Raw genomic sequence first — 107,144 nt, forward strand, 5'->3', positions numbered from 1 at the left:
TTCCGCCTCGACCGATTCTCCATCTCCTCGAACCGCTCCTGCCATTTCTTGTGGAGTGCCTCGTGCACCTCCACCTTTACCGCTAGGCCTAAGATCTCATCCTCATTGTCAGAGATCTTTTGTTGAGCCTCTCGGATCGCCACCCCCTGGTCCGTCTGTGTCTCCAGCAGCTTATCAATAGAAGCCTTCATCAGCTCTAGCAGGTCCGTTTTAATCTCTGTGAGGCAGCGCTGGATAACCTCCTGTTGCTCCTCCGCCCACTGCCTCCACGCTGCCTGGTCTCTGCCTGGCGCCATTTTGTCCTTCTTCCCTCCCTTCTTCAGGTCCACCACCACCTTTTTTGTTGCCCCGTTCCTAGTTAAAGCCATATACTGACGGGGAGCTATTATTAACTCCTTCCCACACCGGGAAACGTCGCAAAAGTGCCCTTGGGGGCCCTGAAAAGAGCCCAAAAGTCTGTTTTTGCGGGAGCCGCCAAAAATGTGCGACTTAGCTCCGCATAGCCACAACCGGAAGTCTCGAGAGGGAATCCTTTTGGCAGTGTTCGCTTCACCAATCTGCCCCCAAAAGTCTGTGGAAACTCCTGAAAAAGGTCTGAGCATCCGTTCCAGACGGGAGCTGCCGAATGCGCGACCTACCCCTCCATGGCTGCCACCGGAAGCCTCGTCCCCGCTTATTCAATGGCCTTGGTAGATCTTTTCAGTTGTTCCCTCTGCTGCTAGAATTCACCTTTAATAAAGGCCCTCAAGTCAGCATGCAGCCTTTAAGCTTGCCCTTCCCCCGCCTGCATGCTGGAAGAGGCTTTGTTTATCCTGCAGTTACAGCCAAATCTTTTACTATTTCTGCCGGGTCTGGTAACCAAGAGACATACCATTCCTGGGGGACACTGTCGGGGGAATGTTGCAGTCTTCTTCCCACACCGGGAAATGTCGAAAAAATGCCGTGGGGGCCCTGTAAAGAGCCCAAAGGTCTGTTCCAAGCGGGAGCTACCGAACATGCAACCTAGCTCTGCATAGCCGCACCCGGAAGTCCCCGTGAATTGATGGTCGCATCATCCGCTCCCTGCCGACTGTTAGATTAACTCCAATTTTCTATGACACTTCTTTGCTTGTCCTTCTTACTACCAATTAGAGCCCTTACAGATTATAAATCACAAAACCTATTTCCAAACTATAATTGCAGAAAGTTGTAAAGACTTATCAACCATGTCCATTACATACCAAACAGCTCTCTCCCTTGTATCTCAGCTGCAGCAGGACAAGACCACTCTCTGAAGATTTGAAAGTTACAAAGCAAGTTCCTCCCTCTCACTAAACCCTGTGTTCCCAATATTTCTGGTGTGTTATTTATGTCCCTCCTTTGTGAAAATGGAACCAAAATATGTATTTAGCTGGCCAGCCATTTATTTGTTCCCATTATAAATTCCCCTGTTTCCAACTGTGAGGGATGTACATTTGCCTTCACCAATCGTTTTCTCTTCAGATACCTAGAGAAGCTTTTACATTCAGTATTTTTCTTCTCCGCAAGCTTACTCTAATACCCTATTTTCCCCTTTTTAATCAATCCCTTTGTCCCCTTTGCTCCCAATCCTCAGGTCTGTTGTTGTTTCTTGTCAATTTGTATGCCTCTTCTTTGGATCTGGTAGTACCTTTAATTTCTCTTGTAAGCCATGGTTTGACCGCCTTTCCCATTTTATTTTTGCAGCAGACAGGAATGAACAATTTTTGCAGTTCATCATGCGCTCTTTGAATGTTTGCTAATCCCTATCCACCATTATCCTATTAAGTAATGCTCCCCAATCCTTCATAGTCAATCATAGTGAATTGATGGTCGCATCATCTGCTCCCTGCCGACTAGTTAGATTAACTCCAATTTTCTATGACACTTCTTTGCTTGTCCTTCTTACTACCAATTAGAGCCCTTACAGATTATAAATCACAAAACTTATTTCCAAACTATAATTGCTGAAAGTTGTAAAGACTTATCAACCATGTCCATTACGTACCAATCAGCTCTCTCCCTTGTATCTCAGCTTTTTATTTAGTCAGGATCCTAGTCTCAGAATCAACAATGTCACTCTGCAGCTTGATGAAGAATTCTAATATATTATGGTTGCATATCGCCAAGGGTCCTCGCACAACAAGATTTCCAATTATTCCTTTCTCATTACACAATACCCAGTCTGGGATGGCCAGTTCTCTTGTTGGTTTAAGTTCTAGTTGGAGGGAAACTTGTAGGTGGTGGTGTTCTCATGCATCTGCTTCCCATGTACCTGCTGCCCTTGTCCTTCTAGATGGGAAGAAATTTCAGGTTTCGAAGGTGCAGTCAAGGGAGACGTTGAGAATTCCTACGATGCATCTTTAGATGGTACACACTGCTGCCACTTTGCACAACAATGGAGGCAGTGAATTTTTAAAGTTGATAGTTGATGTGTTATGTACCCTGGGATAACATAGGCTGCAGCTGGATGCAGCTTTAACCAAAAGATACTCCAGACCTTGAAGTTAGTTCAATCTGATTTATTGAACCAGTAGCAGTTAGCACAGTTCTCTATGAGTTCGACTCTCTGCTACCCTAAGTGTGGTTACTCTGTCTGACTGAACCACACTAGCTCTTAGCCACGTGCTGGAGGTGTGATACTGTACATACACCCTGACTCACTCTGTAGATGTTCATCAGTGGAAAGAGGCGGAGTGTGAGCGCCTCATGCCTTTTATAGTGAGATACCACCCCTGAGTGTCCTGCCTGCTCATTGGTCATGTCCTGTTCTCTGTGTTCATTAGCTGCCTGTCTGTGCCTGTCTGTATATCATTATCTGCATATCATGACATCTCCCCTGTTTAAAAATGTTTAGTTGGCACATGGGAACGTACTTACATGTGGTGGCATATATTAACAAATTTACAAGCGGTGGCATATGTGAACGTATTTACATGTGAAGACAGCTGTCTAATGTGAGAAAACAGAATATAGCAAACAAAACAAATGATCATAAGTCCAGTCTCTGGGGCTTGCGTCTGATCCTTGTCGACCGCCGGAGAGGTGGTGGTGGGGATGACGGCTCCTTGACAGGCGGGATGGCAGCCTGACTGGTGGCCTCGTAGTTCGAGGTATCAGGAGGTGGCAAAACAAAGGACGGAAACGGAGAAGAAAGCGGTGCTGTGGGAAGGCAACTTTGCGCAGTGCCCGTCTGTTTCGTCGCACAACAGAACCATCAGCCATACGTGATGTGTTGGGTGTTCTGGATCACATACTGGTCACCAACACTTGAAATAATGTAACACTATTTTGTTGAATCATTAACTGTTTAAACTTACTTAGACTGTAGGTTAATACGATACTAGCTTTAACTAAAGACCTTTGCCTTGTCCTAACCAGTCGATGCACTCAGCAATGGTTAATGTCTGTGTTGCACGCTGTGAGCTCTGTCCTCCTAGCTAGCTGCAACTCGAATGAGCGGGAACTCTGATGCCCCCTGTCTTTATAGTGCGTGTGCTCTCACTGGTGATTGGCTGCGGTGTTCTGTGTGTTGATTGGTCCCACTGTGTGTCCATCAGTGTGTGTGTCTGCACCATGATATACTGGTGTATACTATGACAATACGTACAACAGACGAGCGGGGCGCAGCCTGTCGAACAACGACAGCTGGAGCAGACCAGACACCATCTGGTATCTTGATCCTGACAGTGTCTGCTGGGGATAACACGGGCAAATCGGTGGCATGAGCATCATAGCCCTGCTTTTGCTGGTTTCGGAGCTGCTGCACCTTCTGCAGCAGCAGGAGATGATCCAAGTTGGGCAAGTGTATGGCTGGAAGTGTCGTCCGCATGTCCCTGTTCATCAGGAGTCGCCCTGTATGCAAGCAGCGCGAGGTAGATGTCAAGAAGCAGAATCCGCGGCCTTGCAGATGAGCTGTTTCGCAATGTGCACCCCTATTTCAACCTTCCCATTGGACTGCGGATAGTGTGGGCTGGAAGTGACATGTTTGAAATGGTATGACTTGGCAAACATAGACCACTCGTGGCTGTTGAAGCACGGGCCATTGTCACTCATGACAGTGAGTGGGATACCATGCCTGGAGAACGTCTCCTTACAGGCATTGATGACGGTCCGAGATGTGAGGTCAGAGAGCTTCACAACTTCAGGGTAATTGGAGAATTAGTCAATAATTAACAAGTAGTCATGACCATTCGCACGAAAGAGGTCGATGCCAACCTTGACCACGGGGAGGTCTCGATTTCACGCTGTTGGAGCATCTCCTTGCTCTGCGCTGGCTGGGAGCGTTGACAGGTCGCACAGTTGAGGACCATGTTCGAGATATCCTGGCTAATACCGGGACAGTAGACAGCCTGCCTGGCTCTGCGTCTGCACTTCTCGATGCCCAGGTGTCCCTCATGGATTTGGCGGAGCACCAAGCTCTGGAGACTGAGTGGAATGACAATCCGGTCCAGCTTGAGGAGGATACCATCAATCACCGTCAAGTCATCCTTAACATTGTAAAATTGAGGGCAATGCCCTTTCTGCCAGCCATTGGCAAGGTGGTGCCTGACATGCTGCAAGAGGGGGTCTTCGGCTGTCTCCTCGCGAATAAGAAACACCTTCTCATCAGACGCCGGGAGGGTGCTAGCACACAGCTGCACCTGTGATTCAATCTGCCGGATGATTTCCAGCGGTTCAGTAGGCAATGTGATGGAGCGGGACAATGCATCAGCGATGATGAGCTCCTTGCCAGGCGTGTACACTAAGTCAAAGTCGTACCTTCTGAGTTTGAGGAGGATGCGCTGCAACCGAGGCGTCATGTCATTCAGGTCCTTGTGGATAATGTGGACCAGAGGCCTATGATCCGTCTCGACAGTGAATGTTGGCAGGACATAGACATAGTCGTGAAACCTGAGAATGCCAGTGAGAAGACCCAGGCATTGTCTCTATTTGCGCATACCTTGTTTCAGTGGGCGTCATGGCCCTCGATGCATAGGCTACGGGTGCCCAGGATGAAGTGTCATCGCGTTGAAGCATCCTGGCTCGCATCCGTCGAGATCTTTGTCTCCCTGTCTGGTCGTAAAATACCAAGACGGCGGAATACCTGCTGGAGACGGGAAACATGCTCTTCAGGGGTCGTTGACCATATGATGATGTCATCCGCGTACACACAAACCCCTTCAATGCCCTCCATCATCTGCTCCATGATGCGATGGAAGATCTCCGATGCCGAGACAATGCCAAACGGCATGCGATTATAGCAGTATCTGCCAAACAGTGTGTTGAAGGTGCAGAGCCTTCTGCTGGACTCATCCAGCTGGATTTGCCAAAATCCATGTGACGCATCTAACTTGGTGAAAAAACGTTCCATCTCACTGGTGAGTTCCTCCCGCTTCGGGATGGGGTAGTATTCACGCATTATATTCTTATTGAGATCCTTGGGATCAATGCAGATGCGCAGGTCTCCCGAAGGCTTTCTAACACATACCATCGAGCTGACCCAGTCAGTTGGTTCGGTTACCTTGGAAATGATGCCCTGTTGCTGAAGATCCTTGAGCTGTGCCTTCAGGCGCACCCTCAGCATGCCGGGACCCGGCATGGTGTGTGGACCACTGCCTTGGCATCAGGTCGTAGCAGAATCTTGTATCGATATGGCAGCGTGCCCATCCCGTCGAACACATCCGGATACTGAGCGAGGATGTCGTCAATGCCGGCCTGAAGATCCACATTGGAGTCATTGTGTAAACCTGCTTCATGAGTTTCAGCTGCTTGCAGGCATGTGCGCCAAGTAGGGATGCCCTGTCTGGCTTGACATTTCAAAACGTAACCGTGCATGGGTGCTCCGGTTGGAGACGAGTAGATGGCAGGATCCCAGTGGCTTTTAATGCAGACCAAGGCAGGCCAGCAGCACGGTTCGATTCCCGTACCAGCCTCCCCGAACAGGCGCCGGAATGTGGCGACTAGGGGCTTTTCACAGTAACTTCATTGAAGCCTACTCGTGACAATAAGCGATTTTCATTTCATTTTCATTTTCATTTCATTTCCGTTGTAGTCCAGGAACATGCAGGCTGCTGGAAGGACCTTGGGGGGGGCTCCTTGATGCATTTAAAATCTGCCTGTGAGAGAAGGTTGGCAGAAGCAGCTGTGTCCAGCTTAAACTGGATGGAGCAGTGGTTGACCTGCATCACCGCATGCCATTCGTCCGCAGAATCCACAGCGAGGGTGGATTGAATTTGTGATGAGTTGGATGTGGCATATTCACATTTGGTAATGATGTCCACACAGTAGGCGGAGACCAAGCATTCTTCCTCTGGATCCGTTGTGCTGCCAGGATCAGAATCCTGTAATCGTTGTTGCACACTCTGAACACGCCGTCGTCGGAATTGGGAGCGCTGGCCCCTGACTGGTGGTGCAGACCTGCACAAGGCTGCATAGTGTCCAGGCTTCCCGCAGTTTAAACATCGCCTGCCTCTTGCAGGGCAGTGTTTCTTTAAGTGGGCATTGCCGCAGTTCGAGCACGTTATGACGTTGGCGTCCTGACGCTCCGCGCGTTGTCGCACATGCGCAGTGCAGGTGTCAGCCGCTTCATTATCCCGTTCGCATCGCGCATGCATGGGGCCCCGGGAAAAGCGCGCAAAATGGCCGCTTTCATCGATGCTGAGGCGCTGCATCCGGGAGATGGCCTGCACATTCTCTGCCTCGTGGGAGGCAAGTTTCTCATTTTCAGCCAATTTGTACTGGGCATAGCGATTTTTGGCATGCTCATGCACTGTGCATGTTTCAATCGCGACTGGCAGGGTCATATGCTTGATTTTCAGTAGCTGCTATCTCAGAGGATCAGAGTGAACTTACAAAAACAATTTGGTCTCTGATCATTTAGTCAGCAATATCACCAAAGTTGCAGGACAGCGCTAGCATGCGGAGGTTAGTTAAGAAGGAGTTGAAAGATTCATCTTTACCTTGTAGACGCAGTATGAATATGTAGCGCTCAAAAATTTCATTGGTGCCCACTTCACAGTGACTGTCAAACTTGTCCAGGATGGTCTGAAACTTTGTCTTGTCCTGGCCTTCGGTGAAGTGAAAAGAGTTGAACAGTTTGATGGCTTGATCACCCGCTATTGAGAGGGGAAGCGCGATCTTCCTTGCATCAGACGCACCCACGAGGTCTGAAGCTTTGATGTACAGCAGAAACGTTTGCTTGACTGTCCGCCAGTTGGCACTGAGATTGCCGGAGGTCCTGAACTGGTGAGGAGCCTGAATCTTCTCCATGGTGCCGGGATACATTCGCTGGTCGTCACGGAACGGACTGAGGTAAACCACCTAGATTAAGCAGTCTCCTGGTAGCATGATGTGTTATGTACTCTGGGATAACACAGGCTGCAACTGGATTCAGCTTTAACCAAAAGATACTCCAGACCTTGAAGTTAGTTCAATCTGATTTATTGAACCAGTAGCACAGTTCTCTATGAGTTCGACTCTCTGCTAACCTAAGTGTGGTTACTCTGTCTGACTGAGCCACACTAGCTCTTAGCCACTTGCTGGAGGTGTGATACTATACATATACCCTGACTCACTCTGTAGATGTTCATCAGTGGAAAGAGACGGAGTATGAGTGCCTTGTACCTTTTATAGTGAGATACCACCCCAGAGTGTCCTGCCTGCTCATAGGTCACGCCCTGTTCTCTGTGTTCATTAGCTGCCTGTCTGTGCCTGTCTGTATATCATTATCTGCATGTCTGCATATCATGACAATAGTGTGGCAATCAAGCAGATTGCTTTGTCCTGCAAGTTGTTGAGCTGCTTGGATGTTGTCAGAATTCTGCCTTTGTAGACAGACTTTGGGGAGTGAGAAGGTGAGTTACTGTCCAGAGCATTCCCAGCTTCTGATCTGCTCTTGTAGCCACAGTATTTATATAGAATCCCTTCAGTGCAGAAGGAGACCATTTGGCCCATTGAATCTGCACCAATCCTTCGAAAGACACCAACCTGGGCCCAATCCTCCACCTTCTGCCTGTAATCCCACCCAACCTTTCGACATTTAGGGGCAATTTAACTTGGCCAATCCACTTAGCCTGCACATTTTTGGGCTGTGGGAGAAAACTGGAGCACCCGGAGGAAACACACAGACATGGGAGAATGTGCAAACTCCACACAGACAGTAACCCGAGGTCAGAATCAAATCCATGTCCCTGGTGCTGTGAGGTAGTAGTGTTAACCAATGTGCCACCATGCTGCCTGATATGGTTGGTCCAGCTAAGCTTCTTGTCAATGTTAGGATGTTGATAGAGGTGCATTCAACAATGGTAATGCCGTCCACAGTCAGGTAGAGATGGTTAGGCTCTTTGAGGGCATTGCCTGACACTATTGTGCTGCTTGCCAATTATCAGGATTCCATTCCATTCTCTGGGTTCCCCCATCTCTGTCACATCCGTTCTTATGACGCAACCTTCCACAATGGTGAAGAGATGTCTTCTTTTTTCCCCTACCGAGGAATCCACTGTGGTTGACAGGACCCTCAACCGTGTCCGCCACATTTGTTGCACTACCCTTCACCCTTTCTCCTCTCTCCCAGAAACACAATGGGGTTCCCTTGTCCTCACTTTCCACCCCACCAGCTTCCATATTTTATGGAACATTTTTCGGCATTTCTTCCATCTTCAGAGTGAGACCACCACCAAATGCATCTTCCCTTCACTGCCCCTTTCAACATTTTGAAGTGCTATTGCCTCCATGATACCCAGATCCAGTCCTCAGTCATTCGCAACATCCCACCTCCTTCCTACAGCACCTTCCCATGAAAACACAGGAGACATAATGTCTGCCCTTTCTTCTTATTGTCCAAGGCCCAAACACTCTTTCCAGTTGAAGAAGCGTTTTCCTTGTACTTCTTTCAATCAAGTCTTCTGTATTCAGTGCTCACAATGCAGTCTCCCGCTACAATGCGGACACCATTCACAAATTGGATGTCAGCTTTGTGGAACACCTTCATTCTGTCTGCATACAGGATCCTGAGCTTCAGTTAGCATGTTATTGTGGTTCTTCCATTTACTCTCATGCTGACATTCCTGTCCTCAGCCTGCTTCATTGTTCCATTGAGGCTCAATGTAAGCTTGAGGAACAACACCTCATCATTCAATTCGGCACTTTACAGCCTTCTGGGCTCAACACTGAGTTCTACAATTTCAAACTGTAAACTCTATCCCCATTTTATTTCCTTTTCTTTGCCAGTTTTGGCTCTTTTCTTGCAATTAACAGTACAGCTGCTCTGGGCACATCTTCTGTTTCTGCATTACTTTACTTTCCCATGTCAATTCCCTTTGTCCCTGGAAGACTTACCTTTCTGTCATTCAATTTCTGTTGCTTTCTATCCAATAACAGACTTTCCTATTGTCATTGTCCCATCTACCCCTTGCTCAAAACTTATTACATTTACCTTTTTCCAGTTCCGATGACAGGTCACAGACCTAAAACACCAAATATTTTCTCTCTAGACAGATACTGCCTCACCCGCTGAGTTCCCCCCCAGAATTTATTGTTTGCATTGCATGTAACTCTGTTGCACGTTTTACCCATTTCAATCTCCACTCTCAATGAAACTCTACTCCAGGTTTTGCTCATTCCAGTGTTCATGAAACTCTGCTCAAGCTTTACCGATTCCATTATTCATGAAACACTGCTCCAGGTTTTACCTACTCCGGTATCCATGAAACTCTGCTCCAGGTTTTACCTATTCCCGTCTCCCCTAAACTGTGCTCCAGGTGTCACCCATTCCAGTCTCCATGGAACTCTGCTCCAGGTTTTACCTATTCTGGTATCCATGAAACACTGCTCCAGTATCCATGAAATTCTGCTCCCGGTTTACCTATTCCATTCTCCATAAAATTCTGCTCCAGGTTTTACCCATTTCTGTTTCCTGAATCGCTGCTCCAGGTTTTACCCATTTCAGTCTCATAGAACATACAGTGCAGAAGGAGGCCATTAGGCCCTTCGAGTCTGCACCGACCACTTAAGCCTTCACTTCCACCCCATCCCTGTAACCCAATAACCCCTTTGGGCACTAAGGGGCAATTTATCATGGCCAATCCACCTAACCTGCACATCTTTAGGCTGTGGGAGGAAAACGGACTCTGCACAGACAGTGACCCAAACCGGGAATCGAACCTGGGACCCTGGCGCTGTGAAGCAACAGTGCTAACCACTGTGCTACCCCTCTATGAAACTCTGCTCCAGGTTTTACCCGTTCCAGTCTCCATGAACCCCTGCTCCAGGTTTCACCTATTCCAACTTTACATGAAGCTCTTTGCCAATGCGCATGTGCAATGCCAGCAGGTTTCCGCCGTCGTTCTTACACCGGATGTGAGTGGGTCCTGGTTTCGATCGGCCGCCGTTTAAATGGGTTAAGCTGGAGAGATCCGTGTAAATTTCATTCAGAAATAATTGCGGAGATTTCGGGATGATTGAGGTGGTGGCAAAACTCCTTCGGGGCCCGGTGTTTCTGACCGGCGAAGTATTGGAGTGTGTCATAACGTTCACCAACCCCATGACTGCGCGCTCCACCTCGGCCAGCAGGTAAGAACAGCGCGAGCGAGCGCGACAGTTACCAGGCAACCAGCGCGCGGCCGGCTCGACACCCTGGTAACCAGTTGGTTTAGGCTGCGAGTTACCCCGGTAACCAGGTGGCTCAGGCAGCGTTACCCCGGTAACCAGGTGGCTCAGGCAGCGTTACCCCGGTAACCAGGTGGCTCAGGCAGCGTTACCCCGGTAACCAGTTGGTTTAGGCTGCGAGTTGCCCCGGGCACCAGGTGGCCCAGGCTGAGTTGCCCCGGGCACCAGGTGGCCCAGGCTGAGTTGCCCCGGGCACCAGGTGGCCCAGGCTGAGTTGCCCCGGGCACCAGGTGGCCCAGGCTGAGTTGCCCCGGGCACCAGGTGGCCCAGGCTGAGTTGCCCCGGGCACCAGGTGGCCCAGGCTGAGTTGCCCCGGGCACCAGGTGGCCCAGGCTGAGTTGCCCCGGGCACCAGGTGGCCCAGGCTGAGTTGCCCCGGGCACCAGGTGGCCCAGGCTGAGTTGCCCCGGGCACCAGGTGGCCCAGGCTGAGTTGCCCCGGGCACCAGGTGGCCCAGGCTGAGTTGCCCCGGGCACCAGGTGGCCCAGGCTGAGTTGCCCCGGGCACCAGGTGGCCCAGGCTGAGTTGCCCCGGGCACCAGGTGGCCCAGGCTGAGTTGCCCCGGGCACCAGGTGGCCCAGGCTGAGTTGCCCCGGGCACCAGGTGGCCCAGGCTGAGTTGCCCCGGGCACCAGGTGGCCCAGGCTGAGTTGCCCCGGGCACCAGGTGGCCCAGGCTGAGTTGCCCCGGGCACCAGGTGGCCCAGGCTGAGTTGCCCCGGGCACCAGGTGGCCCAGGCTGAGTTGCCCCGGGCACCAGGTGGCCCAGGCTGAGTTGCCCCGGGCACCAGGTGGCCCAGGCTGAGTTGCCCCGGGCACCAGGTGGCCCAGGCTGAGTTGCCCCGGGCACCAGGTGGCCCAGGCTGAGTTGCCCCGGGCACCAGGTGGCCCAGGCTGAGTTGCCCCGGGCACCAGGTGGCCCAGGCTGAGTTGCCCCGGGCACCAGGTGGCCCAGGCTGAGTTGCCCCGGGCACCAGGTGGCCCAGGCTGAGTTGCCCCGGGCACCAGGTGGCCCAGGCTGAGTTGCCCCGGTCACCAGGTGGCCCAGGCTGTGGGTCATGTGGTTATACCTGTGCCTGTGACCAGTACCTATCCACAAGTAATGTTGCCAGTAAGTGTTTCACCACAATTTTTCCCCCAAAAACCTCTGCCTCCCCTTTCCTCCTTTACGATATGCCCAAGGTTTCGGTCATTTGCCCCCATCTCCTTATATGGCTCCATTGTCAGATTTGTTTAATGTTCATGTGAAGTGTCTTGGGATGTTTTATTATGTTCCTGCCTCCTCCGGAAGTCCACAGCATCACAGGTGCTCATCTTCAGCCAACTCGACTCGCTCCACATGACATCAAGAAATGGCTGAAGTTACTGGATGCTGTAGTACTGAAGACTTGAGCTCCAGAGTTAGCTGCACCCTTAGACAAGCTGTTCCAGTATGATTACAATGCTGATATTTATCTGAAAATGTGGAAAATTGCAATCGGGCCAGTTGCTGCCCCATGAGTCTACTCTCGATTATCAGCAAAATTATGGAAGATGTTGTCGACAGTACTATCAAGTAACACTCAGCAATAACCTGTGCACTGATGCTCTGTTTGCATTGCACCAGAGCCGCTCATCTCCTGACCTCATTACAGCCTTGGTCCAAATGTGGATAAAAGAGCTGAACTGAAGATGGGCGGGGAGAGTGACTGCCCTTGACATCAAGGCAACGTTTGACCGACTATTAAGTATCAAGTAGTCCTGCAAAATTAAAGGTACATCCATGACAAAGGGGGCGGCACGGTGGCACAGTGTTTAACACTGCTGCTCACAGCGCCAGGGATCCAGGTTCGATTCCGGCCTCGGTTGACTGTGTGGAGTTTGCACGTTCTCCCCGTGTCTGTGTGGGTTTCCTCCGAGTGCTCCGGTTTCCTCCCACAATCCAAAGGTGTGCCGATTAGGTAGATTGACCATGATAAATTGCTCCCAAGTGTCCAAAGATTGGGTGGGGTTACGGGGATAAGGCGGGAGATATGGCTTGGTAGGGTGCTCTTTCCAAGAGTCGGTGCAGTCTCGATGGGCCCAATGGCTTCCTGTACTGTAGGGATTCTATGAAATCAGTCTGTTTGATCGGCACCCCATCCATCAACATTCACTGCCTCCACCATTGATGCACAGTGGGCTGCTGTGTATACTATATGCAACATATGTGTAGGTTAGGTGGCTTGGCAATGCCAAATTGCCCCTTAGTGTCCAAAAGGTTAGGTTGGGTTTCCGGGTTTATGGGAATAGGGTGGAGGAGTGGGCTTAAGTAGGGTGTTCTTTCCAAGGCCTGGTGCAGACTCGATGGGACGAATGGCTTCCTTCTGCACTGTAAATTCTGTGATTCGATGTTACATTGCAGCAACTCACCTAAATTCCTTCAAAAGCACCATCAAAACTTGCAACCTCTGCCGCCTTGTTGACCAGGGCAGCAATGTCCATGGGAACATCATCCACCTGCAAATTCCTCTCCAAATCTCTCCCCATTTTGACTTGGAACTATATCACCGGTTCACTGTCGCTGGGTCAAAATCCTGGAACTCCCTAACAGCACTGCGGAGTATCTATAACACCTGGACCACAGCGACTCAGTGAAGCTGCTCTCTATCACCTTCTCAAGGGCAATTAGGGATGGGCAGTTAGGGACCTACATTTCATGAAAGAGAAAAAATGTTAATAGTGCTATATAAATACCAGAGGTGATCATCTCCCTAGATGCAGAAAAGGATCGAATGGAAATACCTCATAGAGGTACTGGAGCGGTTCGGGCTTGGAACAGGGTTCACCTCCTGCGTAAAACTATACAACGCTCCCATGGCGAGCGTATGGGCCAACAACACCAACTCCCGATACTTCCAAATGCACGGGGGCACCAGATAAGGATGCCCACTGTCCCCGCTGCTGTTCGCTCTAGCGATCGAGCCATTAGCAATTGCTCTCAGAGCAGCAAAAAGCTGAGGGGGATCCGAAGGGGCGGCAGAGAGCACAGCGCCTCACTCTATGCAGATGACCTGCTCCTCTACATTTCGGACCCACAAAGCAGCATAGACAGAATCATCTCGCTCCTGAAAGAGTTTGGCGCCTTCTCGGGCTACAAACTCAACATGAGCAAAAGCGAGATCTTCCCAATACACCCACAAGTAGGGAGGCAGCACCAATGGGACTGCTGTTTAAACAAGCCCAACACAAATTCCGCTACCTGGGTATCCAAATAGCCCATGACTGGAAAGGGATCCACAAATGAAACCTCACCAGTCTGACAGAGGATGTAAAAAAAAAAAAAAGGACCTGCAAAGATGGAACACACTCCCACTCTCCCTCGCGGGGAGAGTCCAGACGATCAAAATGAACGTACTGCCCAGGTACCTGTTCCTACTTGGATCTATCCCGATCTACATCCCCAAAGCATAATTGTACCACTGGGCGACGACAACCGAGCGAATAAGGGGATGGATCAAGGAGCCAGAAGCCGTGTGGGTGCGCGCGGAAGAGGCCTCCTGCAAGGGGACCTCCCTCCGTGCCCTCGCCACGGCGGCACTCTCATCCCCACCCAAAAAACACTCCAGCAGCCCGGTGGTGATAGCCATCCTCCAGTTCTGGAACCACCTACGGCAGTAATTTGGCCTGACCAAAATGTCGGAAAAAGCTCCCATCTGCAACAACCATAGGTTCACCCTAGCGCTGACTGACGCCACCATTAAAAAGTGGGGTCAGGAGTGCGGGACACTGACAGTCAGGGACCTGTATACGGACGGCAGGATTGCAACACTGGACGAACTGACAGAGAAATTCCAGCTAGCCTGGGGAAACGAGTTAAGGTACTTGCAACTCAAAAACTTCCTACGAAAGGAGACAAAGACGTACCCACAACTGCCATGACAGACATTACTGGAAGAGTTACTGGACGCAAGCATACTAGATAAAGGGAACTGTAGCGAAATGTATGACCGACTGACCGACCGACATCGTACTGGACGCAACAAGAAAGAAATGGGAGGAAGACCTGGGGATTGAAATAGGGTGGGGACTCTGGAGCGAAGCACTTCAAAGGGTCAACTCCACCTCCACGTGCGCAAGGCTCAGCTTGATGCAACTAAAAGTGGTACATAGAGCCCACTTAACAAGAACTCGTATGAGTAGGTTCTTCCCGGAGGTGGAGGATAGATGTGAACGGTGCCAAAGAGGCCCGGCCAACCATGCTCACATGTTCTGGTCTTGCCCCAGACTTGCGGGGTACTGGACAGCCTTCTTCGAGGCAATGTCCAAAGTGGTGGGGATGAGGGTGGAGCCATGCCCAAAAGTAGCGGTTTTTGGGGTATCAGACCAGCCAGATCTACTCATGGGGTGGAGGGCGGATGCCCTTGCCTTTGCCTCCCTGATCGCCCGCCGTAGAATCCTGTTTGGCTGGCGGTCAGCAGCACCGCCCAAAGCTGCAGACTTGCTGTCCGACCTCTTAGAATCTCTCCACATGGAGAAAATCCAATTCGCCATCTGAGGGTCAGACGACGGCTTCCACAGAACGTGGGAGCCATTCACCCAATTGTTCCGGGACCTGTTTGTGGCCAACGAACATGCAGAAGACTAGCCAGGTGTGGACCAGTACTAAACGGCACCCAGCTGCAGCCTCCCTGGGGAGGCCTGTAGATAGCGGGTGAACTTGTCTAGGTAGTTTAAAATCTACTTAGGTGGGTGCCATGTGGTGCCTTTTGGGCGTGATTCCGGTGCCTCGTTGGGCTTGGGTAGGGGAGGCTTGGGAAACTGTCGGGAAGCCCACAAGAAGCCTCTCCCTGCATCTACCCGCCGCGTTGCGCTCTAGTAAAAGCACAACGTGGCTGGAAGATCACGGCCAATATCTTTGATTTTGCTGTGTGCAGCAAATAAACCATGAAAACGGAGAAGTACTGTGGGATCCTGAAAAATTGAAATAAAAGCTGAAAATGCTGGAATTACCCGGCAAGTCAAGGGGCATCTGTAAAGAACCATCTTCCATTCTGGTGTCAAAGATGTTTTTTTTCTAATCCGAGGATTCCCTTCCACTGTGGGTCATTGATTGTGCTATTCCATTTCCAACATGTCCGCCCTTCCCCCCCCTCACCCAGAACCACAATCAGGTTTCCCTTGTCTTCGCCTCCATCAGTTCCATGTTTAATGGATTATCCTCCACCGTTTCTGCCAGATCTGGTGTCTTGTTGCAAACACACTTTTCCTTCATCTTTCAGCATTTGGAAGGGATCAATTTGTCAGTGACACAATGGTCTGCTCTTAATCACCCCCTCCCTTCTCATGATACCTTCATGTGCCGATCTTCCTCTTAGCTTTCTCTGCTGTAAGCAGAACAATCCCAGTTTCAGCAGTCTCTCCAAATAACAAGTCCCTCACCCTTGGTACTTTTTTAGTGAGTGTCCTAATCAAGGCTGTGACTTCCTAAAGTGCGATCCCAGAATTGGACACTATATTCCATCTTGTGCCAAACCTGTTATTTCTAAAGATTTATCATAACCTCCTTGCTTTAGTATTCTGTTTGGTATCTTCTGCTTATTAAGCCCATGATCCCATATGTCTCTTTAACAACCAGAACAACTTCTTATGCCATCTTCAAAGATTTGAGTATGCAAAGCTTCAAGACGCACGGTAGCACAGTGGTTAATACAGTTGCTTCACCGCTCCAGGGTCCCAGGTTCGATTCCCGGCTTGGGTCACTGTCTGTGCTGAGTCTGCACGTTCTCTCCGTGTCTGCGTGAGTTTCCTCCGGGTGCTCTGATTTCCTCCCACAGTCCAAAGATGTGCAGGTTGGGTGGATTGGTCACCTGATAAATTGTCCTTCGTGTCCAAAAAGATTAGGTGGGGATGAGGGTGGGCTTAAGTGGGGAGCTCTTTCCAAGGGCCGGTGCAGACTCGATGGGCCAAATGGCCTCCTGCACTGTAAATTCTGCACTGTAAATCCTATGTTAAGACGCTCTATCCTACACTCCCTTTAAAATTGCACCATTTAACTTGAACAGGCTTTCCTTATTTTCCTTCTGAAATAATCACTTAACTCTTCTCTGCATTAAATTTCATCTGCTCTACGTCTTCCCATTTTACCCATCCGTCTGTCTGCCTGATTGATGTCTGTTCCTATCCTCCTCACTCTTTACCATATTTCCAAGCTTTGCATCATCTGCAGACTCAGAAATATTGTCACCTAAACCCAAGTCCAAGACATAAATATAAGTCAAAATTGGTGCTGATACCAACCCGAATACATACATTGCATCCGTTCCTCCAGTCTGAAAAACAACTGTTCAATGCTTTCTGTACCTTGACCATTTTGCTTATCCATGCTGCCATTACGTCTTCAATCCCACAGGTTTTAGTCTTGCTAACAAGTCTATTATGTAACATTTTATCATCTTCCATCTGAAAGTACAGGAAAACCCAGGGGGATCAGCGCATTCTTGGGACTAGTTGACAGTGTCACTTTGCCTTGGTTAGCCCACAATTTTGAAGTTGCTGTCGCATATTTTTATTATTATCATTGCAAAAGCACAGCTTGGAATACTTGCTGCCACTCTGAGATTTGGGATGTTAGGTTTTCTCTCTGCAGTTGTGTGTATTTGCTGTCATTGCATTACTGCATCGGAATCTTGTGTATATATATTTTTTTAAATTTAGAGTACCCAATTAATTTTTTCCAATTAAGGGGCAATTTAGCGTGTTTAATCCACCTACCTTGCACATCTTTGGGTTGTGGGGGTGAAACCCACGCAAACACGGGGAGATGTGCAAACTCCACACGGACAGTGACCGAGAACTGGGATCGAACCTGGGACCTCGGTGCTGTGAGTCTGCAGTGCTACCACTGCGCCACCATGCCGCCCCTGAATCATGTATATTTAAACTTTGCAAAATGTGCTGAAGGACTAGAATATTAAGATGCTCAACTTAGAAAGTGATAAGTCAATACTTGATTCATACTGAGATCTAGTTGTGTATAGCGTTCTATGGAATCTTGGTCATGACATTTCCACAGGTCACTGAAAGGGGCAACACAGGTGGAGAAGGTATTCAAGAAGGCATACGGCATGCTTGCCTTCATTGGCCGGGGCATTGAGTCTAAAAATTGGCACGTCATGTTGCAACTGTATAGAACCTTGGTTAGGCCACACTTGGGAGTATAGTGTTCAATTCTGATCACCACACTACCAGAAGGATGTGGAGGCTTCAGAGAGGGTGCTGAAGAGATTTACCAGGATGTTGCCTGGTATGGAGGGCATTAGCAATGAAGAGAGGTTGAATAAACTCTGTTTGTTCTCACTGGAATGATGGAGGTTGAGGGGCGACCTGATGGAGGTCTACAAAATTATGGGGATGCATAGACAGAGTGGATACTCAGAGGCTTTTTCCTAGGGTAGAGGGGTCAATTACTAGGGGGCATAGGTTTAAGGTGCGAGTCGCAAGATTTAGAGATGCACGAGGCAAGTTTTTTTACACAGAGGGTAGTGGGTGCCTGGAACCCGCTACCGGAGGAGGTGGTGGAAGCAGGGACGATAGTGACATTTAAGGGACAGCTTGACAAATACATGAATAGAGGGATACGGACCCCGGAAGTGCAGAAGATTTTAGTTTAGATGGGCAGCATGATCGGCACAGGCTTGGAGGACCGAAGGGCCTGTTCCTGTGCTGTACTTTTCTTTGTTCTTTGACTCATGTCATGAGAAGGAACATTGGTTTATATTTTTTTCTCCCAGCACAGAAAGGAGCATTAGGGCCAATTTCAGTATACTTAAAATAACTGCCCTGGATTCCACAAATACTTGGAAGTTCATTTAGTTGCTTAATTGTCTGATTGATTGTCCAGTATGTAATAAGTTTAAAAATCTAATTATTATTGTTATATCTAGGTTTGAGCTGGAATTAGGCATTTTTGACACTTTTCCTGCTGGAGTAATGATGAAGTGACCAGAGGTTCAGAAAGGAATTTGTGAAATATGCTAAGATAGATTTCAAGCATATTTTTTCCAAGCAACCAATGTATTTTGAATATAATAGAAGCACCTAATGTGAAAATGATGAAATAGCTTATTCGGGGTTAACCAGTTTGTGAAATTATTTTGGAACTTGAGCCATGGGTTCTCTCTTTTATTTATCAGTGAGATGTTGGCATGGGCAAGTGCTCAGATACATTGCCAGTTTCATACAAGTGAGAGTCGTGTTGCACTTCCGCCCTCTGAAGACGCAAAGCATGATGTGCAGGCCGAGAATGAAACCGTTTTTGTTCCAAACAGAGGTAGGAGATTTGTTTCTGAACTTCTTCCTACTTTTCGTATAAGGAGATCTGATTATTTTTGTTTTTCAGTTTGCCACTTTTTGTAGTTGTGCAGTATATTATGACTTTACTACTTTTACACTGTCTTGAGATTATCCATGTTTGAAAGTTTATGCCTAAGAGCTCATATTATTGATCCTCATGTGAGATATTAAATCATTTGTTTTATGGGGGGAGAACCTGGATTAATTTATTTTTGTATTTTCTGTTTTAATCGCTTTCTTATCCAAGTACCTTCTCTAATTTTTTTCCTCACAATGTCACCCTCAATTACTTCTGTCCACAAGACTTTCCTCCTCCCGTTACCCCATCAATTCCATCACATTGCTGATCACAGATGCTGGCTGACATTGTAAATAACCAGGCTTTTAGATGAAATTAAATTTACAGGGGTGTAGTATGGAACTCTATTCATAAACACACTTTACTTTTACCACATAATATTGCTCACATACTCATTTGTATCGATTTATTTGTTGAAACTTTCAGCCATATGTTTGTCACCTCCAGGTTTGACAATTTTAATGCTCTTTTCTAAGCCCCCAGACTGTAACCTCTGCAAATTTCATATAATTTATAACTGTTTCCTGTATCCGATACTGCGCCAGGTCTCAGTTTCACCCTGTCACTGATGACCTACATTAACTTCCAGTCCATGAACACCTCTAATTTAAAATTCTGATTGTATTTAAATCTCTTTGTAGCCTCACCCCTTTCTATCTCTCTCATATATATAGCCAAACAATTCCCACCTGAATACTGAAATGAAAGATTTCTTGCCAAGATATCCTCATGGTTTTTCTCCCTCAGTTTCTGTACCAGTGACCTCTGCTCCTCAGCCATTTAAACTTCTTAAAACTTTGTGTTCACCACCTTTTAGCTTCTCCCTCCACATAAACCCAGCTACCCATAAAAGAAAAGTAAATTCTGCGATCTTAGACCATAAGATATAGGAGCAGAATTAGGCCACGTCGCCATTCAATCATAGCTGATATTTTCTCATCTTGTCATCGCACCTCTTATTTCCACCTCTGTACTGCCATTTGTCACCATCCGTTGTTGTTGAAACTTTTCATGTTTTTATTACTTCCATATTAAACCATCCCAATGCTCTTGTAGTTGTCACGCAACTTCCACCCTCCATAAACCAGAGCTCACCTGAAATTCCTTTGCCTGTGTTTTTACTACCACAGACGTGATCACCCTGTGTTTGCTGACCTGTATTGGCTCCAGTAACACTAACTCATTTAAAATTCAGATTGTGTAAAACTCTCTCCATAGCTTTAACCGCCTGTTGATAAATGCTGCTTCTTTTGGCTCTACAAGCCCCTGAGAACTCTGCGCTCCTCCAATCCTGATCTCTTGGGCATCAGCCACCACCACCAGCCTCCCACTACGCCACACCCCGTATGAGCCACTGTGGCCTCAGGTCAGCTCTTAAGCTGTGGAATTCCCACTCTAAACCTCTTTGCCTCTCTTCCTTTCACTCTTCCTTTTAAGATGCTGCTTACAGCCTACCTCATTGTCCAAGAATTTGGACACTTGTCTTAATGTCTCCTTCTTTGGCAGTGTCCACTTTTGTCAGATTATGCTCCCGTGAAACACCTCGGAACAATTAACCGTGTTACATCACTATGTAAATGTAAGCTGTTGTTCCTCTCACACAGGCCCCTTCTGCATTCCCCTTTCTTTGCCATACCATTGGTGGCTTTAGCTAAACTCGCTTGGCTCCATTCTCTGTAATTGTCTGCTTTCACCTTCAGCACCTCCCTTTTCAACTTTGAGAACAATCTTGAATCCACCTCTGTCCACCACCCTTCATTAACATGATGATTCTTTATTCTTCATTAACATGATGATTCTTTATTCTTCATTAACATGATGATTCTTTATTCTCTTGCACTTCTGTGAAGTGCCTTGTGATTTTCACTTTTTCTTTCCTATCGCCATGTTAAAGGTAAAAGCAAATTACTGTGGATGCTGGAATATGAAACAGAAAATACTGAACAGAAAATACTGAATAATCTCAGCAGGTCTGACAGTATATGTGGAGTGTTATGGGCGAGGTGTTTTCAGAACCCCAAAATGTATCATGGACTTCAACCAACCTCTCCCTTTAATGGATTTGTTGCTTTTCCAAGCACACGGCTTTTCCCTCGGTGTGGGATTACAATTATGGACCCGTGGGTTTTTAAACACAAAACACTGTTTATTCCATGAACTGAACTTAACATCTTAAATAAACATTGGATCCCTTAACACCCTTTACTTCAAAGATAACTCAGAAAATATTGCAACAGTAAATAACTCCTTAAAATGTTCCTTCAAACTTCCAAGAGACTTAACACCTCTAAACAGTATCACATCAGGTTAAAGGATATATATATTTTCTGTAGAATGGCAGAGATATATTAGCTTGGTTGATTTCAGCTCCAGCACCGTGCTTTCTTCTTGCAGCTCCCTGGACACACACACACTGCTTTTTTAAACTGAAACTAAAAACCTGCAAAACTAAACTGCAAAATGGCTGACCTGACCTCAGCCCCACCCACTCTCTGACATCACTGTTTTCTTAAAGGTACATTGCTTAAACATCCATGTCTTAAAAGTACTCTCTCATGACGCCTCCCCCCAAGAAAAAAAAAAACCCATCAACTTCAAGATGGTTTCATTTTTCACTTTTGCACCATCCACTAAGAAATGTACACAGTAAATATACCTTTTCGTTTTTTGAAAAAAGCAACACATGCAAACAGGTATAATAATATAGTCCATTTTTCTTTGTTCTTCTTCCTCCAACCGAAATCCTTCTCGATTGACAGTCTCTTTGAACAAAGTCTCTGCACGATCCATCCATTCCTCTACTCCTCGGCATTTCTCTTTAGAACCAGATGCTTTAGTTCAATCTGACCACAGAGCCCCTTGCAATTCTCCAATACAGGAGCATTGGTGATCACAGCTTTCAGGCAGTCAAATGCCTGTTGAAAGTCTGCTGTCCATTGAAATTTTTTACGTTTCTTCAACAATTCCATCAGTGGAGTAATCACGCCACAAAACTTTTGCACAGCTGTTCGATCCAATCCACTCATACTAAAAAATCGCATTATTTCCCTTTGTCTTGATGATAACGGAAACTCCGCAAGGAAAGTTATTTGGGCTTCTCCAAATTCACTTTAGCTAGGTTCATCACCAAACCCGCCTCCTGAAGTCGATCAAAGAACTCCATACGATGTTTTAAATGTTCTTTCCATGTATGGAAGTTGGAAATAAAAGCAGATTGTCCCACTTTCTCAATGCAATCCCTCAAACGTGGGATAGGATAAGAGTCCGTTCTTGTAACTGCATTCCCCTTTCTGTAGTCCACAGACAACCGTTGGGTACTGTCTGGTTTAGGTACCATCACTATGGGTGAGCTCCATTGGCTGCAACCCACTTCAATTATGCCATTCTTCAGCATACTCTCAATCTCTTTGTTAACCTGTGCCAATTTTAAAGGATTAAGTCTTTATGGATGTTGTTTGATAGGAACAGCATTTCCCACATCTACATCATGTATAGCCATTTTAGTACTTCCCAATTTATCTCTACAAACTTGCCCATGTGATATCAATAACTCTTTCAGGTCAGTTTGTTTTTCCTCTGGAAAGTAACTGAACAATTCATCCCAATTTTTAAGAACATCCTCATTTTCCAATTTAGTTTGAAGTATGTCAAATTCACAGTCACCTGGATTTGGTTTGTCACTTTGTGTTAGAATCATTAAAACCTCCTTTTTCTCTCCTTCCTTTTCAAAGTACCTTTTAAGCATATTCACATGAGACACGGTGAGTCTTCCTTCTATCTGGTGTTTTTACCACATAATTCACCTCCCTTAATTTCCTTTCAATCTGATACGGTCCACAAAACCTAGCTTTTAAAGGCTCCCCTACCACTGGTAACAACACTAAAACTTTATCCCCACTGGCAAAACTACGAACTTTGGATTTCTTGTCTCCTACCCGTTTCATCACATTTTGTGCAACTTTCAAATGTTGTCTAGCCAATACACCTCTATTTAATCGTTCCCTAAAATTTGACACTTAACCCAACAGTGTAATTTCCGATTTCTCACCCACCAATTTTTCCTTAATCAATTTCAGTGGTCCTCTTACCTCATGACCAAAAATTAGTTCAAAAGGACTAAATTTGGTAGACTCATTAGGTGCATCCCTAATTGCAAACAATACGAATGGGATTCCTTTATCCCAATCCTCTGGATAATCTTGACAATACGTCCTCAACATTGTCTTCAATGTCTGATGCCACCTTTCTAACGCTCCCTGCGATTCTGGATGGTACGCAGTTGATTTAAATTGTTTTATTCTGAAGCTATCCATAACTTCTTTGAATAACTTTTGAAGTAAAATTTGTTCCTTGATCTGATAGAATTTCTGTGGGTAGTCCATATCTAGTAAAGAATTCAAGTAACTCCTCCACAATCCTTTTAGCTGTAATATTACGTACTGGAATGGCCTCTGGAAACCCAGTAGACACATCCATTACAGTCAAAAGATATTGATTCCCACTTTTTGTTTTAGGAAGCGGTCCTACACAATCAATTGGGACCCTTGTAAAAGGTTCCTCAAATGCTGGAATGGGTATTAAGGGTGCTGGTTTTATCACTGCTTGACGTTTCCCTATCACTTGACATGTGTGACATGATTGACAAAATTTAACTACATCTTTATGTCGCCCAAGCCAATAAAAATGCTTCTGGATTTTAGCTTGAGTTTTCCTTATTCCCAAATGACCTCCCACTGGTACCTCGTGTGCAACTCGCAGCACCTCCTTTCTATCCCCTACCGGCAATACTATTTGATGAATATCTGCCCACTTTTCATCCGCCTGCATATGTACAGGTCTCCATTTTCTCATCAAGACGTCATTTTTACGGTAATAACACTCTGGTATACACTCAGATTCCTCTTCCGTACATGCTTTCTGATATATCCGTTTTATTTCTACATCTTTCTGTTGTAACTCCGCCAATTTTCCTGAACTAAAAATATCCACCTCATCCTCCACCTGTTCTTGTTCTTTTTCAACCATCTGATCAAAAATTGTTTCTGATAATTGCACTTCAACTTCACCTTCACTCTTTGATTTCTCCTCTTGTCTTAACCTGTGACTTTGCGACCTTGTTACTACACAATCCGGAAAAATCCGAGGCTATTCGTCCTTCAACACTTCAGTTTACTTATTTTCCACTGGCTTATCAACCACAGTAGGCATCACTCCCACCTGCGATCCAGCTATATCATTACCCAAGATAAACTATTCCTGGACAAGGTAGTTTATCTATTACTCCTCCTACCAGTTCAATCACTCTTTACTGTACTTTCCAACCTCACCTTATATATAATGGAACGCTACTCCTCTCACCCTGAATTCCACATATCACCACCTTTTCTGGCAACATTCTTCCCAAACTACATAATTCCTCGTCTCTGACCATTAAAGATTGATTAGCCCCTGTATCTCTTAAAATTGTGACTTCTTTACCTGCTCCTCCTGATACACATGAGTAAACTTTACCCACACAAGTAAATTCTTTAAAGACATCTGGCACCTTCTTAACAATTACTTCTTGAACAGGCTGGACAATCGTTTGCACCTCCTTCGCTTCCCTTGGGCTTTCCTTTATCACTCTAACAAACCCCACTGTCTTATCCTGTTTTACCACATCAGCCTTCCCAGTGCTTTTCTTCAACCACCAACACTGTGACTTTACATGGCCTAGTTTATTAAAGTGAAAACATCTGAAACTTTTCATTTCTTTTCTTTTTCACCCTCCTGGATTTCTTTTTTAATCTGAGGTACACTCTCTTTATTGTCTCCCATCAGCTCACCTTTACCTTTACCACTGAGTATTTCTCATGTCCCCAGTTTCTGTCCCTCACCGGCTGAAACTGATGTCGGAAACCAATCTTTGATTTATGAACTAATTCATAATCATCTGCCATTTCCGCTGCTAATCTCGCAGTTTTAACCCTCTGTTCTTCTACATGAGTTCCCACTGCATCAGGAATTGAATTTTTAAAGTCCTTCAAAAGTATAATTTCTCTGAGAGCTTCATACGTTTGGTATATTTTCAAAGCCCTTATCCACTCTGTTTGAGCCTTTCAAACTCCATGTATGTTTGACCAAATTCTTTCCTTAAATTTCTAAACCTTTGTCTGTAAGCTTCAGGCACTAGCTCATATGCACTTAAGATGGATTTCTCCACCTCCTCATACGTCCCAGATACCTCCTCCGGTAGTGATGCAACCACTTCACTAGCTCTACCAACGAGCTTTGTTTGAATAAGTAACACCCACATGTCCTGTGGCCATTTCATTTGTTTAGCTACCTTCTCAAATGAAATGAAAAAGGCTTCCACTTCCTTCTCGTCAAACCTCGGCAATGCTTGGACATATTTAAATAGATTCTCACCAAGCCTTGGACTATGATGCTCGTTCTCACTATCCTCATCACTATCCTCCAACTGTACGTTTCCCTTTACGTCTGCCGATTTTAACTGATTGTCATGTTTCATGGCCATTTTCTGAAGTTCAAACTCCCTCTCTTTATCTTTTTCCCTGACCTGTATCTCCCTTTCTTTTTCTTTTTGTTCTGCTAGGGCTATTCTTTCTTTTCTCCTTTCTTCTTTCCTTTTTCCCCTCTCTCTCTCTCTCTCTCTCTTTTTCCTCTTTTTCCTCTCTCTAACTCTCGCATTCCAGCCGCTTGAATTCTTTCTCATGTTCCATTTGTTTAATTTGCAACTGAACTCAATGAGTCAAACTCTATCTCAGGCAACTTTAAATGCTTAACCACTGCCATAATTACCTCATCTTTTCGCATTTTGTCAGGTAATGTTAACTGCAATGTTCTTGCCAAATCTAACAGTCTGCTTTTCGTTTCTGTCCGTAAGGTACTACGTGTGACATTCTCCACCCCCAAAAACTTCTGAGCCTCTGAAAGAGCCATTGTTCACAACACACTCCCCACTTAAACTAAAATACCACACCGCAAAAGCAACAATCCTTCACTGTCTTTAAGTCCACAAAAGCCAATCCAATAGATAGCCTTTTATCCCCCTTGAGCCCCCAATTGTTATGGTGAGGCCTTTTCAGAACCCCAAAATGTATCATGGAGTTCAACCAACCTCTCCCTTTAATGGATTTGTTGCTTTTCCGAACACACAGCTTTTCCCTAGGTGTGGGATTACAATTATGGACCCGTGGGTTTTTAAACACAAAACACTGTTTATTCCATGAACTCAACTTAACATCTTAAATAAACATTGGATCTCTTAACACCCTTTACTTCAAAGATAACTCAGAAAATATTGCAACAGTAAATAACTCCTTAAAATGTTCCTTCAAACTTCCAAGAGACTTAACACCTCTAAACAATATCACATCAGGTTAAAGGATATATATATTTTCTGTAAAATGGCAGAGATATATTAGCTTGGTTGATTTCAGCTCCAGCACCTTGCTTTCTTCTTGCAGCTCTCTGGACACACACTGACACCCACCCACTGCTTTTTTGAACTGAAACTAAAAACCTGCAAAACTAAACTGCAAAATGGCTGACCTGACCTCAGCCCCACCCACTCTCTGACATCACTGTTAAAAGTACATTGCTTAAACATCCATGTCTTAAAAGTACTCTCACATGACAGGAGAGAGAAGGGAGCTAACGTTTCGAGTCTGGATGACTCGAGCTTTGACAAAGAGTCATCCAGACTCAAAACGTTAGCTCCCTTCTCTTTCCACAGATGCTGTCAGACCTGCCATGTTAAAGGTGTTGGATAAATGCAGGTTCTTGCTGTTGTTTCAGTATCACCCTGGACAATGTATTTACCTGTTTTATTCAGTTTTAGCTATCAATTTAATCTTTTAGCAGAATCATTCTATTTATTTCCAGGTGAGCGAGGGAAATGTATTCTAGCCACTCCACCCAAGATACTGTTCTGTGACCTGCGACTTGATCCTGGTGAATCAAAGTCCTGTAAGTACGCATATATTGGTATTCTGATCTATACAAAAACATGTTCCACCATTTTAACAGCAGTTTAAATAGAAGCAGAACATTACTTGTTCTACGTTTTATCTGTAATAACTGTGATTACTGTTTAAACACTGTGAACGCTTTTGGTCAAACCTGGAGTACTGTGAGCAATTTTGGTCCCCTTATCTAAGGAAAGATATATTGGAATTCGAGGCAGTCCAGAGAAGGTTCACTGGGTTGATCCCGGATATGGAGGGATTTTCTTATGAGGAGAGGTTGAGTAGTTTGGACCTGTACTCTTTGGCATTTAGAAGACTGAGAGGCAACCTTATTGAGACATATAGGATTCTCAGGGGGCTTGATAGGGTAGATGCTGAGAGGTTGTTTCCCCATGTTGGAGAGTCTATAGACTCCCTATGGTGCAGAAGGAGGCCATTCCGCCCATCGAGTTTGCACCAATCCTTTGAAAGAGCACCCTATCTAGGCCCAATACCCTGCCCTATCCCTGTAACCCAACCCAACCGTTGGACACTCGGGGGCAATTTACCTTGGCCATCCACCAAACCTGCACATCTTTGGACTGTGGGAGGAAACTGGGGAACTCTGAGGCAACCCACGCAGACACCGGGAGAATGTGCAAACTCCACACAGACAGCACCCAAGGTCAGAATCGAACCTGGGTCCCTGGTGTGGTAAGGCAGCAGTGCAATATACTGTGTCAATGTGCCGTCGAAAACATGACTTTAGTGAACCAACAACAATGGTTTCATGGTCAGCATTACTTAGACTAGCTCTTTATTCCAAGATTTTTTATTAATTGACTTTGAATTCTACCAGCTTCCATGGTAGAACATTAGCCTGGGCCTCTGGATTACCAACCCAGTGACATTATCACAATGCCACCCTCTCACTGTGGACAATTTTTGTCTAGGACCAGAGAGTGTGAGAATCTCAGAGTAAGGCATTACCCATTTAAAACAGAGATAGGGAGGAATTTCTTCTCTTGGAGGGTAGTGAATCTGTGGAATTCTTTACTGCAGAGAGCTGTAGAGGATGGGTCATAGGTACGTTCAAGGCTGAGATAGACAGATTTTAAACAGTAAGAGAATCAAGGGTTATGGGAAGGGGGGTGGGGGGTGAGGCAGAACTGACTTCTGCTACATCTTATGGTCTTAAAGTTGCTTTTGCTGTTGTCTGTTGGCCATAGTGTACCCAATGGTAATATTAAGAGCAGGAGGAGAGACAAAAGCCATAAATTACTGAACATATCAGTTTATATCATAGTAGGAGACCATTCAATGTATTGTCTGTGCTGACCGTTTTGCCAAAACAGTTCAAAATTAAACCCAGTGCCCTGCTTTCTACCCCATAACTCAATTTCCTTAAAAAGAGACAGTGATCTCTGATGCCACTATTCCTTAGCAATGCATTCAACGGTGTAATGAAATTTCTCCTAACCCTTCTCACTCTCGTAGCAATTTTAAATTGATGACTCATGTATTACTAATTCCCAACCAGTGGAGATGCTCTTTCCTTATTCATTCTTATCAAAGCCCTTCCTTATTTTAAAATTTTTTCTTGGCTTCCTCTGTTGGAGTGGATGTAATATCAGTATCTTGAGTGTCGGGCATCACCTTGCTGAATCTCTGTAACGTAAGTTCTTTGTTTTAATGTACTTTCTAGAATGGAGCACCCAGTGCCATTGTTGCAAAGTCCTAACCAGAGTACACATGCAACTTGATCATCGTAAGAACATAGAACATACAGTGCAGAAGGAGGCCATTCGGCCCATCGAGTCTGCACCGACCCACTTGAGCCCTCACTTCCACCCTATCACCGTAACCCAATAACCCCTCCTAACTTTTTTTGGTCACTAAGGGCAATTTATTATGTCCAATCTACCTAACCTGCATGCCTTTGGATCACTCATGTATGCTGTACTCCTGTTTATAAAATCTCATAAGCATTTTTGTTAATGTTTGCTGAGTGGTCGCATCCTGGATCTGAATCAAGGCCATTTGACCAATTTGTTTTTTCGTGCCATCCAGAAAACTCCAAAGGACCCCCCCCCCACCATTCCAAGCTTTTTGTCACCAATCCTTTATCTGAAAGTCTCCCATAAGTTGATCATTAGTGTGAAGAAAAGTGTGCTATCAATCCTAAAGTTATTTGACACTATGTACCTATGAGCTTTTGTTCTACTCCTGAAATACTTCTAGATACTTTTCCTATCCCTTTGATAATCACCTCTCAAATGCCTCTCTTTTAAAATGAAATGCCCATGTTCTCCACGACAACAACATCCAACTTGAATTTATATTGCACCTTTAGCATAATAAAGTGCCTGCCGACACATCTCAGAGGCATTATAAAATAAAATATGACACCCACCAAGCCACTTAAGGAGATATTAGGACAGATAACCAAAAACATAGTGTGCTAAAGGAGGAAAGCGAAGTAGAGAGGTTTAGGGAGGGAATTCTAGAGTTAGAACCCAGGCAGCTGAAGGTATGTCCACCAGTGGGGAATGATTAAAATCAGGGATACTCAAAGCTAGAATTTGAGGAGTACAAATATCTTTGAGTGTTGAAAGGCTGGAGGAGATTACAAAGGTAGGGGAGGGACCAGATCATAGAGGGACATGAAAACCGATCATTCAAGCTTCTAACACTAACCTCTTCTCGGAACGGTTTCCAGAACTTGAATGTCACCCTTGTTTCTTGGTGACCAGCACTAGTCAATTTATGGCCAAAATAAAATAAAGTTTTATGATCAGGTATTATCAGTACCATCATATTGTGTTCCATTTGCATAAATATTTGGTGATACTGGAATTGAATTTCACTGCTGCGAATGCACTGCTTTGTAGGGCATAGGAAAGAGGGTATTCATGCTGAACAGTGGTAAAATAGAAAATTTGATTCAAAAACTATTATGCCAGTATGCAACTAAACCTTAAGTAGATAAAAATAAAGGTTGAAATTTTATGGTAAGAATAACAGTGAAGCAATCACAATGACTTTCAGCATCCACACAAGTGCGGCTAAATTGGAAACCATTTTAAAAATGCTACATGATATAGAGTACAGTCATCCCTTTTGCTCCTTTTTATATTCAATCATTATTAAGGAATAATAATTTACAGATACACTATATTGAAATATAGCAGTAGGTAATACTAGCAGTCAATATTTTTCATTCTGATGCGATTTTTCTGAAATGATATGTGATTTAATTTTGCTGGAAATTTTTAGATTCTTACTGTGAACATGTGCCTCTTGATGGTCCACCTTCCTTTCGTGGCCAGTCCGTGAAGTATGTTTATAAATTGACAGTTGGCTGTCAGAGGGTCAATTCTCCAATCAAACTTCTGCGGGTTCCTTTTCGGGTTTTCGTTGTTTATGGTAAGTCTGAGGCAAAGATAGCTGACCTATTAGGAGCTCCAGGTAACTTGTAAGATATCTAATTCCATAGGCAGTAAAATGTCTGTTGGATTGTGTATTTAAAAATTGAAATGCTGTCTTCGGGGAAAGAGACTCTTATTTTCTCTTTAAATTTGTATTAGGTTCCTCCTTTAGAGCATCAGAGGTTGGTGGTTCTAATCTAGGTTTCTGTAGGGATGGTCCTTTGACAACCCAGGATTTCCCCCCTATTCTTAATATTACCATCCCAGACGAAAGCCCAACAGTGGCTAGGGTACTGACAGAAACCCCAATATTTTGTAAGACTGAAGAAAGGATACTTCACCCCAGGAGTGATTGCACAAAGAAATAGGGACACATTAAAATCTTTAACAACACACACGAAAGTAGCTTGCAATCACCCCTTAAACAATACTACAATACTCTTGCTATCTTTATTCACAGTTAAACAATAAAATAGACAATCTCGGCTCTTAAACTACCTTAAATACCAATGGTTGCAGAGTTACTCGTTGGGAAAGAGATATCTCAACATTGCTTTACAGAACAGATCTGACTCTGACTCTGGTCCGAACCCCATGCAGAAACTATGGCTGAATGTGTTCAAAAGCTGTTTCAACTGGCTTGTTTCAGCTCCCCCATGTCCTCCCACGAGTCTGCACTGCTTTAAATACAGTTAATCTCTTTTAACTAACTTATAAAGAGAGCAGAACTGTTTCACTGTGCACACCTTCAACCAGATCAGAACTGAACTGAAAATACTCTCTCAAAATGCCTGATACCTTAGCCCCACCCAGAAATGACACCATCCCACCAAGCTGAAAACTAATTAACTCCCCAGGGAATCCCCTTAATCAAAACAAAATTACATTAGCCTAGGCTTTGATGGTGATTAATTGCACCTCAAGCTACTGAAAGGTTTGTTGTCTTTCAACCCGATATTCTTTTTAAAAGCATGACTTCAGCAGTCAGATGCACTCAATAACCCACGTTTTTAATTCTTCACCAAATACGTATAATCCAATATGGTTGACATTCCTACATTCATTACATTAATCATGGAGTTTCTTCTTCCCAAACCAATCAGATTGAGAAAAAAATACAGTATAGATGTATGTCACCATCCCAACACAATTATAGATGATGTACATTTTTCTTGAAAATGTTTTTATTAAGCTTTTAATGTTTTATATCACAAATTCACATGGCTAAACAAGACCAACACATGTCAACAAAAGAAGAAGTTCCAACTGATAGCTGTAACAATGCCCCCTTCACGAAAATACTTCTCTTGCAGACTTTACATTGCCAGCTTTGGCCAAAACATGTATTTACAGTGGTTTATGTACATTGTGGTTCAAGCATTAATTTGCCAGCAAACTGATCTCTTGTAATTTTCCTCCATTCTGTCTGTCTCCCGTGTTTAGCTTGGGTGCATTCGTCCGTCCCCCCACCCCTTTTCTTTCTCTTCCTTGTTCCGTGACTTCTAAATGGTAGCAGTTGTGGATTTGGAAAGTGCTGCCTAAGGAGCCTTGGTGACTCCCTATGGTGCATCTTATAGATGGTACAAACTGCTGCTACTGTGGTGGAAAGAGTAAATGTTTGTGGAAGGGGAGCCAATCAAGCAGATGCTTTGTCCTGGCTGGTGTCAAGTTTATTGAGTATTTTTGGATATTGCCCACTTTGGATACTACCCAATTTGGACTTCAGACATTGTGCAAGTCGGTGACTAATCTGGTACTGCCCAGTTTTCAGCTGGAAGTAAAAATGAAAACTTGTCTGTGGATGTGATGTGAGAAGAAGCTTTTTCACACAATGAGTTTGGATCTGGAATGCTGTTCCTGGAAGTGTAGTGGAATTGGGTTCAATTGAGGCATTCAAGAGGGCATTGGATGATTATTTGAAGAGAAACAATATGCAGGGGTATGGGGAAAATGCAGAGGACTGGCATTAAGCCATAATGCTTGTTTGGAGAGCTGGTACAGACACAATGGGCCTAATTCTGCGGCATAACAATTTTGTGATTCTTTCTGATTCTGTGACGTGACTGTATAAGTAACTAGATTTCATTCATCAATATACTTTGCGTTGTAGTAAAATGTAATTTCTTTCACATGAGGGTTAGACGATTACCAGTTTCCTCCAGATGAAGCTGTCGCACCTACAAACCCATTTTTGGATGAAGATGAGAACATTAAAAAAGACACTAGATTAGTAGACTTGGCAACAGAAATGCTGATGAGCAGCACATCTCGCCGTAGCCTTCGTGAGTATTTAATAATGAAACCAGCGACTATGATTTCTTGCAGGTGCTCTTATACCCTTCATATGTAGAGCTTCTGCAACTTATTAATGAAATTGTTGATTTAAATTGAGAGTGGTTTCACCAAGATAAGAAAGGAAAAGGTAATGGTCTAAAAAATGTCTTGTTTTTATGCTGAATACCCTTCAATTAGTTGTCACAATCCATACGATGTACTTCTTTTGAAGTTCAGAAAGTAACTTATAAAGATGATTTTGCTCTGCTCAACTTTTTAATTTTGAAGTTTGCTAAAAGTGATTCCACTTTAAACTGATTCTATCTTGAACATTTTTTTTCCCCTTATTTTTCTTGTGGCTTCAACAATACAGAAGACACCATCAAGGGATTTGCCTTAAGTTCTAAGCCTGACTCAATGAAGGAACAGGTGTAATATCAGTAGAGTTACCAACCTGAAGTACTTTAGAAATCTAACCATAGCCAGGGTGTCTGGTCTTCTCGGTGACTGCATCATAGAACAGTCAAAAATAATTGCCCAAGACTGATGGAAAAAGAAATTAGCCGTCAATAATAAATCAATAAATTGTTTTGATGGAAGGTTATATGATAGGATATGAAGATAGGAATAATATGATCAGGGATAGTCAGCATGGCTTTGTGAAGGGTAGGTCATGCCTCACAAACCTTATTGAGTTCTTTGAGAAGGTGACTGAACAGGTAGACGAGGGTAGAGCAGTTGATGTGGTGTATATGGATTTCAGCAAAGCGCTTGATAAGGTTCCCCACGGTAGGCTATTGCAAAAAATACGGAGGCTGGGGATTGAGGGTGATTTAGAGATGTGGATCAGAAATTGGCTAGCTGAAAGAAGACAGAGGGTGGTGGTTGATGGGAAATGTTCAGAATGGAGTACAGTCACAAGTGGAGTACCACAAGGATCTGTTCTGGGGCCGTTGCTGTTTGTCATTTTTATCAATGACCTAGAGGAAGGCGCAGAAGGGTGGGTGAGTAAATTTGCAGACGATACTAAAGTCGGTGGTGTTGTCGATAGTGTGGAAGGATGTAGCAGGTTACAGAGGGATATAGATAAGCTGCAGAGCTGGGCTGAGAGGTGGCAAATGGAGTTTAATGTAGAGAAGTGTGAGGTGATTCACTTTGGAAGGAATAACAGGAATGCGGAATATTTGGCTAATGGTAAAGTTCTTGAAAGTGTGGCTGAGCAGAGGGATCTAGGTGTCCATGTACATAGATCCCTGAAAGTTGCCACCCAGGATGATGGGGTTGTGAAGAAGGCCTATGGAGTGTTGGCCTTTATTGGTAGAGGGATTGAGTTCCGGAGTCGGGAGGTCATGTTGCAGCTGTACAGAACTCTGGTCCGGCCGCATTTGGAGTATTGCGTACAGTTCTGGTCACCGCATTATAGGAAGGACGTGGAGGCTTTGGAGCGGGTGCAGAGGAGATTTACCAGGATGTTGCCTGGTATGGAGGGAAAATCTTATGAGGAAAGGCTGACGGACTTGAGGTTGTTTTCGTTGGAGAGAAGAAGGTTAAGAGGAGACTTAATAGAGGCATACAAAATGATCAGGGGGTTGGATAGGGTGGACAGTGAGAGCCTTCTCCCGCGGATGGATATGGCTGGCACGAGGGGACATAACTTTAAACTGAGGGGTAATAGATATAGGACAGAGGTCAGAGGTAGGTTCTTTACGCAAAGAGTAGTGAGGCCGTGGAATGCCCTACCTGCTACAGTAGTGAACTCGCCAACATTGAGGGCATTTAAAAGTTTATTGGATAAACATATGGATGATAATGGCATAGTGTAGGTTAGATGGCTTTTGTTTCGGTGCAACATCGTGGGCCGAAGGGCCTGTACTGCGCTGTATTGTTCTATGTTCTATGTTACTTTGATCTGACACATTAACTCTGTTTCTCTCCAAGGATGCTGCCAGATCTTCTAAGCATTTCTAGTGGGGTTTTTTTTGTTTTTATCCAACACATTTTCATAAAAGCACATACTGTGTTTAAGAAAATTACTCTGTTAGAAATTATTAGTGATAAAACTTCTGTTAGCATGTTTACTGTTTGTCTTTTAATTTCTATGAATTAACGTATATGTTCCGTATTAGTTTACTCTAATATTTGGGAACAAATACGTAGTGGCTATGTTACTTAACTCGTAATCTAAATGCCTGGTCTAATGGTCCCGAGGTCTGAGTTCAAATCCCACCACGACAGCTGGGGAATTTCATTTTAATCAAATAAAATCAGGAATAAACAACTAGAATCATTGTCGGTGGTCATGAAAATACTGGCTTGTTCCAAAATCTAAGTAATGTTCTTTTGGTAAGGAAATCCTTACCCAGGCTGGCCCATATGTCACTCCAGACCCACAACAATTTAACTTTTAACTGCCCTCTGAAATGCCTTAAAAATCCACTCAGTTGTATTCAAGAAGAAGGGGCACCACTTTCTCGACCCCAATTAAAGATGAGCAATAAATAATGGCCTTAACATTGCCCACATACCATGAATCAATTTAAAAAATGATAATTATCATGCAGTTGGGGAGATGCAGTTGGTCTATTAAGCACTGAACTATGAGATTTGTGGGACAAACTATATTTTTTAATACTCTAAATATACATTCTACAGAACTTGAAAAGGGGTGGGGAGACCATGAATCTTTGTATTGACCAAACATTCGTGAAGCAATATTAAATGAACAAGATTTCAGAATCTACATGAATTATAGTAATATTGTGCTTCTGCTTAAAAAATACTTTGATTAATATTGTTTTGATATTCTATTTAGATTTGTATAACATTACTAATATCCGTGGGAAGGTTGGGAAATTTTGCATCTTCAAAACCATCTATAAAATTGGAGAGGATGTAGTCGGCACATTTGATTTCTCCGAAGGAGATATTCCATGTTTGCAGGTCAGTATATTTTGTACTTGCTAGGCTTGGTAATTTAACCGTATACTACAGATTTGTGATCCATCGTTGTAAAACTATTTTGATAATTGCCTTGTTGCCGAGAGTGAGGCTAAAACAGCTAATAAAAATTCAAATATGTTTGTCTCAGAGCTATTTACTGGCCAGTTAGACAAAGGTATTTGATTCCTGGTCTGTACTAATGATGGGTTATGGGGAGAAGGCAGGAGAATGGGGATTTGATTGCATTGGCGCGAGAGTGGGGAGTTAACTTTTTATTGCGTTAATGGGACGTGGGCATCACTGGTTAGGCCAGCATTTATTACCCATTCCTAATTGCCTTTGAGAAGGTGGGGATGTGCTTCTTTCTTGAACCGCTGCAGCTCATGTTTTAGTAAGCTCAGAGAAGGAGGCAAAAGAGGGGGAGGTGTGGCGCTGCTAGTCAAGAGCAGTATTACGGTGGCGGAGAGGATGCTAGATGGGGACTCTTCTTCCGAGGTAGTATTGGCTGAAGTTAGAAACAGGAAAGGAGAGGTCACCCTGTTGGGAGTTTTTTATAGGCCTCCTAATAGTTCTAGGGATGTAGACGAAAGGATGGCGAAGATGATTCTGGATATGAGCGAAAGTAACAGGGTAGTTATTATGGGAGACTTTAACTTTCCAAATATTGACTGGAAAATATATAGTTCGAGTACAATAGATGGGTCGTTTTTTGTACAGTGTGTGCAGGAGGGTTTCCTGAAACAATATGTTGACAGGCCAACAAGAGGCGAGGCCACGTTGGATTTGGTTTTGGGTAATGAACCAGGCCAGGTGTTGGATTTGGAGGTAGGAGAGCACTTTGGGGACAGTGACCACAATTCGGTGACGTTTACGTTAATGATGGAAAGGGATAAGTATACACCGCAGGGCAAGAGTTATAGCTGGGGGAAGGGCAATTATGATGCCATTAGACGTGACTTGGGGGGGATAAGGTGGAGAAGTAGGCTGCAAGTGTTGGGCACACTGGATAAGTGGGGCTTGTTCAAGGATCAGCTACTGCGTGTTCTTGATAAGTATGTACCGGTCAGACAGGGAGGAAGGCGTCGAGCGAGGGAACCGTGGTTTACCAAGGAAGTGGAATCTCTTGTTAAGAGGAAGAAGGAGGCCTATGTGAAGATGAAGTGTGAAGTTTCGGTTGGGGCGATGGATAGTTACAAGGTAGCGAGGAAGGATCTAAAGAGAGAGCTAAGACGAGCAAGGAGGGGACATGAGAAGTATTTGGCAGGAAGGATCAAGGAAAACCCAAAAGCTTTCTATAGGTATGTCAGGAATAAGCGAATGACTAGGGAAAGAGTAGGACCAGTCAAGGACAGGGATGGGAAATTGTGTGTGGAGTCTGAAGAGATAGGCGAGATACTAAATGAATATTTTTCGTCAGTATTCACTCAGGAAAAAGATAATGTTGTGGAGGAGAATGCTGAGCCCCAGGCTAATAGAATAGATGGCATTGAGGTACGTAGGGAAGAGGTGTTGGCAATTCTGGACAGGCTGAAAATAGATAAGTCCCCGGGACCTGATGGGATTTATCCTAGGATTCTATGGGAGGCCAGGGAAGAGATTGCTGGACCTTTGGCTTTGATTTTTATGTCATCATTGGCTACAGGAATAGTGCCAGAGGACTGGAGGACAGCAAATGTGGTCCCTTTGTTCAAAAAGGGGAGCAGAGACAACCCCGGCAACTATAGACCGGTGAGCCTCACGTCTGTAGTGGGTAAAGTCTTGGAGGGGATTATAAGAGACAAGATTTATAATCATCTAGATAGGAATAATATGATCAGGGATAGTCAGCATGGCTTTGTGAAGGGTAGGTCATGCCTCACAAACCTTATTGAGTTCTTTGAGAAGGTGACTGAACAGGTAGACGAGGGTAGAGCAGTTGATGTGGTGTATATGGATTTCAGCAAAGCGTTTGATAAGGTTCCCCACGGTAGGCTATTGCAAAAAATACGGAGGCTGGGGATTGAGGGTGATTTAGAGATGTGGATCAGAAATTGGCTAGCTGAAAGAAGACAGAGGGTGGTGGTTGATGGGAAATGTTCAGAATGGAGTACAGTCACAAGTGGAGTACCACAAGGATCTGTTCTGGGGCCGTTGCTGTTTGTCATTTTTATCAATGACCTAGAGGAAGGCGCAGAAGGGTGGGTGAGTAAATTTGCAGACGATACTAAAGTCGGTGGTGTTGTCGATAGTGTGGAAGGATGTAGCAGGTTACAGAGGGATATAGATAAGCTGCAGAGCTGGGCTGAGAGGTGGCAAATGGAGTTTAATGTAGAGAAGTGTGAGGTGATTCACTTTGGAAGGAATAACAGGAATGCGGAATATTTGGCTAATGGTAAAGTTCTTGAAAGTGTGGCTGAGCAGAGGGATCTAGGTGTCCATGTACATAGATCCCTGAAAGTTGCCACCCAGGTTGATGGGGTTGTGAAGAAGGCCTATGGAGTGTTGGCCTTTATTGGTAGAGGGATTGAGTTCCGGAGTCGGGAGGTCATGTTGCAGCTGTACAGAACTCTGGTCCGGCCGCATTTGGAGTATTGCGTACAGTTCTGGTCACCGCATTATAGGAAGGACGTGGAGGCTTTGGAGCGGGTGCAGAGGAGATTTACCAGGATGTTGCCTGGTATGGAGGGAAAATCTTATGAGGAAAGGCTGACGGACTTGAGGCTGTTTTCGTTGGAGAGAAGAAGGTTAAGAGGAGACTTAATAGAGGCATACAAAATGATCAGGGGGTTGGATAGGGTGGACAGTGAGAGCCTTCTCCCGCGGATGGATATGGCTGGCACGAGGGGACATAACTTTAAACTGAGGGGTAATAGATATAGGACAGAGGTCAGAGGTAGGTTCTTTACGCAAAGAGTAGTGAGGCCGTGGAATGCCCTACCTGCTACAGTAGTGAACTCGCCAACATTGAGGGCATTTAAAAGTTTATTGGATAAACATATGGATGATAATGGCATAGTGTAGGTTAGATGGCTTTTGTTTCGGTGCAACATCGTGGGCCGAAGGGCCTGTACTGCGCTGTATTGTTCTATGTTCTATGTTCTACGTTCTATGTGTTGTAGGTACTTCCCCAGTGCTGTTAGTAAAGGCGTTCCAGGATTTTCACCCAGAAACAGTGAAGGAACGGCAATATATTCCCAAGTTAGGATAGTGTGTGACTTTGAGGGAAACTTGCAGGTGGTGGTGTTCCCATGCCTTGTCTTTTTTGGTCATTGATTTGGAAAGTGCTGTCAAATGAGCCTTGATGAGTTGCTGCACTGCATCTTGTAAATTGTGCAAACTGCTGTCACTGAGCGTCGGTGGTGGGGGAAGTGAATACTGGGGTGGATGGTGTGTCAAGCAATCAAGTTGCTTTGTCCTGGATGGTATCCAGTTTCTTGAGTGTTGCTGGAGCTGGACTCACACCGGTAAATGGAGAGCATTCCGTCACACTTTTTGACTTGTGCTTGTAGATGGTGGACAGGCTTTGGAGAGTCAGGAGATGAGTTACTCACGGCAGAACTCCGAGCCTCTGACCTGTCGTTAGAGCCATGGTATTTATATCACTGGTCCAGTTTAATGTCTGGTCAATGATAACGCCAAGGATGTTGATAGTTAATAAGACCATAAGATGTAGGAGCAGAATTAGGCCATCGGCCCATTGAGTCTACTCTTCCATTCAATCATGGCTGATATGTTTCTCATCCCCATTCTCCTGCCTTCTTCCCGTAACCCCATATCCCCTTCTTAATCAAGAATAATTAATGGTTCAGCAATGTAAACCATTGAATGTCAATGGGCAATGGTTAGATTCTCTGATCATAGAATCCCTACAGTGCAGAAGAAGGCCATTCGGCCCATCAGGTCTGCACCGACCCTCCGAAGGAACATCCACCCAGGCCGGCCCCCAGCCCTATCCCCGTAGCCCCACCTAACCTTTTTGGACACTAAGGGGCAATTTAGCATGGCCAATCCTCCTAGCTTGCACATCTTTGGACTGTGGGAGCAAACCAGAGCACCTGGGGGAAACCCAAGCATGTTAGAGATGGTCACTGCCTGACACTTGTGTGGCATGAATGTTACTTCCCATATGTCAGCCCAAGCCTTGAAAGTGTCTAGGTCTTGCTGTAAAAGGGCACTGACTACCTGAGTATCTGAGGAGTCACATGGTGCTCAACATTGTGCAATCATCCACATGTGGTACACTTCTAAACTATGATGGAGGGAAAGTCGCTGATTAAGGAGCTGAAGATGGTTGGGCCTAGGGCACTATCCTGAGGAGCTCCTGCAGCAATGTCCTTGGTCTGAGACGATTGACCTCCATCAATTACAACCACCTTCCTTTGCTGGGCTCATTGATGTCACACTTGGTCAAATGCTGCCTTGATGTCAAGGGCACTCACTCCCACCTCACCTCTGGAGTTCAGCTCTTTTGTCCATTTTTGGATCAAGGCTGTAATGAGGTCAGGAGCAGGGTGGCCCTGGTGAAACTCAAACTTATTGTTAATGAGCAGGTTATTGCTTATTAAATGCCACATGATAGCACTGTCAACAACATTTTCCATCACTTTTCTGATGATTGAGAGTAGACTGACGAGACGGTAATTGGCTGGGTTGGATTTGTCCTGCTTTTTTTTTTTGTGGACCGGACATATCTGGACAATTTTCCAGATCGTTGAGTAGATGCCAGTGTTGTAACTGTACTGGGCCGGCTTGGCTAGGGATTTGGTTAGTTCTGTAAGTCTTCAGTACTGTTGCCAGGGCCCATACCCTTTGCGGTATCCAGTGCCTTCAGCCATTTCTTGATATCACGTGGAGTAAATTCAATTGGCTGAAGACTGGCATCTGTGAGACTGGGGACCTTCGGAGATGGGTGAAATGGATCACTCACTCGACACTTCCGACTGAAGGTTGTTGCGAAGGCTTCAGCCTTGTCTTTTGCAAAGGTGTGCTGGGCTCCTGCATCATTGAGGATGGGGATATTTGTGGAGCCTCTTCCTGCAGTGAGTTGTTTAATCATCCACTACCATTCACGGCTGGATGTGGACAGACTGCAGAACTTAGATGCAATCTTTTGGTTGTGGAATCGCTTTGTTCTATCGCATGCTGCTTCTCTTTGGCACACAAATAATCCTGTGTTGTAGCTTCACCAGATTGACACCTTTTTAGGTATGCCTGGTGCTGCTCCTGGCATGCCCTCCTGCACTCTTCATTAACCTAAGGTTGATCCCCTGACTTGGTGGTAATGGTAGAGTGGGGGATGTGCCAGGCCATGAGGCTACAGATTGTGGTCGAGTACAATTCTGTTGCTGCTGATGGCCCACAGCACCTCATGGATGCCTAGTTTTGAGTTCCTAGACCTGTTCAAAATCTTTCCCATTTAGCACAGTGGTAGTGCCACACAACGCGATGGAGGGTGGCCTGAAGGTAAAAACGGGGTGATTACAATTTGCATTAGCACTCCTGGGACAAAGGAGGAGGAGAGAAGAGAAAATTATTAGTCATTGTTAATCCCCTTTGTTTCTCATCATTGTCCAATGCTCTTTTTTGAAATATGTCCAGAGATGTTTGCTGAAGGTGGGTTTAAGATCCACTGTCATGTCTCCATGCCTGAACTTGGAGTATTCGGTCACTTGATAAAGATATTCATGAAATGTCAGCACCCCTGACACAGTGCCTCACGTAGGATTTGTATCTTCAGGATAAATTTATGTAGTTCTTTAGTTGGAGAGATGCTGCTAGTTCAAAGCATGAAGCTGATGCTTCTCATGAATGTGGACAGAAGTTAATCCAAATGTATTATCAGATTCCATTTGATAAATAAACCTTATTTGTCAGTTTTCAATGTGGAACATAGTCATTAACGATGGGAATTAAAATTTAAACAATTATTTGAGTTTAGATTTAGCCACTAATTTGAGTGCCAGTATTCTTATTTGCAGTTCTCAGTGTCGTTACAAACTGAGGAGCATGTACAAGAGGAGTACCAGAGAAAACCAAGGCAACCTCTTTCCCTTAGTACGCATGCTCGACACCAGGAGTCATGTTTGCACACTGCCAAGACTCACTTCAGTTTACCTATTCCACTTAGCGCCACACCTAGTTTCATCACCAGTGTAGGTAAGTGTGTACCATTTATTTTATTTGTGTGGTTATATGGTATATATATTATAGTATTTTGTGTATTTAAGTAAATCTACATTTCTCTGCTGAAAAATAAATCAAATAGTTATGTTCATCAGGAGCATTGCAAGTTAACAAGTAACCATGACAGCTCTTGCTCACACAGCCGGTCTTCTCCCTTCAAACAGTGATTAGATAATTCAATCAATTTTGGTTTCTGGTCCCTTGAAATGCAAGTTACTAGGGCTTATTACAACTGTATAATTAAATAACATTAATCCAATGCCATGTCATCGGCACACACCATGACGGGCCAACTGCAATGTTTGTCATTCGATCCTCTGCATCATAACATCATAATATTAAACCAATTGTTAAAAACTTATTTACAATTTTAAACAACTAAACTAATCAATTAATCAGATTTTTTTTTTTTTTAAAAGAGTATCCAAATTTTTTCCCAATTAAGGAACAATTTAGCATGGTCAATCCACCTAGCCTGCACATCTTTGGGTTGTAGGGATGAGACCCAGGCAAACACTGGGAGAATGTGCGAACTTCACACGGACAGTGACCTGGGGCCGGGATCGAACCCAGGTCCTCAGTGCCATGAGGCAGCAGTGCTAGCCACCGTGCTGCTCGCAATTAATCAGATCTAGGGGATGAAATTAAAATTATATAACGAGGGGTAGTAACGCTAAAAGGTTCTGACATTTTCAGGAAATTAAAATCTTCCCTCCCAATAAGACAAAGTGATAAGGTGAGTAGCTGACGAACCTTTAGTTATTAAAGTAATAAGTTCAGTAGTCCCGAATAAAAAGAAGCATGGAGAGACAGCTCAAACCTGTGGAGTGCACACCCCTTTCCATGTGGGAATTCCAGGACCATTCACGTGCTCTGGACAAGGAAGTGTCATCAGCTACAGCTGCTTGAGCTACGATTTTGGTGAATGAGCAGAACCTGGCATCACTATCATTTGCATGAGGTTGAGAGATTTGTGTATAGCATGAGGTCATAGATGTGGTTATTCCACAGCTTTAAGATATGCGGGCAGTATGTAGTATTCAATTCTGAGAGTGATGGTTCTTCTGCAGCCAAACCAAAGTCCATGGTACCATGGATAGCTGGGTTGTACAGGGGAAGCAGGAGGAAGATTGGAAAATCAACAGTGATAGGGGATTTGATTGTCAGATTGGTGTTTCTGTAGCTGCAGATGTGAATCCAGGATGGTATGTTGCCCACTAGGTGTCAGTGTCACCCTTGAGTGGTTGCAGAACACTGAAGGAGAATGTGAACAGTCAGCCTCGTGATCCACATTTGTTCCAATAACGTAGTTAGAAAGAAGGATAAGTTCCTGCAGGCAGAGTTTAGCGAGATGGGAAAGAAACTAACAGGCGTGATCTTGAAGGTAGTACTTGCCAAATTACTCTCCGTATCACATACTAGTGAACATAGAAATAGGATAATAGAGCTAACTGTGTGGCACAGGAGGGAGGGTTTTAGATTTCTGGGACATTGGGACCTATTCTGGTGGCATTGGGATCTGTACAGGGCAGACTGGTGTCACCTGAACAAAGATGAGATAGTATCCTGTGGGATGATTCTCTCGTACTATTGCAGAGAGTTTAAACTAACTTGGTAGGAGGAGGGGAGCCAGGAAATATTAGCAAAGAAAGTGGGAATTCAGAGAGATCGCACTAAGTATGAGGTGGGGTCAGAGTAAGAGGGAATATAATACGGTCTAAATTAAATTTACTTTGCTTATGTGTGGAGTGATAAATCAGGTTGGTGAGCTGCAGGCACAGATACCCACATGGGAATATGATATTGTGGTGATGATGGAGACCTGATTCAAAAAAGGGTAGGTCTTGGTACTAAATATTTCTGGCTAGGAGGTGTTCAGGCAAGGTCAAGAGATGCAGGAAGTATGTTAAGCCTGTATAAAACCCTAGTTCAGCCTCGACAGCAGTATTATGTCCAAGTATCTAAGGACGGATGTGCTGGCCTTGGAGAGGGTCCAGAGGAAGTTCACAAGAATGATCCCTGGAATTAAGGAATTGTCATATAAGGAGCTGTTGAGGACTCTGGGTTTGTACTCGATGGAGTTTATAAGGATGAGGGGGGATCTCATTGAAACTTACAGGATACTGAGAGGTGAAGGTAGAGTGAATATCATAGAATTTACAGTGCAGAAGGAGGCCATTTGGCCCATCGAGTCTGCACCGGCTCTTGGAAAGAGCACCCTACCCAAGGTCAACACCTCCACCCTATCCCCATAACCCAGTAACCCCACCCAACACTAAGGGCAATTTTGGACACTAAGGGCAATTTATTATGGCCAACCCACCTAACCTGCACATCTTTGGACTGTGGGAGGAAACCGGAGCACCCGGAGGAAACCCACGCACACACGGGGAGGATGTGCAGACTCCGCACAGTGACCCAAGCCGGAATCGAACCTGGGACCCTGGAGCTGTGAAGCAATTGTGCTATCCACAATGCTACCGCGCTGCCCCACGATATATGGAATATGGAAAGGATCTTTCCACCAGTAGGAGAAACTAAAACCTGAGGGCACAGCCTCAGACTGAATGGATGATCCTTTAAAACAGTGATGATAAGGAATTTCTTCAGCCAGTGGGTGGTGAATCTGTGGAACTCTTTGCCACAAAAGACTGTGGAGGCCAAATCAGAGTGTCTTTAAGACAGAGGTAGATAGGTTCTTGATGAATAAAAGGATCAGGGGTTATGGGGAGAAGGCAGGAGAATGGGTATGAGAAACATATCAGCCATGATTGAATGGTGCAGACTCGATGGGCCGAAGGGCCTAATTCTGCTCCTATGTCTTATGGTCGAACCATACTTTAAGATGCAAAAGAAGGCATTAGCGAAGGTGCAGAAAAAATTCACAAGAATGGTTCCAAGGATGAATAGCCTCAGCTACATAGATTCAAAAAGCTGGAATTGTTATCCTTAAAGAAGATTAAAAGGAGACTTGATAGAGATATTTAAAATCAATAGGAGACTTGACAGAATGGATAGGGAGAAATCTGTTCCCATCAGCAGAAGGGTCAAGAACCAGAGGACACCAATTAAAGATAACTAGGAAAAGAAGCAATGGTGACAGAAAGAAAAACCTTTTTCATAACAGTACGTGGTGAGGATTCAGAATGCACTGTCAGACAGTGTGGTGAAGCAGATTCATTTGTGGCTTTCTGAAGAGAATTGGATAATTATCAGAAGTGAAAATATTTGCACGGCTACTGGAAAAGGTGGGGAGAGGTGAGTTACTCTTGCAGAGAACTGCCACAAACGTGTAACCATTCTACATTTCTATAAAGCTCTATCCTGGATCTTGCAAATTGAATACTGCATAAGATTTCAAATACATGTTCCACTTCCTAATTTTCTTCCCTTCTTTGGAGGGTAATGCTGATCCATACTGACATGATCACTGGGAGCCCGCAGGACCAGACCACTTATCCAAGTAGAAATTCCATGAGCGAAGAAGTGGATGCGTGTTCAGATTCTGATTTTCACACTCCTCTTTTGTGGAGCTTGTTCATTAGTGATCAAAAACAAGAATTGACACTATTCCACTTATCCTCCCACAGTCTGCCTGTTGGTATGTGAACCAGGGCAATGCGGTCAATTGTAGCACCTATATTTCTGTCCTGATTGAGATCAGATAATTCAAAACAAACCATGATTGAACTTGTAACTATTCTGATGTGTATTGTTTAATTTTACACAAGGGACGACTTCCGGTTGCGGCTATGCGGAGCTAAGTCGCACGTTCGGCAGCTCCCGCTAAAAATTGACTTTTGGGCTCTTTTTAGGGCCCGTAACGGCGCTTGTTCGACGTTTCCCGGTGTGGGAATGGGACAGCAACATTCCCCCGATAGTGTATGGATTGGACCAGGAGTGGGGCGATTATATTTATAAAAAAAAAAAAGTGGCATTGAAGCAAAGAAAGGTGCGAGGGAGGAGAACCAAGATGGCGGCGGGCGGAGACCAGGCAGCGTGGAGGCAGTGGGTGCAAGAGCAGCAGGAGCTTCTCCAGGGCAGGTGTTTCACTCTGGTTTGGATGCAAAAATTCAGGGGGTGGCGATCTTAGTGGGGAAGAGAGTGTCATTCGAGGCGTCGAGCATTGTGGCAGACAGTGGCGGTAGGTATGTGATGGTAAGTGGCAAGCTGCAGGGGGAGCGGGTGGTGTTGGTACATGTATATGCCCCGAATTGGGATGATGCGGGGTTCATGCGGCATATGCTGGGCCGGATTCCGGACCTGGAGACAGGGGGCCTGATAATGGGGGGAGATTTCAACACTGTGCTGGACCCGGCATTGGATCGCTCTAGGTCTAGGACGGGCAGGAGGCCGGCGGCAGCCAAGGTGCTGAGGGGGTTCATGGACCAGATGGGAGGGGTGGATCCGTGGAGGTTTGCGAGGCCGGGGGCCAGGGAATTTTCATTCTTCTCCCATGTCCACAAGGCCTACTCCCGGATTGACGTTTTTGTCACGAGCAGGTCGCTGATTCCGGGGGTGGAGGATACGGAGCACTCGGCGATAGGCATTTCTGGTCATGCTCCGCACTGGGTGGACCTCGAGTTGGGGGAGGAGAGGGACCAGCGCCCGCTGTGGCGCCTAGAGATGGGGTTGCTGGCGGACGAGGAGGTGAGCGGTCGGGTCCGGAAGTGTATAGAAAGGTACCTGGAGGCTAATGACAATGGGGAGGTGCAAGTAGGGGTGGTCTGGGAGGCGCTGAAGGCGGTGGTCAGAGGAGAGCTGATCTCCATTAGGGCACACAAGGAGAGGGGGAGAGGAGAGAGAAGGAGAACTTTGTGGGGGAGATGGTGAGGGTGGATAGGAGGTTCGCGGAGGCCCCGGAGGAGGGATTGCTTAGGGAGCGGCGTAGCCTCCAGGTTGAGTTTGATTTGTCGACCACCAGGAAGGCGGAAGGTGCAGGGGGCGGTATATGAATACGGAGAAAAGGCGAGCCGGATGCTGGCGCACCAGCTTTGGAGGCGCGAGGCAGCTAGGGAGATCGGGGGAGTTAGGGATGGAGGAGGGAACACGGTGCGAAGTGCGGTGGGTATCAATGGGGTCTTCAGGGATTTCTACGAGGAACTGTACCGGTCTGAGCCCCCACTGGAAGAGGGAGGGATGGTTCGCTTCCTGGACCGGCTGAGGTTTCCGAGGGTGGAGGAGGGGCAGGTGGCGGGGTTGGGGGCGCCGGTTGGGTTGGAGGAGTTGGTCAAAGGGATAGGGAACATGTAGGTGGGGAAAGCACCGGGGCCGGATGGGTTCCCGGTTAAATTTTACAAGAAGTATGCGGACCTGCTGGGCCCGCTGTTGGTAAGGACCTTCAACAAGGCAAGGGAAGGGGGGGGCTCTGCCCCCGACGAGGTCTAGAGCGCTGATTTCCCTGATCCTGAAGCGGGACAAGGATCCCCTACAGTGTGGGTCAGATAGGCCGGTCTCACTCTTAATTGTAGATGCAAAGTTGCTGGCAAAGATTTTGGCCAAGAGGATAGAGGACTGTGTGCTGCAGGTCATACACGAGGATCAGACGGGGTTTGTGAAAGGGAGGCAGTTGAATACTAATGTATGGAGGCTCTTGAATGTTATAATGATGCCGGCGATGGAAGGGGAGGCGGAGATAGTGGTGGCGATGGATGCGGAGAAGGCCTTTGATAGGATGGAGAGGGGGTAACTGTGGGAGGTGTTGAAAAGGTTCAGGGGAGGGGAGGGGAGGGCTTCGTCAGGTGTGTGAGGCTGCTGTATGTGGCCACGAACAGAAGGAGGTCAGAGTATTTCCGGCTATACCGGGGGACGAGGCAGGGGTGTCTCCTGTCTCCCCTGCTCTTTGCGCTGGCGATTGAACCCCTGGCCATGGCGTCGAGGAACTGGAGGGGGCTGGGGCTTGGGGGGAGGAGGAGCATCGGGTGTCGCTCTATGCAGATGATTTGCTGCTATATGTGGCGGACCCGGTGGGGGGAATGCCGGAGGTGATGAGGATTCATAGGGAGTTTGGAGATTTCTCTGGGTAGAAGCTTAATATGGGGAAGAGCGAGTTGTTCGTAGTGCACCCGGGGGACCAGGAGAGGGGGATTGGTGAGCTCCCGCTAAAAAGAGCGGAGAGGAGTTTCAGGTACCTGGGTGTCCAGGTGGCTAGGAACTGGGGGCCCTTACATAAGCTTAACTTCACGAGGCTGGTGGAGCAGATGGAGGAGGAGTTTAAGAGGTGGGACGTGCTGCCACTCTCCCTGGCGGGTAGAGTTCAGTCAGTTAAAATGACGGTGCTCCCGAGGTTTTTGTTCCGGTTCCAATGCCTCCCCATTCTGATCCCTAGGGCCGCCTTCAGGCGGGTTAACAGGAGCATTGAGGTTTGTGTGGGCGCAGATGTCCCCGAGGGTGAGAAGGGTGTTCCTGGAACGGTGCAGGGATGGGGGTTGGCGCTGCCTATCCTCTGTGGGTACTATTGGGCCGCCAACGTGGCGATGGTGCGTAAGTGGGTGACGGAAGGGGATGAGGCGGCATGGAAGAGGCTGGAGATAGCGTCCTGTGTGGGCATGAACCTGGAGGCGCTGGTAACGGCGCCGCTGCCGCTTCCTCCAACGAGGTATACCACGAGCCCGGTGGTGGCGGCTACCCTCAAAATTTTGGGGGCAATGGAGACATCACAGGGGGGAGGTGAGGGCCTCGGTGTGGTCTCCGATTCGGCGCAACCACCGGTTTGTCCCGGGGAGGATGGACGGTACAGGGTAGGTATTAGAAGGATGGGGCACCTGTTTGTGGACGGGAAGTTCGCGAGCCTGGATGAGCTGGAGGAGAAGATCGGGCTCCCCCCGGGGAACGCCTTCAGATATATGCAGTAAGGGCGTTTGTTCGGCGGCAGGTGGTGGAGTTCCCACTGTTGCTGCCGTGCGGGGTCCAGGACAGGGTGCTGTCGGGGGTGTGGGTTGGAGAGGGAAGGATCTCTGCAACATATCAGGTGATGCAGGAGGAGGAGGAGGCCTCAGTGGAGGAGCTAAAGGGTAAGTGGGAGGAGGAGTTGGGTGAGGAGATTGGCGAGGGGATGTGGGCGGATGACCTGGGGAGGGTGAACTCTTCCTCCTCTTGCGCGAGGCTGAGCCTCATACAATTTAAGGTGCTGCATGGGGCTCACATGACTGGGGCACGGATAAGCCGGTTCTTTGGGTGCGAGGACAGGTGTGTTAGGTGCTCAGGGAGCCCAGCAAATCACACCCACATGTTCTGGGCTTGCCCAGCGCTGGAGGACTTTTGGAAGGGTGTAGCGAGGACGGTGTCGAGGGTGGTAGGTTCCAAGGTCAAGTCGGGCTGGGGGCTCGCAATATTTGGGGTGGCAGAGGAGCCGGGAGTGCAGGAGGCGAAAGAAGCCGGTATTCTGGCCTTTGCGTCCCTGGTAGCCCGGCGAAGGATTCTTCATGAATGGCAGGATGCGAGGCCCCCAAGCGTGGAATCCTGGATCAGCGATATGGAGGGGTTTATTAAATTGGAGAGGGTGAAATTCACCTTGAGGGGATCGGTACAAGGGTTCTTCAGGTGGTGGCAACCGTTCCTAGACTTCCTGGCAGAACGTTAGAAGATGGTCAGCAGCGGCAGCAACTCTGGGGGGCGGGGGGGGGGGGGGCTGGTTCGTTTTTCTTGAGTGGGCGTGTATTTTGGCCGTTGTGTTGATGAAGGCTGTTAATTTATTATTTATGTATATGGGGGGGGGGGGGTGTTCTTTTTCTGTATTTTGTGGCTGATATTTTGTGAAAATTTGAATAAAAATTTTTTTTTTTTTTTAAATTAAAAATTTTACACAAGGCAAACTTGAAGAAACTGAGTCCTTTTGTGAGCAAACGCATTCTCTTCCCTTGACTGGTTCAGCTGGTAGCATTCTTGTCTCTGAGTCAGAAGGTTGTGGGTTCAGGTCCTACTGCAGGACTTGAGTACATAAATCAAGGTTGATACTCTGGCACAGTATTGAGAGAGTGCTGCACAGTCGGAAATGTTGTCTTTCAAATGAGATGTTAAACCATGTCTGTCCTCTCAGGAAGGCGTAGTGCCTTGGCACGATTTCAAAGAAGAGCAGCAGTGTTATCCCTGATGTCCTGGCCAATATTTATCCCTCACGCAAGATCACCAAAACAGATAGTCTGGTCATTTATCACATTGCTGTTGGTCAGAGCTTGCTGTGTGCAAATTGGAACATAGAACATACAGTGCAGAAGGAGGCCATTCGGCTCATCGAGTCTGCACCGACCCACTTAAGCCCTCACTTCCACCCTATCCCCATAACCCAATAACCCCTCCTAACCTTTTTGGACACTAAGGGAAATTTAGCATGGCCAATCCACCAAACCTGCACGTCTTTGGATTGTGGGAGGAAACCGGAGCACCCGGAGGAAACCCACGCAGACACGGGAGAATGTGCAGACTCCGCACAGACAGTGACCCATCAGGGAATTGAACCTGGGACCCTGGTGCTGTGAAGCCACAGTGCTAGCACGTGCGCTACCATGCTGCCACATTTTCATTTATAGCAGTTTTCCAATGACAATACTTCCAAAGTAGTTCATTAGCTGTAAAGTGCTTTGGGACAGCCTGTGTTGTGAAATACTCTTTTTAAAAATATAATAGACGTCTGTCTTTTAAAGTAATGATATGTGTAGCGTATACTTGCATGTTATCATTGTAGGTTCAAAACCCTCCAATGCCAGGCAACGACCATCTCCAACAAGGGAGAGTCCAACCATCTCCACTTGATATTCAGTGGCATTACCATCGCTGAATCCCCCACCATTAACATCCTGGGGTTATCATTGACCAGAAACTGAACTAGACAAGAACACCACCACCTTCAAGTTCCCGTCCAAGCCACAAACCATCCTGACTTTGAAGTATACGCTATTCCTTTACTGTTGCTGTGTCAAAATTCCCATCAGTGCTGTTGGTGTATCTACATCATGTGGTCTTCAGTGGTTTAAGAAGCTGCTCACCACCATCTTCTCGAGGACCATTAGGAATGGGCAATAAATGCTGGCCTAGCCAGCGATGCCATATTCTGTGAAAGAAAATTGTTGAGTGTTTTGGTTTCTGGTCAGAAATATTTGGTCACATCGTACCTTCATATTCTGAATGAAGTACTATCATCTCTTGACATCAACAATATTTCCAAACAGTAGTCACTGGAAGATATTTCCAAAGAGTAGTCACTCTTGACTGACCTATCATACCTAGTTTTCTGAACACCACCAAACATAAACTCCAACATATCTGCACAACACCGCCTCAAATCCTAAGCCTTGTTCAGCTATTATACCATCTTCATTGACCTTTAATAGCTCCCTATCCCAGTTTATTATCCCTGCTCTCATCTAAATCTGCAGATTTATGTGTTTCCCCAGTGGCAGAATCGTCAACATCATGGGCCTCTTTTGAAATTCTTCTGAAGAGACCTTTGAAGGAAAATGGTGGGGTTTGAGTGAAGAGAGCCTAGATTTTTGACTTGTCACCTGTATTTCCATCTCCAGTCCTTGTTTGATGTCTGAATTTCTCTTGGTTTCCTTCCTCCCTCCGTCATGTAAAATAAACTAGGCATTTTGCCAATTTAAGTTGTACATCGTGAGTTATTGAGATGGTCAGTTGTTGTCGAGTGTCATCTTCAGGAAAGAGGAATGATAGAGGAGCCTAAAATGACTACATACAAGAAATATAATTGTTTAAATTGATGCCCACAACAAGTAATCTTAATATTTCAGATTTTTAAAAATCCTTACATTTTGTATGATTTTAAGTCATAGGTTCATTATATATATTGAAATGATTAATGCATGCTTTTTAATTTCAGTGTCTTTAAGGTGGCGCTTACATTTTGAGTTTGTCACAGCTCGTGAGCCAGTGGAACCGCCTACTGTACTTGAGAACCAGTCGGAAATAATTACTTGGACTGGGGCAGGAAAAATAGATGTGGACACATTCAGCTGGGATCTGCCCATGAAGGTGCTTCCAACTAATCTTGTGCTTGCATCTTATGTGTCACAGTTTGCATCTTCTAATTCCATCAGTATTTGAACTTCATTTTTTTCTCTTCAGTTAAGGAAAAGTACTTTGAAAAATTTTCAACTGCTGAATTAAAACATTTCTGGATTTATTAGCCAGCAATATTACAACAATAACAAATGGAAAAGCAAGGATTAACATTGCCATAGATGCTCCAAGCACATCAGGTTTTGTACTTCTAACAGGGGTAACTGGAATATTTCACAATGTGAGATACCAGAATATTATTGTGTAGAAGTGAGCAGTATCATTATTTGAGGGAAAAAAAGTGAAGAGCAGGATTTATGGTGACTAAATATTCTTTTAATAATTACGTTGAAAGAAGTCGGGGGAGAAACAAATTAAACTTCCATATTTTCTTCTGTCAATTTCAAAAATTCCTTAAGTTGAAAACTGGTTGATCTGAAGATTTTGTATTGAGAAGTATTTTGCACATACTAAGCGGTTTATGGCTTTTGCAGATAATGGGTAAGTACGAATAAAAAAATATAATTGAAATGCACCTTCTATTCGGTTATGGATTTTAATGAAACCAGTTTGAAGCCCATTAATAGAAAGTACTACAACTTTACATCCGTACTCATTCTAATTTACGTGTATATAACTTTTAACACCTGCTTGCTATTCTTGAGAATTTAACATTTTGTATTAAAAGTATACTTTATTAATTGTGTTGTAACACACCAATAAATAATTCTTGTTAATCAAAATGCCATTAAATATCTTAAACGATCAAAACAATTATTTGTTTTGTGTATTCCTGGAGGATTCACAGTATCCGCATGTCACTATATTTTACTTATTATTGTTTGGATGCTTGGTATAGGCCATTGTTGAATCCAAAAGTGATGCCGGGAGGAATGATGGATAGGCGGCAACTAAAGCCACTTGCCTTTGCTGACCAACCTCTTGTTACAGAAGCTTGATCATTTTTGCTTTTTTTGAAACGAAAAGGTCATCGAATTATACATCTGTTTGTCTCTTTCACAAATAATTTCCAGGAGGGATACATTTCTGTGAAATGTCTCTATTTTATATGAATGTCACATATTCACTTTTTAAAAGTTGTTTTAGTATTCTGTGCTCTTCTGTACATTTAATATGATGTAGCCTTAATTTGAACTGGGATTAGAAAATTACCCATTTATTTTTGTCTGCATTGTTGATCATTCGACCCTGATACTTGGTGAAGGCTAACAACTGCACATTTTTATATAATGTCAGATTTTAAATTTCTTGCAGCTTATTTTATCACCTAATTTTCTATTATTTGTGACAGTTTAATTAAAATCCAATTTCTGTCTCCAAATTTGTCACAAGCAAGCATTTATTCAAACTTGTATATGGCTGTATAGTTAATCGTTCGGGCATCTGGCCCCATTTCAAATCTACTTGCTTTTAGTGCCCCTTAGCAACTCCGTTGTGGAAGCATAAACTCAGTTGGAATTTCAGCATGGAAGCCACACACAAGTCTGGACTTTCCATGTGGGAAATAGCCTGTTTATTGCATAAAATTACTCCCAAGAACTGATGCATATTTACTCTCGAACAGTATGTTGCATTTAAAATTCAAAAAGAGCTTTAATCACAATGGTGAACGCTTCAATATTTGCTGTTTTCCAGATATTGCACAATAACTAAAGAATAAAACATTTCTGATTTATTTGTTAAAATCATATTCTAGGCAAACCAAACATTTTGTCATCAAATTGTAAGAATTTAAAACTTGTTACATTCATAGTCACATATGGTTAATTGTACATTAAAAACCATACCAGCATTTGATAATCTCTCACCTTTTAACTCCTGGAAGACGAGCTGTTAGGTAAATTTGGGTATTTTGAATTCTCCCTCTGTGACCCGAACTGGCGCCGGAATGTGGCGACTAGGGGCTTTTCACAGTAACTTCATTGCAGTGTTAATGTAAAATGTAAACCTACTTGTGACAATAAAGATTATTATTGTTATTAAAAAGAATATTCCATTTGTCTTTCTACCAAAGGAGATAATTCAAGTGGAAATATTTCCACACATTATACTCATCTGCCACCTTGCACACTCATTTAAACTGCCTACATTCTTTTGCAACCTTTTTGTGTCCTCCTTGCATCTTACGTTCCCACTTAGCTTTTTGTCATCCACAAACTCCGACCCCTCATTTAAATCATTGCTATAGATTATAAATAAATGATAAATGGCATCCCACGAATTACAAACTACCGAACTGAAAATGATTTATTTACTTCTATCTGTTAACCAATCCTCAATCCAAGCTAATATATTGGAAAAAATAAGTCTACAGAAGAATGGATACTGAGATGGGAACAGAGATCAATGATATTCAATGATAGAAGCAGATGAACTGGATGTAAGGCTTGAATCTGAACGCTGGATTGAACATGAGACGAAGACTAATATCAAATTGAGCATGAGCACGTTTTCTGAAATCACCTGCAGAATTTCAATTGGCTGAATCAAAGACCATTAAATTAGTTCCACTTTTTTTATTTGTTTGTGGGATTTGGGCAGGGCTGGTTAGGCCAGCAGTTATTGCCTACATCTAATTGTGTGTCGTTGTCCCCCCCCCCCCAAGAAAACTGGTCAGGTCGTGGAATCCAATGATGAGGGCACACTGGCTTTGCTGCAAAGTATTAACATAACATGGAATAATTACGACTGCTCCTGACTAGATGCTGATTCTCTCCATGGTCCATCTGCTTCAATGGGTGCTTGCAGTTTCTGCTCAATAAATGAACAGACCAGGAAAACAAACAAAAAGAAGAAAATGCCAACTCTGAGAGTTGGAACACCAGGGCTAAGTGGGACATAGAACTTGCTAGGCTGAACATTGACATTGCGAGACCGGTCTCTTGTAGGGAAGCTAAGAGCAGATTGCTGAAAGAAAACATTATGCGTTCATCTGGCGGTGGAGAGTACAGTGGAAACACAAGCAAGGTATAGGCTTCACTGTAAATAACTTGACTCAATGATAGAATGGCCAACAAATATTCATAACTCTTTTCATCTCTCAACTGAAACTGGACTGGTTAATCTTATGACTATATCCTCCAATGCTGCACATCACTACAGAGCAGTTCTATGAGGCAGGGTAGCACAATGGTTAGCACTGCTGCCTCACAGCGCCAGAAACCCGGGTTCAATTGCAGCCTTGGGTGACTGTGTGGAGTTTGTACATTCTCCATGTGTCTGTGTGGGTTTCCTCCGGGTGCTCCAGTTTCCTCCTGCAGTCCAAAGTTGTGCAGGTTAGGTGGATTGACCATGCTAAATTGCTCCTTAGTGTCCAGGGATGTGCACGGTAGGGGAGGGTGGATGGAGCAGTGGACTTGTGTCGGGTGCTATTTCAGAAGGTCGGTGCAGACTTGATGGGTTGAATGGGCTCCTTTTGCACTGAAGGAATTCTATGAACTTGACCCTGCTATTGGCACAATCCCTAAGTCAGAACATCTTTTCGTTTTGGACTATTTCAATGGAAGAGTGGGTGGGGACCATAAGGCATGGCTCTCCTGCCTCTGACATCATGGTCTTGGAAAGATAAATGGACAGAGACCACTTGAGCTTTGCTGCTACGCATGCTGTGTGTAACTAACTTTTCACCACAAAACATGGCACAAGTGTCCTGGAGACATCCAACATTCGGGATTTCGAAATAGTTAAATCTGATCATCACCAGATGTGAATCTCTGAACTGTATTCTCATCACTCGCAGCTACCACAGCATTGTCTGTGATACAGAATAATCCTTGATGTGCATCAAACTTCGGATACAACCCTATAGTATCACTATAGTATAACATCACTGATGGAACCTGTCATTGAAGTCCAGCTGTGTGCTTTCATTAATCACAGAGATCTGAGAAAGAAGTCTCCAAATGCACTAAGCTGCTTGAGGTAAAGTCCAACAGACTGCTAGGCAGTGCACCAATGACTACTGGCTGTAACTTTGACAGAATATCCAGATGTCCTTCCACATGGAATGCTAGGGGCATGTGTGAAGGACCAAAAAACGCAATATGTCGATCTACAAGGAAAGTGGCTTCATTAAAAACGAAGGCAGGGGAAGTAATCACTGACTGCAATAAACAGAGAAATGGATTAAACATTATTTCAATGTCTATCTTAACTCACCATGCTGTCTCTCCTCTAAGCTCTTATTGTCCCTAAATCACTCCCTCCATGTAAACTCCCCAACCCATTTTTATGGCCATCCCCTTGACCTTACCATCTCATGCGGTCTTGTTCATTCAAATGTATGAATTACTGATAAGGCCATCTCCGATCTTATATCTTCTTCATCCCCGTCTCCTTCCATGCCCCAACCTTCAGCTCTTTGCCATCTTATTGCCCCTAAATCTCTCCCTCCATGTAAACTCCCAACCCATGTTATGGCCACCCCTTGACCTTGCCATCTCATGTGGTCTTGTCCCAATGTATGAAGTACTGATAAGGCCATCTATGATCGTGTATCTTTTTCACCCCCATCTCCTTCCACACCCCAATCCTACCTCCTATATCTGTCCCTGGGGAAAAAAACTATTGCTCAATTCACTTGCAACTCACTTTCAAAATCCTAACTTGATCCTCCATTCGCCAGAATATTTCTGCAGCTACTGATTTGCTTAATTGCATCCTCTCCTCCATCTTTGCCCTCGTCCACTCACCTTGGCCTAGTGTCTCTTACCCTGGTTATTTCATACCAGTATGGACCTCCTCTCCACTCCCTTAAGTCTAAGGGATGCAGACTTGAAAGGATATAGTTGACAATGGTTTAGCTATCTACTTCCAGATATGGCAGGACCACCTAAAGCACTATTAGGTCATGCTCTTATCTGTTACAGGGCTCACTATTCTCAGATCATCCTGGAATGCAAAGACAACCCTTGCTCTTTTTCTCTGATGCAAACTGTCTTCTTAAATGTCTCCCTTTGTTGTTTCCATTCACACTTTCAATGATAAGTGCAGGAACTAATGGACTTCTTTGTCATTCACATTGATCAGCTGCCCATGCCACATCACATCCCTCTTCTTCCTCTCAAGCTCCTCCTGCCAGAGCCCTGAACCCATCTTCTAGTGACTCTCCTATCTTCATTCATGCTCTCTCTGAGCACATTCTGTCCATGAGACCCATCTCCTGCTCCCACAATCCTATTCCCACTAAACTGCTGACCACTCAATTTCTTCTCCTGGTACCCATAATCGGGTGGAGGGAGGGGACGGGGGAGACAGCGTGTAGTGATAGTGTCACTGGACCAGACACTCCAGCTAATGTTCTGGGGACGTGGGTTCAAATCCCACCATGGTAACTTGTGGAATTTAAATTCAATTAATTAGGAATTGAAAAAGCTAGCCTTAGTAATGGTGACTCTGAAACCATTGTTGATTGTTGTAAAAACCCATCTGGTTCACTAATGTCCTCCAGGGAAGGAAATCTGCCATCGTTATCTGGCCTGGCCTACATGTGACTCCAGATTCACAGTAATGTGATTGACTCTTAACTGCCCTCTGAAATGGTGTGTCAAACCACTCAATTTAAGAGTAATTAGTGATGGCAGCAAATGCTGGCCTTGCCAGCGAAAGCCACATCCCATGAAAGTATGAAGAAAAATAAAGTTAATTTCAGGTTTTGTTTCTTTTTAAATTTGTAATCATCACCCCTCCTCTCAAAGCCAGACCTTAACCTCATTCTCCTTATAAACTGACACTCCATCTCCAACCTCCCTATCCTCTCAAGTCTTTGGATGTGTTGTTGCCTCCCAGATCTGTGCCCACCATTCCCAGAACTCCATGTTTGAATCCCTCCAATTGGGTTTCTACCCAGTTACAATATTGGAATGGCTGTTATGAGCTTCACAGATGTCACCCTATATGACTGACAAAGGCAAATTTTCTCTCCTTGTTCTTCCCAACCTGTCTGCAGCCTTTGATATAATAGACCACACTCTCTTCCTTCAACACTTCTCAACGCTTGTCAAGCGGGTGAGACTACTGTCACTTGGTTCCATCTGTATCTATTTATCACTTGCAATTGCTTCTCTTCCTGCTCCTGCACCTCTGTCACCTGTGGTTCTAACCTTGCCCACTACATCTATTTCTCATCTACACGCTGTCCCTGGATAATATGATCCATAAGCACATGAACCTTAACAACCTCAATTCGACCTGACCACCACCTTGCTTAATTCACAGAATTACAGAATAATACAGTAAAGAAGAGGCCCTTTGGCCCATTGAGTCTGCACCAACGCATGAAAAACCTGACCTGCCTACCTAATCCCATTTGTCAGCAATTGGCCCATAGCCTTGAATGTTATGACGTGCCAAGTGCTCATCCAGGTACTTTTTAAAGGATGGGAGGCAACCCGCCTCTACCACCCTCCCAGGCAGTGCATTCCAGGTTGTTCCTACCCTCTGGGTAAAAAGGTTTTTCCTCAAATCCTCTCATAACTGACCCTTCAACTAAGGGGAACAGCTGCTCCCTATGCATCCTGTCCATGTCGCTCTTGTACACTTCGATCAGGTCGCCATTCTTGCATTGTTTCTAAATTCTCAGACTTCTATCTTTAATTCAGTTCTGAATGAGCAGTAATTTTTGCCAATTAAATATCCGGAAGAATGGAGCCATTGTTTTTAGTCCCTGCTCCAAACCCCATTCTATAGCTACAGATTCTATCTCTCCCCTGGCAACAGGCTGAAAATAAGCCAGCCTGTTTGCAACCTTTGATCCTGAGATGAGATTCTGACCTCATATTTGTGTCTCGTAAGGTTGCTTGACTTCACCAGTCTCCACTCATCTTCTGCTGAAACCCTCATTCTTTGTTGTCCCTAGCCGCGACCATTCCCATGCACTCCTAGCTGGTCTCGCATATTCTACCCTTTTTAAATTTTAGATCATCCAAACTCTGTTGTGCATCTGTTAACTCCCATCAAGACCTGTTCTACATTGGCTCCTTGCCAAGCAACATCATGGTGTTAAAACTCTCGTCCTTGTTTTGCAATCCTTCCGTGGCCTTGCCCCTGCCCATCTCAGCAATCTCCTCCAGCTTCACAATCCTCTGAGACACCTGCGCTCATCTAATTTTGGCTCTTGACCACCTCCAATTTTATTCACTCCACCACTGGTAGCAGTGTCTTCCGTTGCCTAGGTCCCAGCTCTAGAATTCCCTTTCTGAACCTCTCTGCATTCGCACCTCGATTTCCGCCTTTCAAACACGCCTTTAAACCAGCCTCTTTGACCAAGCCTTTGATCATCTGACCTAATATCTCTTTATGTAGCTTGGTGTCATATTTTGTTTCATAGTTTCTGCGAAACGCCTTGGGACATTTTATTGCATTTAAGGTGCTATATAAATATGTTTTTTGTTATTGTAAGCAAGTTAAATATTATAGCACTACCTCAAAGGAAAAGAGTATAAGCCCTGATATAAACCAGTTGCACCGACTGATCAGTTTCTGTGTTGTAAAATTCTATATCATTGGTGGCAACTGCCTTGTTGTTCTTGTTTGTCTAAACTGTAAGTGACTTCATTGTCTTCTGTGGGTTCTCATAATTGAAGAGTCTTATGAAAGATCGACATGGATGTCCACACCCCAAGCAGGTCATGCTGGTGCTTGTGAGAACTTCTGCCATTGTGCTATCCCTGGCATGTTGTATATTGCAAATTTGGTGAAGAGATGTAGTCTGCAATGCAGACATTTGTGAGGATCTTTTTTAGGGTGTCCTTAAGTCACTCGAACTGACCACTTTGACGTAATTTACCCTGACACAATTACCTACAGACGATCTGCTTGGTGATTCTACAGATATCCATGTTGGGACATAGCTGCCCATCCAAGCTGAATTTTCTGGAGAGTGGTCTCCATGCTGCAGATGGCGCATGGTGAATGATCTTGTTTGTGATTTTGTTTAACCATTGAATTCTAATGATGAACCCCTTTGGTAGAAGTGTACCAGAGCTTTGATGTGGCACTTCTAGCAAATCCAGGATCCTGCATCACACAATACAGTGGTAAGGACAATGGCCTGGCAGAGTTTGATTTTAGTCTTCAACTTAATGCCATGTTGCTCCAGATACAATCATGAAGTCAACTATAGGAAGAACTTGCTTTCTGGATTTCTGCACTTCATCAATAATGGCACCCCGAGAAAATATGCTGCAAAAGTATGAGAATTTTTCTATAATCTTGAAATTGGTGCCATCTATGGTTATTTCTGTTGCTTCATAGTGCTTGTCATGCGTTGGCTAATGTATAACCTCAGACTTGAGCATGGTGATTTGGAGACCAACATTTTTGGCAGCACTCGAGAATTTGCTTGCCATTGTCTGTGTTTCTTCCATATGGGCAAGCAGGGTACAGTCCTGTGCATACAGAAGCTCTCTGATTGTTGTCTCTGTGACTTTGCTGGAGGCATGTAATCTGGAGAGATTGAAGAACATACTTTAGGCATGTTGCTGGTGGCTTCCTTAAATGTTGCCGCAGAGAAGACATTAAAGAGCTGGGGAGGCATGCTTTATGTCACTGGTTACCAAAAAGCCATAGAATCCCTACACTGCAGAAGGAGGCCATTCGGCCCATCTAGGCTGCACAGACCCTTCAAAAGGCGACCCTACCTAGGCCCAATTCCCCACCCCATTCCTGCAACTCCACCCTAAGGGACAATTTAGCATGGCCAATCCATCTTTGGGGCTGTCTAGTAGAACGTTTAATAGGTTCTTTATAAGAACTATTTGTATGATTGAGAGAAGACTTATTTCCTTGGTACATACATTTTTGGATTCTTTCTGTTTCCAGATGCTGAACATGTTGGCATCCTTGAGGTCCTGTGGAACGTTTTCCTGACCTACAGATACTCCTGAAGATAGCTGTAGGTTTGTTATCAAGCTCTGTACTGCTCAACATCCAAATTCCCACTGGAACACTGTGGGCCAGGGGATGTGCCTTGTTTGGTTGATTTGATTTCCTTTGTTGCCTCTTCAGTGAAAGGAAGAAGAGACAGACTTTTTTTGGGCAACTGCTCAATGTGACACACAGAATCTGCTGAAAAGTGGGAGTGTCTGATGAGGAGCTCAGTGAGGTGCTCACGCCACCTTTCTATTATCACCCATCTTATCAATTTGTTCATTTCCACCAGCTGTCTGGATAGGAGCAGCAGAATTTGTGGTTGGTGAGCCAGATAGTCTACAGCACATTGTAGAAACATGGATCATGCTTCTCAGCTAGATGTTGCAGCTCATCAGGTTTACATCCCACCAGTTGATCTGCACTTCTCTTTCAGCAATCCGGAGCTTGTGTTTAGCATTTTTATATGTGGGACTTCGAAAAGACTTGCATGTGAGATGTTATATCATTACAGCTTGGTAAGAAGTCTTACAACAGCAGGTTAAAGACCAACAGACTTTGTGAATGCCTGAGCAAGAAGTTGTGCTCTGAAAGCTAGTGATTTGAAACAAACCTGTTGGACTTGCCTGGTGTTGTAAGACTTCTTACTGTGCCAACCCCAGTCCAACGACGGCATCTCCACATCATTACACCATGGACATACATTCATTTCCCATTAAATGGTGCTTCCAGTTTGAGCAGCTTCTGCGGTTCTCTTGACAATTGAAATTTAGTGACCCCTTGATATACAATCACATTTGGAATGTAGATTTTTGCATTTACTTTCTGGTTGGTAATTTGCTGGAGTTGAACAATTGCCCTTCCATAAATATATGCTTTACATTTCATCAATTTCTACTTAGTGGCAATCAGGTGGATTGTCGAGCAGGCAAGCAAACTCCTCCAGAAAAACAATCACTAGGTGGGTGGAGATAGAAATCTCTCAAAAATCAAACCGCTCCCAGATAACTTTTTTGTACATACTTTTATTGAACACTTTTAAATTCATATACAAATAACATAACGCAAAAACAAGAACAGTTCCCAAACCCCCTACCGTGAGTGACCAGCTCTTTAAAATGCATAACAAACGGTTGCCATCTTATATAGAACCTCCCAATCCACCTCCGTCAGCGTGTATTTAACTTTCTCCAAATACAAAAATTCTAGGAGATCCCCCAGCCACACCGAGGCACTGGCTGGAGAAGCTGACCTCCACTCCAGCAGAACCTGCCTATGAGCAATCAGCGAGCCAAAGGCTAAAACATCTGCCTCCGCTCCCGCCTGCAACTGGGCAGCACGGTAGCATTGTGGATAGCACAATTGCTTCACAGCTCCAGGGTCCCAGGTTCGATTCCGCCTTGGGTCACTGTCTGTGCGGAGTCTGCACATCCTCCCCGTGTGTGCGTGGGTTTCCTCCGGGTGCTCCGGTTTCCTCCCACAGTCCAAAGATGTGCAGGTTAGGTGGATTGGCCATGCTAAATTGCCCTTAGTGTCCAAAATTGCCCTTAGTGTTGGGTGGGGTTACTGGGTTATGGGGATAGCGTGGCGGTGTGGACCTTGGGTAGGGTGCTCTTTCCAAGAGCCGGTGCAGACTCGATGGGCCGAATGGCCTCCTTCTGCACTGCAAATTATATGAAAACTCTGGCAGCCCTAACACCCCGAATGTGGCCTCTAGGGGACCTGGCTCCAGCTCCCTGCCTAAGATCGCCAACATGGTGCTGAAAAAAGAACCCCAAAAAGTTCGCTAGCTTAGGACATGTCCAGAACTTATGTACGTGATTCACTGGGTCTCCCCCACACTGCTCACACTTACCTTCTACCTTCTCAAATACCCTACTCATCCTTGCCCTCGTTAAGTGTGCCCGATGCACGACCTTCAGTTGTATGAGCCAGAGCATCGCATACGGCGAAGGGGTAGTCACCCTCTGCATCACCTCCTCCTCCACTTCACCCCCTAGTTCCTCCCATTTCACCTTAATTCCTTCCATTGAGGCCCCGTCCAACGCCAGCAGCCTTCCATAGATATCTGAAGTTTTACCCTCCTCCAACCCAGCCAGTGACAGTAACCTCTCCACCAACGATGCGGGCGGAACAACCAGAAAACTCAAATAAACCTTTCTCGTAAAATTCCGGACCTGCAAGTATCTGGATGTCTTTGACTTTGCGAGCCTGTACTTCTCCACTAACTCACCCAGTCTCGCAAACCGCCCCTCCAGGAACAAATCCTCCATTACTCCTCCCATCTCATACCCGGTGTCCGCCCTAGCCAGCTCAAACAAATGGTTGTCCCTGATCGGTATCATCCTCGACCCTCTCCTGCTTTAAAGTGCTGCCATAATTGCCTCCATATTTTTACGGTGGCCACCACCACTGGGTTTCCTGAAAACTTCCATGAGGCGAATGGAAGCGGGACCGTCACCAGAGCCCGCACTCCCAATCAACCCAACACATTCTCCGCATTCACCCCCCAATAGTAGTAAAGCAAATTTGGCAGCCCCAACCCCCCTGATTGGCGGTCCCTCTGTAGGACCACTCTTCAGATCCTCTCCACCTTCCCTGCCCATATAAACTGCAAAATCATGTTTTCCAGCCCTACAACGAACGCTTTTGATAGAAAAACTGGCAGAAAAACAGGAGCAAGAACCATGGCAAGATATTGCACTCGCCCAGCTAACGACAATGGGAGACTATTCCATCTCTGTAGGTCTGCCTTCACTCTGCTCACCAAGCTTGTAAAAGTTAGCTTCTGAAGCTGCATCCAATCCCTTGCCACCTGTACCCCTAAGTACCTGAACTGCGAGTTTGTCAGCCTGAACAACACCCCCCCAATTAGTTGCCCTCCCAAGCAGGGTGACCAGAAAACATTCACTTAAGCCCAAATTCAGTTTATACCCAGAAAAAGCTCCAAACCACTTTAGTATCTCCATTATGTCTCCCAAATGTGGGACCGGATCCGTGACGTGCAGCAACAGGTCGCCGACATACAGAGACACCCTATGCTCCCCCGCCACCCCAATTATTCCCCTCCACTTGTCCGAGCTCCTCAAGGCGATGGCCAAACGCGAATAGGAGAGGGAACATAGGGCACCCCTGCCTCATCCTGTTATGCACTCGGAAATAGCCGAGCTTACGTTATTTGTCCAGACATTAGCCTTTGCCTGGTACAACAACTTAACTCATGACATAAACTTAGGTCCGATCTCGAATCGCTCCAGCACCGTGAACAGACACCTCCACTCCACCCTATCAAAGGCCTTCTCTGCATCCAGCGCCACAATCACTTCCTGCTCAACCTTTCTGCCCGAGACAACACCACATTCAACAGGCACCACACATTGGAAGACAATCGCCTGCCCTTCACGAATCCCATCTGATCTTCCCCATTGACCTGTGGGGTCCAATCTGAGAGGCAACACCTTCACTAAACTCTTTGTGTCTATGTTAAGCAACGAGATTGGTTGGTATGACCCACATTCCACCAGGTTGCTATCCTCCTTCATAAGGAGTGAAATGGAGGCCTGGCTCATCATTTATGGGAGCAATCCCCGAGCCACCACATCCTCAAAGGCTTAAATCACCAGCGGGACCAACCTGTCTGTGAACATTTTATAAAATCCTACCGGGAACCCATCCGACTCTGGTGTCTTCCCCATCTGCATATTCCCAATTGACTTCCTGCATTCCTCTGCCCCCAACGGCTCCTCCAATCCCAACCAGCCCTCCTCCACCACCGATTGGACACTCCAACCCCTCCAAAAAATCAACCATGTCTGAATCGTCCTCCAGAGGATCCGAGCTGTACAACGTTTTATAAAACGCCTCAAAGGCTCTATTCACGTTCTCCGGGGCCGAAACAAACTCACCTCCGCACCCTCCCGTATCTGAATGATGTCCCGGGATGCCACCTGCTGCCTCAACTGGCACACCAGCAGACTGCTGGCCTACTTCCCATACTCATAAACTGCTCCCCTCGCCCGTATCAACTGCCGCGCCGCCTTATTCGTGGACACCTGGTCAAACTGCCTGCAACAGCTTCCTGTTCACCAAAAGGTAGGGTCCACCAAATATTTCCCATCTACCTCCAATATCTCAGCCACCGACCGCTGGGGTTCCTCCCTCACTTCCCTATCCACCTGCGCCTTATATGCAATCACCTCCCCTCTCACCGCCGCATTCAGGGTTTCCCACAGCACTGAGGATGAAACCGCCCCATTCCTGTTGAACTCTACATAATCATCCAACACCTTGGCTATCTTTACACAAAATCCGAGGTCTGCTAACAGTCCCACATCCAAACTCCACGCTGGCCGTTGAGTCGGTCCCCTCTCCAAAACCACATCTACCAGGTTCGGAGCATGGTCAGAAATTACAAGTGCAGAGTACTCCATTTTCCTTACCCCTGGAAGCAGAGCCCTCCCCAATATAAAAAAGTTGATCCACAAGTATATCTTATACACCAGTGAGAAAAGGAAAACTCCCCCCACCCCCCGCGGATGTTAGAATTGCCATGGGTCTGCCCCCCCTCCCCCACCTTTGTCATAAATGCTGCCAACACCTTAACCCCCCTCTCCCCCCGAAGGGGTAAGCGACGTTAGTCTGGAGCGGTCCACTTTCGGGGTCAAGGTGGTATTCAGATCCCTCTTACAAAAATCAACTTGTATGTGTCCATGCCTGGGATTGGCACCACCACCTCTCCATAAAGCCTACATCGGCCCAATTTGATGTGTAAACACTCACCAAAACAACAGATTTACTCTCCAGCACTCCTATCACCATCACATACACCCCACCACCACCACCAGATCTTCCACCATCATCTCCATCTGGAACCGGATTATTTTCTTTATCAGAACTGTCACCCCCCTGCACCCTACTATCAAAGGCCGAATGGAACACATGACTTACCCACCCTTTACAGAGCTTTACCTGGACATTCACTCACAAGTGGGTCTCCTGCAATAGTACCACATCGACTTTCAAACTCTTCAAGTGAGTGAAAGCCCTTGCCCATTTCACCGGGCCTCTTTACCCCCGGACATTCCATGTCAAACCCCCCCCCCCTTCCCCCCACCTCCTCCTCTCAGCCATTATCCTTGCTCCCAAATAATATTTGCTACTCTTTGAACTGCAGTCTAAATAGATGAAAAAGTAAGTGGTGCAAAATGGACATGTGGAGGCAGAAGTATTTTTGGAAAGATAGCAGTACAGGACGGGCAGCACAGTGGGCAGCACGGTGGCACAGTGGTTAGCACTTCTGCCTTACAGTGCCAGGGACCCGGGTTCAATTCTGGCCTCAGGTGACTGTCTGTGTGGAGTTTGCACTTTCTCCCCGTGTCTGCATGGGTTTCCTCTGGGTGCTCCTGTTTCCTCCCACAGCCCAAAGATGTGCAGATTAGGTGAATTGGCCATGCCCCTTAGTATCCAAAAAGCTTAGGTTGGGTTACTGGGATAAGGTGGAGGGGGGGCTTAAGTAGGGTGCTCTGTCCAAGGGCCGGTGCAGACTTAATGGGCTGAATGGCCTCCTTCTGCACTGTAAATTCTATGATTCTATACATTTAAATTTAGTTGAAGAGAAGTTGAATAGGAAAATGGGAAGATTTGCTAAATCTGCTTCTGCAACTAGCCCAGCAGAAGAGCTGCGAAATACAATATCAAAAAGCCTCATACAAGAGATTGGGTTACAGCCATATTCCATATAGTACATTATTATTGGTTTATTATGTAAGCTAAATACAAGCAATTAAAGTCATATTTTATGCATCAGAATGTTCATATATACAAATACAATTGACAGAATGTGTTGAGTGTAAATCAAACATGTTATTGACAGGTGCATCTGATTTTGTGGAGCACTTCTATGTCCTCTTCAAACTGCGGCCACATAGAAGGGAGAGTTGGCAGGTCTTTGCGTCGTACCAAACATCACAGTGATGACCAAAGTCAGATGTGTAATTTACCCTGAACAAAGATCAATTCCAATTAACTTTTCTTTCATAGAACTGAGTACATTTTTTTAACAAAATAGGTATGTGACAAAGAAATAGAAGAAACTATAACTGATAAACGATGTAGACCTGTTCTATTTGTGAAGGTAAATCATTATATTCTTTCTTGGACTTTTGTTGAGGACTAAACAGCAGTATTAATTCAATTTGAATGCATAACATAGGTTTAAAAAAAAACTTTCAGTAGACAAAGTGGAAAAAAGTGCAAAAGAAATCAAGTTTACTGTAATGAAAAATGTTAAATAATCTTCCAAGCAGTGGAATTACAAGGCCATTACTTCAATGTTTTTTGCACACCTTCTAAATCATTGAAAGGGTCACAAAAATATTGCATCTTTCTTCTACACTCAGCTTGGCATTGTTAGTCACAAAATGGCGATTGAAAGCCTCAATATGAATTTGTGCACATACATTTAGGCATCTATTGACTCTTTGACCACAGGAGTGCTGTATGGTGAGAGGTACTGCCTTTTGGATGGGATTACCAGCTCAGTTCCCATGACACTAATTAAAGTTTTATGTGGGTACGGTAGCATTGTGCCTATGTTATAGGACTGGTAATCGAGAGACATGAAGTAATGATTTGGAAATGTGAATTTAAACTCCACCACAGCAACTAAGAAATTCAAATTCTACTAATTAAATAAATCCGGAATTAAAAAGCTAGTATCAGTTAATGTAGACTATGAACCTAATGAACGAATAGAACAACTTTAACCAATAGAGATGCAGAAAACAGGAAATTATAGGGCAGTTAGCCTAACATCTGTCATTGAGGAAACTGCTGGAATCCATTATTAAGGAGGTTATAGCAGGATACTTAGAAAATCACAATGTGATCAGGCAGAGCCAACATGGCTTTATGAAAAGGGAATTGTGTTTAGTTAATCTGTGTTCTTTAGATGAAGTATCATTCATAGTTAAAGGAAAACCTGTAGATGTGGTGTACTTTGATTTCCAAAAGGCATTGGATAAGGTGGCATTTGATAAGGTACCATATCTTAAGTTACTACATAAGATAACAGTACGTAGTGTAGGGGTAGCATATTAGCATGGATAGTCAGAAGATTTTTACCCCAGAGTGGAAGAGTCAATTACTAGGGGACATAGGTTTAAGGTGCGAGGGGCAAAGTTTAAAGGAGATGTGCAAGGGAAGTTTTGTACACAGAGGGTAGTGGGTGCCTGGAACTCGCCGCCGGAGGAGGTGGTGGAAGCAGGTACAATAGTAATGTTTAAGTGGCATCTTGACAAATACATGAATAGGATGGGAATAGAGGGATACGGACCCAGGAAGTGTAGACGAGTGTAGTTTAGTCGGGCAGCATGGTCGGCATGGGCTTGGAGGGCCGAAGGGCCTGTTCCTGTGCTGTACATTTCTTTGTTCTTTGTTCTAAATTCAACTGGTTATGTAAGGAAGGGAATCTGCTATCCTTACCTGGTCTGGTATAAATGTGATTCCAGACCCACAACAATGTGGTTTATTGCTTTCAGTCCTCTGAAATAACCAAACAAGTCATTCACATCAAACCAATGATCAGAATAACATCTGACATTGACAAAGGCAGCTCAAATGACAAAGACAGGCCCAGCCTCGTTAACCCTGCAAAGTTCTCCTCCCTAATATTTGGGCCCCACAAATATTTGAGCAACAGCTTGACATAGTCATATTCACAGAATTGTACCTTTCAGCCAATGTCTCCGGCTCCTTCATCACCATTGCCTAGCAGGTCCCATCCACAAATAGGACAGACCCACCATAAAAGTATGGAAGGAGACTATCGGGTCCATGCTTACTTTCTAGAGCATTCTAATCCCATTTTCCTACCTTATCCCAGTGGTTTATTTCCCTCACTTATTCAAATTCCTTCAGAAGGCAGTGAGTTCCAGATCATTTCCACCTGCTGTGTAAAAAAGCTCTTGCTCACATTGTCCCTGTACCTCTTGGCTCAGAATCGTAAATCCGTGACTTCTAGAATTTGTACCATCAGCTAACAGAAACAAATGTTATTTCTCTCCCTTATCTAGATGCTTTCATAATCTTGTACACCTCCATTACATCCCCCCCTCAACCTGCTTTGCTCGAAGGAAAACAACCTCAACATCTCCAACCTAACCTTGTAGTTAAATCCTTCATCCACAGAACCAGCCTGATAAATTTCTGCATCTCTCTCCTTCCTCTACTGTGCCATGTGTCGGCGTGACCTTTTCCAGTGGTCTGTGCTGCTTGTTCTCACGCACACATACTCTTAACGGAGCAAATCTCCTATAATAGAAACCCTACAGTGCAAAAGGAAACTATTCAGTCCATCGAGTCTGCACCAAACCTCCGAAAGAGGGTCTTACCTAGGCCCATGCCTCAACCCTAATCCCACCTAACCTTTAAGGACACTAAGGGCCAATTTAGCATGGCCAATCCACCTAACCTGCACATCTTTGGACAGTGGGAGGAAACAAGAGCATCTGAAGAAAACCCACACAGACACAGGGAGAATGTGCAAACTCCACACAGTCACCCAAGGCTGGAATTGAGTCCAGGCCCCTGGTGCAATGAGGCAGCAGTGCTAACCACTGTGCCACCATGCTGCCCAATGATCATTAGCGATGATCAATGCTCAAAACATTTTTACTATTTCACCAAAGGAGCTATTAGTGAAAGCTGCAAATTACTGCAGCCACAACCCCAACCTCAGATCAGGGCGTGGACCACATTATTTGTGCTTTTCACTGTAACTGCTGCTCTGAACATTTGTGTGCTTGGTTCCTTTCAGACTGTTGTTGGAATTTAAGCAACATCTCTCAGATTTCTGTATGCTGAACGCCACAGAACCTTTCTGTGCAAAGAGACTAATTTCATTCCTTCTTCTCTGGACGAACCAATGGATCAAGCAGGAGAATTTGCAAGAATTGTAGGCTTCCCCAAGGCGCAGATTGCCATTGACTATATACCTATACATTGCTTTGCCTGCATCCCATGTCAACTCTAAAATGAAAGGGCTCCATTCATTCAAACCATAGTTAGTGTGAGACCACAGTGTAGCACAATCAATCACTCACGAGACGAGATGAGAAGGTGTCGAACGATGGTTTTATTATGCAGACTTGTTCCCCAGCAGCACAGTTACAGAATGCGGCTGCTGGGAGAACCGGGCGCTTATACTCCGCCTTACTGGGTGAAACCAGCAGGCGGCTGATCCAATCGGGATCCAGTGTCTGTCCACCAATAGCCTCACGGCATCCCAGGGTACCTTAATACCCCTAATACATACCACCACATTAACCCCTTGTTAAAAAGGAACCCGGCGGGGTAGTGGGCCATATGGTGGTAGGGTTTGCCAGAGTCGGTACCTAGGATGCCGCTAACATGGCGGCTATACTCCGATATTAACTATAATGCCGCTTTTACCGGGCAACCCAAAAAAATTATTTACAGAGGCATTTCTTGCTTTATTATACAGATTCGATGAGTAGAATGGGTGCCCTGGTCATCCTCGCCGATCGTCTTAGCCCCGGTGGTGATGCAGGCGCAGGTTCCGGCCTCGTCGTCTCTGGGAGCATCGCGATGCCTCGTCCCGCTCCAATATCCATATTCGGGGCTGGGGGAAGGACCGATCCACCCTGGAAGGGGGCGGCTGTGGGGTGCGCCGGCGGGAGGGAGGGGGTGATTGGTGTTGGGGGGGTGTGCGTGGCTCCAGAGGGGGTCACTGGTGTTGGGGGGGGGGGGTGTGGCTCCTGCGGGCACAGCTTCCACTATGGCCTGGGCCTCCTTTTCCACTGAGGAGTGGCGGATTTCTGAAGCGTGGAGGGAGCGTGAAAAAAAGGCCACGGGTCTGCCCGCTTGGTTGAGGGTGGCCGCCAAAGCTACGTCAGACGCGTCGCTCTCGACTTGGAAGGGGAGGGACTCGTCGATTGTGTGCATCGTGGCCTTTGCGATATCCGCTTTGATGCGGCTGAAGGCCTGGCGGGCCTCTGTCGACGGGGAAAACCGTGGACTGGATTAACGGACGGGCCTTGTCCGCGTAGTTGGGGACCCACTGGGCGTAATAAGAGAAGAAGCCCAGGCAGCGTTTCAGGGCCTTGGAGCAGTGGGGGAGGAGGAATGCATGCATTCGGGGTCGGGGCCTATCACTCCATTTCGCACTACGTAGCCAAGGATGGCTAGACGGTCGGTGCTAAACACGCATTTTTCCTTGTTGTATGTAAGATTCAGGGCGTTTGCGGTCTGGAGGAATTTGCGGAGGTTGGCGTTGTGGTCCTGGCGTGGCCGCAGATGGTGGCGTTGTCGAGATACGGGAACGTGGCCCGCAAACCGTACCGATCAACCATTCGTTCCATCTCCCGTTGGAAGACCGAGACTCCGTTAGTGACGCCGAATGGAATCCTTAAAAAATGATAGAGCCGCCCTCTGCTTCGAAAGCAGTGTATTTTCGGTCGCTCGGGCGGATGGGGAGCTGGTGGTAGGCGGACATAAGGTCCACCATGGAAAAGACCTTGTACTGTGCAATCCGATTGATCATGTCGGGATCATGTGTACCTATTGATGGTTTGACTATAGTCTACGACCATCCTCTGCTTCTCCCCGGTCTTTACAACAACCACCTGGGCTCTCCAGGGACTATTGCTGGCCTGAATTATGCCTTCCCTCAGCAGCCGCTGGACTTCTGACCAGATAAAAGATCGGTCCTGGGCGCTGTATCGTCTGCTCCTAGTGGGGACTGGTTTGCAATCTGAGGTGAGGTTCGCGAACAGGGAAGGCGGATCGACCTTAAGGGTCGCGAGACTGCAGATAGTGAGTGGGGGTATAGGGCCGCCGAATTTAAACGTTAAGCTCTGGAGATTACACTGAAAATCCAATCCTATGAGTGTGGCAGCGCAGAGGTGGGGAAGGACGTAAAGCCGGTAGTTTTTGAACTCCCTCCCCTGCACCGTGAGGTTCGTGATGCAGAACCCTTTTATCTCTACCGAATGGGACCCCGCCGCCAGAATTTTTTTTTGATTACTCGGGTGGATCGGAAGGGAACAGCGTCTTACCATATCAGGATGTATAAAACTCTCCGTGCTCCCAGAGTCGATCAGGTAGGGCGTCTCGTACCCGTTTATAAATATAGTTGTTGATGCTTTTTGGAGCGTTCGGGGCCGCGACTGGTCCAGGGTCACAGAAGCCAGTCGTAGTTGCTGCATCGGGGCGTTTTCTTCAGGCCCCGTGTGGCCGTCCATCCCGGGGTCCTTAGACGTCAGCCAAGATGGCGGCGTCCATGGGTCGCACACGGTCGGGAGTGGACAAGATGGCGCCGTCCATGGATCGCACGTTGCCGGATGGGGGGCACAAAATGGCGGCGCCCATCCCACCCGCATATAGTCCGGGAGCGAAGATGGCGGCGCCTGTTGGCTGCACATGGATCGCTGGGGGGGTTGAGTTTGGGGTTCTCCCCCGGAGATTGCAGCTACCCCCCGGGCCTGGCACACAGCTACGAAATGCCCCTTTTTCCCGCACCCTTTACAGAGGGCCGAGCGGGCTGGGCAGCACATCCGGGGGTGTTTCCCCTGCCCGCAAAAGTAGCAGCGGGGCCCCCCCTGGGTGATCTGCCGCTCTGGCAGCGCAGGCCTGCGGGGCGGTGGGGGGTCCTGGGGGTTCGGTCACGGCGGGGGTCCACGGTGCCCAAGGGGCTGCCGCGCGGTCGGGGGCATAGGCGCGGGCGTTCTGTGACACCACATCAAACGAGGCCGCGAGGGCCCATGCCTCTTTGAGGCCTAGTGTGTCTCTTTCCAGCAATCGCTGGCGAATTTGGGATGAGAGCATACCTGCCACGAACGCATCTCGGACCAGCAGCTCTGTGTGTTCATTAGCTGCAACCGATGGGCAGTTGCAGTTTCTCCCCAGTATCAACAGCGCATTGTAGAATTCGTCCAGCGATTCCCCGGGTATCTGCCGTCTCGTCGCGAGCTGGTGGCGTGCGATGACCTGGTTGACGGGCCGAACGTAGATTCCTATCAGCATCGTGATCGCCATCGGGAAATCTTCTGCATCCTCTATGAGCGTGTAGATACCAGGGCTCACCCTGGCATGCAGGACCTGGATTTTCTGTTCCTCTGTAGGTATGCCGGGGGCCGTTCGGAGATATCCCTGGAAACACGCTAACCAATGTTTAAAAGTGGCCGCTGCGTTTGCCGCGTGGGGGCTGATTCGCAGACGCTCCGGCATGATTTGGAGCTCCATGTCATTAAAAATCTGCGTAATAAATTGTAGCACAATCAATCACTCACGAGACGAGATGAGAAGGAGTCGAACGATGGCTTTATTACGCAGACTTGTTCCCCAGCAGCACAGTTACAGAATGCGGCTGCTGGGAGAACCCGGGCTCTTATACACCGCCTTACTGGGTGGAGCCAATAGGCGGCTGATCCAATTGGGATCCAGTGTCTGTCCACCAATAGCCTCTCGGCATCCCAGGGTACCTTAATACCCCTAATACATACCACCACACACAGGCCACGCAGTGTGCCGGTCAATGCCTGGTATCCTGGTAGTAATAACAATCCATTTATTCTGTGTCAGTCCCCTATACCTGGTGTATGTCGACCCGCACAGCAAACAAACGAATGGCTACTGGGTGACTAGGCTCTCTGTTGATGACATGGAATGTGACTTCAATGTGCAAACCCTTCATAATACCTGCCTGGTCATCATTTGAGTTCTCTTCAGCAAAGTTAATGTGCAATCCAGTTCTCTGGTGATCTGCCACCTGCACTATCTTTTCCCCATGGCTTGGCTGCAGCTTTCGTGTTCATACTCACAGGGGAAGATTTTTCAGATGGTGGAGTTTTTTGCCCCACTGCCCAAAGTGTCGTTGGGGAACACATGGCCCCACAGCCATGTGATGTTTGGTGGCCTGTTAATTTGCTCAGGGTGGGACTGCCACCCCCATCTGGAGAGGAAGTCCCGGCTTAGAGAGCTGCCAGCGAATCAGATCGCTGACAATTCTGTATTCCTGGCAGTGCTAGGTATGAGCAATGGGCACTGCTGGGATTACAGCCAATCCGGAAGAAGAGGAGGTTATGAATGCAAGTCTGAAAATAAATCAGGGGTATCGGCAGGGCGGGGGTTCGGAGGTGTACAGCCCTCGGTAGAAGGTCTTGAATGCTTTGTTGACCTCTTTTTGCTCAGTTACCAGTCTGCCTCTGCTATCCTTCACCTGAACTATCTCTTCCGTGGCTGCCTGCTTTCACAGCTTGTGAGCCAGTAGGTGGGCAGCCTATTCCCCGTGTTTGTAGAAGGTCCCTCATGTCTGACGGAGTTGGTGCACTGCTTTCCTGGTGGATAACAGGTTAAAGTCCATCTGCAGCTTTTTTCTGCCTGCTAGACGCTCTACTGCCAGGGTCACAGAGCATTTTCTGTCGACCTCCAGAATGGAGTGGATCAGTTGTTGCCTGGCCACCCTCTCTTCCCTGTTTCTATGTGCCTTGTAGGCTATAATCTCTCCCCTAATCACAGCCTTCAGTGCCTCCCAGAACGTGAAGGTGAGACTGCCTCGCTCTGGTTATTTGTATGGCTTGTGATATTTTCTGGAAGAAGACTTTATCGGCCAGTAGGACCGCGCTCAACCTTCATGTGGGGCGTTGGGCACAGTCCGTCTCCAACCTCACATCCACGTAATGCTGAGCGTGGTCAGAGATAACTATTGCAGAGTATTCCGATCTTACTATTCCTGGAAGCACCGCTTTCCCCACTGCAAAGAAGTCTATCCTTGAGTACGCTTTGTGGGCCGGCAAGAAAAACAAAAATTCCTTTCACCGGGGGTCGGAACGGCCATGGTCCACCGCCCCATCTGCTCCATGAATGTTCCCAGCTCCCTAGCCATGCCATCCTTTTCCCCGATCTGGGGTTCAATCGGTCCGTTAGCGGGTCCTGTACACAGTTGAAGTTGCGCCCCATGATCTTTGGTGTGTGTCAATGTCAGGGATTTCTGCCATGGTCTCTTTTATGAATCCTGTATCATCCCAGTTGGGCAGGTACACATTTACCAGGACTACCGATGCCACGTCCAGGACATCGCTGACCATGACGTACCACCCCCCTTGGTCAATAACCGTCCTCGTCACCGTGAATCTTTTCCTCTTGATAATCAATATGGCTACTTCCCTAGCCCTAGTCCCATAGCAGGAATGGCACGCCTGTCCCGCCCTTTCTTACTCGCAGTCGGTCCTTCTCCCTCAGGTGTGTCTCCTGTAGGAAGACTATGTCGACTTTCAGACTTCTTAGATGGGCAAACACTCTGGATCTTTTCACCGGGCCGTTAACTCCCCTGACATTCCAGGTGATAATCCTAATGGGAGGGTTTCTGTCCCCCCCACCCTTCGCGGGATCAACCATGCTTACCTGGTGGATATTTCCCTGCACTTCAGGGTTTCCCTTTGTTAGGTGGCCGTCCAAAATGGCCACGGTCACTGATCTCACCATGAGGTCGTGCCTCTGTGCTCTCAGGCTTCCCTTTGTCCAGGGGGCACCCAATATGGCTGCCAACTGTGTGCACGCCACGTGGGTGTGCCCCTGCACTCTGGGATATCCCTTTGTTTAGGGACCCTACAAAGTGGCTGCTTGAAGCTCCATCTTGTTTCCCCAGCCTGTTCCTCACCCGCTGAAGCCCGGAGGAAAACCAACTCATTTTCCCTGTTCTATTTCTTTTGCGCTCTTTCCCCACCTGCCCCTCTTCCCGTGTCACCCTTTCCCCGTCTCCCCCTATGCTTACCCCTTCCCGTCCTTGTGTCCCCCCCACCCCCTGACCAGGTGCTCCCTCCTTTCCAGGAGGTGCGCTACGGCCCCCTTGCTGTCTGTCTTCCAATGCTAGCTATTTCTACTAGTGTTGTGACCCCCCTCCCGGGGCTGGTTTTAGCCCCTTCCTTATGCTCAGTGACTGCCTGTTTTCCCTGTTTACACCCTCACCTGCCTTCCCCTGTCCTTGCTTCCTTCTGTCCCAGTCTTCCTTTTACAATCAGAATGAGGCATCCCAGTCCCGCGCAAACATGCTCACAGTCCAATGCGTCTTTGATTTTCCCTCTCACAGTCTTTCTCTGCACAACCCTTTTCCTAGCCTGTCCCTTTTCCTTGCCTGTCCCTTTTTCTAGCCTGTCCCTTTTCCTTGCGGTTGGTTCTTACAAATTTATTCACTTCCTCCAGGGTGTTAAAGTAATGTTCTTTCTTCTGGCACGTGACCCAGAACAGCACACCTAATTGTACCCCGTTCTTGCACAGGGCCGACTTCGCCTGGTTGAACTCGGCCCTGCGTTTTGCTAGATCTGCCCCAATGTTCTGATAAATTCTGATTTTGTCCTTCCCAGGTGCTCGCTTTCGTCTGACGCGCCTACCGCAGGATCCTCTCACGATCCTTGTATCAGTGCAGCTTTGCAATAATTGCCCTTGGCTGCTCCACTGTTTTGGGTTTCGGCCTGAGCGACCTCTGCTCTGTCGAGCTCTTGGGGCCTGGGAAGGTTGTCTCTCCCGACTAAGTTGCCTAGGACAATTTGGGCGACGTAGCTCGTCGGATCCCTGTCCTCAATGCCTTCTGGCAGGCCCACGATCCAAATATTTTGTCACGGGACCTGTTTTCTTGGTCCTCAACCTTTCCCTTTAAGTACGCCTGGGCCGTGATGCGACCATCAATTCACACGAGACGGAGAGTTGAAGTGAACAGTGGTTTTAATCAGCTAGAACTGTGCCTGCCTGCGACTGCTCTGCACTGAGAGCCGCCTGCAGGGCAGCAGATCTATATACCTCCCCAAAGGGGGCGGAGCCAGGGGCAGAGCCCACAAGGGCGCCAACATGATACAGTGCGATGTAATGTGATACAATGGTCCATAGGTGGAGCCCACAAGGGCAACAACATAGTACAATGCAATACAGCGGTGAATGGTTGCCGTAATACATTCACCACACGTCGCCACCAGACTTTTCACTTCAGCTTCCAGGGCGACGATTCTGCTGCTTTGGTCCATCGATGCCTTCTCCAGGTCGGGTTACATCCTCTCCTGCAGCTCTACTTTGTTCCCCAGTCCATCAATCGCTTCTGCCACTGCCACCTTGATCGTCACCTGGATTTCTATCCTGATCCCTCTTTCGTGGCAGTCAGCTCCTTCATCAGGAAGCTCTTCCATCCACCTCCAGGTGATGGGGGAGGGGGAGGCTGATGCTGGGGTCTCCCTCTCTCCTGGGCAGCAGGGCCCCTTTGTCATGGGTCCACCGCCTCGCCCACCTGCTGCTCGTGGCTTTTTCCACCACTTCTGCCATCTCTTCGGCCCCTTGAGCTCCCATTTGGTGGCATAGTCTTGTGGTTGTCCTCTTCTTGTTGTTGAGGTAATTTTGTCATTTATGGGCAACATTCGACCAGAAGTGCCTATTTGGTTCTGGTTTGGAGGAGAGTCACCTGATGTGCGCCCGCTCCACACATCACCATCACCGGAAGTCTCTCCTGTTGAAGAGAATGGTTGCCATAATACATTCACCACATTCACCCCCTGTTCAAAAATTGAAGTCCAGCGGGGGTGAAGTGGCTCACAGGTTGAGTCTGTCCGGCGCCTTGATCGTGCGCTGCGATCGCCTGAGCTCTGGTCTTGCTGCGGGCATGGGTGTTGAACTCGTCGCTGCGGGCACGGGTGTTGAACTTGTCGCTGCGGGCATGGGTGTTGACTCCGGGAGCTTCATCCCTCTAGGCCGGCGATGGGGGGAAGGGGTAGAGGAGGGGGTGTGGAGGCCATGTGGGGGTGGGGGCGCTGTTCGGTGTAGGTTAGTGGGGGTATGTGATGGTTGTAGGGGATCCTGCAGATGCCAGGACCCGGAGGGAGACTGTATCTTGTCGGCCATCGGGGTGCGCCACGTAGGCATACTGGGGGTTGGCGTGAAGGAGCTGGACCCTCTCGACCAGGGGGTCGGACTTATGGCTCCTCACGTGTTTCCGGACGAATACAGGCCCCGGTGTCGTCAACCAGGCCGGAAGCGAGACCCCGGAGGTGGATTTCCTAGGGAAAACAAATAGGCGGTCATGAGGGGTCTCGTTCGTGGCTGTGCAAAGGAGTGACCTAATGGAGTGGAGTGCATCGGGGAGGACCTCCTGCCAGTGGGAAACTGGGAGATTCCTAGGCCATAGGGCCAGGAGGACGGTCTTCCATACTGTTGCGTTCTCCCTCTCCACCTGCCCGTTTCCCCGGGGGTTGTAACTGGTAGTCCTGCTTGAGGCGATGCCCTTACCGAGCAGGTACTGATGCAGTTCGTCGCTCATAAACGAGGAGCCAGGTCACCGTGGACGTAAGTGGGGAAACCGAACAGGGTGAAGATGCTGTGCAGGGCCTTAATGACAGTGGACACAGTCATGTCGGGGCAAGGGATTGCAAAGGGGAAGCAGGAGTACTCATCAACGTCGTTGAGAAAATACACGTTGCGGTCAGTGGAGGGGAGGGACCCTTTGAAGTCGATGCTGAGGCGCTCGAAGGGCTGGGATGCCTTCACCAGGTGGGCCTTATCTGGTCAATAGAAGTGCGGCTTATACTCCGCGCAGATTTGGCAGTACCTGGTCATGGCCCTGACCTCCTCGGTGGAGTAGGGCAGGTTGCGGGCCTTGATGTAGTGGAGAAGCCTGGTGACCCCCGGGTGGCAGAGGTCGTTGTGGATGGCTCAGAGTCGGTTATCTTGCTCACTGGCGCATGTGCCACGGGACAGAGCATCTGGGGGCTCATTGAGCTTCCCAGGACGATACACAATATCGTAATTATAGGTGGAGAGTTCGATCCTCCACCTCAAGATTTTATCGTTCTTGATCTTGCCCCGCTGTGTATTGTCGAACATGAAGGCTACCGACCGTTGGTCGCTGACGAGGGTAAACCTGCTACCAGCGAGGTAGTGCCTCCAATGCCGTACAGCTTCCACAATGGCTTGAGCTTCTTTTTCAACTGAGGAGTGTCGAATCTCGGAGGCGTTGAGGGTACGGGAGAAAAAGGCTACGGGCCTGCCCACCTGGTTAAGGGTAGCGGCGAGGGCGACCTCTGATGCGTCGCTCTCCACCTCTCCGCGTGCATCGCGGCTTTCGCAATATCTGCCTTGATGCGGCTGAAGGCCTGGCGGGCCTCAGCCGTCAGTGGGAAGATGGTGGCTTTGATCAGTGGGCGGGCTTTGTCTGCATAGCTGGGGACCCACTGGGCAGAATTGGAAAAGAACCCGAGGCATCTTTTCAGGACCTTGGGGCAGTTGGGGAGGGGGAGTTGCAGGAGGGGGCGCATGCGGTCGGGATCGGGCCCTAGGACTCGGTTTTCCACAGCACAGCCGACGATGGCCAGTCGGGTTGTGCGGAAAACACATTTCTCCTAGTTATAAGTGAGGTTTAGGGCTTGGGCGGTTTGGAGAAACTTCTGAAGGTTGGCGTCGTGGTCCTGCTGGTTGTGGCCGCAGATGGTGACGTTGTCCAAGTACGGAAATGTGGCCCGCAGCCCGTACTGGTCCACCATTCGGTCCCTCATTCTTTGGAAGACCGAGACCCAGTTGGTGACGCCGAAGGGGACCCGGAGGAAGTGTAAGAGGTGGCAGACAGGCCGTGTAGTGGCAGTCCCCCGGGTGGATTGGGAGCTGATGGTATGCGGACTTCAGATCTACCGTGGAGAACACCCGGTAGTGAGCAATCTGATTCACCATGTCCACTATCCGGGGAAGGGAGTACGCATCGAGGTGCGTGTACTGGTTTATGGTTTGGCTGTAGTCTACAACAATCCGGTTCTTCTCCCCAGTCCGGATGACCACCACTTGGACTCTCCAGGGGCTATTACTGGCCTTGATGATCCCTTCCCTCAAGAGCCGCCGGACCTCGGACTTGATAAAAGTCCTGTCCTGGATACTGTACCACCTGCTCCTGGTGGCGATGGGTCTACAGTCGGCAGTGAGGTTCGCGAAGAGCGGGGGAGGGTCGACCTTTAGGGTCGCGAGGCTACATACGGTGAGAGGGGGTAGGGCCCTGCTGAACTTCAGGGTCAGGCTCCTGAGGTTGCACTGGAAGTCCACTCCTAACAGGAGAGGAGCGCAGAGATCAGGGAGCACATATAGTTTAAAATTGGCATACTCGGCGCCCTGTATCGCGATGTTCGCGACACAGTACCCCCGGATCTGCACTGAATGCGATCCGGAAGCGAAGGAGATTGTTTGGGAAGCGGGGGAAATTGGGAGAGAACAGCGCCTTACCGTGTCTGGGTGTACGAAGCTCTCCGTGCCCCCGGGGTCAAACAAGCAGGGCTTTTTTTTCCCATTGACCCGGATGGTCATCATCGAGTTCCTGAGGTGCTTTGGGTGTGACTGGTCAAGGGTGACCGCGCCGAGTTGCGGGTAGCCGGCGTGGTCGGAGGTGGTGGTCTGGTCCCAAGATGGCTGCCCCTGTCGGTTGCACGTGTCGGGCGGATGATGAAGAATGCGGCCAAGATGGTGGCCCCCGTCGGTCGCATGTGTTAGGCGGCAATCAAGATGGCGGCCCCCATGAGTCACACATGGCAGGCCATGTGGGAGACGGCGGCCAAGATGGCGGCCCCCGTGAGTCGCATGTGTTGTGTAGAGTTGGAGATGGCTGCCCCCACGGACAACACGAGGCAGATGACGCGTCCAGAGGGGGCGGAGCCGGCAGGCACGCAGCCACGCTGCGGGGTCTGCGGGCCTGTGAGTCTGAAAGTCAGGCCTGTGATTTGGAGGTTTTGGACCTGGCCAGGCAAGCTTTGGCAAAGTGTCCTTCCTTGCCGCAGTCGCTACAGGTCGCATTCCGAGCCGGGCAATGCTGCCTGGGGTTTTGTTGCTGGCCCCAGAAGTAGCAGTGCAGCCCCCCGGGTTGGGTGGGCAGTCGCGCGGCACAGGCCTGGGGCACCCTCTGGTCGGGTGTCTACGAGGGGGTTGCGTGGTCAGAGGGGAAAGCTTTGAGGCTCTGAAACGCTACTTCTAGGAGGTGGCTAGTTTTACTGTCTCTTCTAGGTCGAGGGCGCCCTTCTCGAGCAGGCGCTGTCTGACGTAGTTGGATCGGACTCCAGCCACGTAGGCATCCCGGATGGCGAGTTCCATGTGTTGTGAGGCCGTGATGGCCTTGTAGTTGCAGCTTCGTGCGAGTACTTTCAGACCGCGTAGGTACTCCTTCAACGATTCCCCGGGGCGTTGGCGGCGAGTGGTGAGGAGATGCCGCGCGAACAATTAGTTCACCGGCCTCACATATTGCCTTTTCAGGATCACGACCGCGTCTGCGTACGTTGTCGCTTCCTCGATTTGCACGGAGATTCTGTGGCTCACCCGGGGGTGGAGGAGGCTCAGTTTCTGTTCGTCGGTGATGGAGGGCGAGAAGGAGGCGGCGAGGTAGGCCTCAAAATAGTGGAGTCAGTGCGAACAATTCCCTTTGGCTTCAGCGGCCAGTGGGTCGAGTTCCAGTCGATCAGGTTTGAGGGCTGCTTCCATCGCGATGTTGTAGCTGATTAAATTGATGAGGCCATCAATTCACTCGACCGAGAGTTGAAGTGAACAGTGGTTTTAATCAGCTAGAACTGTGCCTGCCTGCGACTGCTCTGCACTGAGAGCCGCCTGCAGGGCAGTAGATCTATATACCTCCCTCAAGGGGGCGGAGCCCACAAGGGCGCCAACATGATACAGTGCGATGTAATGTGATACATTGGTCCATAGGTGGAGCCCACAAGGGCAACAACATAGTACAATGCAATACAGCGGTGAATGGTTGCCGTAATACATTCACCACACGCCGCCACCAGACTTTTCACTTCAGCTTCCAGGGCGACGATTCTGCTGCTTTGGTCCATCGATGTCTTCTCCAGGTCGAGTTACATCCTCTCCTGCAGCTCTACTTTGTTCCCCAGCCCATCAATCGCTTTTGCCACTGCCACCTTGATCGTCACCTGGATTTCTATCCTGATCCCTCTTTCGTGGCAGTCAGCTCCTTCATCAGGAAGCTCTACCATCCACCTCCAGGTGATGGGGGAGGGGGAGGCTGATGCTGGGGTCTCCCTCTCTCCTGGGCAGCAGGGCCCCTTCGTCATGGGTCCGTCGCTTTGCCCGCCTGCTGCTCGTGGCTTTTTCCGCCACTTCTGCCATCTCTTCGGCCCCTTGAGCTCCCATTTAGTGGCATACTCTTGTGGTTGTCCTCTTCTTGTTGTTGAGGTAATTTTGTCAATTATGGGCAACATTCGACCAGAAGTGCCTATTTGGTTCTGGTTTGGAGGAGAGTCACCTGATGTGCGCCCGCTCCGCACATCACCATCACTGGAAGTCTCTCCTGTTGAAGAAACCTGGTTGAGTTGATGTATTGCATCGCGTAGGTGATCCACACTGCTGCCACTGTGCGTTGCTGGTGGAGGGAGAGAATGTTTAATGTGGTGGGTGGAGTGCCAATCAAGTAGGCTGCTTTGTCCTGAATGGTGCTGGGCTTAGAATCATAGAATTTACAGTGCAGAAGGAAGCCATTTGCCTCATTGAGTCTGCACCAGCCCTTGGAAAGAGTACCCCACCCGGGCTCACACCTCCACCCTATCTCTGTAACCCAGTAACCCCATCCAACCTTTTTGGACACTAAGGGCAATTTGGCATTGTCAATCCACATAATCTGCACACGTTTGGACTGTGGGAGGAAACCGGAGCACCCGGAGGAAACCCATGCAGTATCCGCACAGACAGTGACCCAAGCCGGGAATCGAACCTGGGACCCTGGAGCTAGGAAGCGTCTGTGCTAACCACTGTGCCACCTTGCCGCCCATCTTGAGTGTTTGTGGAGCTGCATTCCTCCAGGCAAGTGGAGAATATTACTCACAATCCAACTTGTGCCTTGTAGGGTGACCAGTTTTGGGGAGTCAGGAGGTGAGTTACTCTCTGCGGAATTCCCAGCCTCTGATCTGCTCTTGAAGCTGCAGTATTTATATAGCTGGTCCAGTTCAGTTTCTGGTCAATAGTAACCCCCAGAATTTTGATAGTGGGGGATTCAGTGATGGAAATGACATTGAATGTCAAGCATAGATGTTTAGATTCTCTCTTTTTGGAGATGGTCATTGTCTGGCACCTGTGTGGTGCGAATGTTATTTGCTGCTTGTCTGCCCAAGTCTGGATGTTGTCCTGGTCTTGCTGCATTTGGGCATGGACTGATCCATTGGCCGAGGAGCGTGGATAGCGGTGAACATTGTGCAATCATCAGCGAACAGCCTCACTTCTGACATGATGGAAGGGAGGTCATTTATGAAGCAGCTGAAGATTCTGCACTGATACTACACTGAAGAACTCTTGTAGCGATATCCTTGGACTGAAATGACTGACCACAAATCATCACAACCATCTTCCTTTGTGCCAGGTATGACTCCAACCAGTGGAGAGTTTTTCCCCAATTCCAATCGACTTCAGCTTTGCTGGAGCTCCTTGATGCCACACTTGGTTTCATCTCTTGAGTTCAGCTCTTTAGTGCATGTTTAAACCAAGGCTGTAACGAGGTCTGGAGCTGAATGGCCCTGACGGAACCCACACTAAGTGTCAATGAGCAGGTTATTTCTGAGTAAGTTCCACTGGGTGGCACTGTTGATGATACCTTCCATCACCTTGCAGATGATCAAGAGTAGATGGAGCTAGTCATAATTGTCTAGCTTGTGTTTTCTTGCTTTTTTTGTGGACAGGACATACGTGAACAATTTTCCACATTGCCGGGTAAATGCTGGTATTATAGCTGTACTGGACCAGCTTGGCTAGGGGCATGGCTAGTACTCGTTCTATATTCAGCACCAGAGAGGTTGCTTGGCAGAAATTTAAGATTTACCACACCACTACAAATGCTCTTGAAAGGACAATCCCTAACTTTTGCTGCATGTATATTCAATATCTAATGCCTATGTACCTCAACATCACCAGATGTATTTTAATGCTGTGTCATTCAGCAAGATACCAGTGTAGCAAAGCTTGTGACGGAGCAGGACAACCCAGACAGGAATGTTCCAATCTCTGTGTTTTGCTGTAAGTATGCAGACTCTAGAATTGGCTGTGCAATTTACTCCTTAATAACAATGCCTAGTTAATGGCTCAACAATAACTTGACAATAACTATAGTGCCTTTAACATAGCAAAACATCCAAAGGTGTTTCAACAGGAAAGTTTCCAAACAAAAAGTGGCACTGGCTGTTTAGCACAGGGCTAAATCGCTGGCTTTGAAAGCAGACCAAGGCAGGCCAGCAGCACTGTTCAATTCCCGTAACAGCCTCCCTGAACAGGTGCCGGAATGTGGCGACTAGGGGCTTTTCACAGTAACTTCATTGAAGCCTACTTGTGACAATAAGTGATTTTCATTTCATGAGGAGATAGTAGGGCAGATGGTTAACAAGGTAGGCTTTAAATAGGAGGAGAATGAGCAAGGCTGAGAAGTTTAGGGATGAAATTCCATGCTTGAGAGCTGAAAGCGTAGCTGCCACTAGTGGGGTAATTAAGAGGCGAGCAGAACTCTGAGGGATGTAGGGCTGATCGAGGGCTGGGGAGGGTACTGAGATATGAAGGGGCCTCATCATCGTTCCATTATTGTCAGCACAAAATCTGGGTAACCGTGAATGTTTTCAGATTTATTTTACAAAATGCACTGATCGATACAGCCATCATTGGGAATTTACATGGTTCCCGATAAATGATGGAATTACTATCCTATTGGATTTCTTAGCTGTTTGGAAGTAAATTTGAATGGAAGCTGAATTTTTCTGGTGTAGCTTTTATCATTGAGTCAACTAATTTGCAGTACAGTTCTGTGTCCACATTGACTGACCGGCTTGGTAAATCACTCACATGTCGCAGCAAATAACTTTGTTTTTTTCCGTACAGATGCAGTGAAAACAGTCGTTGGTCTTCCAGGATTCACCAACATTATAATGAAGGCCAAGATATTGACATTTGTCTGGAAAATGGAAATGTGTACTGTATTTTCACAAAATGGACAGCAGAGAAATTACGTTTTTTTAAAAAATCATTTATGACATTTACCCATCCCTGGTTGCCCTTGGAAGGTTGGTGGTGAGCTGTCTTCTTGAACGACTACAGTCCCTGAGGTGCAAGTGCATTCTCAATGCTGTTCAGGAGGGAGTTCTAGAAATGTGACCCAGCGACAATGAAGGAACAGTTATATATTTCCAAGTCAGGATGGTGAGTGACTGGAAGGGGAACCTCAAGGTGGTGGGATTCCCAGGTATCTGCTGTCCTTGTCCTTCTAGATGGTAATGGTCATGGGTTTGGAAGTTGTTGCCTAAGGAACCTCAGTGAGTTCCTGCAGTGCATCCTTGTGGGAGGAAACGCACACAGACACAGGGAGAATGTGCAGACTCCACATAGACAGTGACCCAAGCGGGGAATCAACCGTGGACCCTGGAGCTGGATTGGATTGGATTGGATTTGTTTATTGTCACGTGTACCGAGGTACAGTGAAAAGTATTTTTCTGTGAGCAGCTCAACAGACCATTAAGTACATGGGAAGACAAGGGAAGAAAAGAAAATACATAATAGGGCAACACAACATATACAATGTAACTACATAAGCACTGGCATTGCTTGACGCATACAGGGTGTAGTGTTAATGAGGTCAGTCCATAAGAGGGTCATTTAGGAGTCTGGTGACAGTGGGGAAGAAGCTGTTTTTGAGTGTTTGTGCGTGTTCTCAGACTTCTGTTGCTGTGAAGCAACAGTGCTACCGCTAGCCCAGTTCAGTTTCTGATCAATGGTAACCCCCAGGGTGCTGATGTGAGGAATTCAGTGATGGTAATGTCAAGGGGCAATGGTCAGATTCTCTCTTGTTGGAGGTGGCCATTGTCTGGCACTTTTGTGGCACAAATGTAATTTTCCACTTGATAGGCCCAAGCCTGGATATTGTCCAGGTCTTGCTGCATTTGGACATGGACTGCTTCAGTATCTGAGGAGTTGCGAATGGTGCTGCATATTGTGCAGTCATCAGCGAACATCCCAACTTCTGACCTTATGATTGGAGGAATGTCATTGATGAAGCAGCTGAAGATGGTTGGGCCTAGGACACTACCCTGAGGAACTCCTGCAGTAATGGCCTGGAGCTGAGATGATTGACCTCATCAGAAATGTCCCAGCAAAAATAAAATAAATCATAGAATCATAGAATTTACAGTGCAGAAGGAGGCCACTCGGCCCGTCGAGTCTGCACCAGCTCTTGGAAAGAGCACCCTACCCAAGCCCACACCACCCTATGGTTACATTTGGCCAAGATGAACACCAACATATTTATGTAGTGCCTTTAAAGTAATAAAACATTATGTAGCATTTTAAAACAAAATTGAACTAAGCCACATAAGGCAATAGACGTGCACAGATGGCCAAAAGCTTGGGAAAGAGGTAAGTTTTAAAAAGTGTTTTAAAGGGAGAAACAGAGGTGAGGATCTTCAAAGAGGGAACAAAGGTAAAAAAGTCAACATTTAAATTAACTGAATGCCAGGTAGTTTATTCCCGTAACAGCCTCCCCGAACAGGCGCCGGAATATGGCGACTAGGGGCTTTTCACAGTAACTTCATTTGAAGCCTACTTGTGACAATAAGCGATTTTCATTCATTTCATTCATTAATAGTTTAATATAAATATAGTTAATGTATCATTGTATAGATATATTATCATATGTACATTGCCACAATGTGAAAACAAGGCATAAGGATAAATCTAGCAACTATAGGTCAGTCAGTTTAACTTCAGTGGTGGGAAAGCTTCAGAAGTGATACTCGGGATAAAATTAACAGTGACTTAGACACGTATGGATTAATTTGAGAAAGCCATCAGGGATTTGTCAAAGGCCAGTTACGATTGAGCTTTTTCATAAGGTAACAGAGGGGGATTTTTTAAAATTTAGAGTGTCCAATCATTTTTTTCCAATTAAGGGGCAATTTAGCATGGCCAATACACCTAACCTGCACTTCTTTGGGTTGTGGGGGTGAAACCCACGCAGATACGGGGAGAATGTGCAAACGCCACGCGACAGTGACCCAGGGCCGGGATTCGAATCCGGGTCCTCAGCGCCATAGGCAGCAGTGCTAACCACTGCGCCACGTGCCGCCCCCATAACAGAGAGGGTTGATGAGGGTAAAAATGTGAATGACGTGGTGTATATTGGCATTCAAAAAACATTTGATCAAGTGCTACGTAATGGTCTTGCAGCAAAGTTAAAGTCCATGGAATAAAAGGAAATGTAACAGCACAGATACGAATTGGGCTAAGACTGATGGTGAACCATTGATTTTCAGGCTGAAGGAAGGTATACAATGAGATTGCTCAAAAGTCTAGATTAGGGCCATTGCTTTTCTTGAATATATATTAATGATGTAGACTTGGGTGTACAGGATAACAATTCTGAACTTTCAAATGACACCAAATTTGGAAGTAGTGAGAACTGTCAGGAGGATAGTGATAAACTTCAGGAAGACAATTAGGCTGGTCAAGTGGGTGGACATGTGGCAAATGAAATTGCAGAGCAGTGTGAAATGGTACGATTTGGTAAGAAGAACGAGGAGAGTAAGGTAAAGGAGAAAATTCTAAAAGGGTGCAGAAACACATATACCTGTGTGCACAAATAATTGAAGGTGACAGTGCAGGATGAGAAAGTCATTGAATAAGCATATGGCCTTTTAAATAGAGGCATACAGTACAAAAGCAAGGAAGTCATGATGAACCTTTATAAAACACTGATATGGCCTCAACTGGAGTATTGTGTCCAGAAACATGTGAAGGCCTGGAGGGAATGCAGAGAATATTTGAGAGAATTGTTCTGGGGACTTCAGTTGATAGATTGGTGAATTTGGGGCTGTTCACTTTCAAGAAGAGAAGGTTGAGGGGAGATTTGATAGACGTGTACAAAGTCACGAGGGATGTAGACAGGAGTAGATGGAGAAACTATTCCCATTGGCAGAGGGGTTGAGAACCAGAGGGCAATGATTAAAGGTGAATAGCAAAGGAACCAAAAGGGACATGAGGAAACATGGGCGGGTTTCTCTGGAAATGGGGCTATGTCCCACGCCGGCTGAAAAACTGGCAGCAACCACTCCGGGGTCAACAGCCCCCAAAAGTGAGGAATTCTCCAATTTCTCAGGGGCTAGGTTGATGCCGAAGTGGTTGGCGCCGCTCCAGCCGACGGCGAAGGGCCGGCACGGGTTTGCGCATGCGCGGACCGGCCGGCGTGATCTCGCGCATGCGCGGACCGGCCACCGTATTTCCGGGCATGCCGGGGGGTTCCCTTCTCCGCACCGGCCCCCAGACAATATGGTGGAGCCCTACAGGGGCCCGGCATGTAGGAAAAAAGGTCCCCACGGAAACAGCCCACCCACAGATCAGTAGGCCCCAATCACGGGCCAGGCCACCGTGGGGCCCCCCCTGGGGTCGTATCAAGCCGCGCGCCCCCCCAGGACTGTGCCGTGGGGGCACTCTTTTCTGCACACTTACCTACCAGGTCCTGCCGTGCGTGAGGTGAGTAATTCACGCCTGTGGGACTGGCGAAAACTTTATGGCTACTCGACCCTCGGGGCCTGGAGAATCGCCGGGGGGAGGCCGCTGTCAACGGCCCCCGACCAGCGTGGCGGGGATCCCACCGGCCCCCGGAAAATGGCACCGGAAAATGGCAGCCGGCGGCGGGGCGGGATTCGCGCCTCCCCCCGGGGATTCTCCAACCCGGCTCAGGGTCGGAGAATCCCGGCCCATGTTTTTACACAGAGTGGTTCGGATTTGGAACAAACTGATTGAAAGTGTGGTGGAAGCAGATTAAATTGTGTGTTTCAAAAGGTTAAGAACCAGGGGCGAAATTCTCCGGTATCGGCGTGATGTCCGCCGACCAGCGCCACAAACGGCGCAAATCAGTCGGGCATCACGCCGCCCCAAAGGTGCGGAATGCTCCGCACCTTGGGGAGCCGAGCCCCAACCTTGAGGGGCTAGGCCCGCGCCGGACTGATTTCCGCCCCGCCAGCTGGCAGAAGTGCCCCGCCAGCTGGCGCGGAAATGACATTGCCGGCCGGCGCATGCGCGGGAGCGTTAGTGGCCGCTCACGGCATCCCCGCGCATGCGCTGTGGAGGGAGTCTCTTCCGCCTCCGCCATGGTGGAGACCGTGGCGAAGGCGGAAGGAAAAGAGTGCCCCCAGGGCACAGGCCCACCTGTGGATCGGTGGGCCCCGATCGCGGGCCAGGCCACCGTGGGGGCACCCCCCGGGGCCAGATCGCCCCGCGCCCCCCCCAGGACCCCGGAACCCGCCCGCACCGCCTTGTCCTGCCGGTAAGGTAGGTGGTTTAATCCATGCCGGCGGGACAGGCATTCTAGCAGCGGGACTTCGGCCCATCCGGGCCGGAGAATCGCGGGGGGGCCCGCCAACCGGCGCGGCGTGATACCCGCCCCCGCCGAATCTCCGGTGCCCGGAGGGGGGTCGGAGAATCTCGCCCCTGAAGAGAAAAGAATTGTGCAGGTACAGAGAAAGGACAGGAGATTGGGACTCTTAGAATTGCCCATACAGAGAACTAATAGGAACAGGACAGGCCAAATGGCTTCCTGTGTTATAACCATTCCATAATCAATATATTTTTTAAAAGAGATTATTTGTGTCATGAACAGACTAAAATACCCATAATCCTGGAATAGAGGACTATAGAAGCGATATAGAAATTAGAACATAGAACATAGAAAAATACAGCACAGAGTAGGCCCTTCGGCCCACGATGTTGTGCTGAACTTTTGTCCTCGATTAAGAACAAATCAATCTACACCCCATCATACCGCAATCCATATACCTATCCAATAGCTGCTTGAAGGTCCCTAATGTTTCCGACTCAACTACCTGCACAGGCAGTGCATTTCATGCCCCCACTACTCTCTGGGTAAAGAACCTACCTCTGACATTCCCCCTATATATTCCACCATTCACCTTAAATTCATGTTCCCTTGTAGTGGTTTGTTCCACCCGGGGAAAAAGTCTCTGACTGTCTACTCTATCTATTCCCCTGATCATCTTATAAACCTCTATCAAGTCGCCCCTCATCCTTCTCCGTTCTAATGAGAAAAGGCCTAGCACCCTCAACCTTTCCTCGTAAGACCTACTCTCCATTCCAGGCAACATCCTGGTAAATCTCCTTTGCACCTTTTCCAAAGCTTCCACATCCTTCCTAAAATGAGGCGACCAGAACTGTACACAGTACTCCAAATGTGGCCTTACCAAGGTTTTGTAAAGCTGCATCATCACCTCACGGCTCTTAAATTCAATCCCTCTGCTAATGAACACCAGCACACCATAGGCCTTCTTCACAGCTCTATCCACTTGAGTGGCAACTTTGAAAGATGTATGAACATAGACCCCAAGATCTCTCTGCTCCTCCACATTGCCAAGAACCCTACCGTTAACCCTGTATTCTGCATTCATATTTGTCCTTCCAAAATGGACAACCTCACACTTTTCAGGGTTAAACTCCATCTGCCACTTCTCAGCCCAGCTCTGCATCCTATCTATGTCTCTTTGCATCCAACAACAGCCCTCCTCACTATCCACAACTCCACCAATCTTCGTATCATCTGCAAATTTACTGACCCACCCTTCAACTCCCTCATCCAAGTCATTAATGAAAATCGCAAACAGCAGAGGACCCAGAACTGTTCCAGTGCAGAAGAAGGCCATTCGGCCATCGAGTCTGCACCGACTCTTTGAATGAGCATTCTACCTATGACCACAACCCCTATCCCCGTAACCCATAATCTAACCTGTACATCCCTGGACACTAAGGGGCAATTTAGCATGGGCAAGCCACCTAAATTACACATCTTTGGACTGTGGGAGGAAACCAAGTCATGAATGAAAATCGCAAACAGCAGAGGACCCAGAACTGATCCCTGCAGTATGCCACTGGTAACTGGGCTCCAGGCTGAATATTTGCCATCTACCACCACTCTCTGACTTCTATCGGTTAGCCAGTTCGTTATCCAAATGGCCAAATTTCCCACTATCCCATGCCTCCTTACTTTCTGCATAAACCTACCATGGGGAACCTTATCAAATGCCTTACTAAAATCCATGTAGACTACATCCGCTGCTTTACCTTCATTCACGTGCTTGGTCACCTCCTCAAAGAATTCAATAAGACTTGTGAGGCAAGACCTACCCCTCATAAATCCGTGCTGACTATCCCTAATCAAGCAGTGTCTTTCCAGATGCTCAGAAATCCTATCCCTCAGTATCCTTTCCATTACTTTGCCTACCACCGAAGTAAGACTAACTGGCCTGTAATTCCCAGGGTTATCCCTATTCCCTTTTTTGAACAGGGGTACGACATTCGCCACTCTCCAATCCCCTGGTACCACCCCTGTTGACAGTGAGGACGAAAAGATAATTGCCAACGGCTCTGCAATTTCATCTCTTGCTTCCCATAGGATCCTTGGATATATCCCATCAGGCCTGGGGGACTTGTCTATCCTCAAGTTTTTCAAAATGCCCAACACATCTTCCTTCCTAATAAGTATCTCCTCGAGCTTACCAGTCTGTTTCACACTGTCCTCTCCAACAATATGGTCCCTCTCATTTGGAAATACTGAAGAAAAGTACTTGTTCAAGACCTCTCCTATCTCTTCAGACTTAATACACAATCTTTCGCTACTGTCCTTGATCGGACCTACCCTCGCTCTAGTCATTCTCATATTTCTCACATATGTGTAAAAGGCCTTGGGGTTTTCCTTGATCCTACCCGCCAAAGATTTTGCATGCCCTCTCTTAGCTCTCCTAATCCCTTTCTTCAGTTTCCTCCTGGCTATCTTGTATCCTTCCAGCGCCCTGTCTGAACCTTGTTTCCTCAGCCTTACATAAGTATCCTTCTTCCTTTTAACAAGACATTCAACCTCTCTTGTCAACCATGGTTCTCTCACTCGACCATCTCTTCCCTGCCGAGAGGGACATACATATCAAGGACACGTAGTATCTGTTCCTTGAACAAGTTCCACATTTCAATTGTGTCCTTCCCTGACAGCCTATGTTCCCAACTTATGCACTTCAGTTCTTGTCTGAAATATCGATATATTCACTTGGTTACAATATTCATGCTAACCTGTAAAAAGAGTGCCATTTAAATTCAGCAATTAGTTTTAAAGTTAACGTCGAGTCTCTGCTACGATGATAGCAAATAAAATCAAAAGCAAAAAATTTATGAAAGACATTTAAAACAAAACTATCTATAAATTCCAGTTGACTAGCCACATACCGTTTGTTATCCAATAGCATTCTGCCTCGGATTTGGGGATTATCAATCCCAGTAGAACAAAGAATATGAACCAGCGCAGCTTCATTGATCGTTAGCGGATACTCTGGTTGTTTGAGACAATCCCAGCTCTCTGAGGGTTCACTACTATAGTTGAAAGACTTGGGTGTCAAGGGTCTTCAGGTAACTTGTGGTTTAAAGATCGATTGTCACCCACTGGCCTGTAAAGTTATTCCAGATAAGGGGGTTAAAATAGAACCCAAAAACTTCTTTCGAAATGTAGCTGTACCTTTTGTTTGGGGGTTGTGGTAAGTTGAACCCGCAAGAAAGGTAGTTGATCGCGTTGTCAAAAGAACACTCTTCTTTATATAATAAATTAACAAAGTTTACAAACAGCAATAACGAAGCAACAGTAACAACTATGAGAACAGGAGTGACTAGCACACAAGTCTTGCTTGCCGAACACTCTCTTGCAGACTGAAGCCCCACCCCAAGCGCACATGCTCAGAAGAGAGAAAGGCTTATAGGAACACTAACAGATGGAATTAAGATACAACTCTTTAAGGTCATTGGTTAGTGCAAGGGATGTGTTGCTTAGCAACACAAAATTCATGAAGTGGCGGCACTGTGGTTAACACTGTTGACTCTCAGCGCCAGGGACCCGGGTTCAATTCCAGCCTTGGGTCATTGTTTGTGCGGAGTCTGCACACTCTCCCCGTGTCTGCGTGGGTTTCCTCCGGGTGCTCCGGTTTCCTCCCACAGTCCAAAGATGTGTAATTTAGGTGGCTTGCCCATGCTAAATTGCCCCTTAGTGTCCAGGGATGTACAGGTTAGATTATGGGTTACGGGGATAGGATTTGTGGTCATAGGTAGAATGCTCATTCAAAGGGTCGGTGCAGACTCGATGGCCGAATGGCCTTCTTCTGCACTGGATCAGTTCTGGGTCCTCTGCTGTTTGCGATTTTCATTAATGACTTGGATGAGGGAGTTGAAGGGTGGGTCAGTAAATTTGCAGATGATACGAAGATTGGTGGAGTTGTGGATAGTGAGGAGGGCTGTTGTTGGATGCAAAGAGACATAGATAGGATGCAGAGCTGGGTTGAGAAATGGCAGATGGAGTTTAACCCTGAAAAGTGTGAGGTTATCCATTTTGGAAGGACAAATATGAATGCGGAATACAGGGTTTACGGTAGAGTTCTTGGCAATGTGGAGGAGCAGAGTGATCTTGGGGTCTATGTTCATACATCTTTGAAAGTTGCCTCTCAAGTGGATAGAGCTGTGAAGAAGGCCAATGGTGCGCTAGCGTTCATTAACAGAGGGATTGAATTTAAGAGCCGTGGGGTGATGATGCAACTGTACAAACTTTGGTAAGGCCACATTTGGAGTACTGTGTACAGTTCTGGTCACCTCATTTTAGGAAGGATGTGGAAGCTTTGGAAAAGGTGCAAAGGAGATTTACCAGGATGTTGCCTGGAATGGAGAGTAGGTCTTACGAGGAAAGGTTGAGGGTGCTAGGCCTTTTCTCATTAGAATGGAGAAGGATGAGGGGCGACTTGATAGCGGTTTATAAGATGGTCAGGGGAATAGAGTAGACAGTCAGAGACTTTTTCCCCGGGTGGAACAAACCATTACAAGGGGACATAAATTTAACGTGAATGGTGGAAGATATAGGGGGGATGTCAGAGGTAGGTTATTTACCCAGAGAGTAGTGGGGGCATGGAATGCACTGCCTGTGGAAGTAGTTGAGTCGGAAACATTAGGGACCTTCAAGCAGCTATTGGATACGTACATGGATTACGGTAGAACGATATAGTGTAGATTAATTTCTCCTTAAGGGCAGCACGGTAGCATTGTGGATAGCACAATTGCTTCACAGCTCCAGGGTCCCAGGTTCGATTCCGGCTTGGGTCACTGTCTGTGCGAAGTCTGCACGTCCTCCCCGTGTGTGCGTGGGTTTCCTCCGGGTGCTCCGGTTTCCTCCCGCAGTCCAAAGATGTGCAGGTTAGGTGGATTGGCCGTGATAAATTGCCCTGAGTGTCCAAAATTGCCCTTAGTGTTGGGTGGGGTTGCTGGGTTGTGGGGATAGGGTGGAGGTGTTGACCTTGGGTAGGGTGCTCTTTCCAGGAGCCGGTGCAGACATGAGGGGCCGAATGGCTTCTTTCTGCACTGTAAATTCTATGATAACCTATGATTAATCTAGGACAAAGGTTCGGCATAACATCGTGGGCCGAAGGGCCAGTTCTGTGCTGTATTTTTCTATGTTCTATGTACGGATTCTATGGTCCTAAGCATTAATAAACACAAAGGGTCCAATCTAACCAAATTCCCAATGCCTCAACTCACCTACAAGGGGGTCCTCGGGGGTGGGAGCACCGCACCTTACAAGGGCAAAGAATCCCTGGGCCTGATACCCAGCAGGGGAAAATGCCAGCCTGGCATCTTGGCATTGCCAGCTGGCATGGCCACTGCCTGGACACTTCGCAGTGCCGGACTGGCACCCAGGTATCACTGCTGGATGCCAGGCTGGCAGTGCCAGGGTACCCCCTACCCAGAGGGTGACCACCTGGGGCCTCTGATCCACTGGGAGACCCATCCCCACCAAAGTGTCATTCCGTCTGGTATCCGTTTGTGGGGACCGACACTGAATGGCGGTCTCCAAGGTGAAGGGTTTGGATCCCAGGGCCTTGGTAGATCAGACGAGCGCATATTAGAGTAAGATTAGCTGCCAAATACTGATCCCAATGGGTGGGATTCAGATTGCGATGTCTCACAAGATCCTGTTAGATCTTGCAAGGCGTGGCAAACCAGTAGATCACACCCAAACTTCCTCAGGCTTTTCCGAGGAACCCACATTCAAATGATTCGTGTCTCACTTTTTCTGCCTTTGTACTTGCCACTCATTCTTACTCTTGTTTATCCTTGATTTCTCCTGGCTGCCTGGTTGCAGATATACTACACTGCAGATACCAGTGGGAGCAACAGTACCTATTTTCCTCCAAGAGGGTTGGCACTTTCCGATCCACCAGGAGGGGTGGCAATTGAAAACATAGGCCCATTGGATCAGGGTCAACTAGCTCTTAAAGTGCTGAGAGCAGGAGCTGGACAGCAATTCTGTGGGGACTGGGGGTGCGGGGGTGGGGGGGAAGGCAGGGGGGGGGGCGGCAGTGTTGTGGATGAGGCATCCAGGACCTCCATGTCCGAGAGCTAGGGCATGGGTTTTGTGTTCGACCCGCATTGCTGAAGAAAATGCCAGAAGTGTAATTTTGAGTGAAGTCAACTTTTTGTTAATGCAGTCTGACCTGCCTCGACTCCCCAATGCAAAAACTGGGTCTAACGGGACTGTTTGAACTGAGGTGTGAGCAGAACGACAGGTAATCTTATTGAGACATTTAATGGGCGCGATTCTCCGACCCCCCACCGGGTCAGAGAATCGGCGGGGGCAGGCGTGGATCCCGCCCCCGCTGTGTCCCGAATTCTCTGCCACCAAAGATTCGGCCGGGGCGGGAATCGCGCAGGTCGGCGGGCCCACCCCCGGCGATTCTCCGGTCCGCAATGGGCCAGCCGACGTGGATTGAACCACCTTTCGAACGGCGGGACAAGGTGGCGCGGGTGGGCTCCGGGGTCCTGGGGGGGGGGGGCGCCGGGCGATCTGGCCCCGGGGGGTGCCGCCACGGTGGCCTGGCCCGCGATCGGGGCCCACCGATCCGCGGGCGGGCCTGTGCCGTGTGGGCACTCTTTTCCTTCCGCCTTCACCATGGTCCTCACTATGGCGGAGGCGGAAGAGACCCCCTCCACTGCGCATGTGCGGGGATGCCGTGAGCGGCCGCTGACGCTCCCGTGCATGCGTCGCACGGCAAAGTCATTGCCGTGCCAGCTGGCGGGGCGCCAAAGGCCTTTCCCGCCAGCCGGCGGGGCGGGAATCACTCCGGCACGGGCCTAGCCCCTCAAGGTGAGGGCTTAGCCCCGTAAGATGCGGAGAATTCCGCACCTTTGGGGCGGCGCGATGCCGGACTGATTCGCGCCGATTTTGGCGCCGGTCGGCGGACATCGTGACAATTGCGGAGAATCCCGCCCAAGATTCTGAAGGGCAAGATTCAGTGCAGATGCCGAGGGGCTGTTTCCCCTTATGGGGGAATCTAGAACTAATAATAATAATAAACTTTATTCGTGTCACAAGTAGGCTTACATTAACACTGCAAGGAAGTTACAGTTAAAATCCCCTAGTAACTACACTCCAGCACATGTGCGGGTACACTGAGGGAGAATTCAAAACGCCCAATTCACCTAACAAGGACCATCTTTCGGGACTTCTAGGGTCCACAGTTTAATAATAAGTGGTCTCCCATTTAAGGAGATGTGGAAGATTTTCTTCTCTCTCAATTCTCTTTGGAATTGTCTTCACAGAAAGTAGGGCAAGGCTGGGTCATTGAATACATCCAAGACTGAGTTAGACAGATATTAGATCGACAAGGCAGTCGAGGGTTACGGAGGATGCAGACAGGAAGTTGCAGTTGAGGCCACAATCCAATCCACCATAATCTTACTGATAGGCGGAGCAGGCACAAGGGACCAAATGGCTTTCACCGAATCCTATTTTATATGATTTTATGAGGACCCTCCTCTAATGCTGGTGCACCATGCGTGCTGGGCTGCTAGTGGCTGGTGACACAGCTGAAGGTTGGTGTTACTGATCTGAATTTTTCACCTCCTGTCTACAGCTCCAGAAGGAAAGCTTCCCCAAAATTTCTTGGCACTAATTGTGAAGCCTGTGTTTTCCTCATGAAGCAATAACTACCCTGTGCCAATTGGCAGATAGCTGTAGGCCGAGTTCAAATCTGAACCTACTGCCAAATGACTCTGATTATCATGTCCCCTTATGACAAAGGGTTAATCTCAGTTGCTTGATGATATATAACTTTCCTCTGCAATTTTCAAAGATCAAATCTGAACAGCACTCTGAGTCTTTTATGCAGGTATTCTAGCAACTTTCTCCGACCTCATTCTGCATTCAAAAACACGTAATCATAGAATCCCTATAGTGCAGAAGGAGGCCATTTGGCCCATGGAGTCTGCACCGATCCTTCGAATGACCTCGGCCCAATTCCCCGCAACCCCTCCCAACCTATAGACACTAAGAGGCAATTTAGCATGGCCAATCCACCTAACCTGCACATCTTTGGACTGTGGGAGGAAACCGGAGCACCCGGAGGAAACCCACACAAACACAGGAAGAATGTGCAAACTCCACACAGACAGTCACCGGAGGTCGGAATTGAATCCGGATCCTTGGCGCTGAGGTAGCAGTGCTAACCACTGTGCCACCATGCCGCCCATTGTAATTGACAACAAACCAAACAAAGTTGGAGGGCAAGTGCCCGGAAAATGGTTTTACATGTGTCCTCAAGTGGAATGTCACCAATCCAGTTGAGGTCTGGGCAATTGAAAAAGCTAACGCCAAATAAAATTGTGAAAAGCTTCTGTGAAACAAAGTATTCCTCACAAGATCAAGTAGGACACGGCTGTCACAATAGGAGATTACAAGTACGTCACTCTTTCACTAAACATGTGTCATTTCTTTGTTTAAAAGCTGAGTGTGCAGTTCAGGGAATGAAACAGTAGCCTAATTAATATGCCCAAACTCTGCTTTTTAAACTCAAGGTAATCCTGGTTGCTGACATTACTTTTTTTCAATCATTTACAGGATGTGGGAATCGCTGGTTAGGCCAGCATTTATTGCCCATCCCTAGTTGCCCTTCAGAAGGTGGTGGTGAGTTGCCTTCTTGAACCACTGCAGTATTTCAGGTGTAGGTACACCCACTATGCTGTTAGGGTGGGGATTCCCAGAGACAGTGAAGGAGCGGCGATATATTTCCAAATCAGAATGGTGAGTGACTTGGAGGGGAACCTCCATGTTGTGGGGTTCCCAGGTATCTGATGCTATTGTCCTTTTGGATGGTAGAGGTCGTGGATTTGAAAGGTGCTGTTGAAGGAGCATTGGTGAGTTACTGCAGTGCATCTTGTAGATGGTACACACGGCTGCCACTGTTCTTCGGCAGTGGAGGGTTTGAATGTTTGTGGAAGGGGGAGCAATCAAGCTGGCTGGTTTGTCCAGGATGGTGTCGAGCTTCCTGAGTGTTGTTGGAAGCCCTCATCCAGGAAAGTGGAGAGTATTCCAGTACACCCCTGACTTGTGCCTTGTAGATGGTGGACAGACTTTGGGGTGTCAGGAGGTGAGTTACTCACCATAGGATTCCTAGCCTTTGACCTGCTCTGGTAGCCAAATTATTAATATGGCTAGTCCAGTTCAATTACTGATCAATGGTAACCCCCCAGGATGTTGATTGTGGGGGATACAGCGATGGTAATGGGGATTGATATGGGGATTGACATATTTGTTACTGATTATTTTTTATTGTTGGTGAGTGTAAATTTGGGAGAAAATGTGAAAAAGGAGGAGAATAAAGAAATATTTAAAAAAAAAGAAATCTAAAAGTGGATGAACTGAACAATCACTATTGTTATCCCAATATTAACCATCGAGCTTACAGAGTTTAAACAACAATCAATACAGAGAGCGAGAATTCAAAAGCAAGTTATTCCTAAGTGAAAAATAAATCTTGTGAATGGATCAAAAGTATGTTTAACCATTGCTAGCTCTCAACTGGAGCATTTAAAAAAAAAATTAAGAGTACCCAATTCTTTATTTCCAATTAAGGGGCAATCTAGCGTGGCCAATCCACCTACTCTGCACATCTTTGGGTTGTGGGGCCGAAACCCACGCAAACACAGGGAGAATGTGCAAACTCCACACGGACAGTGACCCAGAGCCGGGATCGAACCTTGGACCTCGGCGCCATGAGGCAGCAGTGCTAACCACTGCGGCACCATGCTGCCCTTTCTCAACTAGAGCATAAAAGGACCTTTTGCTTTGACAAAGTTTCAAGATTCATCCAGACTTGAAACATTATCTCCCTTCTCTCTCCATAGATGCTGTCAAACCTCCTGAGATTGTCCAGTATTTTCTGTTGCCTCTGGTGTTTGGTCATCGGTAGTGACAAGACAGTCTGGGCGAGTGCTCGGTCAGTTCCAGCCCCCCACCCCCCGCTCGACCCAGGGACGCAACATAAGTGAATGAACAAATAATGCTTATTAACTTATTGAGATTTTGCAATGAGATGCAGACACCAGGGGCGTGATTCTCCGAGCCCCGCGCCGGGCCGGAGAATCGGCGCAACCACGCCATGCCGCCGGTGCGCGATTCTCCGAGGTGCTGAGAATCAGCGCCATTTGCACCTGCGCTGGTCACTGGTCGTTGTCCGCGGCCGGGCAGCCGATTCTCCGGCCCGGATAGGCCGAGCGGCCCCGCGGAAACGGCAGAGTCCCGTCAGCGCCGTTCATCCCTGGTCGCTGCCGGCGGGAACTCTGCGCGAAGGGTGGGGGGGGGGGGGCCTCTGATGGGGTCTGGCCCGCGATCGGGGCCCACCAATCGGCAGGCCGGCCTCCCCCCCACCCCCCCCCCCGGGCCTACTTTGTTGCGCAGCCTGCCCCTGAACCCCCATGTCATGTTGCGTAGGGGCCGGCGGGCTGAAGAAGTCCCCCGCGCATGCGTGGGTTGGCGCGGCCCAACTGCGCATGCGCTGGTTGGTGCGGCGCCCATTTAGCGCCAGGAAGGGATGCTGGAGCGGCGTGAACCCGGGCCAGAATTGGTTGTCCCCGCGCCCATTTCGCGCCGTCGTGAAACGCGACGGCGTTCACGATGGCGCGAACACTTAGTCTCCATTTTGGAGAATCGCGCCCCAGATTTATAATTAAAAACGTTAACACACTGTTTATTAATAACAAGATGAAGAGATGAATATATGAAGTAATAACAGAACAATGGTCTACCAATCTCTACCTAGACATACACAAGATAGACACACATGACGGGAATTGGAGGAAAGGTTTAAACCGAAATAGGGGTTAATAGGTATAAGATTGTTCTTTGCTGCCGACATAGCTCTTTGTAGCCAGCGATCTTCTAATCATGTATTCAATCAGAAACTGTAGGTTGTAGAAAACTCTCTAAATCAGCAGGCAGTTGGAGGGAGATTTAAACTTGCCCAGTGAGTGGATCTCTTCACAGCACACACCCAAAACAATATGGCATTCTTCACAAGATCCTCCCTACTTCTGGAACTTTCTGTCTGGTCCCACCAATCACAGACCCCAACAGGAAATTGTACATTTTCGATTGGCTGCTTGCCAAGTCTATCAAATTATCATCATTGGTTCTATACCAGAACCTTAAGGAGATGCATTGGCTTGGTCCATCACGATAAGGGTTCCAGCTCTGCCTAAAATGTAGTTTAAACAGAAATCCCAGATGGTGCAACAATGTTACAGCAGTTTACCCAGAAGCCAGGCAGCAGGGCAGGGATAAAAAGGAGAACACAGGACAGACAAAAAGGGTTTTACAACAGTTTCTTAACAGTAGAAACCAATCCCAGTAGTTGACAACCTTGTAAAGTTTGTGTGAGTTGCTGAAATGGAGATTGTTATATTATGGTGTCCCTGCTGTGTCTCAGTAATGAGGAGCTTTATCCTTGTATGTTTAAACATGAATTGTTAATCTTTAACTATTTACAGATCCCAGATATTGTCATGCATGGCACATAATACAACAGAGATATAGTAAGTTCCGTAGGTAATGTTGTGATGACTATATACTAGATAAAGAACTTGCTATGATAAATTGTTGCATATGTATTTTGCAGGAAGTGATATAGAATGACCCAAATGTTTCATAGAAACCTGTAATGTGAGAAGTGGTAAGAATTATTTTCCACATTAGGAAAGGTATAGAGGAAAATGCCCAGGACATTTGGGTGACCAGCAGCTGGCGTTAGAATGATTCCAGATCTATTAAATGACTCACTTGGGAGGTGTCTCCTTTTGCATGGGATAGGATGGGATGAGGCAGAAATCTGCACCCAAGCAAGAAGTTGGCAATACTCGTCAAAGAAGTGATGCAGTAATCAGGTATTCGAGTTCCAAGAGGAAGACCAAGAGAGCAACATTGATAAATAAAAACTTGTCAGGGAAAACTATTAAACAAAGTCTGACCAACCGGAACATGAATTCAGATAACCAAGAACATGGGTCTCAGAGAAACGGGAATAACTGTTCACCATGAGGCAAATATTCAGAGGAGTGCTTGCCTGCACCATGGAGGCAGTAACAGACCCCATAGCCAATCCATCAGGCTAGACACACTTCAGGTTATTTAGAGAAATCGATAAAGGATTAGACAGGTGAATGAAAGAAGAAATAGACAGAAACCAAAGGGGTGCAACGATAATTATGTTCAAAGTGACTTGGCTGCCTCTGGAGAACAAGATGGAATGTCTTACTTATTCCATTGAAAGTGTTAGCATTTTTCTGTATTTATAGTGTTATATTCCTGAATTTTATGTATGATTAACAATTAGGGATACATATATTAAAGGTTCCAAAGCTAACTGATATGCCTTGCAAAGAAGATTGTATCATCCCCTGTCTGTACAAAGGGAGTTGTAGGGAACATTCTTAGAAATTGTTTTGTTGGTCAAGTTGAACTTTGGGAAACCAAAGAAATGTTAAATGCCATATAGAGTGATTAGTGCTTAGGTGAAACAAAGTATTCCTCATGAGAACTGGTAGGTCTAGGCTTTCAAGGCCACTGCTCCGAGATGGCGTGTTCGCAGATTATAAATACGTCACATTAGTAGTGAAAATGAATTGATTCTTTGTTAAAATGAAGGCTGAGTATATTCTGTTTCCTTTCTTAAACTGAGATTATTGAGGCTGTTCGCAAGGCAGTGTAGGGTGAATGATGTTCAAAGTTGTGAATTTCTGGAACATATGTGACATATATAGTTAGTGATAAATTTGTGGAATTATTGAAGAATCCAGGATCGTAGACTTACTGTTGCAGGTTGATCCATCTTTCCAGAAGCGAGGATCCCTACAATGGGAGAAGACACGTAAAGATGAATTAGTGTTGAAGGCACAGAAGTTTCAATGTTCCAGTAGTTCACAGTGTATATTAGAGCCAAGCAACTTAAAATTTGGACACAGACTCTTTCTGCTGCCACCTGTGAGATGGTAAATGGTAGCCAGAGACAGGCTGGATTACTGCTTCTCTATTGCTTTTCTTCTGAGGTTGACCAGAAACTCCCTCAGTTCAGTTCCACATAGTGTTGCTACTTCTATTATCAAACCACAAGCTGTGAGTATGTTTCATATGACCACACAACCAGTTAGTTCAAAAGATAGTTTATTATTAGACACAAGACATATCTCTCTGTGCGATGATACACACGGCTACGCACTAAACTACACCTATCACCTAAGGTGACCGTTACTTAACTTCTGCATGGCCGGCTCTGTGCAGGTAGATAAGGCCTTTATCTGAGTCCCCATGTGTGTTGGCTGGAAATCGTCAGGTTTGTTTCGGCTGCAGCTCGTCTCTCACAGGTAATGATCGTGGTCTTGAACTTGGCTGGTCGTTATGCTCAATTGGTGTGGGCACAGGCTGGTCCCAAAAGAGACCAATCCCTAGTGCGCAGGGCTTCTTATCCTTCTTCTCTTTCGTGCCCTTTTGGGCGGGGTTAACTCAGGATCCAATAGAGCGATAGGGTCCCGATCACTCTGATCGATACTGGCCAATTAGGGGTGGGTACCTCAATGGCTGGGCGGGTCCTAGTCATTATTGTTCCAAGTGCATAAGCCTTTCCAAATAAGGGGAGGTGGCACCGGGGAGTCTGCTACTGTTGCTATTCCTTAATTTGAGTCTATTGTCCTGGGGAAATCGGTGATTGACCTTTAACAGGTGCAAGTTTCAATTTGGTCTGGTTTTCCTTTGCTCAATACACAGAGGCTGTGCACTGTCTGTGTCCTGACTTGACCACAATTCCCTTTATCCTTTGCGGGCAGCCATTTTAGATGGCCACAATAGCAATAATAATCTTTATTAGTATCACAAGTAGCCTTGCGTTAATACTGCAATGAAGTTACTGTGAAAAGCTCCTGTGGTAAACCACTGTTGTACTTATATTAGAGGATGTACGGTAGAACCTGCATTACAAGGTTCGCCTGTGGCCCTTGCCTGCTGACTCCGCCCAGGAGGCGGGATATAAATATGCGTGTCCTCCAGCTCGCAGCCATTTCGCCAGCTGCTGTGGGAGGCCACACATCTGATACCAATAAAGCCTCAGTTTGGATTCAACTTTCGTCTTTAGTCAAATTGATCGTGCCTCAATTTATTGGTATCAGTTTCGAAGGATGGACCTCCGTATTAAACCAATCGCCTGCAGCTGGATCCTCACTCAAGCGACGCCAGAAAGGACTTCCAGCACTGGCTAGCTTGCTTTGAAGCGTATATCAACGCGGCGCTGATCCCTGTTCCGGAGGCTCAGAAGATCCAGATCTTATATTCCAGGCTGAGCTCCAAAGTCTTCCCGCTGATCCAGGATGCGCCAAACTACGCCGAAGCCATGACTCGACTCAAGGACAATTACGAGCAAAAGACAAACACGCTCTTCACCAGGCTCGCGCTCGCAACTCGTCCTCAACTATCGGGTGAGTCCATAGAAGACTTCTGGAGGGCCCTAATCCCACTAGTTCGAGACTGTGACTGCCAGGACGTTACAGCTAAGGAACACTCAGACCTCCTTATGAGGGACGCCTTTGTAACTGGGATTGGGTCAGATATCATACGTCAGTGGCTCCTAGAAGTGGCCACGTGCAACCTCGCAGAGTCTAAAACATTAGCGCTCTCCATGACGGTCTCCCTGCGCAACGTCTAGTCCTACGCCCCCAACCACACGGCCCACCCCTCCTATGCTTCATGGACCTCACAGGCAGCCGCCCTAGTGGGGGCACTGCCCACCCAATACGCCTGCGCTAGCCAGCCAGCAAACCCCGGCGGGCCCCGATGCTACTTTTGCGGCCAGCAAAAGCACCCCCACCAACGCTGCCCAGCCCGCGCTGCCCTTTGTAAAGGCTGCGGGAAGAAGGGCCACTTCGCCGCGGTGTGCCAGGCCCACTCAGTGTGGCCGCGATCGCCCCCAGTCAGGGACAATGGGCGCTGCCATCTTCTCCCCCCCCAGACCATGTGTGATCAGTGAGCGCCGCCATCTTCCCCTCCACGCAACACGTGCGCTTCATGGGCGCCGCCATTTTGCTCCACCCCCGCACCATGCGTTCCATGGTGCCGCCATTTTTTAACCCCCCAGATCGCCCCGCTCCGCCATCTTGTCTACCCCTCAGCACATGGACACCACCAGCGTTCCAAGATCTGAACTCAACAGCCGCCCCATTACCCGACGACCAACCAAGGCTCGCCTCCATGTCAGTCGACCAGTCTCGCCCGCATAACCTGACCAACGCATCCACCAGCGTGAAAGTCGATGGCCATGTGACCTCTTCCCTGCTGGACTCCGGGAGTACCGAGAGCTTTATACACCCGGATACAGTAAGGTGCTGCTTCCTCACGATACATCCTGCCAATCAAAAAATCTCCCTGGCCTCCGGATCCCATTGCGTAGCGATCCGGGGGTACTGTACGGTCACGCTCACGGTCCAGGGCATAGAATTCCACGGCTTCCGCCTCTACGTTCTCCCTAACCTCTGTGCTGCACTTATCCTCGGTTTGGATTTCCAGTGCAACCTCCAGAGCCTAACCCTTAAATTTGGCGGACCCTTACCACCCCTCACTGTGTGCGGTCTCGCGACCCTAAAGGTCGACCCACCTTCCCTCATTGCTAATTTAACTCCAGATTGCAAAGCCATCGCCACCAGGAGCAGACGGTACAGCACCCAGGATAAGACCTTCATCAGGTCCGAAGTCCAGCGGTTGCTTCGGGAAGGCATCATCGAGGCCAGCAACAGCCCCTGGAGAGCTCAAGTGGCAGTGGTTAAATCTGGGGAGAAACACCGAATGGTTGTGGACTACAGCCAGACCATCAACAAGTACCCGCAGTTCGACGCGTACCCCCTCCCACGCATATCTGACATGGTTAACCAGATTGCACATTACCGGGTCTTCTCAACGGTGGACCTAAAATCCGCCCACCACCAGCTCCCCATCCATAAATCGGACCGTCCATACACCGCCTTCGATGCAGACGGCCGTCTGTATCACTTCCTTAGGGTTCCCTTCGGGGACACGGTCTACCAAAGGGAGATGGACCGAATGGTTGACCGGTACAGCTTGTGGGCCACGTTTCCGTACCTAGACAATGTCACCATCTGCGGCCATGATCAGTAGGACCACGACGCCAACCTTGCTAAATTTCTCCGCACCGCTACTCTCCTAAACCTCACTTACAACAAGGAGAAGTGTGTGTTCAGCACGAACCGCTTAGCCATCCTCGGCTATGTGGTCCAGAACGGAGTTCTGGGGCCTGATCCCGAGCTGATATTGCCAAGGCCACAATGCACTGTAGATGAAACGCTGCCCTTCCAAGTAGAAAGCGACGTATCAGACGTCGCCCTTGCAGCCACCCTCAATCAGATAGACATGCCTGTAGCATTCTTTTCCCGCACCCTTCATGCCTCTGAAATTCGGCACTCATCCGTCGGAAAAGAGGCCCAAGCTATTGTTGAAGCTGTGCAGCATTGGAGGCATTACCTGGCCAGCAGGAGATTCACTCTCCTCACTGACCAATGGTCGGTAGCCTTCATGTTCAACAACACACAGCGGGGCAAGATCAAAAATGATAAAATCTTGCGGTGGAGAATCGAGCTCGCCACCTACAATTACGAGATTAGGTAACGCCCTGGCAAACTCAACGAGCCCCCAGATGCCCTATCCCGAGGTACATGTGCCAGTGCACAGGTCGGCAGACTCCAGCGCCTGCACGACAGCCTTTGTCACCCAGGGGTCACACGGTTGTACCACTTCATTAAGGCACGAAATTTGCCCTACTCCGTCGAGGAAGTAAGGACAATCACAAGGGGCTGCCAGGTCTGTGCGGAGTGCAAGCCGCACTTCTACCGGCCGGACCGCGCACGCCTGGTGAAGGCCTCCTGCCCCTTTGAACACCTCAGCATGGACTTCAAAGGCCCCCTTCCCCTCCACCGATCATTACACATATTTCCTCAGTGTGATCGACGAATACTCCCGGTTCCCCTTCGCCATCCCATGCCCCGACATGACGTCTGCCACCGTCATTAAAGCCCTCAATTTGATCTTCACTCTGTTCGGTTTCCCCGCCTACATCCACAGTGACAGGGGATCCTCATTCATGAGTGATGAGCTGCATCAGATCCTGCAGGGGTATCGCCTCCAGCAGAACGACAAACTGCAACCCCCGGGGAGATGGACAGGTAGAAAGGGAGAATGGGCCGTATGGAGGGCCGTCCAGCTGGCCCTACGGTCCAGAAATCACCCGGCCTCCCGCTGGCAAGAGGTCCTCCCTGATGCACTATATTCCATTCGCTCGTTACTCTGCACTGCCACTAACAATACACCGCATGAACGTCATTTTGCCTTCCCGAGGAAGTCCACATCCGGGGTGTCGCTCCCAACTTGGCTCACGGCTCCGGGAACCGTGCTTCTCCGTAAACATGTGCGACTCCACAAGGCGGACCCGTTGGTGGAGAGGGTACACTTGCTCCATGCAAACCCCCAGTACGTTCCCCGACGGCCACCAGGATACTGTCTCCCTCAGGGACCTGGCACCAGCAGGTTCCACCCCCACACCACCCCCGTCACCACCCTCCCTTCCCCCGTCGGTCACAACACCACCGCCCCCCCCCCCCCCCCCCCCAGGACCGTCCGTCCTCCCCCTGCCCACACCCGTCAATGAAGAGGATTTCGGCACGCTCCCGGAGTCACCTTCGACCCGGTCAGCACCAACATTGCCGTCACCACTTTGTCGCTCTCAAAGGAACGTCAAGGCCCCGGACCGGCTGAACCTCTGACCGGTCCACCGGACGCCAAGAGATAGTGGTTTTGCTCTGTAAATATTAAAATCATGATTGTATATAGTTATCCACCACCCCCTCCTGACTCAATTTTAATAGGGGGTGAATGTGGTAAACCACTGTTGTACTTATATTAGAGGATGTACGGTAGAACCTGCACTACAGGCTCGCCTGTGGCCCCTGCCTGCTGGCTCCGCCCAGGAGACGGGGTATAAATATGCGTGT

General features: G+C 47.3%; 1 protein-coding gene and 1 long non-coding RNA gene across 3 annotated transcripts; one reads left to right on the top strand and one right to left on the bottom strand.

The window, feature by feature from the left end:
• The first annotated feature begins 10,288 nt into the window (after positions 1-10,288).
• Positions 10,289-53,142, top strand: rgp1 (GP1 homolog, RAB6A GEF complex partner 1). 2 transcript variants are annotated; one of them, XM_072497183.1, is made up of 8 exons: positions 10,289-10,548; positions 18,795-18,931; positions 26,921-27,004; positions 30,259-30,408; positions 32,552-32,692; positions 35,497-35,624; positions 41,582-41,759; positions 51,622-53,142. In XM_072497183.1, exons 1-8 carry the CDS (start codon positions 10,433-10,435, stop codon positions 51,843-51,845), a joined length of 1,158 nt encoding a protein of 385 aa, XP_072353284.1. In that variant the 5' UTR covers positions 10,289-10,432; the 3' UTR covers positions 51,846-53,142. The 2 variants fall into 2 exon arrangements, with proteins under 2 accessions (XP_072353284.1, XP_072353283.1); XM_072497182.1 differs by having other exon boundaries at positions 10,290-10,548; positions 32,546-32,692.
• A 13,283-nt stretch (positions 53,143-66,425) lies between these two features.
• LOC140409597 (uncharacterized) lies at positions 66,426-92,351 on the bottom strand. Its single transcript, XR_011940418.1, has 3 exons — positions 91,971-92,351; positions 84,543-84,651; positions 66,426-66,689 (listed from the first exon to the last, which is right to left on the bottom strand). It is a non-coding gene; the product is annotated as an uncharacterized lncRNA (long non-coding RNA).
• Positions 92,352-107,144: the final 14,793 nt, after the last annotated feature.

This window comes from Scyliorhinus torazame, chromosome 3 (genome assembly GCF_047496885.1).
Source record: "Scyliorhinus torazame isolate Kashiwa2021f chromosome 3, sScyTor2.1, whole genome shotgun sequence".
Taxonomy (NCBI): Eukaryota; Metazoa; Chordata; class Chondrichthyes; order Carcharhiniformes; family Scyliorhinidae; genus Scyliorhinus; species Scyliorhinus torazame.

Bases quoted from the DNA above. Each gene is read 5' to 3' on its own strand.
- rgp1 (XM_072497182.1), top strand. From the start codon at position 10,433: ATGATTGAGGTGGTGGCAAAACTCCTTCGGGGCCCGGTGTTTCTGACC. The intron at 30,409-32,545 runs GTAAGTCTGAGG...CTTTCACATGAG, and splicing joins TCGGGTTTTCGTTGTTTATG to GGTTAGACGATTACCAGTTT. The intron at 41,760-51,621 runs GTAAGTGTGTAC...TTTTAATTTCAG, and splicing joins TAGTTTCATCACCAGTGTAG to TGTCTTTAAGGTGGCGCTTA.